The sequence below is a fragment of the Triturus cristatus genome, chromosome 9, assembly GCF_964204655.1.
Source record: "Triturus cristatus chromosome 9, aTriCri1.1, whole genome shotgun sequence".
NCBI lineage: Eukaryota > Metazoa > Chordata > Amphibia > Caudata > Salamandridae > Triturus > Triturus cristatus.
Window position 1 is genome coordinate 1,056,660,548 of NC_140592.1, and position 144,179 is coordinate 1,056,804,726.

The 144,179-nt window shown below is 45.8% G+C and overlaps 1 protein-coding gene across 4 annotated transcripts; it reads right to left on the bottom strand.

Moving 5' to 3' along the window:
- Positions 1-40,953: 40,953 nt before the first annotated feature.
- TRAPPC6B (trafficking protein particle complex subunit 6B) lies at positions 40,954-118,685 on the bottom strand. Of its 4 annotated transcripts, none has more exons than XR_014968889.1 (7): positions 118,464-118,685; positions 92,726-92,793; positions 92,440-92,557; positions 76,323-76,406; positions 49,839-49,932; positions 49,068-49,171; positions 40,954-41,322 (listed from the first exon to the last, which is right to left on the bottom strand). XR_014968889.1 is itself a non-coding variant. In XM_085626927.1 (7 exons), the coding sequence occupies exons 1-6, from the start codon at positions 118,557-118,559 to the stop codon at positions 49,140-49,142; spliced, it is 492 nt and encodes a 163-aa protein (XP_085483053.1). In that variant the 5' UTR covers positions 118,560-118,685; the 3' UTR covers positions 40,954-41,322; positions 49,097-49,139. The 4 variants fall into 4 exon arrangements, 2 of the variants coding, with proteins under 2 accessions (XP_085483053.1, XP_085483052.1); XR_014968888.1 differs by having other exon boundaries at positions 40,954-48,229; positions 48,811-49,171; positions 118,464-118,684; XM_085626927.1 differs by having other exon boundaries at positions 49,097-49,171.
- Between the last annotated feature and the right edge of the window lie 25,494 nt (positions 118,686-144,179).

A 144,179-nucleotide genomic window follows, 5' to 3' on the forward strand; every position in this document is an offset into this window, starting at 1 on the left:
AATAGCTCACTCTCATAAATGCGAGACCTATTGCATTGCAAATGCTTATTTTGTTTCTCATTGGCCATTGCATTCCATTTCACGTAGTCTTCGGGTGCTTGTCCCGCCCATGGAGCATGGGCCATGTATTGATTGATTTCTATCTAGGAGTCCATCTGCTCGGCACGCTCGGATTAAGGCACTACTTTTGTTTCTCCCTCCCACCTACTGTTTGTTGCCGCAGTTCCTCCGCTCCCCCGTCCAAGCATATTGGTTAAGTCCGCTCCCACCACAGCCCTTTCTGGCAAAACAAGGCAAATTCGCAGAGGAAACAAGATAAAATCAGTTTGTGTTTTAAATCAACGACTCCACAGAATAAGACAAACAACCACCAAATAATCATGGCTATAGTTATGAGAAGCATGCTGGACATCAATCTAAAAAGCATCAATCAGAAAAACACCACAAAGTTTAGTTTGTCCATCTCTTAGCAACTCCAGATAGTACACCCAGGATTTAAATCCCCAGAAACACCAGTCCGGGTCTTTAAAGTAGTAAGGGTTGTAAGAGGTGGCATGGGTATTCGAGGGTTTTTGGCAATTAGAGGGAGCTTTTATTTCAGTTTCAAACAATGTATGTTTCCATGTCCTAAATTAGGCTAACAATAACGTGATGACAAAAGCCCAATCTTTCAAATTCCTACAGAACTTTGGTCTTTTCTGATGCCAAAAAGCATGAACTGCTGTGTGCAGTTTTGGTGTGTGTGTGGGGTACGGCAAGGGATGAGATAGGGTTAATTTTATGCAGCAGATGCTTATCTGAAATGTATCAGAGGGGTTGTTTGAGTGAGTGTGTGTCTCTCTCTGCCTGGGCCCGTATTACCATAAGGGCACACTTTCCCCATTTACACTACTGCACACCTTAAAACAGGTGTGCCGAAGCAAACGGGGAAAGTGCGCCCTATTATGGAAAATACCCTGCACTCAGTGCAGCTGCGAGTTGCGCTGCCCGGCAGCAGCTTTAAGTGAAATACGAAATGTCTGCTTCAAAGCTGCTCCGTGTTTCACAGTGCAGGTGGCACCCACCTGTACTTTCAAAAGGGATTAAAGATACCCTTGCAGGCGGGTGCAGTGGATAACTGCACATGCCTGCTAGGGGACGTCTGAGGGACCATGGCCCGTTGCACCACAGCGGCCATTTCTGTAACTCGGTCCCTGGTCTGCTAAGTAATGTTGAGCACAACTGGAGGTGGGACATTTTGTGCATCATCGAGATAGCGGTTGAGGTGTATTCATGTACCCTGTTGTGTGCCAGTGGAGCAGCATCTGAACTGCTTCTTATCTGTGTGATCTGTGGTATGTATGTGTAACCTGTGGTATACGCAGTATTCACTGTGGTGGCTCTTAAGAGTATGGGCAAGGCTGTTTTGTTTTTGTATATGATCAGCTGTTTGTTGCATGTGGTCTGTGCTGCATTTGTGCTGTGGCGACCTGTGCATGTGTTATTGGCTTTATACCTGGAAAAAAAATCTTCACTTTGCTATAAGGGCCGCTTCTTTAGAAAACAACAATATCACGCAAAATTGATTTTCTTTTAAAACCATAAAAAAAGATCTGAGGGTGGAAGCTGCGTCATGGTGCATGCTCACGTATGTGATCATGCTGAGCCACCACTGCATAATGGCACGAATATGTACACGTAATCACACTATTTTTACCAATACTGCACAGCATCATCAAAAACTACTGGCAAAGCCAATAGGTCTGTTTTTGCAGCCAAACAGCGAAACCTATTGGCCTTTCCAGTGTTCATTAAATGTGTGTCCAGAGGAGTGAAAAAGCTGCATAGTTTAAAGTTTTTCCTCTGGTTTCAAAATGTGACTAAATTCCTCCAAGAAAGAAAGAAGTATCCGTAAAGTGATCACGCTGTACCAATGGCTTAGCCTAAGGGGCTAGAGAGGTCTGTATTTTGTTGGGGTACTTTACCTCTCCGTGTGATTTTTCTACAGGGAGGGACATTCCAGCTGACCTTACCTTCAATTCATGATAGCAGCTTTCAAGATTGGAAAATTTCATAGCTATCATAACAGAAAGTTTCAATTCTATGAAGAACGCGGAGGCAAGGAGTATGCTTTAGATCTTTACTTCACTAATGTACATGTTTAACAGGAGGACGTAACAAAAAACAAAATACAACCACACCAAGGCAGTTCCAACATAGTCCATTGTTGATATCCATGCTACCTCTATTCTTCAAGCAAATCACTCTACCATCAGTTGCTCATGAATCCTGTTTAGAACCATTATTTCCTAAAAAGGTAAAGAAACCAAAAGAATTTCAAGTGATTCTCGGAGCGAAACCAACAAATCACATCAGTACAAACGATAATGAGTACAAGATCAGGCACATGCAATCGTTACGAGATATTTTAAATCAAGCAAATACTTACTGATAATGGGGAGGGAATAGAACGAGGTAGTTCTCGCAGGGTGGGATAATCCTCGCCTCCATATCCTTAATAGAATTGAAACTTTCTGTTACGATAGCTAGGAAATGTTTTATTCCATGTCAGAACCGTAGGCAAAGATTATGCAATTTTACGTGTATTTGCTTTTTTTATTCAGTTTTTATCTTGGTTTATTTATTAACTGAATAGAGAGTTTATTACAACTACTAGTTAATATTTGCTTACCACCATTCTTGCTACATGTTCTGTAGTATTTTACTGAGAGCAGATACACCCAAAAACTCTATTGGCGCTGAGGTAGATAGCAGCAGGTTCAATGGGAAGTTAGCCATAGACTTGTCTAAACTGTCAAGTTTTTAAGTGTTTCCTGAAACCCTCATAGTTGTCTGTAGATCTCATTTCAGGAGAGAGAGTGTTCCAAGTATGGGGAGCAATCACTGAAAACCTAGCTCCACCAAGCCCGTTCCTTTTGCTTCTAGGAACAGTCAATAGGTTTATTTTATTTATTTATTTATGTCTGTCATTTGTAAAGCGCTTGAATCACCCCGGGTGGGGTATCTCTGCGCTGAGGACGAAAAGGGTGAAGGCTGAATGAGTTTAGAAAAGTGTTGTTTTAAGTTTTTTTCTAAAAGACAGGTAGTTGTTACAGAGCCGGATGTCCAAAGGTAACTTGTTCCAAAGTTGGGGGGCAAGGTAGAAAAATGACTTGCCTCCCAATCTGGTATGTTTTATCCTTGGAATGGTAAGGAGACCTTTTCCTTGGGAACGGAGGGTACGTGAAGGGGAATACCTAACTAGTTTGTCCGCCAAGTATGTTGGTCCCATATGATTGAGGCCTTTGAACACCAAACAGCAAATTTTAAACTGGATCCTCTTGCGTATAGGTAACCAGTGTAGGTTACGGAGTAGGGGAAGAGAAGGTGTGCGGTAGGGTGCACTGGCTACCAGGCGAGTTGCCGTGTTCTGGACCACCTGTAAGCTGTTCAGGGAGGACTCCTTTGCGGCGATAAGTAGGGCATTGCTAAAGTCCAGACGGCTGAGTACTAGAGCATGTATCAATGTTTTCCGAGTGGAAGGAGGGAGAAAATGGAATACTCTACGGAGTAGGCCAAGGGCATGGAAGCATGCACGTTTAGTTGAATTTATGTTTTCATCCAGATTGAGTTTGCTGTCAATTAGAACCCCTAAGTTTTTAATCACTGGTTTAGGGGAGGGGGGCGGGCCTAGTTCTTCGGGCCACCAGCTCGGTGCCCAGCTAGTAACTGCATCCTCGAATAGCATTATTTCTGTTTTTCCTGCATTGAGCTGTAGGAAGTTATTGCTCATCCATGATGTTATAGTTTTCATGCCTTCTGAAAAAATATTTTTGGTGTTGGGGGAGTCTTTATCAAAAGAGAGAAGAAGTTGAGTATAGTCAGCGTAAGAGAGTGGAGTGAATCCAATGTTTCTCAGGAGAGTGGCCAGAGGAGCGACGTACACATTAAAAAGGGAGGGGCTGAGGCAAGAACCTTGAGGAACTCCCTTTGTGACCGACGTGGTCTTGGAACTGAAAGGACCCAGGTTTACTGTTTGGGTTCTTCCTTTGAGGAAGTTCCTTAGCCAGTCTAGAGCTGTGTCCTGTATTCCTATAGTTTGTAGTCTTTCCAGTAAAATCTGGTGTGAAATGGTGTCGAATGCAGCGGACAGGTCGAGCAGTATGAGAATTACTGCTCGGCCAGCATCCGTCTGTACTCGAATGTTATCAATGACATTGACTAAAGCTGATTCTGTGCTGTGTCGAGGACGAAATCCTGATTGTGAATGGTCAAGGCAGCCGGAAGATTCAATGAATGCGGACAGGTGGGTGTTGATATGTTTTTCTAGCAGTTTGCTGTGTAAGGGGAGTAATGAAATTGGGCGATAGTTGGATATCACATCTGGGGATAATTTGGTGTTTTTTTTTATAGGCATGATCTGTGCTGCTTTCCAGTCATCGGGTAGCTTGCCTTCCTCGATAGATTTATTGAGGATATGACAAAGGTTCAGGTAGGCTGATTTAAGATGGCGATTCAGAGTGTAGTGCTGAAGTTTAGTAGATAGAAAAGCTGGACTTTTACCATGAAGGGATAAAAAAAATTATACAGCTTGTTTTTAAAATGGTCCTCTGGGCTACCGGGAGACTATGTAGCTTTTCCATCAGGGGTGAGCTGCTTGGTTTTTCCACTATTTGCAGTCTATGGGTGCAGTGATAATTCGGACAATTGCTTCAAAAGTGAAGGAAGTCCTTATTTTCCTTATCCTCCGAAGTTGGAGAAAGCATGAAGAGGTCACAGCCCCTATCTGGGCATTCATGGATAGCTCCTCATCAATGAGAATGCCTAGACTTTTCACCGCTTTCTTGGGGGTAGGGGGAGACCCCATTTCAGAAGGCCAAAAGAAAGGATTCCATTAGTGAATTTTATTCTTAGTCACCACAGTCTCCGTTTTGTCAGAGTTCAGTTGCAACATCCAGTCCCGGATGTATATTAAGGTATCTTGGAAATATTTATTGGATTCCATCGTATTGTCAATGGTGGGAATCCACTGCATATAATCAGCATAGCATTATATTTCACCTTCCGCTGCTGCAGGGAGTGTCTCAATGAGTGAATGTAAAGATTAAAAAGGCAGACCAATTGAGAACGGTCTTTAAGGAAGGATTCCATCCAGTCAAGGGCAGTACCTTGCAAGCCTGCTGCCCTGAAACTGACGATCAGAACAGTATGGTGAACCGTATCAAAGGCCGCTGATTAACCTAATAAAACTCATGCCTGTGTAGTGCCTGTATCAGCTTCCTTCCTCAAGCCATCCATGAGAGCGAGAATGACTGTCTCTGTAGAATGAACTGTACGAAATCCAGCCTGTTAGAGGGTTGAGAAAGTCATATTCCTCCATAAAAGGCACAGAGATGCTGAGCAACACGAGTCATCATTTAAATAGGGAAGTACTCAGATCCGCCTGTAGTTTTTCAAAGTATCTGGATCCCCCCAGGCTTTTTTTTTTTTTTAAGGTGGAGTACAACCGCCTCCTTGAAGGGAGTGTGGGACCTTTCCCTGCCTGAGGGATTGATAACAAAGAGAAGTGCTATCTCAGAGAAATGGAAGATTATTTTTTGGAATCCGGGGGGCGGGGGGCAGATATCATATGAAGAGCCCGATTTAACTTTAGCCATCAAGTCAATAAGGTGATCTTTACTGATGTCCGGGAAATTCGAGAAGACTGCAGAGATTTTGTCTTTGTGTAATGTTGCAAATTTTAGTGAATTGGGAGGAATACTGTCTTTTATTATCTGTATTTTGCCTATGAAAATAGAGTTCAAGACATTTCATAGCTCCATAGTGGGAATGATGTGGTTACTCCATCTGGATTGTATAGTTCTCTGACAGTCTAAACAAGCATTGGCATAGCCAAAAGGTCTTGCTTTTGGGACCTTATAAGTATTTAGTTATGCAGCACAATATCCTTGGCGCAACAACATCAACTGTTGTATGGCTAAACACTTATAAGGTCCAAAAGGCGAGACCTATTGGCTATGCCAATGCTTGTTTACCTCTCCTTCTCATCTCTAATTGAAAGGGAGTACCAGACCGGTACAATCCCAATACAATAATTCACCACAGCAAGTGACACGGACAACTTTTCTCCGCCAGTCCCCACATCTTTAGGTTCCAAAGCTTTCATTTATCTTCCCACTGGCTAAATTCTAAAGCAGGTTTTGTTAGTGGCTTATTGTGCAATGCTCATGGCCACCAATTTGCAGATATTAGTTTGTATCTAAGACTCAAATGCCCACAATGTCAATGTGGGTTAGAACAGTCAGATGCAACTAGTTAAGCACCTTATGAGTCTGGTGCTCAATTTTTCAAATACTTTTATATTTAATGTAGGAGCTGTTTCTTTTCCTCAATTGAAAGGATCGGGTGAGAAAACTTTGTTTGAATGGCAACATGTAAAGAAACTTAACTTAGATGTGTGTGCAAGTATTCCAATTGCCAAAAAAAAGCAAAAACGGCTGACTTATGGCCCAGTAGTTTGTACTGAACGAGCCAAACCAAACCCTAATGGCTAACCTGGTATGAAATCAGGCAGGCTTAAAATACGGATACATTGCTCAATCAAGGAGACAGGGCCAATGTGTGAGAAAGTGGGTTTCTGTTGCAGTAACCCCCCCCCCTTTTTTGCCTAATAGCTGATGCACTTTTCCTTGTTGTGCCCTGGGCTCCTGCCAATCAGGTGCCCAGGGCCTGTGTTCCTTCCCTAAAATACAAACTCCAAATTGACAAACCCTGGCCACATGTCAGCCCCTAGTAAATGGTACCCTAGGTACCCAGGGCCTTGTGACCAGGGAAGGCCTCTAAGGGCTGCAGCACTCATTGTGCCACCCTTAGAGGCCCTGTACCCTTACACACACACACTGCCTTTGCAGGCTGAGTGTCTGGGCACAGGACAAAACAAAGAGTCGACATGGCACACATCTCTGTGTGCCATGCCCATCACCTACACTGCCAAGGCATATGTCAGCCACCCCTCTGGCTGGGTGCCTTATGCCTATGGTGTGGGCATAGGAGCAGGAGCCCTGTGCCCCTACAGTACCCAGGTCCATTCCTGGGCACTGTAAGTACAGTGCTGCCATTTACAAGTACATGGTGCTGAGAGCTCGTCAAACACGAGCTCCACAGCACCATAATGGCAACACTGAAGACTGGGAAGTTTGGTCTCAAACTTCTCAGCACATTAAACCCGCACTGATGCCAGTGTGGGATTTAATGTACTAAGCACCCCAGAGGGCATATTAGAGATGCCCCCTTACAGCTAACCTGCAATCCACGTCTGCTCTGAGGCTGCCCAGGCTGCCACACAGCAGACACGTTGCTGGACCCCTGGGTGGGAGAGCCCCTGCTCTCCCGGGCCTGCAACAATGCACGTCCTGGGTGAGGTGATAAATCTCCTCCCCCAGGTTGAGCCAAAGGAAGCTTCAAAGGCATGCCGCCTCTTGGAGATTCCCCAGGCCTCTGCAACCCCCCACTCTGGAGGGAAGCTTGGCCGGAAACCCCATACAAGGACAGGGAATGTGCCAGCCTGCCCACCCCACCCCTCAGGTGGGGGAGGCAAGGTGAAGCACATCTCCGGGCTATCGCCATCTTGAGGATGGGGGGCCCTACCCTATCAGGATTAGGCTACTGCCCCCCTCCCACAGGAGAGAGGCAGGATAGGGGGTGTACCCACCCCAGGACAAGGACCCATTGGTCCCTGGCCTTCACCTACCTGTAACGCCCCTAAATCTAGTATTTAGGGGCACCCTGAACCTTCCTTCGACAGATCCCAGATTCGAAACTACAAGAAGAGCAAGAAGAACAAAGACCTGCCCTGCAGCTGCTAAAAAGAGGAAGACACCAACTGCTTTGGCCCCAGCCCTACCGGCCTGTCGACCCTCGAACCTGCTCCTGCTCCAGCGCGGCATCTCTTGTGGCCAGCAACCTCAAAAACACCGGAGGACCTGGCTACCTTTGAACTCTAAAGCCCCTGGGACTCCCATGAGTAGAGGCTCTACTCAGAAACCTATCTCTAACCCCTGGCAGCAGCCCGGAACCGCGAACCCAGCACACTCTGCACCAGCCAAGCCTGGCCAGTGCCGGAGTGAACAAAGACCCTGAGGACGACCCCACGGCGACTGTGACCCCGAGTCCGGCACCCAAGGACCCCCCTCGACATTCCGGAAGAAGCCTGCAGCCTCAGAACAGAGTGCCTCCCCAACCGCGATCAACAAGAGGGTAAGATTCCCGACATCAAAAGGCACCCCTGCACCCCTGCACCCGGCGCCCTGCGGCCCCCTGTGCCCAATCCCGGGGTACCCACCTAACCTACAACTACCCAACTTACCTCTCGAAGTGGTGGTGGCATCTGAAGCATCCTCGTCCCCGAGCTTGCAGCCTTTTTCCAAACCGGAACATTCCCATCGACTTCCATTGAGCGCCCGAAGGCTCAAAAGCACCCTGCACCCAGCCGCCCGAGTGGCCCTGGCAGTGCACTCTCTACACTAACCTACGTCCCCACTTGCCCTGAGTAAGTGACCAGGAGCCCAGCTCCCACAGCCGCGTGGCTTGCCAGACAGCAGCCACCAACCAAGGCCCCCCTATCCCTCATAGGATAACATTGGGCCTAACTCTCTCTGCACCCGGCCGTCCTGAAACCGCTGAGGGTGAACCAACTGTACCTACCTGACACTGGGGGACCCCTGAGTCTATGCCCGGAATTTCAACTCTGCCAGTCGGGTACTTACCCTTAAACCGCTAACTTCATTTTCCTCATAGGGTAACATTGACTGGCTTTTTCTTGAAAAATCTTCTAAGTGTGAACTTTTCAAAACTGCAAATATTCACTAAAAATCAGCCAAGTGACAAAAACGAATTTACTCACCTGCTCTTAGGTGAGCTCCCAGTGCTGGATCTTGGTGCCCAGCCCTGACTCTGAAAAGTGTCCACAACTGTACTTACCTCTAACTCATTTTTCTTCCATAGGAAACCATTGTCTGCTTTTCTGTGAAATTTCTTCTAAGTGTCTATTTTTGCAAAATTGAAATATTCTTTTAAAATCGTACCATTTCTGCAAACGAAATTACTTACCTGTTTCTGATAAGGACCCCAGTCCTGGGTCTAGGTACCCAGTCCTGGATTACTAAAGTAACGATAAAGTACTCTACCTGCAATTTGAATTTCTTGCCATAGAGATCCATTGAATGTTTTCTTTGAAATATTTTGTAAGTGCTAACTTTTGAAATAGCTAAATATTATTTAAAAATCATTACAGTTATTAAGTCGACTTTCATCACTTGATTCTGAGTACTGACCCAGAGCTGGATCTAGGAGCCAGACCTGGAATTTCAAAAGTAATCTGAAAAGTAATTTATTACAAATAACCTGAATTTACCGTTGAGCTCAATGCATTGTTATGTTTAGGAAATAGGATTGTTTATTGCAACCAACTGTGACTGTTTACACAAATTTATTGCTTAAAACAAAAGTATTTATATTCAACCTCTCATTCTGAGAAAGTATATTTTTACCCCCTTTGTGGTTCTAAAAATAAAACAAGCATATATTTTATATATATAAACCATTGGCCTAGAGTTCAGTTATTGAGTGTGTGAAACAATTTGCTGACTGAGTGTGTACAATAAATGCTTTACACTGTCCTCTGGTACTGCCTTACTGCTCGACCAAGCTACCACTTTTGAGAGTAAGGTCATACCTAACTTTGACCTCTATCAGCCTCTGGGGGACTGTGGACTCTGTACACCCTGTACCTATTAGGGAACAGTATATACAGAGCCACTTTCTCACATTGGTGGATCAGCGGTGGGATACAAACTTGCATTTGTTGGACTACTTGGTTACCATCTGATCACACGACAGAACTCTTAAAAATTGCCTTTAGAATTCTGATTGGTTTTTCCAAAATTACTAAAAGTCTTGCTAGGGCCTTGGTTAAGTCCCATTAGAATTTTAGAAAAATAAAAGTCACTATAGTCAGGGTAGAGGGTTAGAACTGTCAGGTTAGAATGTCTCAAACAAACCCAGCTATTAGTGATAATAATAACATGGACCTGGTGGAGGAGCTCGACCTCACACCTTACTTACACTTGTCTTTCAAGGAATTGAGGTCCTTATGTAAACTCAAAAATGTACAAATGGGTCTGCATCCAACCAAACAAGGGCTCCAGGAGCTCCTGGCTGAGTATGCTAAAGACCACCCATCTGAACATGGTGATGGCCAGTCAGATGAGGAAAGGGAAACAGGGGAGGTGGACAGCAACCTCCCCATACTATTCCCTAGGGAGGAGATGGCACCCATACCCTCCAACACAAGAATTAGCATCTGGGCACCTAGAGACCACACAGGTGGCTCTGGTCCCAGAGACAACACTGGGGGACCCCCCAGTGAAGAGGACAGCCTTGTGAGGCTGGCCAAAAGAATAGATCTAGAGTCCAGACTCCTGGCCCTAGAAAAGGAAAGGAGAGAGATGGGTTTAGCACCCATCAATGGTGGCAGCAATAATAAAAACAAGGATAGGGAGGAAACTTCTGACCTTAAAATCCCCAAAGGGATTGTCCCTAAATTTGAGGAAGGTGATGATATCACCAAATGGTTCACAGCCTTTGAGAGGGCTTGTGATATCAGAAAAGTAAAGAAACCTCTCTGGGGGGCACTCCTATGGGAACTGTTCTCTGGTAACTGCAGAGACAGGCTTCTGACCCTCTCTGGGCCAGAAGCAGGATCCTATGACCTCATGAAGGAAGCTCTGATTGAGGGATTTGGATTCACCACTGAGGAGTATAGAATTAGATTCAGGGGGGCTCACAAAACCCAGACCCAGTCCTGGATTGATTTTGTAGATTTCTCAGTGAAGACACTGGATGGTTGGTTAGCTGGACATGGTGTGCAGGATTTTACTGGATTGTACAATTTATTCATGAAGGAACATATTTTGAGTAACTGCACAAATGAAAAGTTGCATCAGCATTTGGTAGACCTAGGTCTAAAATCCCCCCAAGAATTGGGAAAAAAGGCAGACCACTGGGTCAAGACTAGGGTGACTAGGACGTCCACTGGGAGGGACCAGAACCAAGGGGTCCCAAAGCCTCCCCAGAAGAAAGAGAGTGAACCCCTTGTGGATAAAAGAAAGGAGTCCCAGGTAGCCCCCCAAAAACCTGACCAGGAGGGTGGGCCCAAAGACACCTCACAAACTAAACCAGGGTACCAAGGTAAGAATTGGGATCCCAACAGAATATGGTGTTTCAACTGTCAGAAGGCTGGACACCACACCCAGGACTCTAGCTGTCCTAAAAATAAGGTTCCTAGTACAGCTCCAGGGGTGACTAGTGTAGCCCCAGGGGTTGCCAGTGTAGCTTGGGAGGGAGGGTCCTCAGATGAGGAAGTCCTCCTAGCTTTCAACTGGGGAAGGGGCCCAAGAAGCAAGCTGGAGATCCCAGAAGGAAGTAGACACTTCCACCACCTACTGGTGAATGGAATCCCAGCCACTGCCCTGAGAGATACCTGTGCCAGTCACACTGTGGTACATGACAGGTTGGTATTCCAACACCAATATGTCCCAGGGGAAACAAGAAGGGTAAGAACTGTCCCAGGGGGAGTCACTGTTAGGCCTGTGGCTATAGTGCCCCTAGCCACAGCTGGGTCCCTTAGATGGAGAAAAGTGATAGTCAGTAAAAACCTCCCCCTTGATTGTCTCTTGGGAAATGATCACTTAGATGTGGAACTGAGCCAAAGAGAGGTGCTGGCCCAATGCCAGGCCTCGCCCAAAGAACCTGTGGGGGCTCAACCTGCAGTCAGTGCAGCTGAGTCCCAAAAGAGTGAGAAGAAACAGGGTAGGAAAGGTGGGCAACTGTTAGCCACAGTTCCAGAGAGCCAGGGAGATTCTATCCCAGTAAAGGAAAACTCCCACAATGGCACTGGTAAAGCCCCCCCTAGCCAACCACAAGACCTGACTAGTCAGGCAACTGTCCAGCCTGAATTAGTGGCTCCTCAGGTGGCAGAACAAAGGGTGGAGAAGGGGTGTTGCCTACCAAGAGTAGGGACCCCCTATCCTCAAACAGACCAACAGCCAGGACCCAAAGAAAACTATAAAATAGCTCCCTCACTTGCCAGTCAGGAGCTAAAGGTGTGGTTCTGGGCACTGACAGCTGTCAGCAGCCTCTGCTGGGTGTTAGCCTTCATGGCAGCCCTAACCTTGGCATGGTGGCCTAACCCCCTGCCAAATAGCAAGTCAGGCCCCCTGACCTTATTGGTCATGGTGGGGTTGCTCAAGCTGTGGGTAGCCTCTGTGGGTAAGCTGGGCCTAGCCCTGGCTAAGTTAGAAACTACCGAGGTATACACCTCTAAGCCCAAAATAGCAAGATAGGACAAGGACAGTAAAACACGAGGAGAGGAGCCTTGGGAGTTAGGTCCTGAAACTAAAAAGACAGGCCAGCTCCCCAAAGGGACTGACCTAGGCAGCAGGATGTAAGGCAGAGTAGGCCCTGCAACTTTCAAACCACTTCCCCAACTCTTCCTCGCCTGAAAGACTAGGTAGACTCTCCCAGCTTTGGCAGAAGTCTCCTGGCCTTTGGGCTGGGGGGGGCTTGTGTGAGAAAGTGGGTTTCTGTTGCAGTAACCCCCCCCCTTTTTTGCCTAATAGCTGATGCACTTTTTCTTGTTGTGCCCTGGGCTCCTGCCAATCAGGTGCCCAGGGCCTGTGTTCCTTCCCTAAAATACAAACTCCAAATTGACAAACCCTGGCCACATGTCAGCCCCTAGTAAATGGTACCCTAGGTACCCAGGGCCTTGTGACCAGGGAAGGCCTCTAAGGGCTGCAGCACTCATTGTGCCACCCTTAGAGGCCCTGTACCCTTACACACACACACTGCCTTTGCAGGCTGAGTGTCTGGGCACAGGACAAAACAAAGAGTCGACATGGCACACATCTCTGTGTGCCATGCCCATCACCTACACTGCCAAGGCATATGTCAGCCACCCCTCTGGCTGGGTGCCTTATGCCTATGGTGTGGGCACAGGAGCAGGAGCCCTGTGCCCCTACAGTACCCAGGTCCATTCCTGGGCACTGTAAGTACAGTGCTGCCATTTACAAGTACATGGTGCTGAGAGCTCGTCAAACACGAGCTCCACAGCACCATAATGGCAACACTGAAGACTGGGAAGTTTGGTCTCAAACTTCTCAGCACATTAAACCCGCACTGATGCCAGTGTGGGATTTAATGTACTAAGCACCCCAGAGGGCATATTAGAGATGCCCCCTTACAGCTAACCTGCAATCCACGTCTGCTCTGAGGCTGCCCAGGCTGCCACACAGCAGACACGTTGCTGGACCCCTGGGTGGGAGAGCCCCTGCTCTCCCGGGCCTGCAACAATGCACGTCCTGGGTGAGGTGATAAATCTCCTCCCCCAGGTTGAGCCAAAGGAAGCTTCAAAGGCATGCCGCCTCTTGGAGATTCCCCAGGCCTCTGCAACCCCCCACTCTGGAGGGAAGCTTGGCCGGAAACCCCATACAAGGACAGGGAATGTGCCAGCCTGCCCACCCCACCCCTCAGGTGGGGGAGGCAAGGTGAAGCACATCTCCGGGCTATCGCCATCTTGAGGATGGGGGGCCCTACCCTATCAGGATTAGGCTACTGCCCCCCTCCCACAGGAGAGAGGCAGGATAGGGGGTGTACCCACCCCAGGACAAGGACCCATTGGTCCCTGGCCTTCACCTACCTGTAACGCCCCTAAATCTAGTATTTAGGGGCACCCTGAACCTTCCTTCGACAGATCCCAGATTCGAAACTACAAGAAGAGCAAGAAGAACAAAGACCTGCCCTGCAGCTGCTAAAAAGAGGAAGACACCAACTGCTTTGGCCCCAGCCCTACCGGCCTGTCGACCCTCGAACCTGCTCCTGCTCCAGCGCGGCATCTCTTGTGGCCAGCAACCTCAAAAACACCGGAGGACCTGGCTACCTTTGAACTCTAAAGCCCCTGGGACTCCCATGAGTAGAGGCTCTACTCAGAAACCTATCTCTAACCCCTGGCAGCAGCCCGGAACCGCGAACCCAGCACACTCTGCACCAGCCAAGCCTGGCCAGTGCCGGAGTGAACAAAGACCCCGAGGACGACCCCACGGCGACTGTGACCCCGAGTCCGGCACCCAAGGACCCCCCTCGACATTCCGGAAGAAGCCTGCAGCCTCAGAACAGAGTGCCTCCCCAACCGCGATCAACAAGAGGGTAAGATTCCCGACATCAAAAGGCACCCCTGCACCCAATCCCGGGGTACCCACCTAACCTACAACTACCCAACTTACCTCTCGAAGTGGTGGTGGCATCTGAAGCATCCTCGTCCCCGAGCTTGCAGCCTTTTTCCAAACCGGAACATTCCCATTGACTTCCATTGAGCGCCCGAAGGCTCAAAAGCACCCTGCACCCAGCCGCCCGAGTGGCCCTGGCAGTGCACTCTCTACACTAACCTACGTCCCCACTTGCCCTGAGTAAGTGACCAGGAGCCCAGCTCCCACAGCCGCGTGGCTTGCCAGACAGCAGCCACCAACCAAGGCCCCCCTATCCCTCATAGGATAACATTGGGCCTAACTCTCTCTGCACCCGGCCGTCCTGACACCGCTGAGGGTGAACCAACTGTACCTACCTGACACTGGGGGACCCCTGAGTCTATGCCCGGAATTTCAACTCTGCCAGTCGGGTACTTACCCTTAAACCGCTAACTTCATTTTCCTCATAGGGTAACATTGACTGGCTTTTTCTTGAAAAATCTTCTAAGTGTGAACTTTTCAAAACTGCAAATATTCACTAAAAATCAGCCAAGTGACAAAAACGAATTTACTCACCTGCTCTTAGGTGAGCTCCCAGTGCTGGATCTTGGTGCCCAGCCCTGACTCTGAAAAGTGTCCACAACTGTACTTACCTCTAACTCATTTTTCTTCCATAGGAAACCATTGTCTGCTTTTCTGTGAAATTTCTTCTAAGTGTCTATTTTTGCAAAATTGAAATATTCTTTTAAAATCGTACCATTTCTGCAAACGAAATTACTTACCTGTTTCTGATAAGGACCCCAGTCCTGGGTCTAGGTACCCAGTCCTGGATTACTAAAGTAACGATAAAGTACTCTACCTGCAATTTGAATTTCTTGCCATAGAGATCCATTGAATGTTTTCTTTGAAATATTTTCTAAGTGCTAACTTTTGAAATAGCTAAATATTATTTAAAAATCATTACAGTTATTAAGTCGACTTTCATCACTTGATTCTGAGTACTGACCCAGAGCTGGATCTAGGAGCCAGACCTGGAATTTCAAAAGTAATCTGAAAAGTAATTTATTACAAATAACCTGAATTTACCGTTGAGCTCAATGCATTGTTATGTTTAGGAAATAGGATTGTTTATTGCAACCAACTGTGACTGTTTACACAAATTTATTGCTTAAAACAAAAGTATTTATATTCAACCTCTCATTCTGAGAAAGTATATTTTTACCCCCTTTGTGGTTCTAAAAATAAAACAAGCATATATTTTATATATATAAACCATTGGCCTAGAGTTCAGTTATTGAGTGTGTGAAACCATTTGCTGACTGAGTGTGTACAATAAATGCTTTACACTGTCCTCTGGTACTGCCTTACTGCTCGACCAAGCTACCACTTTTGAGAGTAAGGTCATACCTAACTTTGACCTCTATCAGCCTCTGGGGGACTGTGGACTCTGTACACCCTGTACCTATTAGGGAACAGTATATACAGAGCCACTTTCTCACACAATGCAAAAAAAAAACCCTTCAAAAGCACACTTATCCTCCTGGCGGAATTCACAATACAATTTAAAAGACTTTCTGCAAAAAAGCCTACAAGTGTAAAAGTAATTCATTCCTACAAACGTTGGCTCGCTATCACATTCCAGCCAGAAACTAGCAGTCTGCTTCCTCCCAGCTTTCTTCTCCGATTTCTTTTCATCTTGGTAGTACTTCGAGAATTAGGAGACATACTAGTGTTATATAAAAAATGTTTATAAATGAATACACAAGTCTACAACATTGAGGTTGTTGAGTTCTGTCTCAACATATTCCTATAGGGAGAGATTCTAAATATTTGGTTAGCTTCCTGGATAACCAGGGTTTCACATAAAGGTTAATAAAGTAAGATAACCATGTATAACTGAGGAACAATGCAGCTGAGTAGGATGGGAGGTTTTGATTGGAAATCTATCACTTAGACAACCGATGTGTTAGCTAGGAATGTGAACGAATGCAATGCTCAGTCAGGTGCCCATGAAGGCTGATAGTGCGAACAGGAGTCTCCGATGTATGTGATTAATATTTCAAACATGCAGTAAAATAATAGTTCATCCATTAGTGAGGCAGAGTTCTCAACTTGGATGGATCGTTGCTTTCTATGCTACAGCAGAGACAAACATTGGCAGAATCAATAGGTCTCTTCGTGTCCACCTGGCTTTGCCAGTGCCTTATAGCCATGCTGTACAGCATCACAAAGATCACTGTGAAAAGGTTAGGGGTGAAAAAAAGGCTCAGTGACGCAGCAGCGTCATTTTGTAAGCATTTGCATGCTCATCTACAAAATGCGGGATGCCATTAGAGCGCGTCAAAGAGTTTGACTATTTGGGGATCAGAATTTCTGACAAGTTTAAATGGCAGCCTCACATTGATAAAATGGCGTTAAATTACAAGCGGGTAGTAGGAGTACTAGGGAGGGAACATCGTGCCTCTACTACTAAGCCCATTGCTCCTGCTTTGGAAATCTACGCTGCAAAAGCTGTTGGCTGTGCCCTTTACGGTGCAGAACTCTGGGGCTTTGGCTGTGTAGACGTGTTAGTCTCCTCAGAAAATAAGTTCTTTAGGAAGCTTGTATCCCTCCCGAGGGGCACCCCAACCAAGCCACTCTTGAGCGATTTGGGTCGGCGCTCTATTAAAGATTTAGTCACTCTGCGTCCTCTCTTATATTGGGCGCGGTTATGGCGCACTCCAGAGCTTTCTAGGTACGCTGATGGCTTAAGAGAGGTTATGAATCTCCAAGGAGCTTATAAAATTGGATGGCTAGCTAATATAAAGAAGCTTCTTTTGGCAATAGGCCTTGTAACTGCTTGGGAGTCTGGGGCACTGTTATCTAAAGCAGATATTAAGAGAGCCCTTTGGGCATGGGTTGACAACCAAGAGCAGAGGGACCCTAACCAAGGCAGGTTGACTGAGGCATTTCGGCAGCATAAGTCTATGCCCCGCCTGGAGCCCTATCTAGACTTTATCATGAAACCTAGGGATAGATCCCTCTTCATTCAGTTTAGGATGGGCACTCTTCCTCTTCGTGATCGTACTAGCAAGTGGAAGCCCCCGCCTTAAACCCCCGTGGATTGCCCAAACTGCTTAGGTGTTACTGAAAACATTCTCCGCCTTCTTTTTGTATGCCCAGCCTATTCGAAACCTAGACTGAAATGGTTAAAACCTGTGTGCCTGCAGCTTGGAACTAGGGGCCACTCTGTTGCACTTAGAATACTAAAGGCTGACGTTAGTACAACCTTAGTGTGCGGGGTGGCTAAATTTCTAAGTTGGGCATGGTTGATTAGGCGGAAGGCCATATGATGTATTTGTATTAAATGTTTTTTATTATTCACAAAGCTGCTAAAGTTTAATACACTGTTTTAAATTATTTATTGTAACAAAGTCTTTATATGACTTTTCTCTTAATGTATTTTTTATGAATCGTGTTTTAATGTAGAAATGTGCTTTTATGATATCAAATATCGAAATAAAGCTTTGTTGATTGATTGAATACAAAATGCGGCAGGCACTTTTTTATTTTTTTATTTACAGTCCCGAGGTGGATGGGTAAAAAATAATTTTAAAAAAGCACTTATGGCAAACACGCCGGCAGCAATTTGCGGTCTAGTCCAATGCAAAAAGAATGCCGGTGAGTCAGGGGTTAAGCAGCACTCTGGGTTGGGGGCCAGGGTGTCACAAATATTAAGGCTATTCATCAGTGGGATTACAAACAGGAAGAAGGGAGTCCCACAAAATGACCAACAGACCCTCTAATTCCTACACACAGGACAAGTGAAAATAAGGAATATCATTAACATGCCGGAATAGCAGAAGGCTTTGTAGAGATCTGCAGCAGGGGAAGCCTTCACATTTCAAGCTAAGCTTCTTGCTAAGAGAATACTATTTGCTACGTGTCGATCTTGAATAGGGTACTTGTCAAAAGACCGGCGTTAGAATGAGATGGAGAGACTGGGCAAATATCAATGGTTCAATTTTCAGCAACTTTTGTTTGGAGAGTGGAGGCAGATTAGGAGGACAAAGGTATCGACATATCTCAGATTAAGTTACATATACCAAGAGCCCACCATTTATCAGTTTTAGCTGGACTTCTAAATCAAATGCACGTTATTAGATAGTTGGAAAAGGTGTATGTATTTTATTTTTTCTGCAGAACCGTAGAATGCACTTTTTGTTTCTGGAGAGAGAAAAGGGTGGAGCAATGGAACAGATAAGGTGTGAATTGCACACAGCCGCTGCCGTCCTTCCTTCTAACTTCAGAAAAATAATATATTATTGCCATTCACAAACGTAATAGTTTTGACCTAGTAAACTTCCTGGAAGGTGTTCTAATCCCATTTCTGACAAAGGACTAGAAACTGTTTGATTACAGAAACATTTCGGATTCTTCATATGCCACAAATGATAAATGAAATATGTGGAATGGAAAAAAAAAAAAAAAAACTTAAACTGTACTGCCTGGCCACAACATAAATAGGCTACTCTCCACAGACTTATTATTCTGTTTCTTGTAATCTAGTTTTAAACGGACTCCAAACACACAAAATGGATACAGAAGCCGAACTTTAAAGTTGCGATGCACCACATGACAAATGTTAGCCATCAGCGCTTTTCTGAACCTTTGATTTAAGATCGCTGGCCTCCAACAACAAAAAATAACCATGGGTTAAGCACAAAAGAGACTGGCAGCCTGCTGAGCTGCATCTATCGTACTAGCATTCGAAAGTGTGACCTGGATGTTATATATCCCTTCAGCAGACATTCAAACTAAAATTCACTACGATCGCTGGCTATGCCCCTGAAAATACCTTTATTTGAAGGATATGTACCACAAACATGTAGTAGGGGGTGGAAAATGACCAGAGAGGTGTAGGAAGAAGCTATGCGAAAAACAGTTCGTTATGACATGTTTATGTTTGTCACTGGTATTGCCGTATCGTATAGCATGAAAATCTAAACATGGGATGATTCTTCAACAGAAAATACAGTTAACCAAGTGACAGCACAAGACTCGGAGTAATAAACTATTTTTCATTAAACAAATGCATTTTGCGAGGCTGCGTAGATGTTAAACCTACTAGTTTAAACAAATAACCACCGCTAAGGAATCGCTCTTTAATGGTATGCTACCAATCTGAACTGTTATTTGAGAGCCTGATAGAAGCTAGATCTGAACCCGTGTGCTGACTGCATGCTTGTTGATGGCTCTGGTCTTCTTCCTCATATTCCAAGCACGATAGTACACGAGCGGACAGCGCTCACAGCTAATTCTGCCTCCGTGTCAAGTTGCCCTGTGACAATTCGTGTTGATGCGATTTAATGGTACCAGCTGAAAACTCATTCAAACACAAAAGGACACCGGTCTGCATGAAACACGATGAGCAGCTGCCAAGGAAGCGCTGGCTGAGTGAAGCTGGGCGTAACCGTCATGTTGCCATGCCATAGGTCATCAGATTCACAACGCATACCTGTGATTGCTTTCCAGCACCACTTTAAGGAGTTTAACAGGAACCACAGCAGATAAGTAATAAATGTAAAGTAGAGCAAGCATCAAAACGCTGGATATATGGCACAGATCAGAAATAATTAGTCTGTTAAAAACAGTGTTTTACACTCGGGGTGGCATTTACGCCTGCAACGAGATTTGTGTGCTCAAGTGCAAGTTTGGTGTTAGAATCCCTACCGGAACACGTTACAGGATTATTTGTAGATGCTAGACAAATATATTATGTCCACTCCAATCACAGGGGCTTAGGGGAAACAGGACATTAAAAAAAACAAGCATTGGCCGTGTGCGCGAGCGGCCGCGAGACGAGATATGTGGTGGGGGAGAAGCTGGAGTTGTGTGCGTGCGCGGCCAGTGCTTGAAAAACAAGCATTGGCTGCGTGCACGCGATCGGCCGCGCGATACGATCTGTGGTGGGGGAGGGGGAGAAGTGGGAGTTGTGTGCGCGCGAAAGTGAAACTGATCGCAATCAGGCGCTGAAAGCTGCCGGTTGCTCGCGCGCGTAACCGCAAGCTTGAGGCCAGCAAAAGCCTCTGGTGGCACTTTTAAAAGCCACTCACTAAATGTCTCGAAGAGACAGCGCATGGGCTGTCTCAGGCGAGACCTAAAATGATCTTGGTTTTATTTTATGAATTTTACATTTTATTTGAAGAAGAAAAATCCACCAGCGGCTTGAAATAGGACCTCTTAAAAGTGGAATCCACTGCATTCTTAATGTCCTCTAATTAAGCACCCAGTTGAAAAGCCTTGGAGGCCATCGCCCCTCTCGCCAAGTGTGTGCCTAAAACACTCCCAACATTAATAATTGCCTCCTGCATGACAACGTACCTAGCGGGTGATCGTGGATGGAGATACTGCTCTATGTGGCTTCCGCAGAGCCATCAGGAGTTGTCTCTCGCTTGGCAGGCGGAGTTCCTCTGTCATCTACTCGTATGCTTTCAGGCACTGCACCACACACAGTTTAGGGGAATTTGCAAACGCCGGGTATGAGATGATGTAAGTATGGGATTTAGTTAGTCTACGAACTGTGAAGGAAACCCCACGAAGGAAGAATACTTTACCTGTAACATCCAGGATCCGAACATCTGAGACCCGGTCAGAAGATTCCAGGCATAACATGGCTAACTTAAACAAAATTTCTTTCCTCGAAAGAAATCTATAAGGTTGCCATGGCAGAAACAGATTAAGGATTTAGTTGATGACCCAGAGAAAGGAGTACTGAGGTTCCAGCGGCAAGGAAAGATGAATGCCCCGTAACAATCTCCGCATAAAGGAATGTTCTCCAATGGGGGAGCCATCTATCGTAGCACAGACTGCTGATATGGCAGATCTAAAGTTAATAATAGATCAATAGGGTACACCCTCAGATGATAGTTCCGACAAGACGTTGAGAATCTGAACTATATCTTCGGGATCCAGGCTCTGTCATATACATCAGCCCATCCATTTAGTCCAAGCCGATCTATACCGTGTGGCAGTGCTGTCTGCCTAGTCCTTGGACAAGAGGATCTCAGCCTGTTGCAAAGGTCCCGGGATTTGCCACCATTGCCTGTAATCTGCCACTCCATCAGGCGTAGGGAACCCTCCGTCACCAATCGATGTGGCACCTGGTTCAGATATAGGTCGACAGTCTGAAATAGGGGGTAGAAGGATTAGAGAATCTATTACAACTGGGAAACAAACTTGTGACCTCCAAAATGGAGTCACCAAGACCACCGCTGCCTGTTTCTGCGCTTGAGATCCCTCAGAATGGGAAAAACGTAGCTCTTCTCCAGAGTCCAATCCTGGAGAAATTAATCTGTCGCCAGCATCATGGGGTCCAGTCTCCATCTGAAGAATTGGGCCAGCTGGTGGTATAGGTGGGATGCAAACAGTTCTACCAAGAAGGGGCCTCGTCCAGCTTCCAAAGGTTGGCATTGTGGGGATGGCAGGAGTGCCAATCTGCTACCTAAATCGCCTCACCGAAGAGATACTCGGCCATGACCGATACATGATGGTCAAGGTAGTGCTGCCAGAAGTCTTACACCAAGTTGGACAGGGCTTTCGACCTCGTACCCTCGAGATGGTTGATATATACCTCACCGCTGAGACGTCGTCCATTTTTAGGAGAAGGTAAGATGGAATCCTGTCCATGGTCCAACATCAAACCGCGAAGAACCCTGCAAGGAGTTCCAGTCTGTTGATGTGTAACTTCTGTTGTAGTTGTGACCAGTTTCCTCCTGTGGAGAATTCCTCACAACATGCACCCCGCCCGGATCTGCTGGCATCGGACTCTACAAACAAATCTGGAGTGGAGCCATATATTGCTCTTACATTCCAGGCCTCTGTGTGGGAGAGTCACCACTGAAGCTCCTCTTTTGTCCCCTCGGACAAGGGCACTGACTGGGAATATGTGAGGCGCTGGAAGAACGCCTGAATGAAGGACAACAGCAGTCTCACTAGACATATAGTGTGTTATAGAGAAGTGTAAGGCTTGGAGAGGGTTTACCCCAGTCTGCCCTAAATTTTTGTCATCTTTCGAGATGGGCGAATCAGCGTGGCTTTTGAATAGTCTATAACACAGCAAAGGAATGTAGCCGATTGAGAGGGAGTATGGAGAGACTTGCCCTTGTTGATCAAACCCCAGGCCCTCCAAGAGGTTCACTGCTGTTTGGAGCTGCATAGATAACATTTGGAGGCACTGGCACATAAGGAGCATTGGGCCCAGTACATTAAGAGCCTCAACCCCTGCACGCGCACGTGTTCCACCACTGGTTTGTGGACCTTCGCGAAGCACCATGGTCCGAAGACAGTCCGAATGGGAGAGTGGAGAACTTGAAGGCTTGTCCCCGCATGAGAAACTGAAGGAAACGCTGGTGGGACGGAACAGGTAGATAGGTGTCCTTCTGATCCAGACACACCATCCAATCGAATGGCTTGAGTAGATCCCGTAAAGATGGATCACTTCCATCTTGAAGTGGTAGTACACTAGCAATTCGTTGAACGCTCGAAGGTTTATCAAGGGACGCTGACCCCTGTTGCGCTTTTCAACCAAGAAGAGATTGCTTATGAAGCCCTTAGGATGCGGCACAGTCGTGCAGATGGCCCCTTTTTTTAGGAGGGCCTTGACCTCCTTATTGATGACATCACTCTCTGTCAAGGAAAAGGTTAGCTGATGCAGGCGCATCACTTGTCGTGGGAACCCATAGAATTCTATTTGAAAACCCTGGACGGTCTAAAGAACCCATGCATCCATCGTGCGAGACGCCCTCCGGTGGAAGAATTGTGCCAGCCTGCCACCTACTCTTAGTTGGGAAGAAGGGTGAATACTCACCACTGTTGGAGGTCTGTTGCCTGGAGCCACCTCTACCACGGAATCCTTGGCCACTGGTGGAATAAAAGGTTGTGGAGCGGGACTGGTCTTGGTACTGCTTCCGTCTGAAACCTTGTCCCCGGGAGGGGAGTTGCGAGGAAAAATGAACCCCTGGAAAATCCTGGGGTAAAGATTCTTTGATGGTTGTTTGGGTCTTATCCAGGGATGAAATGGGGACTACAAACATTCCTAGCTCTTTGATTAAGCGGTCTTCCAAAAGGCCCCTTTAGTCCACCGTCTCTCCCTCAGAGGAAACCATGTCGCCCAACTTGGGGTCGACTTTAATGAGTAGTGAGTGGCAGCGCTCCGCTGGAAGGGTGCAGCTAGCGGTTCCTACAAAGATGATGGCTCTCTGGGCCCAGCCTGACAGGACTTCCAGTGAGATCAATGAGCTAGAGACTTTGGCTTCCTCCGCCATGTCCAGGATCTTAGTCAAAGGACCCACTAAATAAAGGATCTTGTCCTGGCATGAGCAACAGGAATGGTCTATCTCCTTTTTGGGGGCGTCTGATTAATTTAGCCAGGAACATAGCCATCAGTGCCTCTATCGCTGGAGTATGTGTACCTTTCCCTCCAAAGAGGGCTTGGGGCATTCCATAAGCAGACCGCTGCATGCCTCCTTCTCAAGAGGCTTGAGCAGGTGGCCCGCAACATATTTTGCACATTGTTAGCTGGGGTCCATCTGCCAATTGCGGGTGAATAATGCCGTCGGGCCCAGCTTGTCAGATGGTGCTTCAGAAGTGTCATTGACTGCGGTGGTGCACCAAGGCCTCGAGGGGTCTGCCTCCTTGTCAGAGTTCCCATGGTAGTCGTCACCTTTCCCCATGTCCGGGGTATGAGGTTAGGGGGGAATCCAACCTCAGCTGAACCAAAGGCCCAGGGGGGAGGCTGGCTCTGTCCCTGGAATGCCTGTTTGAGGCTCCCAAAGGTGTCCTGGTCTACCCCTGGAAGTTTTGGCTTCGGGCATGGGGGTGCTAGATCTTGGGTAGCCTGTGAGCAAGCAGACCTCGCGTATTCGTCAAACACTGGTCTGTGTAGGTGTTGTTCCACGGGGCAATTGCACCCACAACCACCCTATGTATAGAAGGCATCATCCCAAGGAAGAAAGGGCAGAGCCTCCTCCTACCTATACATACCGTCGGATGACTGCATGACTTCGAGGTGAAGGAGAACTGATTTGGTGACAGACAGTGTGGCCGTCTAGATATGGTACTGGGATGTCCAGTGGGTTTTTGGGGACACCGGAGACCTCTAACATATGGGGAGAACTCCAGGGACACAGCACCCAACAAAGTTTCCAGGGTGAGCTTGGGAGCATATCCCTTATGTTGCCTGCACAGCGAACTGCAGTTGATACAGACCCCCACAGAGCGGGTGTAGTGAACTAATAGCAGAAAAGGCCAGCACGGATAATAATGCGGTATACAGACCCAGTCGGGCATGGCATATGTAATTAGGGCAGTAGATGGCCCACAGGACTTCACACAGGGACAGCGTGGCATCCCCTAATTAGTAAAGACTGCGCAGGACGTGATAAATAATTAAGCAATACAGACCCCGTTGGTCGTGCAAAAAGGTGTAAAACACCAGTACAGACCCCACTGGTAGGGAAGTAAGTCTCCAGGCTCGGGTAAGGTTCAGGCCACCTCCCGTGGCGCGCGTCTTCCATCTCAAAGGAAACAGACTGACGTGTGTTGCAGAGATGAAGGGGGTCTGCAACAGCGCTGCGTCCGCGCTACCCGGCCTGTCCCAATGATTGCACTGCCCTTTAATCAGCTGCAAGAGAGTTCTCACGGCAGACTAGAGCTAACCCTGGAAAAAGTTAGACAGTATCGAGGAACTCCCTCTGCACAATTAACGGTGCTGCATATCAAAATACAGCCAAGACAAGCATATAAAGCACATGAGAATGAAGCGACACTTCTCAGCGGCTGCGGAGCAGAAAAGAGGCAGCATAGATATCGACAATAGACTATGTTGGGGCTGCTTTGCTATGAATGGATATAGTTTATTGTTATGCCCAAAAGACTTTTGGGAATGTTTGTCTACAGTAAGCTGATGTTAAAATGGCTGCTGTTGAAAATTTCCAGTAAGTGAAATAACGATGAGTAAGAAAGTGCCCTCTTTTTGCATGGTTGCCCCCACTTTTTGCCAAAATGTTGATGTACGTTGACTAAGTGTGCCCTGGGTTCCTGCCTACCAGGTACCCAGGGTCTACATTCTTACACTAAGCTGCATTGATACAAAACCCATTTTGGAAAAGGGGGTGGTGATGGACAGAGTTTCTGAATGATGCAGAATACTCTTACCAAGTCAAGAGATCATGGTTTTAATCCATCACCGTTTTTTAGCTCACTGCAACATCCCAGCTCAGAACCTGGCTACATGCAAATTAGTCTGTTCCTGTCCCAGTGCATGATGGGAACAGGGCAAACCAAACTACCAAGCAAATTCTTATACTGGGAAGGAAACAAGCTTCCGGGGACCGGTTTCTGGCATCACAGCCTTCGTCGGCCCGGCTTGCTTGAATCCTGATGGTGCAATGAGCAAGGGACTCACGTCTGAGTATACCCTCCCACACTAAGTGTGGATAAAATCGATTTTGGAAAAGGGGGTGGTGATGGACAGAGTTTCTGAATGATGCAGAATACTCTTACCAAGTCAAGAGATCATGGTTTTAATCCATCACCGTTTTTTAGCTCACTGCACCATCCCAGCTCAGAACCTGGCTACATGCAAATTAGTCTGTTCCTGTCCCAGTGCATGATGGGAACAGGGCAAACCAAACTACCAAGCCAATTCTTATACTGGGAAGGAAACAAGCTTCCGGGGACCGGTTTCTGGCATCACAGCCTTCGTCGGCCCGGCTTGCTTGAATCCTGATGGTGCAATGAGCAAGGGACTCACGTCTGAGTATACCCTCCCACACTAAGTGTGGATAAAATCGATTTTGGAAAAGGGGGTGGTGATGGACAGAGTTTCTGAATGATGCAGAATACTCTTACCAAGTCAAGAGATCATGGTTTTAATCCATCACCGTTTCCAGTATAAGAATTGGCTTGGTAGTTTGGTTTGCCCTGTTCCCATCATGCACTGGGACAGGTACAGACTAATTTGCATGTAGCCAGGTTCTGAGCTGGGATGGTGCAGTGAGCTAAAAAACGGTGATGGATTAAAACCATGATCTCTTGACTTGGTATCTGTACTCCTGAAGCACAGCCGGGAGCTTTGCTAGAAATTGGATCGTTTTAAATACTTATGTAAATTGTTTTTAAAACTTGCGTACTTCTCCCTTACCTGTTAGGCTGGTTGGGGCATCTATCCGGCACCTAATTACCTGCGCAGCCGATCTGAACGCTGCCACGGGGTAGGGAACTCGCAAGCACCGCCATCAGCGACCGAGCCTGTTCACAGGCCACGCCCACTTCTCCAGGCCACACCCCCCACGTCCTCTTCTGCATAAAACCATGCACAGTACTCGGACGCGCAGCGGGCGCGCCGTCAGCGCGCCGAAGGCGCGCCAAAGGCAAGCCCGTCTGGGCCCGTCCGGGCCCAGCCGGACCCAGGCCCAGGAACCCTGCCGGATTTGCTGCAGGATCGCCTGGTGTACACAAGTGACATGCTTCGGGCCCTTCACCAGAAAAAAACTCAGGACTGCCACTATGTCCATGCCGAAGGTAAACCCTTTGTCAATTGCGCACGATGTAACTCAGCCGAATACGGCCCGGGAAAGCCGGGACTACAGATGGGCCTCCTTAACTGTCGCTCCCTCCCTAAGCATGCGCACGAAATCAATTTGCTGATACAGGATTATGGCCTGGTCGCTCTGTTTCTCACAGAAACCTGGCTCTCCACCAGCACGGACTCTGACATTGTCAATGCCCTACCCCCAGGCTATCTCATTCAAACCTTACATAGACCTAAAGGGAGAGGAGGAGGGCTGGCAATCATCTACAGAGAACATCTTGCCTGTAGGATTAGCAATGCCAACATTGAAGACTGCGAAAGCTGCTACTTTGCCCTTCAAATTTCCCCGGCACACTCCCTCTCAGGACTGTTGCTCTACCGCCCTCCGGGGACACCAGGGAATTTCCTCAACGCCCTCACTGACACGGCGTCACAATCAGTCTCCTCCGCCTCAAACTTTCTCGTCGTGGGCGATCTCAACCTCCACCTTAATGACCCCACAGATTCCTCAGCTTCGGATCTTCTTCAGGACCTTAGGTCTTTCAATATCCGACTGATCAACAACGAACCTACCCATGACAAGGGTCACCTACTGGACCCCGTCCTGACCAACATCAGGGATATCACCTCGGGTCCCCCCATCCCGCTCCCCTGGTCAGATCACTTCCTTGTTCCCTTCTTCTGGCACCTTACCATTGCACTTCCCCAACCCCCCAAAATCCGAGTGACAGACCGACGTTGGCACAAGCTCGAACCGGTGGAATGGGCCAGTTTGCTCTCAGATTCTACACCTATCCTCTCCACGGACCCGGTCACGGCCGACGAACAGTTCAATTTTTGGCTCACATCCTCACTGGATAAACTCCTCCCCAATACTATCACCCTTAAACATACCAAAAGAGTGACTCCTGCCCCTTGGTACACTCCGGCACTCAAATCCCTTCGACAGGAATGTAAGAGAACAGAACGCTCCTGGAGAAAGGATAAATCTAACGAAAAGAAGGCTGCCTATCATACCGCCTTACAAAACTATAAAACCACCCTCCGCAATACCAAAACTCTATTCTTCCAAGAAAGAATAGAACAATCCGCTAGCTCCAGTAAGGAATCTTTCACCATCTTAAACGAACTCCTTAAAATCCCGGACCCGAGACCGAGAGACCCCCCCAGACCCCAAAGTTGATGAGGAAAAGTGCTACAAGTTAGCGAATTTCTTCAAGGAGAAAATCCCAAAAATCCGCGACTCCATTCCATCCACAAGTTTGAGCGAAGAAAAAGAAGCCTACAACTCTCTTACCCCCCCATGTCTAACTTCCTGGGGACAAGTGACGGCAGAAGAGGTCAAAGATACGCTGAACATCATTAAAAGCGGGTCTCCCAGGGATCCGGCCCCCTTACGTATTCTCAAAAAGGTAGCACCCACGATCGCTCCCCCCCTTACCCACCTTATTAACGCCTCCCTTCAACAAGGAGTCGTCCCCCCCAGCTGGAAGGCGGCAGTCGTCAAGGCACTTTTAAAAAAACCTTCCCTTGACCCTGCCGACCTAGCAAATTATAGACCAATCTCCCTCCTCCCGGGAACTAGCAAGATCGCGGAAAAGCTCGTGAACAGAAAACTTTCACAATTTCTGGAGAACAACAACCGTCTAAAAAGTTCGCAGACGGGATTCCGCCCCGGGCAGGGCACCGACATCGCCCTCCTCATGGCGGTGGAAGAGGCCAGAGCACTCTTAGACGAAGGAGGATCAGTGGCAGTGATCCTCCTCGACCTGAGTGCGGCCTTCGACACCGTCAATCACCAGCTTCTTATCCAACGACTCAGGAGTGTCGGTGTTGAAGGAACTGCCCTGTCCTGGCTATCGTCCTTTCTGAGTCAACGTTCCTTTCAAATCTGGGAAAATAACACCCGCTCCTCCGACACTCCCCTCCAATGTGGCGTGCCTCAGGGCTCCTCCCTTAGCCCCACATTATTTAACATCTACATGTCCCCATTGGAGGAGGTTGTTACTCCGTTCGGGGTGAGCATCGTTAGTTATGCTGACGACACACAGTTAGTGGTGTCCCTTTCACATCCCAGACAACAACCTGCGGACCTGTACAACTGTCTGACACAGATACAAGGATGGATGAACAGATCGTCTCTGAAACTTAACGGTTCAAAGACTGACATTCTCCTCCTTGGTCAGAAGGGACCCTCTCCACTACAAAACATCTGGCCACCCAGTTTAGACCCGCTCCCAGACCCCAAACCAGAGGTAAAGAGCCTGGGTGTTTGGCTTGATAAGGACCTCTCATTTGTAACACAAGCAAAAAAGGTAGCCGGGACGTGCTTTGGGCTGCTCAGGTCAATTCGAAAGATCTTGCCCCTGCTCCCCCACAAATCCCAGAAACTGTTGATTCAAGGCCTGATACTCTCCAGGCTCGACTTTAGTAATTCCATCTACTTAGGGGCCCCAGAGGCAACCATGAACAAACTACAAAGGGTCCAAAATTCAGCTGCCCGGATCCTCACTAACACCCCTGCCAGAGCTTCGGTCAAACCAGCTCAGAAGCGTCTCCACTGGCTCCCGGTGAGAGAACGTGTGATGTTCAAGGCCCTCTGCCTGGCACATAGACTGCTTCAAAACAAAGGCCCCCCCCTAAGCCTGGAAAAATTTATCAAACCCTACAAAGCCCCTAGATCCCTCCGCTCCGATCAGGAACATCTTATCGTCACTCCCAGAGTGAAGAAGGCACGAACAGGAGGAAGACGCTTCTCGGTTCACACCGCACGCCTCTGGAACGCCCTACTTCACCTTCTGAGAACTGAACCTAATTACCTACGGTTCAGGAAGCAATTGAAAACCCACCTTTTCCCCTAACCGACCTCCCTCCCTGCCCCCGCTGACTCCCCAGTTGTACTGATCTTAGCGCTGGGATACTTACGGGTGACTACGCGCTCTATAAAAATAAATAATAATAATAATATGCATCATTCAGAAACTCTGTCCATCACCACCCCCTTTTTCCCAAATCGATTTTATACACACTCAGTGTGGGAGGGTATGCTCAGACGTGAGTCACTTGCTCATTGCACCATCAGGATTCAGGCAAGCCGGGCCGACGAAGGCTGTGATGCCAGAAACCGGTCCCCGGAAGCTTGTTTCCTTCCCAGTATACGAATTGGCTTGGTAGTTTGGTTTGCCCTGTTCCCATCATGCACTGGGACAGGTACAGACTAATTTGCATGTAGCCAGGTTCTGAGCTGGGATGGTGCAGTGAGCTAAAAAACGGTGATGGATTAAAACCATAATCTCTTGACTTGGTAAGAGTATTCTGCATCATTCAGAAACTCTGTCCATCACCACCCCCTTTTTCCCAAATCGATTTTATCCACACTCAGTGTGGGAGGGTATGCTCAGACGTGAGTCCCTTGCTCATTGCACCATCAGGATTCAGGCAAGCCGGGCCGACGAAGGCTGTGATGCCAGAAACCAGTCCCCAGAAGCTTGTTTCCTTCCCAGTATAAGAATTGGCTTGGTAGTTTGGTTTGCCCTGTTCCCATCATGCACTGGGACAGGTACAGACTAATTTGCATGTAGCCAGGTTCTGAGCTGGGATGGTGCAGTGAGCTAAAAAACGGTGATTGATTAAAACCATGATCTCTTGACTTGGTAAGAGTATTCTGCATCATTCAGAAACTCTGTCCATCACCACCCCCTTTTTCCCAAATCGATTTTATCCACACTCAGTGTGGGAGGGTATGCTCAGACGTGAGTCCCTTGCTCATTGCACCATCAGGATTCAGGCAAGCCGGGCCGACGAAGGCTGTGATGCCAGAAACCGGTCCCCGGAAGCTTGTTTCCTTCCCGGTATAAGAATTGGCTTGGTAGTTTGGTTTGCCCTGTTCCCATCATGCACTGGGACAGGTACAGACTAATTTGCATGTAGCCAGGTTCTGAGCTGGGATGGTGCAGTGAGCTAAAAAACGGTGATGGATTAAAACCATAATCACTTGACTTGGTAAGAGTATTCTGCATCATTCAGAAACTCTGTCCATCACCACCCCCTTTTTCCCAAATCGATTTTATCCACACTCAGTGTGGGAGGGTATGCTCAGACGTGAGTCCCTTGCTCATTGCACCATCAGGATTCAGGCAAGCCGGGCCGACGAAGGCTGTGATGCCAGAAACCAATCCCCGGAAGCTTGTTTCCTTCCCAGTATAAGAATTGGCTTGGTAGTTTGGTTTGCCCTGTTCCCATCATGCACTGGGACAGGTACAGACTAATTTGCATGTAGCCAGGTTCTGAGCTGGGATGGTGCAGTGAGCTAAAAAACAGTGATGGATTAAAACCATGATCTCTTGACTTGGTAAGAGTATTCTGCATCATTCAGAAACTCTCCATCACCACCCCCTTTTTCCCAAATTGATACAAAACCCAACTGGCCCTATTTGGCCACATGTCAGGCCTGTGTAAATGGTACCAATGGCACTGTGGCCAGGGAAGTCCTCTAAGGGCTGCAGCACTTATTGTGTCACCCTTGGAGGCCCTGTACCCTAATCTACACACACGGCCATTGCAGGCTATGTGTTTTGGTGCAGAACAAAGTGAAGAGCTGACATGGCACACATCCCTGTCTGTCATGCCTACAACTCAATGCCCTGGCATAGGTAAGCCACCCCTCTAGCTGGGTTCTTCTAAGTGTGAAATTGGTTTGTATGAAACATTGAAAAATTTCAAATGTAATAAAAGTGAATTACTTACCTTTTGTCTAAGAAATGTCTGTGTGATATCTAGGCATATCACACTGATTAGCAAAAGTAATCTACAACATAATCTAAAAAGTCACATGCACAGTAATCTGTAAAGTAACTGAAAAGTAATTTCAAACTGTTGACTTACCTGCAATTCAACCAACTGCATTTGAACCTGCATTCAACTGTAAATCACTGCATAAGATTTTGCAAAGTATTATTTCACTTACCTGCACCAGGCTTGGCTCTAAAAATAAAATAACAAAATTATATTTTTGATACAAACAAATTGGTCTGAGTTCAGTATTTGAGTGTGTGACATCATTTCTTGCCTAAGTGTGTATAACTAATGCTTAACACTACCAACTGATGAAGTCTTACTGCTCGCCCACACTACCACAAATAGAGAGTAAGGTTCTATCTACTTGCATCTCTGCCTACCTTTGAGGTTTCACTGGACTCTGTGCACACTATACCTAATTTTTGTATAGTTTATACAGAGCCAGCTTCCTACATTGGTGGCAGCAGTGGGATATACAACTTTGCATTTGTTGGACTGACTTAGGCAATACCTGATCACACGCAGAACTCCTAAATTGTCTTTAGAAATTATGAATTTTGAACAAATGTTTCCAAATTGCTAAAAGTCTTGTTAGGGCCTTGGTTAAGTCCCTTTAGAATTTTAGAGAATAAAAGCTCACTTTAGTTAGGTGTGAGGGGGGTTAGAAGTTTTCTTTTACAATATCTCTTAACAAGAACCCAGCTGTTAGTGAAGATAACAATGACACAGAGAACCAGGTTGAGGTGCTCAACCTCACCTCTTATCTCCACTTCGAATTTAGGGAGTTAAGGTCTCTATGTAAACTAAAACATTTTAACATGGGGTCCCGTCCCTCCAAACAAAAGCTCCAGGAGCTTTAGGCAGGGTATGCCAAGGACCATCGCTCTGAGAATGGTGAAGACCTCTCAGATGGGGAAGAAGATGGAGGGGATGAGGATACCTTCCAAGCCCCTCACTTCTTAGGGAGAAAATGGACCCCAGTGGCCCGGACTCCAAGTATACACCTCTCAGCACCTAGAGCCCACACAGTTGGGTCAGATGCTTCTGAGGACAGCCTCAATGAGGAAACCAACCTTTTAGTAAGGTTAACAAAAATATTGGATCAGGAGACCAGACTCCTGCCTCTAGAAAAAGAGAGCAGAGATGGGCCTAACACCATCAATGGTGGCAGCAACTTAAATAATAAGGATAAAGAACAATCTTATGATCCTAATCTCCAAAGCGATTGTCCCTAAATTTGAGGAGGGTGACGATATCACAAAATGGTTCACAGCCTTTAAGAGAGCCTGTGAAATGAGAAAAGTGAAGAATTCACACTGGAGGGGCACTCCTTTGGGACACACTTCTGACCCTTACAGGGGCAGATGCCGGGTCTAATGACCTTATGAAGAATACTGATGGAGGGCTTAGGACTCACAACTGAGGAATATAGAATTAGATTCAGGGGGGCTCACAAAACCCAAAATCAGTCCTGGATTGACTTTGTTGACCACTCAGTTAAGACACTAGATGGATGATTACCTGGTAATAATGTGCATGATTTCAATGGACTTTAAAATTTGTTTATAGAGGAATATATTTTGAGTAATGGCACTAATGAAAAGTTACATCAACATTTGGTAGACCTAGGTCTAATTTTCCCCCAAAAGAAAGGGGTTACACAACCTCCCCAGGGGAAAGGGGGTAAGAACCCAAAAAACAAAAAGCCAGTCTTCAAAAGGGCCACAAAAACCTGCTCAGGGGTGTGGGTCCCAAAACTCTCCCCAGTCCAGTAATAGATACAAAGGGAAGAACTTTACTTCTATAAAGGCCTGATGTTTCAACTGTAAAAAGTTGGGACACTTAACTGGAGATGCTACTTTCCTAGCAAGAAGTCCCCTAGTCCTTCTCCAGTTACTACTGATCTCCAGATGGGAACAACAGTGTGCCCAGAGCAAATCAGGGTTCACACTGAAGCAGTTCTAGTCACTGAGGGTGAAGTCGAGTCTGCCACTTTAGCTGTGTGGCCACCCAACTTAAAGAAGTATTTGCAATACCCCTGGATCAATGGGACTAGAATGGAAGCCCTGAGGGCTACAGGTGCCAGTGTCACTATGGTGAGAGACACACTGGTTTCCCCAGAGCAATACCAGATTGGGAAATCTTACTCAGTCACCAACGCTGAAAGTGTTACTACAAGCCATGGCGATATTAGATGGGGGGAGTTTACTGGGCTGAAACGGGTAGTGGTCTCTCAAAAGCTTCCAGCTGCCCGTCTGCTTGGAAATGACCCAGAGACCTCAGCAGGGGCCGAGGTTGAATTGAAAAGCCATGCTGGACATCCCTGAGATTGTGTGTGTCAAGACTAGAGCACAGAGCCGAAAGCAGGGTGAAAAAGAAGTGCTGGAGCCTGAAAGAATGGTCCAACCTTCCAAGAGGAAAGGTAAGAAGTCTGGGAAGCCTGCTTCTGAACAGCCAAAGACTCAGGACCCCTCTCTTCAGGGAGAGGACTTAGAAACCCGAGAGGGAACTGAGCCCATGGAACTTGACCCTTACCAGATTGAGCTCTTGGGCCCAGGGGGACCCACTAAGGAAGAGGTGTGCCTTGGACAGCAGACCCGTCCAACTCTTAAAAGCCTGAGGCAGCAAGTTGCTGTGCAGGAAAAGGGAGATGTCAGTGGTACCCATAGAGCCCATTGGGAGGAGGGACTACTGTACACTGAGGCCAGAGACCCAAACCCTGGAGCCACTAGAAGAGTGGTAGTGCCTCAAATATACAGGGAGTTCTTACTCACTTTGGCTCATGACATCCCCCTAGCTGGGCATCTGGGCCAAGCCAAAATTTGGGAAAGGCTAGTTTAGCCACTTTTACAGGCCCCAGATGTCTCAGAAGGTAAAGGAGTTTGACAGATCGTGTGTCACCTGTCAAGCCAGAAGCAAAACAGCTGGACACCCAAACGCACCCTTAATTCCACTACCAGTGGTTTTGGTTCCCTTTGAAAGGGTAGGTGTGGACATAGTGGGTCCACTTGAACCTCCTACAGCATCAGGAAACAAATTCATACTGGTGGTAGTGGATCATGCCAACAGGTATCCTGAGGCAATTGCCCTAAGGACTACTACAGCTCCTGCAGTTGCCAAGGCCCTCACTAGTGGATTCGGGTCTAAGACCCATGCGGTGTGGTTGTATTGGGGTGCAGTAAAAGCGATGAAGATATTTGAAATGTAAAAGTCTAAGGCGATAATAAGGCGACAAGTTCTCCAACTGCCCACATCAGAACACCCATTGTTCGTCAGAGATGGTTCCCCCAATGTCGATGTCCCAGGCGGCCCATGCGCTAGGTGTCATGATCGGTGACTCGCGTTGAGTGATCATGTATATGCGTGTGACGAGTTTGCGTTCTGAGGGTTCTCGTGTGACGAGTTTGCGTTCTGAGGGTTCTATCAGCCCCTTTTATAATGCCTCCAGTGTTGGCAGGGCGTCCGGGAACGTGATAAATCGTGCACGACATGCAGCTCTTAGTTGGAAGAATAGCAGGGTGTCTAGTGGTGAGGGCTGCAGTGTAGTGTCTAAATGCTGTTGCGTTAGGAATTGGCCATCCGGGAATAGCTCATGGAATGTGTTTAATTCTTTCTGCTGCGTGCGTCTCCACACACTGCTATCCAATAACAGGGGCATCAATAGGTTTCTAGCCAGTGGCATACATGGCGCGTATAGCATGTCTAGTTTGGCCCATTTGCAGAGTCCCTTTCAGGCTCAGTGCAAATGCTTCAGGTGTGTCAATCTCCTGTCTAGGTCGCTTGTATTCCAGAAATAGTGCAGTTGTCAGGGGGCCACTCGGTCGATTTCTATAGCTACATGCGGTTGAAAGGGTATGGGGTGTTGCCAGAAGTGGAACCACTCTGTCTTGTTAAAGAGGGTTGGGAGAAGCATCTCCAAGAACCCAAACAGGATATTGTGGACTATGTACTAGGCCTAAGGTCCAGAATGACAGAGTACATGGAAAAAGCTTCCAAAAATCTTGATGCCAGGCAGGAGCACCAGAAGCACTGGTATGACTAAAAAGCTGCACTGTTGGAATTCCCACAAGAGAAAAAGGTGTGGGTTTTGAAGCCTGTGGCAGCAAGGGCTCTCCAGGTCAAATGTATTATCTGAATGGCGGAGCAAGACACACCCTGAAAGAGGCAATGTGCCCAGCACCAATTCTCAAAGCTCCAGACTATACCAAGGAGTTCATTGTGCAGACTGATGCCTCTGAGTTAGGGATGGGAGTGGTCCGATCCCAGACCAATGATGAAGGTCAAGACCAACCTGTTACTTTCATAAGCAGGATGTTACTCCCCATGGAGCAGCGTTGGAGTGCCATGGAGAGGGAGGCCTTTCCTTTGGTTTGGTCCCTGAAGAAGCTGAGACCATACTTGTTTGGTACTCGCTTCCTAGTTCAAACTGACCACAGACCACTCAAATGGCTAACGCAAATGAAAGGTGAAAATCCTAAACTTTTGAGGTGGTCCATCTTTCTACAGGCATTTTATATAGTGCTTGCTAGACCGAAGTTGTCAGATCACTTCACATAATTGTGATAGAATACAGTAAAACAATCACGCAATGAACATATGAGGCGAGAGTTCAATAGATAGTGGTACACATAAAAGGTGATAGTAACCAACAACTAGAGACAATTCGAGAGAATCTAATAGACAGCATACGCAAATAAACAGCCGCTTAAGACAGATAGTATAGATCTGATCAAGCGATAATTAACCAAGTTCCGTAAACCTAAGAGTTAAAGTATTTGTTGAGTAGGAGGAGTTTCAGGTTTCTCTTGAAGCAAAGGAAGGAAGGGTTGCATCGAAGGTCACATGGTAGGGAGTTCCATAAGCTTGGAGCATTTCCAGGAAAAAGAGCACGACTTGGTTGGTGACATTTTTAGATAGGGCGAAAGGAGCAGAAGTGCATTGGAGCTTCTCAATGATCTAGTAGTCCCTGCTTTTGAGAGCTTGTTTTCTAAGTAGTGAAGTGCTTTGTGGATGATACATGCAGTCTTGTAGGTACATCTTCTTTCAATGGGAAGCCAACTGAGGCTCTAGAGTGCAGGAGTGATGTGTTCAAACCGTTTAACGTCTGAGATGAGCCGGGCTGCCATGTTAACAACTGATCAAAGGGAGGCGAGGTGAGTTTTCGGTGTCCCAGTGAGAATGGCATTACCATAGTCTAGTTTGGAGAGGTCCAAAGATTGCACCACAATCTTTAAATCATCTGCGGGAATAAATGGTTTAAGTTTCTTGATGTTTTTGAGTGTGTACAGTGCTCCATTTGCTGTATTCTTGATGTGCTCTTTCATTGACCTGTTGTCCAGGAAGAAGCCAAGGGATTTTGAGGAGTTGGATAGCAAAGCTACGGCCCTGAGCCTAACACCAGGAGCTTTGCTCCCACAACCTTGTGGCCTGCTTGTGAGCAGCCACCAACCGGAGGCCCCCTATCCCCCATTGGATAACATTGGGCCTCAGCACTCTGCACCCGACCGCCCTAGTGCCGCTGAGGGTTTTCCTAGAGTTCATCCTCAACCCAGGGGGAACCCTAGGTCTAACCTCAAAATACCAACTCCCACAAATAAGTAGTTATCTGCAAACCGTCAACTTCATTTCCTTCCTTAGACTGTTTTTCCTTTAAAATTCTTCTAACTGTGGAGTTGGTTTGTATGAAACACTGAAAAACTGCAAATGTACTAAAAAGGGAATTACTTACCTTTTGTCTAAGAACTGTCTCAGTGTGATATCTAGGCATATCACACCGATAAGCAAAAGTAATCTAAAAAGTAATGTGCACAGTAATCTGTAAAGTAACTGAAAAGTAATTTTGAACTATTAACTAACCTATAATTCAACCAACTGCATTAGAACCTGCATTCAACTATAAATCACTTCATAAGAGTTTGCAGAGTATTATTTCACTTACCTGCACCAGGCTTGGCTTGGTTCTAGAAATGAAATGACTAAATAATATTTTTGATACAAACAAATTGGTCTGAGTTCAGTCTTTGAGTGCGTGACATCATTTCTTGCCGGAGTGTGTACAACAAATGCTTAACACTACCCTATGATAAAGCCTTACTGCTCGCCCACACTACCACAGAGAGCAAGGTGCTATCTATTTTGACCTCTGCCTACCTTTGGGGTTCCACTGGACTCTGTGCACACTATACCCCATTTTGGTATAGTATATACAGAGCCAGCTTCCCACGAGATTTAATGCATAATCCTCACCTCCAGTCCCAACACAGAATTCTTGTTCAGGTGAAGTCAACCAAGTAAATCAACATTAGCTTAAAAGTCAAAGACTGCATTTTTGTCTGAAGTCTTCTTTTTCATATAAATATGATAATAATTAAAATAAACGTGCTGTCTGCATCCATTCCCTCGTACACTGACTGTGTAGCATATGTGAAAAAATTGGGGAAACCTTAAAATGGTGTTTCAGGGTGTATGTGCTCCTTGTTGGGACGGGGTTCTCAGAATGGGAAAATTGGAAGCCACAGCTTAATTATCTTACTGATTCTGCATAGTTTCCAGGTTTCTTCTTTACAGAATTGTTCCTTATTACCTTATGTATTCCTTAATGGATATTACAGGGAAAACCATATATTATAGGTCTGGATCAGATTATATGGGCAATTTTTCAGAAGCAATCTGTATCACCCAGGTCAATGCTATTTTAAATTAACCACTTACATGTTTAATATGGTGCACTGATAACATCTCTGGGATGAAGGATTTTAAATGTTGATTTCATTATGTTCTCATTCGTTCTTATTCATGCACAAAACGATTGTATTTGCTGTATCACTTCTGTTTTGACCCATTATGCATGCATAGTTTTTACTTGAATAGTCAAATAATTGCACTAGCTGAAATTGGGGAATCACAAACGGAGATCATATGACCAGGAACTGCTTCTAGTATGCCATTGTGGTCACAAGTACCTGAGAGCAAAAATACCTAAATTAACCTGTTGCCAGAAAGAGTTGCCCTGAATGACTGCTGCCACGTGCAGTGCCAAACAACACTTGTAGATCTGATATTTTGTGGAATGGTGCTAACCTGTTATTGAATTATTTTGAAATAAAATTCAAGAGAAGCTCCTCTGTTAAAGAACGGGTTAACATGCTGAAATGAATAGTAATGATAGAAGATGTGAATTACTTTCAAAGGGATCCATACTCAAGCTCAATGAAATCTGAGTTTATTTACCACCCAGACTGTTCCTAACTTATTGTGAGGCAATGCTTAACAGTAGGGCTAAATATCCTCCTCACCTACCACCTTTTCGAATGCATGGGTTTAGTTTCCACAGTTATCCAATAAAGACGTTGTTCAGCATCCACCACTAAGTATACCGGCAAAACACCAGTAGCTCCAATCAGTCAAAATGTTAAGTTCTCTCATGTTTAGGTCTCAACAAGTACAGCGCTTGCAACAATCTTTTTTTTCTTCACCCCTCCCCCCTCCCCCCCCTCTAAAATGGACTTAGAGCCCGCCCCTTACTTGCCACAGGTTGGTTTTATCGTTGTTCCTATTAACATGTTGAAATTAACAATAGTGATAGAAGATGTGAATGACTTTCAAAGGGATCCATACTCTCAAGCTCAAGGAAATGTTAGTTTGTTTGTATGACAATTTTAACACGCATTGGCAAAGCCAATCGGTCTCATAGATTAGACCGCTTTTGGCTTTTTGAATACACTTTAAAAAAAAAAGAACACCTGAAGTATATATCAAAGCTCTTAAAATACCATGTTGCTTGGTTGGCTAGCTTTGCCAGGCCAGCAGATGTTTGGAAGAGAGGGCATCAGAGATTATAGCTGTGAGAGGGTCAACTCCAGGTACAGCAGAAAGGTGCTTAACAGGAACTATCTGGCTGTAAATTGAACTCCGTGAATCCAGGTTTGCTGTAAAGGTTGCTTCAGTTCTTGCAACGTGACGATGCTCTGCCCTTGAGCCCTTTCGGCTGCTGATCGTTTTTTTGAAAGCTGAAACCGTACCGTTCAGTCTCTGCATTCCGGCAGCTGCACTCTATGATCTGAGTCGGCATAGCGAAACACAAACAAGCCAGTAATAGAGGGAGCTGGGCACAGAGAAGGGATGGAGAGAGCAATAGTGGCATGGGTGTGGGAGAGGGGAAAAACAGATGGGAACCGTAACATTTGCGCTAGGGAGCAGAGAAGCACACAGTGCTTCAGAGCAACACAAGGAGTGGGAAGGAGTTCTTCACAAAAATGAAACAAAACAGATGAAAGACATGCACTAAGGACACAGGGTAGAGAGAGCAACACAATAGCGGCGTGTGTGAGGGGGGCATAAACAGACAGTGAACCGTAACATTTAGCACAGGTATGCAAAGAAGCACAGTGCTTCTGGGCGTATTGGGAGTGGGGAGGAGTGCTTCACAAAAATGAAACAAGACACCGGAAGATGATTTAGCAAATGATCGAGCTAAACACGAGCACTCCTGTGGAGTACCAAAAGGCAAAGAAAAAAGAAGCTCCAAAACCAGGAACAGTGGATGGACACAAGAACATCGTACATGCTCTGAGGGAGGTCTAAACACAACAAGAGGCATGACGCATGCATGTCATTGACAAATGGGGATATGAGAGCGACAATGAAGCGACCAAATGGTAAGCATATGGGCAGGCTGAAGACCACAGACTGAATGCAACACATCTCTTCAAGACAGCGCATGCTCTGTCCAACCAAGTCCTAAAAATGTAGATGAAAGGTGTCCCGGCTGATATCTTCCTGGGAGAGCTATGGTGTTTTTAAATTAAACATAATAAACTAAAATCTTAAGAATAAGAACTATGTTCTTAGTGTTTGCGAAACATATATATATATATATATATGACTGTATAAGTGTTTGATTGTTTTTTCACTAGTACATTAATGACTTTCCTCTCTACTATCATGCATTTCACATGTATAAAACATTTTTTTGTAGGAAAACATTTTTACTTTCTAATTAAAAAGTTATTTTGTTCCAAAAGCAATGTGTGGACTTCTGGTAGAGACACTTTATTAGATCTAGATTTGGAATTATGGAAAAAATAGTATTTCGAACAGGCGTAAAGCAACAGACATTAAGACTTGAAGGGATACAGCTGGAAAGAAAACTGTGATTAGGTTGCCCACATCCCTTATCTGCAGACCATAGTTTTACTGTTGCCGACTTCACAGTTTGTTTGGTCTTCCATGTACATAGGTCAACGAGTTAATACACAATTTTAAAACTAAAGTTTAACAAATTTACATTAATGAACCCAACAAAACAACTGTTTTAGTTTTATTTTGCTTTAAGTTAAAAAAAGAAAAAATGTACAAACACTGAATAACAATACTGAAACACAAAGTGGTATTTACTGCTAAGGAATCATTGCTGAATAGTTTCATTACATATGATGGGTAATTAAGAATTCCTCTCAACATTCTGAGGATTCACCAAGGACAGTAAAAAAGCAAATGTGAAATAAACTCACCATCTCATTTGACAAGATACACTTGCAAGAAGGTAACAGTGACAGCAGGTAAAATGGGATACTTCTTCCCACAGCCCACTAAAGGGGCATTTCTCTTTAAGGTAGTGCAATTAAACCATGCCACGTGGAATGTTGCCTTAGCCAACTTAATTGAATTAATTAACTGTAAAAAAATAGAAATGCCTTATATTTCCTAAAGAAATCATTGAGCTTTACATTTCTTCAAAACACACATGTAAACTGTATTTTTTAGAATTGTATTATTTTAGCAACTGCTCATAGTTCTTTTGGAATAACAGAATGTGTAAATGAGCTATGTTACAGATCTGATTGCATAGACCACATATAGAGAAACGCAGCAGTTTGTTAGAGCATCTCAAAAATAATTTTTAATTTAAGGCTAAAAGAATGTGTATTTCAATATTTGTTTGAAAGAACAGCTTGAAAGTTGTTGGCACCCTTTAAATAGGAGAGGAGTCTTAAATACACTGGTAAATAATTTGGTTTTAACTTTCTTCTAAAACCCAGTTGAAGGCTGGCAAACATCCCTGAAGCAGCGTGTTCTTGAGATGCAAAACCACCAGAGAAGGCCTTATCTGATGGTGGTCAAATTTGACACTTTAACACCACCAAATGGAATCTGCCTAGTAACTGCATAAAATGCACATGAATATGAATGAACAGCCATTCGCTTAAATTAGTCGATGAAATATTCCCCAAAACGTGACATATTACTGAAAATTAATAACTGTTACTGATCCAAAGAAACTGATCGACTTATCTCTTGCTAAAGGCATGTGCTCTAAAAGAAAGGCATTATACTTTAACATTGCCAAAAACAGATTTCCATTTTTAGAAATTAGTACAACATGTTGTTCTTGGTGAAGAGGAATAGATTGATAAAAACTGCGTATTTGATGAACTTCACGTCAGACAGAGCATCAGCATAATACGTAATTTTAAACTGTAGCAGTATTGTTCAAAAATATTTTATACAGACAATATATATTTTTCTAGAATATTTTCGACTTACTACTAAAGACCCCTTTTTTTGCAATAACGAATGAAAAGATCTGTGGTTAGCTGCAATATAATTAGCAATCTGAGCTTCTTACTGACTTGGGTAGGGTACTGTCATTTGCGTGGAACCTTCTAATGCAGGAACCCTCTATAAAAACAAGTGAGGTAAAAATGGAATGCCACAAGAAACTCACCAACCACATTCTCAGAATTTGACAGAAGATATGTGTATATTTCTGTATTAGCTTATACTGTGATAAAAACAGAATGCAACACTTAATATCAGCAAACAGGTGTGCCAGAGATGCAGACAGTGCCAAACACTGTTGAGGTCTGCCTTATTTTAAAGGCTGTAGCACTGGCACAAGTAGTGTTCATGGAAAGCGAGGGGATTTATAGCACTCCCCACCGAAAAACATTCAGAGTGCTGCACAAACAGGTGCTGGTCTCAATATTACAGAAATAAGACAAATGAGTTACTGAAAATGATATATTATAACATTAAACAGTCGAAGGCACAATAAACACATTTAAGGACAGTTTTTTTTAACCATGGTCATTGTTTAAAAAATAATCTAAAATATGTGCCTGAGGAAAATTCTGCTATCTTTTCTCATTCCTAAGTTGTATTGTTATGAAATGTTTTACAACACAACCTGGTTCCAGGATCCCGTTTCACTGGCATGCAGTGCACGTGTAAGTGATGCACTGACCAGTTCTCAGCTCAAGGGCAGCACTTGCAGTCAGACAGGATTCAAAGGCTTTACCCCATAGGAAGACATGAGCCAAATTACACAAGTCAAAGCACACCTTTTCTATGAGGTGAACAAAAAGGAGGGAAGCTTGCCATAACAGACAGGGACCCTGCTGAACATTATTTAAAGAAAGGGATTCCAATAAAAGACAGTCTCTGGAATGGAAGGATTTTTGGTGAACAAGGCAATTAATTATTTTACTTATCGTCACTGTGCAGGAAATAATGAAGGGGAGGAGTTAACAGCAGCCCATTTGGGGACATTGGTTATTTCCCACTAAACCTAATTATGCCATTCAAGATATTTCACACAAAATGCAGAAGCCATTATGAAAGATTAACTCATATCAAAAAGGCAGAAAACACTCGTCAAAGCACTTTCGTAGGGTTAAAGTTGTCTGTCCCTGCTGAATATAATGCCAAGATGAACTTCAGCTACCTCAGTGCCATGTCTATTCACGCTCTCTATACGACCACTAGCACTCTCTTCAAGCTGATCTGAACATTTAATTTTTCTCTGAAGAGTTAAGATGGTGTGACTGATCAAATATCGTGATGTGCATAACATGTATTCCACTGGATGGACGAGCAATCAGTGGCTAGCACCAGTCAGTTTTCAGCCATGTGTCCCACTCCTGTCTTTAAGCTCCATCCCAAAGAACTGCAGCTTGGATCTGGTTTTAAAGTGTTGGATCTAAAATACCTTGATATCCTGTAACCATTTCAGCGCTAGATGAAACAAAAACCTACTTCTTGAAAGATAGCATAAAAGCACATTGGAGATCTGCTGCGTACTGCTAAAAATACCCAAGGATATATTGTTTAAAACTCGTCTTCCTCTCCACTTCCATTTACCAATGTAGTTCTCTATTCAGTAATCAGAGTCTCATATTGTTCTTTAGTACTCCTGAAGTCAACTAGAAAATTGCTCAAAATTCAATACTGCCAGTGATTCATTTATTTACTAATATTTAACCGTCAATTCACAAAAGAAAGTTGCATGCGGAAGGAAGACTTGAATATCCCCTATTATTACTATGCAAAGGCATTAACAACAAGCTGTTGGGTAAAGCACCGGCAGCTGTGTATCTACTGATGTGCATTCAGAAATTAGTAAAATGTCCTATATGTGCAAGCAACGGGAAGTGGTCTGGGACATGCCCAATGGTAGCACATCCTGATTCACAAAGCCACATGTAGGAATCCAAAATCAGGTCAACTGTTGTTTGCAACAGCAAAAAGGACCACGTGGTTGCCACTTTCAACCTGGAGCTGTGCTCAAGTAATGCATAAAGGCAGATGCATACAATGTATTTTTCATCCTTCCAAAGGCAGAGCAATATCTGAAAAGTGCTGGAAGGTCCACTGCTTTCGGGCCAGTGCTAGGAACCTGGGTCTGCAACATCTAAGGTTACGTACTGCCACCTACCAAAAATCCTCTATTGCTGTACCAAATTTGCAATGGGAGCCAGTGAATTATGCACATGCCTCATTTCTACCTACTCATGAGACAATCAGCTTTACAACAATGTTGTCCACTCAAAATACAGAAGTTTGATTTGTGATAGGGGCTCCCTGCACATTTTGGCATTCAGCACATACCACATGTGCAGATATGTGTTGGACTCCATGTAACAAAGCAAATGTTTGTGCATTTGGACCCACTGATTCTTAAAGGAGTGCAACAATCCTGTGTTGATACTTGTGAACTTGCTGAACAATTTTTAAGGCTAGTAGTAGAATACATTCAGTATCTGCCTGATAACATACCCTGATATTTATCTAAGAACGTCCTCTGCCTTAGGATTTGGAATTCTTTGGCTACAGAAACAAATGAAATAGGAATTTATTTTGTGCAGGTTATGAAAAGTGCTGCGCAGCTTGTGAGAAGGTGTATGCTTTCCCCCCCCCCCCATTATCTGTCTATTGCTTGGTAGCCCTAAGGCATGCACAACATGTCAGTTTTACTAATTTAACGTCATCATTAATATTACCCATTTCTGCCACATTAAACTCTCTGGTAGGAGACATGGAAACTTATTTCAAGATGCCTACATTCCTTCACCCTGGAAGGTGACTTGATCGAGGTGAGAAAGTACTTCTTAAGCTTCAGCGCTAGGCAAGTAAATATCAATGGGACAACAGTGATTTTACAGAGATCTCAAACTGAGGTCAAGTTATCACCCACTGGTTAGTCTGTTTATCTTGAACACCAACCCTACCCTAAATAATGTTAACACTGAAACAATGGGTCAGTTTGTTGAAGATCCCTGTTTCTTACAAATATGTGTCTGACCTGTGTATCGGAAAACAGGGCTGATTAAAAAAAATACTATTATTTTATCCACTGATTACGGTCTCTTACTGGAAGATTCCAACCTGTTTTGTTGGATTGGGGAAAGTTACCAAGTAGAAAAAAAGTCATTCCTTTTAGCAAACTGATTTTCCCAATGGACCAGTGGATGGAAGCCAGAGTAGTAAAAGTTAAAGTGACACAAAGGTATGTAAAATTTTTCTGCATGTTTTTGGCTATTTGTTGTGCAGCCCTACACTAGCTATGTATGGTGTGGGGTTGTCAGTAACTAACTAAAAGCAATACTTGTACTCAGGATCATGTTTAGAGAAATAGTGACAAACGTGTCCTGCAGCAGCAAGCATTTGAAATACCAAGGAAAGAAAAACCCAATTCAAGAGGACTCAAACTATTGGTTCGAATTCTACATTTATGTGCTTCCTTCTAGATTGGTAGTATGGTTTCTACTAAGCTGTTGGGGATAACATGGTAGTGGGAATAATGACTTGGGTAGAGTACTTAGGGAGGCACAAGGGGTGACATGCTTGCTTTCACGCACACCTTGTCTGAGCTGTGTTTCAGCCAAGACGGTGGAGAAGAAATAAAACTAGTTCTTGATTTCTAAAACAATCAGATTATTTTCTGGATTCTGTTACTGCAAATCTGATGTGTGTTTTTCTTCTTGTGTTGCTTTGAAAAACAGACTATTAAGTTTCATACTTAAAGTGATTTACAGCCTTGCCTTCTGCTAATACCCTAGAAATCATGTTTTCTCTCTTCTTTGTGGTCTGAGTGCACAGAGGTGATTAGTGATGGAAAGCATCTGTGTTCCCTGACTGTCTAGTGCTTGAGGTGGCAGTGCAGGGACAGCTGGAAACAACACTCGAGAAATGATCAACAGTTGAGGAATCAGTAGCTTGTCCATCACACATAAGGCTTTTTAACATCTTGACAAACTTGCGAAACACTTATTTGAAAGGCAGGTTTCGCATGTCGGCCCACATAGCAAAATTCTGTAATATGTAATTTGCCATTAAATAAAACCAACAAATACAGATTTGGCTAGACAAAGCGGATTCTCAAACTTCACAGTAATATCTTGCTTTTTTAAAAGCTGGATACCATAGAGATTCATAGGCCTCTTTATGACTGCTACTGCAATCTTCATGAGAACCACTTTGTTTGCCACTTTCTAGCTCCCTTTCATCATTGCCAGTACTGATGGCACTGGTTACAATTCACTTAGAATGTCACAGCCACATCATCACCCTTTGTTCTGCCCACATGTCAAGTCAGGCTGCCTACATCTGCTCTTGTGGTTCCTGCCAATGCACCTTATAGTTGTAAAGATTAATCGATAAGGTTGACATTCAAAAAGGTGCTAGCCTCCTCACTGAACATACACATTTCAATGAAAGAGGTGAAGTTTGCTTGTTTTATTATGAATAATATAGCTTCAGGCAGATCTGGTTTAATTTAGAGAAGCAGCAGCACTTGAGTATCTCTGTGTAGCTGCAACTAAATTCAAGAACAATCTTGTACTTGTTTGAGAAGTGATCGATGGTGGCCTTCTTCAATGGTTGCGTAAAAGAAATAAAATGTTCATCTACCTAGGGTTCTGCAAGTTGCAGACAGCACATATGCTTTTTTGGTCAAGACAATGGTTCCACATTTAAATTCAATGAAACAGAATATTATGAGGAACCTCGAGTAAATCTCTTTCTATGCACTCTACAGCAGCCTCTCACTCATCTGTTTAAAAGAAGGTAAATTGAGCGATCTATTATCTTCGGGTAGCATTTAGCTTTCACCAAATCCTTCATCATGCTACTCTTTTGGGGCCAGAATACACAGATAGCCCATAGAGCTAAATTGTTTAGCACAAAAGGTCATGTGTTTCAGCTTTTAACTAGTATGCTTTAAGGAGCAAAACTAATCTGTGCTACTTACCACAGTCATAATTTGCAAACTTTATACTGAGGTACTAATGCTTCAAGGATTTCAAAACGTTCCTAATATAATTCCTTTCTCAAATACATTATCTGGGTTCAGTAGTTGTGCATCTTTGTTTACCCTTCATTGTTTTCTTTGTGCAGCCAATATAGGCCTGTTCTTCACTTTCCTACATTGTGAAGGTTCTAAGAAGCATGTTTTACTCTTCAATTACAAAGGCAGATGTAACAATAACAATACTAACCTGTCATCTAATGGTCTGACTACCTCTGCTCACGTTCAAACACCGCTTCAACAACAGGAAGCAGCAGAGTACTTCCATAACATGCTACAACAGCTCTGCAAGTAACGTCTCTGCAACACATCCTGCTCAACATATTCATTTCCCTGCTGTGATCACGTCTCTCTTCTGGTCAACTTCTGAAGAAATATATCCTTCACTATTACGTTACCTACTCCTGTCTACAAAGCAAAGGCCTGCTACTTTACATTCCCTCTCAATGGGTTCCTTATTTTCTCCTTGTACTAATGGTAGACAAACAAACATCGTTTTTCTTTTCTAGATGACGATTTAGTGCACAAGCTGGATTTCACAGAACCGGCAAAATGCAGTAAGAGCATATTTCCTCTTGTATCCCTTTGCCCCCCAAAAATGACTTCGCTCTAGGGTTTCAGGACATCTTTGAAGTCCAAACATTGAGGATGAACTTTTTCTCCACTTTGTGGAGCTTAAAATTATTTGATAACTTGGCAGAAATGCAGATTCTTCTGTAGTTAGGCACATGAGAAAGTATGTGCTCTATTAAGTCCGTAATGTGTGTTATCCTTCAGTGCTGTCGTTCCTCCCAGAATTTCCTTACCAACTCTGTGTAATTGCACACCCAATGTATACCAAAGTAATTTGATTTTACTACCATTACATGTACACTTAAGTATGTGGTCACCTTCAGCCTATGACCAACAAAAATCATTCAATGCAGAGAACTCCAGTAAGAATGAGGTTGCCTTCAGCCTGTGACCAAAGTAAAGTATTTAATGCACAGAACCCCGCTGGGTTTGTGTCACACACTGCATAGCATAAACTGCTCTAAAGTTAAGCAGTTCTTTCCAATGACGGATCATTAAACAAAGACTTGGTTAATTTAAAATCCTTTATTCGATTCCAGATAGCTTCGCAATTCCAAATAAACGAAGTAAATCCACAATTTCAACACAGCTTCATTTTAACAGCTTACGTTGAACAGCAACCCCATCAGTAAGTCTTTGGATTTCGTACCCCGACACTGGGAACCGTTCCCCCTCGGGAGTTCAGTTTTTACCCAAGAATCTCTTCCAGTTGCACAAATCCACCTATCATCCCCCTAACAAAGGGTGAACAGCGAAATGCATTGGGACCACAAACTGCATTGTGGTGAACCTAAAATGCAATTGGGTTGAAATTGTGTATTTATGGAGTTTACATTTGGAATTATGAAGCTATCTGGAACCGTATAAAAAATGTACAATTAATCAAGTTTTTGTGTAAAGACCCACAGCTGGAGAGAAGAAATAACATTTTGAAAGCGTAAGGAGTGTTGTGGGTGGCACTGACCTGGAAGGGGTTCTGTGCACTAAATATTCCCTCACAGAACAACATAACTATGAACAACATACAGCAGCTAGTCAGAAATGAAGGGTTTCATACAATGCAGCAAGATGACTTCTGCCAAGCATTTAACAATGCATTAGATCATCTTTACAAAAGAAGCAGAAATCAGCACTCACACATATAAGGAATCCATACTTACATACTGGAAATCTCCAGCTCATTAAAAATAGAAGGTAAATTGTTACATGCTGTGAAGATATAGCCTCATTAGAAATCTAACATCGATAATAAATAATTTACTTTCAAGTTAGTGCTTTCGGATAAAATACTTTAAATAATCAGGATGTCTGGACTTCACTTCTTTTGAATGTTCTACATCTTCTGTATCATCACTTGGAATTTACCTGGAAAAGAAAAGGGGAAAAAAAAAAAAAATTAAATAAATAAGGTTTTTAGCCTGATTGTACAGGTTCCAAAAAAACTGAAAACTATATCCGGGTTTCGTCAGTTTGGTGACTCTTGTCCTACTGCCAGTTTACAACTTGGCACTTTTACAGCTAGGCGAACTGGCGAAGCTAACTAAGGTGCTAAGACAACTACATTGTTTGACTGTGGAATGAAAGATAGATTTTAATTGCCTAAATCACTCTGAGTGTTATGCAGTTATAAAAAAAATGTCAGACCATGCCAATTTCCTGCACCTCATTTCTAGGATCTATGCTTTTAAACCTCATGCCAGAGGATTCTCTTTTTGCCCCTAAAAGGCTGGAACAATATGCCCTGGAATCTAAGGAAAATAGCTCAGTTGGCCTTCAGAAAGCCACTGAAATGTTTGTTTTGTTAGTTGAGATTTTTCATGAACATTTTTAAAGTTACCCACTGATCTCTCATTTATTTCTTCAGTGCCAGGAAGCCTCTTAGATGGTTGGGTTTCACGTTTTAGAAATTAATGAGAACAGCTGTAATTCAGCTAAAAGCATATATGAATGGCAGGTTCTCTATGTTGCAGAAACTGCAATTACGATGTACCACATTGTATTCCTGGAGGTTCTATTTCTTTGGCATACTCACATGCAGGCATTATGGAGACTTCTGCCGTCACTATGCTTTTTATTCCCAAATTGGATAAACCTCCTCGGATTAATCCGCAGGTGAACGCCAAATACTATATAAAAAAGAAAATTAATGTCTTACACAAATAAATCACGCATAGCAGAATAATTTCACAAATGAAAAATATGAAATAAAATGGTCGAGGGTTAGAACTATTTTTTCCCCTAACTTAGTGAATAGTTTACTTTTATTAAAATCGATGTTATCAGATGAAAGAGAACACACTGCACAGTGATGAGGGAATCTAAACATTTGGTATTCTGAGACTGGTAATATCTCAGTGGAAATCCATGATGAACAGGTCCACATTTGATGCCTCTTTTTGGTCACAGGATACATAGAATGACGCAGAATTATTGTTTGTTCATTTATAATGTAAAGATGGGATTTTAATTTCTTACAGGCATTACATTCACTTTGCAACACAATTTCAGACGACTCCTCATAACATCTTTTCGGGAGATAATCACCATCGAAACTACTCCACTTTGAATAGTTTAAAAAAAGAATGTTTTTATTATTTGCTTTATATTTTATCAGCCTTGAAAAAGTTGTAATTAACAATTTATTCGAACAAACAATAGATGCCAATAGCAAATCAATGCTTATGCAACAGCATGACGAAACACAATTCAACGCATTAAGGCCTTCTTGGAATAGCAGGAAGAGTTATCCCAAACAGTTACATATTGCATTTGTCTGATTTCTTTTATAAATGTACGATCTCAAGTCCAATGTAAAGTCTTAGGCCTATCACTAAGGAAACTGCTCCACTCATTCCAGCTCCGGAGAGGAGGGCACAGCCGGAGTCCGGTACTTACCTGTTAATTTCGGCCTTTTGGGCGAGGAAGGATCTTTCTTCTTTTTAATGTGCCTTCTCTATTCCCTTGAAGATCTAGACAAACGGGGATGAACAAGATGGTCACCTGGATCTCGTTCTAGCTTTAGACTTCGACTGTTTTCAAGCCCTACGATAATCACTAGCACAAGCCATGAAATCCTTATAATAGCTTTGAGGTTCATGCGGAGGCAAATGTCACACAATGATGAGTTGTACTTGGAGCCGAGATACCACAAACAGTTTTCATGTGACTCAGTGATGGACATCTGTCCATAACACCTATGGCAGGGCTTAAAACCTGACTTCTTAGGGTGGGACATGTCCTTGTCATGGCACCAAAAAGAATTTAAAGACAAAATCTCTTATCATCATAGTTGAGGAGAGAAGCTAAGCACCTGCACTGAAAAGTGCAGAAAAAAAGGAACTGATGTCAAGGTGCCCAAGTGGGCACTGTATCGCTTTAGTGACATCACCAAAACTATTCCCAACGTTGGGTCGGAGTCAGCAGACCTATCGGCACTGGAGAAGTATATTAGACGTTTCTATATCAAGCGTGGTGTCTGCAGTAGTTAAAAGGTGAGGAATCTGCGGGTATCCTCATTGGTATATTATTCTATCCGAACGTCAGAAGCTTAGATGTCATTTAGAAGGAGGAGTTCAGATTTAACCATTTCATGTGGTGGCTGTGCCCTCCCTATAGGAGCCAGTCTGAGGAGGAAGTGGCATCTACATACAGAGAGATTATATGTCAGTATGAATTAATACATATTCCCCTTGTTTACAAGTTTCTTCCTGAACACACACACACACACACACACACACACAAAGTGCAAATGCAAACAACAAGAGTGAGAACAGAAACTTGTTTCTGGGACCTATGATGGAGTCAACTGTACAAGAGTCTACTAAACTGTAATTATCCTAGCTACTGGATCAGCACATAGCAGAAGTCTCATATTTCTAAATCTAGTGGCCTAAACGTGTTACAGCTGAATAGGAAAGTGCATGTTCACAAACGGTAATGTATTATTACCTACATATTTGAGGACCAAATGTTTACTGAAGCAACAAATACATTTTGTCAGAGATTTCTGATCATAAAACACATTGATTTTTAATATTCAGGGTGTACTTAAAGGTAAATTGAAGAGAACGTTATTAGCAGTGTGGCACATATATGACTTTAACTTAGAAGATTATACAGAAGCTTTTTCATCCTATCGCAAAAACTTTGCATGGGTGAAAGGAAAAAAGAAAAATCCATTTTCACCTTGGCTTGCTTCTTGTACAATGGGGAGTGGCGTTTTTGCACTCAACCAAACATATACTACATTACAATACGAAGATGATAAAGACCTTTTTTCTACTTTTCAAATGTGAAAGATAGGCATAATCCGTTTGCTCCATTATTTACTACATTGGAAAATCCATTAAATTTTTTTTTCAAGATCTAGGTTTCGTCACTAAAATCTCTAGGACAACCATCTAATCATTTATAAGGTAACATGTTTTTACAATGTGGTTTCTCATTTTGCCATGGTGCAAAAACCTTTCTGTTAAATGGACGGATGCAACACTTTGCTGAAGAAAATAGTTTGTCAGTGTAAAGATTCTGTAGTACTGCCCTCGAAGCCTGGAGAATTCTACTCAAGGTGCTACTGCATAATTCTCTCAAGTTGAAATCAGATTTTCTTTTTGGGAAATTGGATTTTAATATAATGTGTTTAAATGCTGCCAACCCTTCCACTCACATGTAGGTAACAATTTCATAGCAGAAGAAATAAAGCTGACAAAATACGAGTATCCATTCCTAAAGTTTGAAGAGAATGTATGTCCTGAGAAATCATCATTGTATAATTGTAACAAATTCTAATAATTATAGTTCACTACATCAAAATGCATTCATCAAAATTTAACACTGGAGGACACTGCTTACTCTAACAAATCGGAAGAAAGCCGTCAGTCCCTATGGAAAGCAGTTTTAAAGAATAAAGTGAGGAGTGCCCCCCTCTCAGGTGAAAGTGGTAGTTCTCTTACCAGGATGGGTTGACTGTTGCACTCAAAATTGTCTACAAATTACTTATTCTCAAATTAGCAGCCCTATTCACAAATCAAGTTTATTCCAGAACATGCTTAATCTTATGTCACTTCATTATGAAAATTCACTGGAAAAAAACAACAGTTAAAAATCGAGCTATGGTTCTTTTTTTTAAACTACTATAATTATGGAATTTGCTTGTAAACTTTCTGTACACAAAGGGATCAAACAAACGTAGTTAAAGCTCAGCTGCAAACTAAGAATGAGTTGCTGAACTTTGCGACACTGATCCGTTTGTGTGGTTCGCTCTCATTCTTTCCTTTTTAGGTCTCACCTGAGCCAGCGCATGCGCTGCTCAGAGAGACATTTAGTATACGGGTTTCCAAAGTGCTGCCACAGCCGGCCTAGCTCTTGCGTTCACGCGTGCAGCTGCCATCTGCCTCCCTTCCAGCGCGATCACTGCTGAGCGCGCACCACTCGCGTGATTACCACAGAGCGCGTCCAATCACTTTCACGCCTCTCCCCTCCCCGCTGCTTTCACTTTTGCGCGCGGCCTAGCAAGCCGTAATTATGGGAGTCCTTTCAGCACTGTTCGCGGCCAATGCTTGTTTTTACATTTCCTAAGCCAACGCTTTCGCCATAGCAGGGTGCCGTAATTATGGGAGTCCTTTCAGCACTGTTTTGCTAGATTAATAATAAACCCGGTATTCACTGTAAAATATAACTGCACGCTTTACGTTGGAATTCTGCTGCTGAGCGATGTTCCTCGGTTTTATGCACTGCATGCGTTCCTTCCCTCATTGCCTTTCGATGCTGATCACTGCAAATGTTAGTTTGCCCACAGGGTGCTGGTACTAGAGATGTTTTGTCTGGATCAGTGGGTGACTTATTTCGTGGCTTGCGTTGTGATATGGTATGTCATGTGTATGGCAGGGGAGAAGTTGCAGTGTTAAGTGTGTTGTGGGTAAGATCAGTGTGCTTGTTATGGGCAGTGGGTTTGTAGTGAAATTTTATTTACATATAGGAACAGAAAACAACTTTAGTCAGACAAGTCACATCCTCATATAGACTCCCAGTTCCTGTTACCAGGATGGAATATGCTACTTACCAGTATGCATCTGTTCTTGGCATGTAGAGCTGCAGAGCCACACACTTAGGATAGATCGCCATCTGGTGTCGGGCTCGGATGCTTGCAGAATGTTGTTGTCTTCGGAAGAAGTCTTTGGTCACGAGATAGGTGACTCCTCCCTTGGACATGGGCATCCACTCCATCCTCAGATTGTTTTTCGCCATGATGGAGTTTGTAAAAATAAAGAAAGGAGGTCCATGTGTAATGTCTAAGTAAGACGATGCTGGAACAGATACAGGTCCCGGGGAGGTGGGTGGGCGTGTGTGGCTCTGCAGCTCTACATGCCAAGAACAGATGCATACTGGTAAGTAGCATATTCCGTTCGAGGCATATGAGCTGCAGATCACACACTTAGGATAGACTATATAGCAGCGTCTCCCCTAGTGGTGGTCACCTGTATCATTTGCAGCAGTTTGGAATAAAGTTTTAAGGCCAGCCTGACCCACAGAAGCTTGTTGTTTGGCTTGCATGTCAACACAGTAGTGTTTAGTGAAGGTGTGTGTTGTAGACCATGTGGCTGCCTTACAAATATCTTCTAAGGGGATGTTTCCTAGGAATGCCATGGAAGCCCCTATTTTGCGTGTGGAATGCGCTCTAGGGGGAACTGTTAGAGTGCGTTTAGCCCTGTGGTAGTATATTTGTATACATTTAACTATCCACCTGGCTATTCTGGATTTGGAAATAGGGTTGCCTTTATGTGGTGGAGAGAAAGCAACAAACAATTGTTTGGTTTTGCAGAATGGTTTGGTTCTGTCAATGTAGTAAAGTAGGGCTCTTTTAACGTCTAAGGTATGAAGAGCTCTTTCAGCTACAGAGTCTGTATTTGGGAAGAACACTGGTAGCTCGACTGATTGGTTAAGATGGAACGGAGAAATGACTTTGTGTAGGAATTTAGGATTTGTTCTAAGAACCACTTTATTACGGTGTAGCTGTAGGAATGGTTCTTGTATGGTTAAAGCCTGGATCTCACTTACCCTTCTAAGTGATGTGATAGCAATAAGGAATGCTACTTTCCATTAAGGAACTGTAGTTCGCATTTATGCAGAGGTTCAAATGGGGGACCCATGAGCCTTGTCAGAACAATATTTAGGTTCCACACTGGAGAGGGTGGTAATCTGGGAGGAATAATCCTTTTAAGACCTTCCATGAAGGCTTTGATCGCTGGTACTCTAAATAATGACAAGTGTTGTCGATTTTGTAAGTAGGCAGCTAATGCTGCTAGGTGACGACGTATGGAGGAGTACGCTAAATTACATCTTTGCAAGTGTAGTAAGTAGCAAATGATGTTCTGGATGGATGCATCCAGTGGACGTATATCATTGTTAGTGCAGTAAATGGCAAATCTTTTCCATTTTGCAGCGTAGCAGGCTCTAGTAGCAGGTCGTCTGGCCTCTTTTAGAATATTCATGCAGTCTGGTGGTAGGTTAAGGTAACCGAACTCTAGGACTTCAGGACCCAGATCGCTAGGTTCAGTTGATGTGGCTCTGGGTGTCTGATTTCTCCATGGTTCTGGGTTAATAAGGACAGGGAGAGGCGCAGTTTTTGGTGTGGAACTAGAGAGAGTTCCAGCAGTGTTGTGAACCAGGGTTGACGCGCCCATGTGGGAGCTATTAATGTCAGCTTGAGAGACTGTTGCCTGAGTTTGCGTACCACGAATGGATTGAGTGGGAGAGGCGGAAAAGCGTACGCAAATCTGCCTGACCAGTTCATCCATATTGCATTGCCCTTCGACTGTGGGTGGGAAAACCTGGCGGCGAAGGTTGGGCATTTTGCGTTTGTGTGTGGCGAACAGGTCTATGTCTGGTTGGCCCCATTTTTGGAAGAATGGGAGTAGGACTTGTGGGTGTAGTTCCCATTCGTGGATCTGTTGGGTTTGTCGACTCAACAGGTCGGCAATCTGATTGTGAACTCCTGGAAGGTGTTCTGCTAGCAGGTATATGTTCTGGGGAATGGCCCATCTCCAAATGTTCTGTGCGAGCTGGGACAGCTGGAGAGAATGTGTGCCTCCTTGTTTTTGTATGTAATACACGGCTGTCATGTTGCCCGTCCGGACGAGGACAGTTTTGTTTTGGAGATGTAATTGGAATGATTTTAGTGCTAGGAATACTGCCAGTAGCTCCAGGTAATTGATATGCAGCCCTTTCTGTTGAGTGGTCCATGGGCCCCGAGTGGTGTGTGTTAGGAGATGGGCTCCCCATCCTGTGAGAGATGCGTCGGTTGTCAGCACTATTTGTGGAAGAGGCTCTAAGAACGGCCGGCCTTTGGACAGGTTTATGGTGTTCCACCATTTTAGAGAGCGATGTGAGCGGCTGTCCACCAACACCAGATCTGCCAGTTGTCCGTGAGCCTGATTCCACTGACGTGCTAGACATTCTTGCAGGGGACGCATTTGAAGCCTTGCATAAGGCACAATGAAGATGCATGACGCCATCATGCCTATGAGTTGCATAAACACTCTTGCTGGAAGAGAGTGTTGGGTTTGAAATTTTTCGATGAGAGCTTGTATTTTGGCTATCCTGGCTGGGCTGGGATATGCTAGTGCTTTGGAGGAATTTATGGTGGCTCCCAGATATTGATGGACGTGGGAGGGTTGGAGATGAGATTTGGGATAGTTTATTGTGAATCCCAAGTTGTGTAAGATTTCAATAGTTTGGGGAGTGTGTAGGATGCACTTGTTGAATGAATTGGCTTTTATGAGCCAATCGTCTAGATATGGGAAGACATGAATTTGTTGTCTCCTGAGATGCGCTGCTACTACTGCTAGGCATTTGGTGAATACTCTGGGCGCAGTTGTTAACCCGAATAGAAGGACGGTAAACTGATAGTGTTGTCCGTCCACCACAAATCTTAGATACTTCATGTGAGCAGGATGCATGGGGATGTGAAAATAGGCATCCTTGAAGTCTAATGTGGCAAGGAAATCGCCTTGTTGTAGTAGTGGGAGTACTTGTTGAAGAGCGATCATATGGAAATGATCTGAGTTTATGTACTGATTTAGGAGTCTGAGGTCCAGGATTGGTCTGAGCGTCTCGTCCTTTTTGGGGATTAGGAAGTACAGTGAGTATACTCCTGTACCCTGATGTTGTAAGGGGACTGGTTCTATTGCGTGTTTTTGCAGCAATGAAAGCACCTCTTGTTTGAGGAGCGCAAGATGGTCTGGTGACATATAGCGTTGCTTGGGTAGAATGTGTGGAGGGGTAGTGGTTAGTTCCAGGCAGTAACCATACTGGATAATTTGTCTTACCCACTTGTCTGTTGTGATGGAGTTCCAGATAGGTATGAACTGTTTGAGTCTTCCCCCGACTGCAGTGGAATGGTCTGGGGGGAGTGGAGGAAAGTCACTGTTTTGTGGCGGGAGAGGTACGAGTGTTGGTACTGCCTCGACCTCGTCCTTTGGTGTTGTTTCCTATATATCCTCCTCTAAAATATCCTCTACTGGGGGATGTTTGTGTAGAGGATTTGAATGTGGAGGAGGGGTCTGCTCCAGTGTTTTTGGAGGCTCCCCTGTAGAAGGAGCGTCGAAAGGAGCCACGTGGTTGTGGAGACTGCAATGCTTCCATGGATTTAGCAGTCTCGGTGTCTTTTTTCATTTTCTCAAGTGCAGTGTCTACTGCTGGTCCAAACAGTTGTTCCTGATTAAATGGTTGGCTAAGTATGGTAGTTTGTACCTCTGGCTTGAAGCCTGAAATGCGTAGCCATGCATGGCGTCTAAGGAGTACACTTGTATTTATTGCCCTAGAGGCAGTGTCTGCGGCGTCAAGTGCACATTTAATTGAGGAATTTGAGATACGTTTTCCCTCTTGTATAAGGTCATTTGCCTGGGCCTTGTATTGGTCTAGTAGGTGTTGTATCAGGTCTTCTAACTGATCATAGTGAGCCCTATCGTAGCGTGCTAATAGGGCTTGAGTGTTGGCGATACGCCAATGATTAGCAGCTTGTGCTGCTACTCTTTTGCCTGATGCCTCTAATAGTTTGGATTCCTTGTCGGGGGCGGTGTATCTCCTGTAGTTTGGGAGTTGGCACGTTTCCTTGCGTTGGAAACGACCACGGAAATCCAGAGAGAGCTGCCCTTTGATGTAACAAGGGTCTTCTAGGGCAGGTCTATATTTTTTATCAATTCTTGGGTTGAGTACCCTGGCCCGTACGGGGTCTTTAAACACATCTGTGGCGTGTTTTATGACCCCTTTAATCATGGGTAAAATTTGAATTGAATTTTGAGACTGTTCAAAGGTGTCTAAGAGGAAGTCTTCCTCGGGTGCATCGGAGTGCATGGTGACGCCATGATAAAGTGCTGCTCTGTGCACTAGTTGTCCAAACCCCAGGTGGTCATGATGGTTTGGAGGGATATGGTGTAGGGTCAGGCATATCTGGGAGAGGGTATGCCCAGTCGTCCAATGGTACAGTATCTGGGTTTGTGAACGGATTATTAAGATCATCCGGATCACCTGGATCACCCCCGCCCCCTAGGTCATCATCATCATCATCCTGTGGGGGTGGTGTATGTGATGGTAGAGGTAGGGGTGGTGTAGGCAAAGGGGGTGGGGTAGGAGGTGGAACAGGAGAGGAAGGAGGAATTGGGGATGTTGCAGAGTCCTTCTTCTTTATAGGAACTGGGGCAGGTGTTGTATCCGGTTTCAGTTTCCTACAAGGTACAGCAGTGACGTGTCCAGTTTTTGGATTAATATAGATCCTTTTTTGTGTTGGATCTGGGTGGAAAAGTTCTTGGTCTTGAGGAACAGACTTTGGCGCCGATTTTTTCGGTTCCGATCGAGGTTTTGGGTGATCGGTAGAGTCTTTGGCTTTAGGAGGTGTATTATAGTCCTTAGCCGGTAGTTTCGGTGCCGATGAAGGTTTCGGCGCCGATGAAGATTTTGGTGCCGAAATTGAGTCTTTAGGCTTGGGAGCTTTCGGTGCCGGCTTGTCTATGGGCCTCGTGTTTTCGGTGCCGAAGGTGCCGGAGCCGGTTTCGGTGCCGAGGGGTCTTGTGTCTTCGGTGACGAAGGTGCCGATGGCACAATGATATGTGGTTTGCTCGGGCCCGAGCCAGTGGAAGGCTTGTGTTTCTTCGGAGCCGAGCCCGAAAGAGGGGCTTCCGAAGGGTGTTTTCGGTCTGGACTGGGGCCAGCTGGCGAAGTCTTGACCAATGCCTTTGGTTTTGGAGGGGTTGGGGTAGGGGCAGTATTACTCACGCGTTGCACCGGAGTAATGGGGTCGTCTAAGTCGTCTGCTTCTGAGATAATTTGAAGTTCCTTGGAATCTTCTTCGGGGACATCGGGACCCTCATCGGAGATGTTCTCTGGTTCCGGGGCTGGTCTGTGTGCCATGATATGGCATCGAGCTCTTCAATCCCGAATGGTCTTTTTTGATCGAAATGCGGCGCATGCTGGACAGCTGGACTCGTTGTGATCCGGCGAGAGGCACAGGTTGCAGACCTTATGATGGTCACTGTGTGGGAATTTTGCTCCACACTGGGGGCATTTTTTAAACGGCGTCCTTACCATGAGCCGTAGGCATTACGGCACGGATAGGTCCAATCGCCCGCGTCGACGTCCGGAACCGGTCCGATGAATTCGATGTCGAGTGAAGGTGCCTCGATGTAGTTTTAGAAAAGTTTTTCGCTTTCGAAAGCTTGTTTTTTTAAGTTTTCTACTGGAGTGGAAAAGTTACATCCGAACCCGATGGCGGAAAAAAACAATCTGAGGATGGAGTGGATGCCCATGCGCACTGTAGTCCAAGGGAGGAGTCACCTGTCTCGTGACCAAAGACTTCTTCTGAAGACAACAACAACCTGCAAGCATCCGAGCCCAACACCAGATGGCGATCTATCCTAAGTGTGTGATCTGCAGCTCATATGCCTCGAACACAGTGTTTCTATTTCCAGTTTGCAAGTCATTGTTTTACACCACTAGTCTTTGCATAAGTACGGCTTCAGCGTCGTTTCACTGTAGCGCTTTATGATATGTTTTCATGCAATGTTTTAAATCACGGTGCAGGGTCCTAAGCGCTTTGAGCTGTAGCGGCCATTACTTGTGCGCCTGGTGAAGGGCCTAGAGCTGTGCTTCCAGCACTCAGATGGCAGGGGTGGGGGGATGGCGCTAACCAGTGGAGTCAACAGACACCTGTACCCCTACATGGTTCCCTTTGTCGCATGTGTGTCCCCCAGCGGGTGCTCAGGGGGCGGAACATCTGTTTTCAATTATCCTGCCCAGACACGGGCGCGATAATTGAAAACAGATCACTAGCTGTGGCGCGCCATTTTTGATTTTTTTTTTTTTGTTTTTTTAAAATCGCTTGTTTTTTCAATACTTTCATTTCGTGGTGTGCCTGCACGAAGTGCTGCAGTAGGTACTTTGCATTTCAGTGCAACTGTAGGCAAATATTCGTACAGTATAACTCTCGGGCCATACTTTATGTTCTGTACCACCTAAATAAACATATGGCTCCCGCGCTGCGCTCTGAATTTAGATAATCCTTTTTCAGCCCTTCTTCTAAAGGTAAAATTAGTTTTCTTTGGTGCTCACAGCTCTCTGGGGGAACTTCCAAAGATTGCATGCAACACAGCAGGAGGCTTGGATGAGTTGTTTAAGTTTTATTTCATTTTTTTTAACGCCTATACTATTTTTGCGTTTGGACTACACTTGGGAGTCTTAATAGTTGGGAAAGAGTAGACGCCTTCCGTGCAGTTCAGATCAGTTTTGTAGGACTTGTGTGCTAAATACCCAAGCTGCCTACTCATGACTAGCCGAAAGTCACCCCCTCAACATGGGGTACCTGGAAGCCATGTGTTAGTGTGTGCAGAATTATAAACTTGACTGCTTGCGTGTGAACAGTGTAGTACGTACGTTCCTGTGCATGTCACTTGTGCGTGTGTGTGCCAGCAGCACCGCTAGAACAGCCAACGCTTTCGCCATAGCAGGGTGGGGGCAATGCTTCTGTGATAGCATGCTACATTCAGCGAATCCCTTTTGACGGAAAGATGGACGTTTGACTAACTGGCTTACAGCTGCTGCAAATGTATCATGGTTTTGATGCCAGGACCGCTTGAGCAATGAACAACTGTGTGCGTACATGCAGGTACACTGTGATATTAAAGACAATGACTTACCATTTGATGGATTTTCATGAATGATGTCTTGGGAAATGCAAGATGGGTCATTACATTAGTGCTTTGCAGCTCTGTTAAATTTGGCTTCTCCAAAGTAGCATATGTATTACCCTTCGCAGGCCTTCAGTTTTCTACAGCCAAACAGCTGTCCATAGGAATGCTACAAGCTTCACACAAAAAGCTGAAACTTCGCCAAATCACGTTTAGCTCAGATACTACACACCACCAAGAAATCGGTATTTCTATATATGTATTTATTGAGCATAGCCAATAGGGCTCGCCTTTGGGACCTTATAAGTGTTTAGCCATGCAACAGTTGTTGTTGCACCAAGGATATTGTGCTGTATAACTAAATACTTATAAGGTCCCAAAAGCGAGACCTATTGGCTATGCCAATACTTGTTCTATACTGGTTCACTGTTCTGAGCTGTTGCTGATTGTACAGCACTCTGATTCTTTTGGTCAGGATGTATTTAAGACCTACTGTAATAGATCGATAAAATAATTAGGATGGTTGAACAACAGTGTGGACAGGTAACTGCCAGATTAAATACGGTTCACTAACGTACATGCAAAAATTCTCCCACCGACTGAGCCATCCCGGAGTCATCCAAAGTCTGCCGAAAAAACTGCACTACCGTCCAGTGAGGCTGCCCTCATGCTCTCATCTGCACTACTGCACTGCTATGTTGCTGTCGGGACGATGGTCACCGAGGCAATGGGAGGACAGCTGGAAAGCCTGCAGGAAGTGGAACGAGAGTAGGGGAAGTAGTGCACAGGATGCAGATGCGGGGGGCCCATTTCTCTGTGACTGGCACAAAAGTACAAGAACTGGTGTTATTTAAAGACAGTGATCTATAAGAGATATAAGGGATCCGTTGAATGGATGCATAATTGTAGAGATTGGATACTTTACAGTGACCACCCCTAATCAAGTATAAGGGTGTTGGAGGAGCCTGAACACATTTAGGAGGATAATAATAAAAAGGTGAAGGGTGGAATGCTTGAATAAGCCTTTGGTTATTACTTAGAGCCGCATGTTGGTCTATAATTTGTTTTGTTTGCTATGCCACTTTGAGCAGAGACCGGCTACATGCAAATTAGATTAGGTCCTACTCAAGTAGAAATAGCCCAAGCTTGAACTGAAAGGCCAGGTTCACGCAAGAAGGGAACAAATTCAGCCACAGAGGAGTTTCAGCCAAATGGGCGAAAACAATGATTGGGAGTGCGGCCCCAAGTGATTACGTTGGATTTGCTCCCAGAGAAGTTTGCAAAGCAAACAACATTTTTGAACTTATTGACATTTTCAACGTAACTATAAAAAATATAATTCTGTACATCCCTAATTTTTTAGGTTGAGCCTAGCGTTGCAGCGCATGCGCTGCCCGCTTTGCGAGGCATGCTGTATTAGGGTATGTTTTAGAAATGGTGTGGAAGCCCCGCCCATATTTTTTCATTGGCTGGCGTCATCATCCATTGTAAATGCTGGCTTCCAATTGATAATGAGGCTTCTTAGTCCCTCCTTTTTACCACCCTGTCTCCTTTTAGGGTCGCCCATCACGACTGGATCTTTTACTTGTGGTGTTATACTGCCTCCTTCAATTTGTCGGTAAGCACTTTTTTTCCCCATTCGCGCAATGGCGACAGCTTGTTCTAAGCGCTCTCCGTTTTCACTTACTGTGCCACAGTAAGATCGACATTTTCCTTGGATCACACATATTGGTCTACAGCGGAGCCAGGATTTGAACCTGCGTCCCCTTGTTCTTTAATGGCATCTCGCACTTAAACGTCGCCATTCTTGTAGGAGGGGAACAAAAACACCTCAATTTACAGACTCTGTGTGTTTCTAACCACAGTTTTCCTTTCATGTGTAGAACTGGCTCAGAGTTTGTGAATTGCGATTGATGTTAAACTGGCGCTTTTAAGAACACCCAGTGTGGGTAAACAAGGGTCATGTGATGGGATCACACAATGCCGGTCCCTGGGGAGGCTAGGATTGAAAGTTATGTCAACATTTTAACAATTAGGATTAGGGGAAGGACTGGCAGCAATTACTCCCAAGAGCAAGAAGTGTTTGTGTACAGTTGGCAGTAAATATAGTGTTACAAGCCGAGGCTCACTGCCTCACAACATGCGGGAGCTGCAGAGACGGCAGGTTCTGAGCCTCCACCCAGGCAGCGCAGTCCCGCAAGGGACTACCTCTGTTTTTCTAAACGTACTGTAGACATGCTGTGAAGTGCTGGTACCTTCCACTGAGAGAGCCATAGAGCTGCTGTGAAGTGCTGGGACTGCCCTCTGCAGCACTTTTGTTAGAAGTGCCGACACTGTCCCAATAAAGGTGTAGTAGAGCTGCAGAGAAGTGTCCATTGAAAGCTCCGTAGAGCTGCTGTAGAGCCAGAGAACCAGGTCAGCAGAGCCGCTCTAGAGCCAGAGAACCAGGCCAGCAGAGAACCAGGTCAGCAAGCTGCTTTAGAGGCCTGGAACCAGGTCAGCAGAGCTGCTGTAGAGCCAGAGAACCCGGTCAGCAGTGACGCTCTAGAGCCAGAGAACCAGGTCAGCAGAGCTGCTGTACAGCCAGAGAACCAGGTCAGCAGAGCTGCTGTACAGCCAGAGAACCAGGTCAGCAGAGCCGTTGTACAGCCAGAGAACCAGGTCAGCAGAGCTGCTGTAGAGCCAAAGAACCAGGCCAGCAGACCCACTCTAGAGCCAGAGAATCAGGTCAGCAGATCTGCTGTAGAGCCTGAGAACCAGGTCAGCAGAGTTGCTCTAGAGCCAGAGAACCAGGACAGCAGAACTGCTGTAAAGCCTGAGAACCGGGACAGCAGAGCTGCTTTAGAGCCAGAGAACCAGATCAGCAGAGCTGCTCTCGAGCTGGAGAACAAGGTCAGCAGAGTCGCTCTAGAGCCAGAGAACCAGGTCAGCAGAGCCGTTGTAGAGCCTGAGAACCGGGACAGCAGAGCTGCTCTAGAGCCGGAGAACCTGGTCGGCAGAGCCCCTCTAGAGCCAGAGAAGCAGGCCAGCAGAGCCCCTCTAGAGCCGGAGAAACAGGCCAGCAGAGCCACTCTAGAGCCAGAGAACCAGGTCAGCAAATCTGCTGTAGAGCCTGAGAACCAGGTCAGCAGAATTGCTCTAGACTAGAGCCAGAGAACCAGGACAGCAGAACTGCTGTAAAGCCTGAGAACCGGGACAGCAGAGCTGCTGTAGAGCCAGAAAACCAGGAGAGAACCAGGTCAGCAGAGTCGCTCTAAAGCCATAGAACCGGGACAGCAGAACTGTTGTAAAGACTGAGAACCAGGACAGCAGAGCTGCTCTAGAGCCAGGTCAGCAGAGCTGCTCTGGAGCACCAAGTCAGCAGAGCTGCTCTAGAGCCAGAGAACCAGGCCAGCAGAGCCACTCTAGAGCAATAGAACCAGGTCAGCAGAGCTGCTGTAGAGCCAGAGAACCAGCTCAGCAGAGCTGTAGAGCCTGAGACCCAGGTCAGCAGACCCGCTCTAGAGCCAGAGAACCAGGTCAGCAAAGCTGCTGTACAGCCAGAGAACCAGGTCAGTAGAGCCGCTCTAGAGCCAGAGAACCGGGCAAGCAGAGCCGCTCTAGAGCCATAGAACCAGGTCAGCAGAGCTGATGTAGAGCCAGAGAACCAGGTCAGCAGAGCTGCTGTAGGGCCAGAGAACCAGGTCAGCAGAGCTGCTGTAGAGCCAGAGAACCAGGTCAGCAGAGCTCTTGTAGAGCCTGAGATCCAGGTCAGCAGAGCCGCTCCAGAGCCAGAGAACCGGGTTAGCAGAGCCGCTCTAGAGCCTGAGAATCAGGTCAGCAGAGCCGCTCAAGAGCCTGAGAACCAGGTCAGCAGAGCCGCTCAAGAGCCTGAGAACCAGGTCAGCAGAGCCGCTCAAGAGCCTGAGAACCAGGCCAGCAGAGTCGCTCAAGAGCCTGAGAACCAGGCCAGCAGAGTCGCTCAAGAGCCTGAGAACCAGGTCAGCAGAGTCGCTCTAGAGCCAGAGAACCAGGTCAGCAGAGTCGCTCTAGAGCCAGAGAACCAGGCCAGCAGAGTCGCTCTAGAGCCAAAGAACCAGGCCAGCAGAGCCACTCTAGAGCAATAGAACCAGGTCAGCAGAGCTGCTGTAGAGCCATAGAACCATGTCAGCAAGCTGGTGTAGAGCCAGAGAACCAGGTCAGCAGAGCTGCTGTACAGCAAAGAGAACCAGGTCAGCAGAGTCGCTCTAGAGCCAGAGAACCGGGACAGCAGAACTGTTGTAAAGCTTGAGATCCAGGTCAGCAGAGCCGCTCCAGAGCCAGAGAACCGGGTTAGCAGAGCCGCTCTAGAGCCTGAGAATCAGGTCAGCAGAGCTGCTCAAGAGCCTGAGAACCAGGTCAGCAGAGCCGCTCTAGAGCCAGAGAACCAGGCCAGCAGAGCCGCTCTAGAGCCAGAGAACCATGTCAGCAGAGTCGCTCTAGAGCCAGAGAACCAGGTCAGCAGAGTTGCTCTAGAGCCAGAGAACCAGGCCAGCAGAGCCACTCTAGAGCCATAGAACCAGGTCAGCAAGCTGGTGTAGAGCCAGAGTACCAGGTCAGCAGAGCTGCTGTACAGCAAAGAGAACCAGGTCAGCAGAGTCGCTCTAGAGCCAGAGAACCGGGACAGCATAACTGTTGTAAAGCTTGAGAACCGGGTCAGCAGAGCTGCTGTAGAGCCAGAGAACCTGGCTCTACAGCAGCTCTGCTGACCTGGTTCTCTGGCTCTACACCAGCTTGCTGACCTGGTTCTATGGCTCTAGAGTGGCTCTGCTGTCCTGGTTCTCTGGCTCTAGAGCGACTTTGCTGGCCTGGTTCTCTGGCTCTAGAGCGGCTCTGCTGACCTGGTTCTCAGGCTCTTGAGCGGCTCTGCTGACCTGATTCTCAGGCTCTAGAGCGGCTCTGCTAACCCGGTTCTCTGGCTCTAGAGCGGCTCTGCTGACCTGGTTCTCTGGCCCTACAGCAGCTCTGCTGACCTGGTTCTATGGCTCTAGAGCGGCTCTGCTGGCCCGGTTCTCTGGCTCTAGAGCGGCTCTGCTGACCTAGGTCTCAGGCTCTACAGCAGCTCTGCTGACCTGGTTCTATTGCTCTAGAGTGGCTCTGCTGGCCTGGTTCTATTGCTCTAGAGTGGCTCTGCTGGCCTGGTTCTCTGGCTCTAGAGCGGCTCTGCTGGCCTGGTTCTCTGGCTCTAGAGCGACTCTGCTGGCCTGGTTCTCTGGCTCTAGAGCGGCTCTGCTGACCTGATTCTCAGGCTCTAGAGCGGCTCTGCTGACCTGATTCTCAGGCTCTAGAGCGGCTCTGCTGACCTGATTCTCAGGCTCTAGAGCGGCTCTGCTGACCTGATTCTCAGGCTCTAGAGCGGCTCTGCTGACCTGATTCTCAGGCTCTAGAGCGGCTCTGCTGACCTGATTCTCAGGCTCTAGAGCGGCTCTGCGGACCTGATTCTCAGGCTCTAGAGCGGCTCTGCGGACCTGATTCTCAGGCTCTAGAGCGGCTCTGCGGACCTGATTCTCAGGCTCTAGAGCGGCTCTGCTGACCTGATTCTCAGGCTCTAGAGCGGCTCTGCTGACCTGATTCTCAGGCTCTAGAGCGGCTCTGCTAACCCGGTTCTCTGGCTCTAGAGCGGCTCTGCTGACCTGGATCTCAAGCTTTACAACAGTTCTGCTGTCCCGGTTCTCTGGCTCTAGAGCGACTCTGCTGACCTGGTTCTCTTTGCTGTACAGCAGCTCTGCTGACCTGGTTCTCTGGCTCTACAGCAGCTCTGCTGACCTGGTTCTCTGGCTCTACAGCAGCTCTGCTGACCTGGTTCTCTGGCTCTACAGCAGCTCTGCTGACCTGGTTCTCTGGCTCTACACCAGCTTTGCTGACCTGGTTCTATGGCTCTAGAGTGGCTCTGCTGTCCTGGTTCTCTGGCTCTAGAGCGACTCTGCTGGCCTGGTTCTCTGGCTCTAGAGCGGTTCTGCTGGCCTGGTTCGCTGGCTCTAGAGCGGCTCTGCTGGCCTGGTTCTCTGGCTCTAGAGCGGCTCTGCTGGCCTGGTTCTCTGGCTCTACAGCGGCTCTGCTGACCTGGTTCTCAGGCTCTTGAGCGGCTCTGCTGACCTGATTCTCAGGCTCTAGAGCGGCTCTGCTGACCTGATTCTCTGGCTCTAGAGCGGTTCTGCTAACCCGGTTCTCTGGCTCTAGAGCGGCTCTGCCGACCTGGATCTCAGGCTCTACAGCAGCTCTGCTGATCTGGTTCTCTGGCCCTACAGCAGCTCTGCTGACCTGGTTCTCTGGCCCTACAGCAGCTCTGCTGACCTGGTTCTCTGGCTCTACATCAGCTCTGCTGACCTGGTTCTATGGCTCCAGAGTGGTTCTGCTGGCCCGGTTCTCTGGCTCTAGAGCGGCTCTGCTGACCTGGTTCTCTGGCTGTACAGCAGCTTTGCTGACCTGGTTCTCTGGCTCTCAGGCTCTACAGCTCTGCTGACCTGGTTCTCTGGCTCTACAGTGTGAGAAAGTGGCTCTGTATATACTGTTCCCTAATAGGTACAGGGTGTACAGAGTCCACAGTCCCCCAGGGTTTGACAGAGGCTAAAGTTAGATATAACCTTACTCTCTAAAGTGGTAGCTTGGTCGAGCAGTAAGGCAGTATCAGAGGACAGTGTAAAGCATTTGTTGTACACACCCAGTCAGCAAATGGTCTCACACACTCAATAACTGAACTCTAGGCCAATGGTTTATATATAAAAAAATATAGGCTTGTTTTATTTTAGAACCAACACTTGGATTTAAAATATACTTTCTCAGAATGAGATGTTTCATATAAATACTTTTGCAATATGCAATTAACTTTTGTAAACAGTTACAAGTGGTTGCAATAGGCAACTCTATTTTAAACACAACAATGCATTGAGCTCAATGGAAATTTCAAGTTATTTGCAACAGATTACTTTTGGAATTCCAGGACTGGATCCTAGATTCAGTCCTGGGTCAGTACTCAGAATCAAGTGATGAAAGTCGACTTAATTACTGTGATGATTTTTTAAACAATATTTAGCTATTTTAAAAGTTGACACTTAGAAAATATTTCAAAGAAAACAGTCAATGATTCCCTAAGGAAGAAAATTCAAGTTGCAGGTACAGTATGTTCTCGTTACTTTTGTAATCCAGTACTGGGTGCCTAGACTCAGTACTGGGACCTTTATCCAAAACAGGTCAGTAATTACATTTTCAGATATTATACGATTTTTAAAGAATATTTAAAGATTGCAGAAATTGACACAGAGAAGAAATTTCACAGAAAAAAAGGCAATGATTTCCTATGGAAGAAAATTGGGTTACGGGTAATACAGTTGTAAGTATTTTTCAGAGTCAGTGCTGGGCACCAAGATCCAGCACTGGGAGCTCACCTAAGAGCAGGTGAGTAATTTCGTTTTCGTTACTCGGCTGATTTTTGGTGAATAGTTTACGATTTGAAAAGTTCACACTTAGAAGAAATTTCAGGAAAAAGCCGGTGAGGAAAATAGAGTTATCGGTTTAAGGGTAAGTACTCGACTGGCAGAGTTGAGGTTCTGGGCCTAGACTCAGGGGTCCCCCAGGGTCAGGTAGGTACAGTTGGTTCACCCTCAGCGACTCTAGGGCGGCCGGGTGCAGAGTGAGTTAGGCCCAATGTTATCCTATGAGGGATAGGGGGGGCGCCTTGGTTGGTGGCTGCTGACTGGCAAGCCACGCGGCTGTGGGAGCTGGGCTCCTGGTCACTTTCTCAGGGCAAATGGGGAAGTAGGTAGGTGTAGAGGTTTCACTGCCAGGGCCACTCGGGCGGCTGGGTGCAGGGTGCTTTTGAGCCTTCGGGCGCTCAAATGATTTCAATGGGAAATCTCCGGTTTGGAAAAAGACTGCAAGTTCGGGGACGAGGATTCTTCAGGTGCCACCACCACTTCGAGAGGTAAGTTGGGTAAATGGAGGATAGGTAGGTACCCCGGGATTGGGCACAGGGGGCCGCGGGGCACCGCGTGCAGGGGTGCCTTTTGGTGCCGGGAAATGTTACCCTCTGTTGATCGCGGTTGGGGGGGCACCTTGTTCTGAGGCTGCAGGCTCCTTCAGGAGTGTCGAGGGAGGTCCTTGGGTGCTGGACTCGGGGTCACAGTCGCCGTGGGATCGTCCTCGTGGTCTTAGTCCACTCCGGCACTGGCCAGGCTTGGCAGAGTGTGCTGGGTTCGCGGTTCCGGGCTGCTGTCAGGGATTAGAGGTAGGTTTTGAGTAGAGCCTCTACTCATGGGAGTCCCAGGGGCTTAGAGCCAAAAGGTAGCCAGGTCCTCCGGGGTTTGTGAGGTTGCTGGCCACAAGAGATGCCGGGTTGGAGCAGGAGCAGGTTTGAGGGTTGACAGGCCGGTAGGGCTGGGGCCAAAGCAGTTGGTGTCTTCCTCTTTTTAGCAGCTGTAGGGCAGGTCTTTTTTCTTCTTGCTCTTCTTTGTAGTTTTGAATCTGGAATCTGGGGAAGGAAGGTTCAGGGTGCCCCTAAATACTAGATTTAGGGGTGTTACAGGTAGGTGAAGGGCAGGGACCAATGGGGCCCTGTCCTGGGGTGGGTACACCCCCTATCCTGCCTCTCTCCTGTGGGAGGGGGGCAGTAGCCTAGTCCTGATAGGGTAGGGCTCCCCATCTTCAAGATGGCGAGAGTCCGGAGATGTGCTTCACCTCGTCTCCCCCACCTGAGGGGTGGGGTTGGCAGGCTGGCACATCCCCTGTCCTTATTTGGGGTTTCCGGCCAAGCTTCCCGCCAGAGTGGGGGGTTGCAGTGGCATGGGGAAGCTCACAGAGGCAGAATGCCTTTGAAGCATCCCCCTGCCCATCCTGGGGGAGGAGATTTAGCACCTTGCCCAGGATGTGCATTGTTGCAGACCCAGGAGAGCAGGGGCTCTCCTACCCAGGGATCCAGCAACATGTCTGCTGTGTGGCAGCCTAGGCAGCCTCAGAGCAGACGTGGATTGTAGGTTAGGTTTAAGGGGGCATCTGTAAGATGCCCTCTGGGGTGCTTGGTACATTAAATCCCACACTGGCATCAGTGTGCGTTTAATGTGCTGAGAAGTTTGATTCCAAACTTCTCAGTCTTCAGTGTTGCCATTATGGTGCTGTGGAGCTCATGTTTGACGAGCTCTCAGCACCATGTACTCTTAAATGGCAGCACTGCACTTATAGTGCTCAGGAATGGACCTGGGTACTGCAGGGGTACAGGGCTCCTGCTCCTGTGCCCACACCATTGGCATAAGGCACCCAGCTAGAGAGGTGGCTGATGTATGCCATGGCAGTGTAGGTGATGGGCATGGCACACAGGGATGTGTGTTATGTCGACTTTGTTTTTGTCTTGCACCCAAACACTCAGCCTGCAAAGGCAGTGTGCGTGTGTAAGGGTACAGGGCCTCTAAGGGCGGCCCTTAGAGGCCTTCCCTGGTCACAATGCCCTGGGTACCTAGGGTACCATTTACCAGGGGCTGACATGTGGCCAGGGTTTGCCAATTGGGGTTTTGTTTGTTTTAGGGAAGGAACATAGGCCCTGGGCACCTGATTGGCAGGAGTCCAGGGCACACTCAGTCAAAGTACATTCAGCAATTCAGCAAAAAGTGGGGGCATACCATGCAAGAAAGATGGCACTTTCTCACACAGGTCAGCAGAGCTACTGTAGGGCCAGAGAAGCAGGTCAGCAGAACTGCTGTAGGGCCAGAGAACCAGGTCAGCAGAGCTGCTCTAGAGCCGGAGAATCTGGTCAGCAGAGCTGCTCTAGAGCCGGAGAACCAGGTCAGCAGAGCCCCTCTAGAGCCAGAGAAGCAGGCCAGCACAGCCACTCTAGAGCCAGAGAAGCAGGCCAGCAAAGCCACTCTAGAGCCATAGAAACAGGTTAGCAAGCTGCTGTAGAGCCAGAGAACCAGGTCAGCAGAGCTGCTGTAGAGCCAGAGAACCAGGTCAGCAGAGTCGCTCTAAAGCAAGAGAACCGGGACAGCAGAACTGTTGTAAAGCCTGAGAACCGGGACAGCAGAGCTGCTCTAGAGCTGGATAACCAAGCCAGTAGAGCTGCTCTAGAGCCAGAGAACCAGGCCAGCAGAGCCGCTCTAGAGCCAGAGAACCAGGTCAGAAGAGCTTCTGTAGAGCCAGAGCACCAGGTCAGCAGAGCTGCTGTAGAGCCAGAGAACCAGGCCAGCAGAGCCGCTCTAGAGCCAGAGAACCAGGCCAGCAGAGCCGCTCTAGAGCCAGAGAACCAGGCCAGCAAAGCCGCTCTAGAGCCAGAGAACCAGGTAAGCAGACCTGTTGTAGAGCCAGAGAACCAGGCCAGCAGAGCCGCTCTAGAGCCAGAGAACCAGGTCAGCAGAGCTGCTGTAGAGCCAGAGAACCAGGTCAGCAGAGTCGCTCTAGAGCCAGAGAACCGGGACAGCAGAACTGTTGTAAAGCCTGAGAACCGGGTCAGCAGAGCTGCTGTAGAGCCAGAGAACCAGGTCAGCAGAGCTGCTGTAGAGCCAGAGAACCAGGTCAGCAGAGCTGCTCTAGAGCCATAGAACCAGGTCAGCAGAGCTGCTCTAGAGCCGGAGAACCAGGTCAGGAGAGCAGCTCTAAAGCCAGAGAACCAGGTCAGCAGAGCCGCTCTAGAGCCAGAGAACCAGGTCAGCAGAGCTGCTGTAGGGCCAGAGAACCAGGTCAGCAGAGCTGCTGTAGGGCCTGAGACCCAGGTCAGCAGAGCCGCTCTACAGCCAGAGAACCAGGTCAGCAGAGCTGCTATACAGCCATAGAACCGGGTTAGCAGAGCCGCTCTAGAGCCAGAGAACCAGGTCAGCGGAGCCGCTCTAGAGCCAGAGGACCAGGTCAGCGGAGCCGCTCTAGAGCCAGGTCAGCAACCTGCTGTAGAGCCTGAGAACCAGGTCAGCAGAGCTGCTGTAGAGCCAGAGAACCAGATCAGCAACCTGCTGTAGAGCCTGAGAACCAGGTCAGCAGAGCCGTTGTAGAGCCAGGTCAGCAGAGCTGTTGTAGAGCCTGAGACCCAGGTCAGAACAGGTGCTGCAGGGACTGGAGAAGTACGAACGTAATCAGACACAGAAGAGGTGCAATGATGCAGCGTAATATGGCACATTCTGTCGCAATATTTTGCTATTTTGTCATTTTACAACACAGTAGTATTCTCTAGGCAAACGTTTCTCCTCATTAGCAGCACTCTAACACCCGAATACAGCCGTCAGCAACGAAATGGTGACAGTTTTACTTTGCAAAGCGTCAGTCCCCCAGGAGACCACGGCTAATGCTTTTTAAAGCCTCTTTTGAGCCATCTGAGTTAGAATCAATGTTTCCAACTGATACAGAAGATCTGAATCATGCGGCAAGAGAAAATATGTAAATACTCCGAGAACGCGGCGGCCACAATATTGCATTATTCCAGTGGTCCTGCCTATGAGCAAAGACTTGTAGTGTAATGGCCTTGATTTACTGACTGTTGTAAATCCATGAAAGTGTCCCCCAGAAGAATATTTGGGCAAAAAATAACATTGAAGTGCTGATTCTGTAGTACTGATAAAGTAAGGGTAAAAGTGGAGGTCATGCAAGGTCACTGAAGTCAGGAAGGAATGGGCAGTTCTGGACAGCATTGTCATTCTCCAGGTAGAATTTCCCATGAAGGGCAGCGGCAAGTAGCTTGGATGAAACAACCATTTGCAATGCAATAGGTCGCTCATTTACACGAGTTAAAGCTATTGGCATTGTAAATGACAATGTCTTTTATTTATGTTTTAAAAACCAAAACATAAATAAAAGGCATTGTCATTTACAATGCCAATAGCTCAAACTTGCGTAATCGCGAGACCTATTGCATTGCAAATGCTAGTTATTAGATGGGTCTTCTCGGGTAAAATGTTGTCATGCAATAAAGCACTCTGTTTGGAGACTGTCCTTAATGTATGGAAGGCCAATAAGTGTTTTATTAATCAGAATGAAAAATAAAAATACACTTATTTCAAGGCTTGGAACGAGGCCACCACACAAAGATGGGAAAGATAAAAGGAACAATTTAAAAAAAGTGAAAATCTTTCATTTAATATAGAACTTTTTTTGGACAACACATCCCACCCTAAGTCTCAAGGTAATGCTCAGTGTTTTCAAATTAGACCGATGATCAGAAGTAACTTTTGGAAAGATTAATACCACTGGCCCACAAGTGATATGCTATCCACTACAAAAACTAAACAAGCATTTGCAATGCAATAGGTCTCGAATTAACTCGAGTTTGAGCTATTGGCATTGTAAATGACAATGCCTTTTATTTATGTTTTGGGTTTTAAAACATAAATAAACGGCATTGTCATTTAGAATACTAATAGCGTAAACTCTCGCAAACGCGAGACCTATTGCATTGCAATAAAGGGTCTTCTCGACCGCTTGTTAGATTGTAAATATCAGAAGAAGAGACCGGCCTGAGACGTCTTCAAAGTAGTGAAAATAGTGCAGTTTAGATGATGGGTGTGTGTTGTAAATTACACAGACACAAAGTGTGAAGTGAGAGTTACATATGGTCCAAGCTATAAACACTAACAAAGCGCTCCAACACCTTTCGCTCTGAGATTACACTGTCGCAGCTCAGGAGAAAGAGCGGGAGGGGGCTATTTCCTGCTCTCTACATGATTTGAATGTGCAGTGTGGCATTGCGTAATATCATTGCTGTCTTTGGCCTAATAAAAAACACTCCAGCTGTAGTAGGGCCCTGGCTTCACCTCCTGGTGCAGGGTGGGCTGTGCTTTATGGTAGGGAGGGGGGGAGGGATGGTCTTGGCTGCAACTCAAGCCTCGTACAGTGCCCCTGCTATTACTAGTGAGCGAGAGGCGCTGAGGTGGTGGTAGTGGTGGTGGTATCGGTGGTACTGGTATTGGTGGTGGAAGTACTGGTATTTGAGGTGATGGTACTGGTGGTGGTATTGGTGGTGGTAGTATTGGTGGTGGTGGTATTGGTGGTAGCGGTATTGGTGGTGAAGGCGGTATTGGTGGTGAAGGCGGTATTGGTGGTGAAGGCGGTATTGGTGGTGGAGGCGGTATTGGTGGTCATGATGTTATTAGTATTGGTGGTGGTGGTATTGGTGGAGGTGGTGGTATTGGTGGTGGTGGTGGTGGTATACGTGGTAGTGATGGTGTTGTTAATAAAACAGGCTTTTGAAAACAATCAGTCAGGTGGCTTTAGTACAGATGACATGTAACACAGATGTGCTGTTGTCAGCTTCAGCCCATTAACACAGGATTATATGCTACCTGGAATTCACATGACTTAATTCGCTAATCATTTCTAAATCCATTTTACTTGGGGGGTGGGGGCTTGGAGCAGACACGAGATAATGCCGGGTTAAAGTGATTGAAAGCGGCACCAATGTTACGGGGGTGGCCATGCTGCTTAAAAAAACACAAGTGGTTTCAGCTGAAGCAGCGCATGTCTGGCCTGCAGTAAGAGAAACTCAATAAAGTAAATAGTGCTTACAGACTAAATAACAGGTCCTGTGTAACAACCGAAGTAAAAGGGCCAGTCGCCATGGGAGGGTACAAATGAAGGCAAGGCCATACTAAGGAGGGACTAACAAGCCTATTAACGAATCCGAAGGCAGCATTTATGAAAGACAATGACACAAGCAAATGCAAAATATGGGAGGAGAGTGGGCGCGGCTTCTCTCCCATACTCTACTACAGCAGTCTCGCAGAGTGAGCAGTGCCTGCGTGCTGCCGCTAGGCTCGACATAAAAAGACAAGTACTAAACATAACAAGTAATATATGAGAAACAGTTGCTGCCCCATATTTAGTAGGCTAAAACAGTTGCTACTTTACCCTCGGTTACCTGAAAATACCAAAGTATTTAAAAAGACATAACCCACTCTACTGTATGACTTGCTGCTTGCAGTTTTCAATCACTAATGCTACAATAAGTTTATTTTTAGTTTCCTCAAGTCCACTGACAAATAACACGTCTAGGTGGGGCTGAAGAAAATATTTAATTTGACACAGGGATAAAGTCTACTGACCAAGGTTGATGGTCAACCCCCTTAGTCCAGTTTCTGTTGTAATTATGTACCTTAGCTTTTATATCCTTTGTATTTTGAATTTCGCAGAGGTTTTGAAAGAGTGAGGTCAGTGTTCCTTCCGTTTCTTATGGGGTCAGCCTGCAGCAAGTCTGACAGAATTTTGCTTTGTAATATTTTTTTTTACGGGGCGAATATGTGGATAAATAAATCATTATGGGTAATAACCCAGTCCTGCTCATAAGTAAAGGCTAAACTGCCTTCCTTTCAAGGCTTCTTTGTGTATCCTCTCCGTACCTCCAGGATGCTCCAATAAAGTGTCCATCAGAGGGACGGATGGTGCAGTAGGCATTCTCTGGGGATATATGGTTTGGCAGTGTTAGGAGGCCACAAGTCTTCTTTAGAGGAGCCTCAAAAAATTGTGCAGATGCTATCAGTGCAATTAATACTGAGAATGATGCACTGCAGATGGTTTTAAGAATGCACACAGGCAGTGACATATGTGGGCTTGTGGGGCACAGGGATTGTTCTTTGGTAGGTTTTCCAAGACTGGACTGCAGGGTGTGACTGCCCCTCTTCCCCTACTGCGAACATGCACAATGAACACTTTAACTGGTCCATCTGTCTTTGTCCCTATGGCGGATGTGGAAGAACTGTCCCAAGGCGGTTTGCTTTTCCCATAGCAAACCTAACATTCGCTAGTTTGTTACTGAGGTAGCAAGCTAATGGCAGAGGTCACTTTGGTCTGCTTGGCAATGCTGCATGTGATGCATCGGAGGCCAAATGCAGCATAAGCATAGAGTACAATTATGAGTGTTTATGGGTGCATGTATCTCTCTGCCTGCCTATGCTCATCTGGAGGGTCTGGCTGTGACAAACTGACCCAGAGGAATTATTGAGAAGTTTGAAATATTGCATTACTATGAATTGATTACATTTATGTTGGTTATCTAGACTGGTTGTATTGTGAACTGAGCCACATTTGCACCCACGAAATCAACATTCCAATGAGTTCAGGTAGAATTACTTTTTAGAACATGCACCTTCTCCTGTAACCAACCTCAGGTTCTCCCCTCCTTGTTGTTTCTTTCCAAGTAATAGAACAATGCAATTTGAAGTAGAAAGGAAAACTGCAAGGTTTATACTGATTAATGAAGGGATAAGCCTTAGGACTGACATTACCTTAAAGAAACTTCTATGTCAACATCAAAATCAGGTCTTGCAATTCATGTGACATCAACTATATGTCTAGTGATCTTTCTCCTCTGTATTAAATGCATTTTAAAAATCAAGACCTATGTTGAGGGATCAAATTACCTTAGGTGCATGTGACAAATACTGCTTTCCCATTGACATCTGACTCAAGAGACGGAATTTGTTGTCTTGAAGTACGTATATTCCCTGAAAAGAAAATGAGATCATGTGTAAAGCAGCACTGAAAAGTGGTTCTCTTCTATTGATTAATTTCTAAGTAATAGCAATCAGCAATATAAAAATCAAGCTTCAGGCTAAAAACTTTTTTTTGACCAAAAGTATATTTTTATTCTCAAGACAATTTAACACTGAGAAATAATTTGCCAATAAAACCTGCAATTATGTCAAATGTTCATTTTTAGAAGATTACAATTGCAATTTGAAATTAAATGTTATTTTGGATGTAAACATTGGGAGTGGTTAAAACATAGCATTATATGCGCCAATTATTCGTTTTTTCACAAAGAGAAATATATCTCAGTTTCTCCTAAAGCCATTTAACTAAAAAATAAAATTACACTTTTATCAATAAAAGTTGAAAAATGAGAAAAACACAAAAGGGTTTATTGATTTTTTTAAAGTACTCTTCAGGATTACTCTTTACTTCATTTTATTTGCTACACTATAAAAAAATCTAGCAGACAGGATTATATGGCCAGATGGCATTGCCAGTTCAGGGCAAAAAAAAATTAAGAGCAGTAGAGGAGCAGTCTGGCTAAATAAAAATGCCCTGGTCTTTAAGGAATCCAGACACCCACCACAAACCAGGAACAAAATATACTTGAACACAGAAATTGTACTTCTGATGGATACTTCTGCCTACAGTTTACTCACCTGTAGAGCAATGTCCGGTATCAGACTAGATCCGGAAACTTCAAAGGTCTCAGGTCGCCAGTAGGGAGCACTGGATTCTTATTGATGTAGGAAGTGGCACCAGGTGACATCACCGAAGCAATATAGTGCCCGCCCCGGCATAACAAGGTCAGTTCCCTTTTTTCAAACCTTTGACCAAGATCCAGAGGTCCCTCTCTCTGAGGAGCTTTCTTCACACAAAAATCAAAATCAGCGAAGTCACTTGTGGCCTAGTGGTGAAGGCCTCAGATTATCACTGTGGAGATTGAGGGCTTAAGTCTAAGTGCCCATTTCCATACTCTAAAAATTAAAACCAGCACAGTACCATGTTCCCTCCTACGAAATTGGGGTTAAAACCCTGAAGGGTTTGTGAGGGACACATGTCCATAACTGGCCCCCAAGCTATTTGTCTTTGGTGCCTGGGGTCGTACCTTGACCCTCCCGACCTGAACTTCCTGTCAAAGCATGTACCCCAAGGTCATAATTGAGCAAGAAGTAAAACTCTCTACAGCCAGGTCTAGGGATGACCGTCAAAGCAACAATTGTTTGTGGGATCCCTCCAGATCTCCATGGTCATCTACAGGGGGCAAAAAGAAGAAGCACAAGAAGTGTAAGAAATGTTCCAAAGGTACGTCGACTCATCGCTCTTAATCTCCTGCAGGATAATCATCCTCGGAGCCAGAATAATAGATTGGACCACAGTGGTCCCCCCTCCGTGGACTCCATTGTACCAAGCCTCAGATCTTCTCAGATACCTTGGCACCAGGGGACTTCAACTGGCCAAGCTTCAGAAGCTGGCAACCGGCATTTCTTGAGTTTTCCGCACCAGGTTTGGATCCGACCGCGTTCCTTAACAATATGCATTCAATCTTCAAGAGCTTCATTGCTACCTGGGACTCCTTCAGGGTCAATGGTTCCATACAGATTTCAAATGTTTATGCCTTTGGCTCCGATGCCTCTCAGTGCTGCACCAAAGGATCTAGTGCCTGCGCCACATTGCTTCAAACTAGCTCTTCAGTGTTTGGCACTGCAGCCCTCGACAATGATGTCCCCACCACCACCTCTGACTAAGGATATGGCGCCACTGCAGTTGCAGCCTGATATCACTCTGCAAGACAGACCCTGTAGGGATGCTCAACGTTTCCTGGGAAAAGAGGAGTATAGCAAATGTCTCCATGATATTTTTGGTACGGACTCAGACCCCCTGATCTGTACCTTTATGGGCATACTGGAGATTAGGCTCATAAATTTCAAGGTTCAGCTTCTGCCAGTGGTCTAGACACCTCTCCTGAACTAGTTATTGACTTCCCAACTGGTCAATGCTTGAAGTGGTCAACCATTTTTTCAAGGGGTTGACTAAACTATCATCCAACCCCCTTTGTTGTGCCCCAGTGGGAACTTAATTTATTCTTGACTTTTCTCATGGAGACTCCGTTTGAACTCCAAGATTGTTGTCCCTTAAGGATGTTGATGTTCAAAACTGTGTTTTTCGTGGCTATCACATCACCTTGAGCGAGGTTCAAGCTCTCGGTTCCAGTCTCCCTTTTACCACTTTTTATGCAGATCAGTTGGTGTTGGGGACGAGGGCTGCAATCCTGCTAAAGTGGTGGCTCCTGTCCACCTGAAGTTCCCATCGCAGAGATCTGCAAGGGCGCAACGTGGGCGTCCCTGCATACTTGTGCCAAGCACTACTGCCTGGATTCTGTAGTGTCTAGGAATGTACACTTTTCCAGAGTGGTTCATCAGGACTTCCTTGTTTAACCATCCGTCAACCCTCCCACCCCTCCCCCAGGGCAGGAAAATGCTCTGTAATCCGTTTTACAGGTGAGGAATATGCAGGTAGGAGTATCCTTCAGGAGAAGAAATTACTTATCTGCGGTAATGGCTTTTCTGGTGGACAATTTATCTACCTACAGAATCCTTATCAACTCACCCAACTTCCTGTTTGATGGATAAGTTCATAAGATTCCACTATAGATTTTGGTACTGCACTACTCTATCAACATCAGTCCTTCACTCCAGTCGAAGGCTGGGGAAAAATAGATGCAAACTGACAAACCTACCAGAGCAGGGCTATATGGTTTCGATGACCTCACCAGACACCACTTCCGGCGTCGATGCAAAACCAGCACCCCCTCCCAGCGTCGTGATGTCTCTGATGTTTCCAGATCAAGTCTGAGAACTGGGATTGCACTACAGGTGACAAATCTGCAGGTAGACAGAGTTCCACTAGAAAGATTGTCACAGCAGGTAACATTTTCATCGAGTAGTCTATACGAAAAAACTGTTTCCCTCTCACCAGATAGAAGACAGCTTTAAACATAAGACATAAAACCGGTTGAAAAAACAGATGGCAAAACCATAGGCTCAAAATCATCTGTTACCAAAATATCTTACACACATATATATATATATATATATATATATATATATATATATATAGTATTTTCTTCTTTGTTTGGTTTGGAGCTGCAATACATATTTGACCCAGAGTCCTGTCTGAATACAAAGAACTCACTTAATAGGACTGGACTACCATAACCTGGGGATATTTAACCCCAACTCTAGGTGTTTTGTTTAAAGGGCCATCCAGTGAAAATAAAAAATAAATAAAAAATGTTTGCTTCACCCTGCCCACCATCACCAACAACAGGCTTTCAAAATGTTATTTTGTTTAATGAGGTCTGTTAGGTTTAGGGATTTACTGGTACTTCATTTACCAGCTGTGCCCTTTAACCTACTTTCTGATGAATACTTATAACCACAGATTATTCACTTTTATGCTATACCCCAGGTACTAGACTGGATCAGGAACATTTAGAACAGCACTGCTACCATGCGCCAATAGGTGGCGCCATGCACATCTCAATTGTCTTTGTGCCACTCCAGAAGTGAACGGAGTCACATATAAGCACCACGTCTGTGCGCTGTCAGTTCCTTTCTTTCTACGCCTTTGTGCACAGATCTGGAGCTTACTCTCACTCTTTCAAAGGTTGACTAGTTTTTTTCACTAAAAATATTTTTAAAAACTTAATGTGCAACGGACAATGTCCTTTTTTTCTTAACTGACATAAATAGGACCGGGCCTAGGCTTCTCCGCATCATGCAAATCTTTGGTGAATCATCGGGATTATATATGAACCCAAGTAAATCCACGTTGTGGGTGCTGAGGGGGACTGCAGAGCTGGGGTCCTGGGCCACGGCGGTACGGGCGTCATCGGATGGGGTGAAATACCTGGGAGTTTCTCTCAGCTCAGCCGAGAGTATCGTGGGACAGGAATATAGTACCAATTTGGGCACAAATAAGGGAGGAAATAAAAACTTGATAGCACATACCCCTCTCTCTGTATGGCAGATCGGCAAGTTTTAAAATGGTGTCATTGTCACGCCTGCTCCATCAGCTGCAGAATCATCCATACCCGGTGCCCCGTTCGTGGTTTCGCCAGGTAAATGCTGCGTTGGGACATTTCCTGTGGGCAGGGGGGGCTGCAAGAGTGGCGCTGCGGACCTGCTTTCAGTCAACGTATTGTGGGGGGCTAGCCACATCAGAAATCCAAACATACTACATGGCCTTGCATCTCCTGGTGCTCAATGAATGGTGGTATGGCGACCGAGGAGATCCTGCATATGCAGTGGAGCGGAGGTGTATGGGGGAGTCCACCCTCCATACCATTCTGTACTCTGCACCTTTGCGTAAGTCTTTGCCATCGGCCACTCAGGTGGTGTTTCGGGTATGGAAACAGTCATTCCGTAAGATGGAATGGTGGAACAACCTAACTAGGGAGACCCCGCTGTGGCACAATGGCCGGTTGCCGCAGCTGGTGGCACTAGTTGGATTTCAAGAGTGCGACAACATAGGGATTACCACATTAGGGGCAGTAATGCGAGGCTTGGTGCTCAAATCCTTTCAAGATCTGCAGCAAGAATACCATATGCCAAGAACTTAGTTCTACAAATACCTCCAATTTTGGCATGCCATCTATCCGAGTATTTCGGGAATTGAGGCGCTCCCTGAATTCAGTCCAATTGAGGCTAAGGTATTCATGGGAGATCTACAAGAGCATAAGATATCAAAGATCTACCAATCTTTGGTGACCCGTAGTTCCACTACACTGGACACACTCAGAGAGGCTTGGGTTGGGGATGTGGGCCCATTGGATGGAGATAACTGGATGGATGCACTGGCATCACCTAGAGGAGCAGCAATATCGACGAGACTGCGCCTTATTCAATTTACATACCTCCACTGGGTTTATTACACTAGGCTAAGGCTGTGGAGGGCAGGCCTGGTAGCTTCCCCGCTGTGCCTGTGTTGTGGGCGAGAAGAGGGGTCCCTAATTCATACTGTTTGGCACTGTATAGCACTCACGAAATTCTGGAGAGGGGTGTTGGCTTGTATGACGGAGATGTTTGGGTGTGAGCTCCCATCTTCACCGAAATTGACAATTCTGCGTATTACGGAGGGTATAGGAGGTAATATATACAAGAGAAGAGGCATCTCCTACTGTTGGGGCTGACATTGGTCAAAAGAGATATAGCAAGGCTGTTGAAGGCTACGGCCCCGCCCTCTCTCTCGGCTTGGAAAAATGGGTTGGATTTTAGCATGGGATTAGAGATCCCGATATTTAAGGCTAGGGGCTGCCCGCAAAAGCACCCCCAAAAACTGGAAACGGTGGGCAGATTATTGAGGTTTGGAATTGGACCCGGTGCTTCCGGTGGACCCATCGATATCTACTTTGCTATGTGGGACCCTAGGATAAGGGTCTGGACATATGGGAACGGTCTTGATTTGATGGGATATGGAGCTGTGGTGACAGCCGATACACAACTGTATGTCAGTGCAAGGGGGGGGGGGGGGATTGAGGTGGTTCTGTTTTATTGTATTTCAATGAAAAAATAATAACCATCTGTCAAATAAAATCATTTGCACTGTGTGATGTAGCAAATGTTTCCTGGGTCAAGGAGCTCTGCACTGTCTATGACCTCTGACATAATAAACTTTGTTTAAAAAAAAAAAAAGAACAATGTGCAAAGGAATAGGTCCATTCGAGAAACTAGAAAGTTTAAACCTTGTTTAGACTGTCAAAAACCCATTTTTGTGACAACCAGCACGAGTTAAGCCTCTGGTGTTTGGATTTCGAGGCACGATTACAGGTTGAGCAAAAAGTGTGTCCTCATGAATACAAAGGCGATCTCGGAATGTGACCTTTGATTGTCTACTTATAAAGTTTGTAGATAAGTTATTATTAAAAACTAACTTGACCACCAGACAGAAATGATTGGGGACCCGCGTAAGCTTTTTTTAAACCAGCTATCATTTGAAATACAGTTTCTATTACCCACAACTATTATTTGTGTTGGCTGTAAGCTTATTGTCCAGGTTATACGAGTCCAATGACTAACAATGTAGGCCAACTGGAGTTCCATCCACAAGGACTGTCTTTCCGCATTCATCAGGTACAATTACTCCAGCAGAATGCATGGCAAAGATCACCTTAAGTGACTGATGCAGAGGAAGGAGAAGGAAGGGCTTCTACACTTCAAGCTTGGTCTGGAGCAATGATTCACCCGCTCAAACTTGGAATGGACCACTCAAACTGCATCTTCTGTTAAGATGCACCCACCACCAGCCAATCAAAATGCAGAGCCCTGCAAGTTTTTTTTTGTTTAATTAGCTCTGGTTTGACTGCAGGTGTGTGCGTGCACCTCTGTTCCAGAGTTTTCCAGAAACAAAAAATGAAATCAGCTTTAGATTGTTTAAACACATTGACCTCTGTGCATGCATGCAAACTATATTTTTGGCACATTCAGGGCTATGTATTGGTACAAATCCCACATCAATAGTTCATTGCAGCTTCAAGTAATAATGAAAAACGTGGAAATATTTTCATTACTTTCAACAAATTTGCTCAATATTTTGGTGACTTTTCTCAAATGGGCAAACATAAATTCCAGAGTGTTAACCAAGGAAATGTTGCACTGAATGTTTGAGAATACCTCATATGTGTGGGCATAGAGTGGACTGGAGTTGGTTAGCGGAGAGGGGAGTAGAGCATCATAGTGTGTTGTGGAGTGCTGTAGAGGTTACTGGGTTAGAGTGGAGAAGAGTTTCAGAGTGGAGTTGTGTAAAGTGGAGTATGCATGGTGTGATAGCGCACTGCCATTACAGACAACACATTTTCAATTGACATTGCCATTACATTCGCACAGACATACAGTTTTACTGATAAAACTATGCAGCACACAAACAATAATGTGCAGAAATGGCAACACCAAGTGTATTGATTTCTTTCATCGTATTTGAATATTTGTTTCCTCAACAAGTCAGAATTACAATACAAAAATGTGCTCCATTCGTGCTTCGCTAACTCTGATATATTTTGAAATATTTACACAGTTCATTTACAGACATTTAAATGTTTTTGTGTGCAAGTAAAAATTACAGCCTTCCATCTCAAATGGGTACCCAAGCAGGATTGTCGCATAAATCCTCCCACTTTGAAGTCAGAGACAGAAAAGTAAATACCAAGATCCCTCGGAAGACAGAGCCTGAAATCTGACCTCCGTCTTTGAATGCACTGCAAATGTGACAAGATGACAACAAAATGTAAAGGCCTGGTTACAGAAATCAAGTACTCGTGGAAGAATACAAGGAGCCAGGTAAACAGGCTATGCTCTACGAAATGGACTAATGCAAGCTAGATAGCCTACAATAAATAAAGCCAGCAAATGAAAAGCAAGAAAATGTGAGTGACATACCACAAAGCCAATGATAACCAATGGGAGGAATGCATTCCCAGGGAAGCTTTCAGAATGTCCCCAAGATGTATTCAGCAAACCAGACAGCTGCGTCGGCTTTGACCTAAAAATGGACCCCCACATCCAGGATTGGCCTAGTACATGGACAAGAATATGACAAAATTGGGATTATGTTAAGATTCCAGGGACACTATACTGACTTCACACAGTGACAGATTTGGCCTGTTTCTGTCATTTACGATAGGCCCACACATGTGATGTATTGTTTAAATTGGTAGAAATGTGGGAACACCGGCTGGAGGAAGTTTGTCGTTTGCCACAAAGTCTGCAACTTTACATCACAGAACTGTGAGGAAATTCTGTATTTTAGCAAATACATGACCGGTTTTGGGCATTATGGGTAAGGAAAAGTGATGTAATTCAAGCAAGCAGCCCCACCCAGGACTCCTCCAGGTGTCTAGGGTTTGAAAAGTCTGACATTTGTAGCGTTCCCAAGGTGCTGGACTCCAGGCTTTTACACCGCAGCAACCGACATCTCAAAAATCATTCTAATTCAAAGCTTCCTTTCATGCACTTTCCATGGCTGTGCTCTTGAGTCTTTCAAGTCCCAAGCAATGCCCGTATGAGCTACCCTTTTATTCAGTAGAAGTGAGGGAATGCAGTATGATAGGAACCTTGCCATTATCTATTACATTTCACAATACTTTTGTATTCCTATTTTAAGTCAGTGTACACAAAACACAATTTTTGCAAAAACCTCCTCAGAATCACCAGGCATGATGGATAATCCACAATTTAGGTACAAATGCCCAAATAAAACAGCAATTTTGGGCGGTTGTGATGTATGTCGCCGCACACCAAATTTTTTCTCAAAAGTGGGTGCTCTACTTCCCTGGGATAACCGTACCAAAAGCCCAAAAGCAAATAAAATAAATCGAAAACATTATGGAAAGGGAACACCACATGTACAATAAATAATTAGTAAGGTCCAATCATAAGATTCAGTAAAACCTATTCCAAGGTCTCACGAGTCTAGAACACTCAGTTCAGTATGTTTCTAAAAATGTCCTTCATTTCATATTCGTAGCAGGATAAAAGATATAGCTAATGTGTTTCATCCCTGTGAGAAGTTGGCCTGGTATATGCTGTTCACCATTTAAAGTGGACACCTTGCACCAGTACAGTTCGACTCTTATGGTAGTAGGCTTAAGACAACCTTTCAAGAAAGCTAACCTAGTGGTAGCTGTGGAGAGCAGCCTTCAGGCTAAGTCTTTAGAGGAATGTAAAGCAGCTCGTTTTACCTTATAATCTCTTGAATTACCAAATGAAAGGACACCACACGGGTATATATATCAAATATATATGTATTTATTACTAAACAACTCTCTACTAATCTCTTTATGAGATTAGAAGGTAGGAACATATGCACAATCAATGTTTCACAATAAGTTAAGCACAAATATGGCTGGGGCCCTAGGGGCGTACCAGACCATATACTAAAAAAAGAGACTTAAGAACAACAACTTGCAAAGGGACAAGGCCTAGGGCCTTTAGAAGCGCTGGGGCCTCACAAAACCACCCAAGGCAGGTAAGTAAAGGACCCATGGGAGACGCATGCAGTGTGAGAACATAGCCGCGAATCCCTATTGACTTCAATGGAACAAGTCGCGATTAGAAATCAAGAGTTTAAGGATACTTCGGGAGAGTCTACAAGCAAGTCACTTACAGGGTAAGTAGATCTAGAGCCAATACCCACAGGAGCACCGTAGTGCTGGAGTTACCTCAGCCAGGGAAGCCGGGTGCATAGGTGTCTTTTGGGGTCGGGTCGCGGCGTCGTTTTCAATGGGAGCCAATGAAGACTTGCTGCTTGTGAAGACAGGAGAAGTGTCCGGTGGAATCCTAGGCTGGATTCAGAAGAAGGAAGACCTAAAAGCAGAGGGGACAGTGTTCAAAGTCACTTGGCAGTGACCCGGGGCAAGGAAGATGGATGTCCACAGTCGGGTGATTTCAGGTGATCCACAGGTGTCTTGACTCTTCAGCTACGAGGTCCAGGAGGCGTTGACGACAACTAGGAGCTGGATTCGGCGTGTCCCATGAAGTCTGCAGCTTACTGCGGTGTCGGTGACCAGATTGGAGCCAACAAGCCTTGGTAACAGCAAGTATCGGGGAAAGGACAAAAAGTCAGCGGTGCAGACCAGCAAGGTCTGAGGGACCCACCCAGCGAGGGTAAGTCAGGGCAGGCCTGGAGCAACCAGGCGAGCCCTTTGGAACTGTAGGAAAGTCTTCAGGGGACCCACAAGCCAACCGGCAAGGGATCGTGAAGACACCTCAGGAGGATCTACTCAACAGGGGCCCACGGTCACTCGGGACGGGGTAGGACTCTGATCTTCGGAGGCATTCCTGCTACAGGCTTGGACCACACGTGGCCCAAAGCACAGGTTCATAGAACGTCGTGAAGTGGTTGCACTCGAAAATAGTGCACGGTACCCAGGGATTGCAGTTCCTCGTCACTCGTGGGGTCCACTTGCCTCAGCGTCGCTGGGGACTCCCGATGGTCTTGGAGAAGTCAGGAAATCCTCTTCCTGGGCTGCAGGGACTTCGGGCTCCGGCGGGAGCGATGGAGTTTGCGACCGTTGATTGCAGTTTTGGGTGCCTGCCAAGCAGGGGTGTCCCTCCTTGACTCCAAGGGAGATTCTTCCGTCTTCCAGAGGTAGTGGAACGTCGAAGGTCCGGGATTCGTCTTCGGAGCAGGCCAGGAAAAAAGTGGGGGCAACCATGTAGTCAGATTCCACCTTCCTACAATCCCAATCAACAGGAAGGACTTCTTCAGCGCTAAATGAAATACTTTAAATTCCATAATTTCTCATATCCTCAAGCACATAAAATGGCATTTCACAATTATAAAGTTCCCAGATTGCTACAAATACCAGTGAGTATAAAAGAAGTTCGAGGATTTGTAAGCTATTTTATTCATGTCTGACATAAATACTTCAGAGGTGGGATCTGACAAGTTAATTGTCATATACCACATTTTAACAATTTAAAGGCAGCTAAAGCTTCTGTTTGGAGGTGATTTATGCATAATAAGGTTAGAGAAGCTCTACCGTAATTATGAACAGGGAATCTGTAGCGTTATACAGTAATGTTTCTGAAAATAGGACCAGAATTTGAAACTTGCAAGAAGTCAACATAGTCTTAACAGAGAAGCCAGGCAGGGACCTATTGACAAGCAATTACAACTAAATCTCCCATATAAATCTGGATTGTAATGTTTTTGCCAAAACATTATCAAAAAGAATAGAGATGATGCTTCTGTGCTAACCATTGATCTGTTAGAATATTACTGGTAGCAGAGGTTCAGCAAAGCTAAGGCTTATCTGTAACCTCTTTAATGTAGCTAAAAAGGATAACTAGGAGTCATTTGTTGTAGCTCTCGATGCAGACAAGGTCCTTCATTGAGTGGCGTGATCTTTTTTGTAGAGGTCATTAAGGTGGCTTGGACTTAAAGTCGAGTACATTAACTTAGTATAGAATCTCTACAGAAATCCTAAAATGTGGGCCTTTGCTGATGGTGTATGTCACCTTATTTTGAATTAAAACATGGCACTAAGCAAGGATGTGCACTATTGTGTATGTGAATATGAATATATCTTTGGTCTAAATGTTTGAGTCGGTCTATCTCTGCAAGTAGGACACAAATCACCCTCTTTCCCACAGATATTTGTGAACCTCAATACATTTGTAAAATGCAGACAGGAGGAATTTTAATTACGAAAGCATTGTTATCACATATCATCATCCTAGAACATATGATGTTTAACCAGGACTCCATGGTTTCAATAGATAGAGTGGCAGGAACAGGTGCCTGTCTGAGTTTATGGCACACAAAGGGGTTACATTTCCTAAAACGTAGCTGAAGCACAGCATCCTGTGATGGAAGAAAGTAGGTAATATGGATGAAGTAATGAGGTCTTCACCCATAGTGATGTGTCAATTTGCAAAAATAAAGGATCACTCCACCAAGAAAAGTGAGGCACAGCAATGAACTTTTTTTATAAAAGGATACAAAGTGGCTTCAGAAAGATACAATCTGCCACTTCCGTACCACATACCCATTTTACTTGAAACACAACTGCAACACATTGAACTCTAGAGATAATGAAGCACCACTACATAGCAAAATGCATTTGGCCAGTAGAGCAGGGTGATTATAGTAGAAGAGGATGAACACGGCTAACTACGCAGAGAACAGACTGGGTGGGTCTGCTGCTCCTTATCTGTAGCTAGTGGAGAAGAGCTGGGGAAAGTAATTTCTGAGATCTCCATTACAAGTATGTCTGGAGGACATGTGTTGAACAAAGCATCCATAGCATCCTTGAAAGATGGGCTTACTTGTCCTATTAAAGCACAGAAAAATGCAAGCTACATAATGACAAGCTATGGCAGAGATGCAGTGATACAAGGCACTATCTAGTGGTCTTTTCTACGAAACTTGATGGCAGAAGCATCATTTTAAACGCTTTTTACATTGAATATTCACAGTTCCCTTTCAGAGTGGGTTTCATGACACCCATAATATTACGCAGGCAAATACTTCTTGGTTTAATTGGAAATAGGATTACTGTGCACCTGCTACTGGAACACATAACCACTACTACTGGCACTGGTACTATTACTACTGACACTGTTGCTACTACAACTGCTGGTTTGGTTTCTGCTACCTATAGCACTGCTGCTACTGGTCCTGCTAATGAAGGCACTAGTATGGTTAATGCTGCTACCACTTGCATTCCCATTTCTAGTTTCCCTACTCGTACTACTACTATTTCTACTGGCGATCGAATTCTAAGCATCTGTAGACAAAATATTAGACTCCTCCTCCCTTATGGGGAAGCCAACACATCCATATCCATATTTAGATAGGTCTGCGTAGTACTAGGCACACTACGCAAGCATTTAATCCTAGTAATCTCATGGAGATTCTTACAGAATGCACCACCTACTTTTCCTCATGTATTACCAACATCCTCTGCATTCTCCACAAATGCAGATTGGCTGTACATCAAACTAAGATTTCCAACTTGATTAATGACCTGGCCCTGGAAATTATGTTTTTGAAAAAAACATGGCTTAAAGATGGCTCTCAACCTGCCCTAGACTTTCTTCTTCTCTCCAACCATGGTAATATATGCTTCAACAGAGAGGGCAAAACGAGTGTCAGAGTCACTGTGATCCACAATCTATCACCTGAAAATGTCGGGAACAGAAATTTGAACCATTCAGGGACAACATTCTCTGAAGCCCACTCACATCAAAGGAGCAACACTAGACCTGATAATTGCACTGAAAGATCTCATTTGCACCGCTGACCTCCACCCCTGTCGAATGGTACGATTGTTAATAGTTTCTCTTCAAAAATGTCCTTCTCTAAATCTATAACAAACGGTCAATCTAAAAGTCCCAAAACTCCTGATCAGAGACACTAACATCAACCCTGACACGCTTGACCCTTGCTTGGCCCTCAGCCTCCACCCCAGTGCCTACCAGGAGAGGAACTCTGCAACTAATTTCTTTAAACATCACACATACTGCAATTGTGGATGAAGTAGCCCAGATTAAGGAGAAGCAAGCCTGGAACAACAGCACTCATTCTTGGTACAGTGAAGATCTTATTGAAGAGGGACAGCACCTCAGATTCATTGAGCACTCTTAGTGTCACAATCCCTCGGGCCAAATCTTACACCCCCCTGGAGCTCTAGACGAGCATACAAAAAAGTCTGAAGCCAAATACGAACTTATTAGGTCCCTGATGGAGTGTGTTAGAAATAGAACCAAAAAGCTCTCCGAAGTTGTGAAAGCAGTATCTAAGCTCCGGGTTCATATGACAGGAGGAGTGAAGAATTTGCCCACTTCTTCCTTGCCAAGATAACTATTGAAACCTCTATTCTCATCACTCCCCCCCCAATCCCAACAAGACCAAAACCAACAAAGCACACAATCACTGAGCTGCCTTCGAGACATCTCCCAACCTGATCTCCATTACATTATCTGCAAACTCAAGCCTTCTAAACACTTCCTTGGCTCCATGCCTGCATACCCGGCTAAAGAAATTAGTAATGTTCTCATACTCGATTGGGTCAGCCTCATTAACTTGTCTCTATGCCAGAGGCAAAAATAACAATTGATGGACAGAATGCAGAACAGTGTCATACATTCACCCCAGTACAGAGATCTGGGCCTAAATCCATCGTTTTTTTGCTCACCATGCCATTCAAGTTTGGACCCAACCATATGCAAATCAGTCTTGATCCTGCGCCCAAAGGGAACAGTCCAGCCCGAACTGCCAGACCAGGTCCTAACTGGACTGGAAACAAGCATCCTAGGACCGGTTCCGAGCTTTCAGCCCTCATCAGCCAGGATAGCTTGACTCCAGAGATCTTTTTCTGACTGCTTAAAAAAGTCAATTCTCCCCATTTAAAAAACAAAAAACAAAAAAAAAAAGATGATCCTTAAGACCTAAGCAACTAGTATCCTATCTCATGGCTCCTATTTCTAGCCAAAAACTCTTTAAAACTGTGTCAATGTACAGCTTAACCAACCTATTAAAAAAATTGCTGGATGAGTTCCAATCTGGTTCCAGGCCTAATCAAAATATGGTGCAACCAATAAATGAAGATGCACAAAGAATGCTTAACAACGGGGACTTATGCCTCCTCATTCTGCTCGATATTTTGGCAGCATTTGACACAGTCAACCACAAACATTTCATCCATACGTTAAAAGATTGCACCAGTTTAGAAGGATCAGTAATTCATTTGTTCACATCTTACCTAGAGAACCCCTCTCAACTAGTGAAGATAAGGCGTGCTTCATTAGCTGTTCCCCAGTGCTCCCCACAAGGATCTGTGTTAGCCTACTATGTGCGCTCCTAAAGAACTCTGGCCTATCCTACAGACCTAGTGACCTCATTAAATTATCTCTGATGACATTCAGCTCTACTCAAAAGTTTCTTAAAGTATGAATACATCTCACTTGGCCAAAACACTTCACAAAATACATTTCCAGATGACTTTGTACCATCTCAAGCTCAATCTTCCAAAATCAGTTGCTTCTCTTTTCACCTGAGTCTCCCTATTTGCCCTTCCAACAGTGGCTATGCTCGACAAATAGTATTGATTTCTCCACCTCGATTGCCAATAACATCAAATCTCTTGGCTTTCCTCTGGACATCAGACTGCACTTAATTGACTACGTCAATCTTGCTCCCAAAATTTCCAACTACCAACTTAAACCCATTTGTGGGAGCAAATCATTCTTTCCTGAAGACGACCTTGAAAGAGTCATTGAAGTCATTGTGCTTCCAAGACTAAACAAAGGGAACGCCATTCTTCCCAGCACTCTCAGAATTCTCCAGGCCCCTATCAAAGCCTCACCAAATGCTACTGCTTGACTGGCCACAGGATCTGGTTGCAATCCCTATCCTGTTAACTCTCGGCTGCTCCATTAAGAAGGCGGAACCTAGTATTTAATTACCTGCGTTTATCACATCATGGATGACCATTCTCATTACTTGGCCAACAAACTGAAGCTCTACAGTAGCACTCCACCTTTGGAGCGCTGACTATTCTTGAAGACCCTGCTTTCAAGAAAATGCATACTCTGAAACAATCCTTCTCATGCTGTGCGCCTTAAATTTGGAACTCACTTTCCCCTCACATATGGACTTTGCCCTCACGTCCAGATTTCAAAAACAACTCAAAGACATTCTCCTGATCAAAATGTTTAACGTTCCCTTCTAGCATCCAAGTGACATTTTTCATTTGTATTTATGCTGCAGGTCATTATTGGCTATGGCTGGAATTCTCTGGCACACACACATCCTCGCCCAGTCTAAAAATCTACTGTAGTCTGCAATCCTTCTGAGCTCCAGCTCATCATGGTCTCTCTCTCTATTTGGCTTTCTACCCTTACCCTATTTTAACAATTTGTATCTTTTTGATTTCTCTTTGAATGTTTTTTCTAAAATGTATAAAAACAGTCTGATGCTCGTGGATGCACTATATAAAAATAATAAATAAATGAAGACATATGATCAGTTTGCTGCAGTTTACACTGTTTGGGCTAGTAATTTGCCCACTTACAGATTGCAGACCCAATTTCATTCCAATTCGCAGTTTGAAGATGTTTTTGCCCAACCCTAATCAGCACCTTTCAGCAGTGTACACTATGCCAACACGTGTCCTCTTATTTTTGTTTTGATTTTGTCTGCTCTGATCAGAACACTCTGCCCCTAAACTGTTAAATCGATTATAAATGAAATGTAGTAATCCACACCACCTATGATGTATATTTTATACATTTATCCACAAAAGTAAAGGCAAACATTTTAAGCAAAGTTTCTCAATATCCAGTAGCCCCTCAACTCCTCACTGCCATATATGCATAAATGTAATGTCTACTGAAAGAGAAGGCAAAATATCTTCATTTTATGAGAAAAAACAAAAGTTTCAAACATGAAGATTCCTGTAATGGGAGTGGTGTTTGCAATGCAGGTTAACATCTCTCATACCTGATGATTTGTTCTCAAATTGTCAATTTGCTTTTTAAACACAGTCGTCCAAAAATCCTTGCAAACAAACTTCATTATATCCAACTCATCCTTGAACCTCGCAGTGTCCTTTGTAAATCTGGAAATTAAATAATTGAATGGGTCACAGTGTAATCTTTATATAGAACACTCAATTACTAAATATAGGAATATTTTGCAATGCACCCACAGATGAAAGAAAATACATTCTCAATAACAATCATGAGCGCGATATTAGAAGCATCCAGAAATAAGCTGGGCAATGTACCTTTCTATCAGCCCCTGTCCCACTCTGAAGCCCATATTTTCCAGTTTAGTGATGCATCTTCCATTTTCCTAGAAGATAAAAAGTATGAAATTATGGTGATTAGTTTTCTTCTCCCGGGTAAATGTATACAGCACATTTAATACAAAGGCTAATATGCCAGAAGTGTTATTTGCCACTACATGCGAGCAGCAGTGAACCGAATAGAATGCCCCTGTAAAGAACACCCTTTAAGACAAACATTATGTCTTCAACACCAAATTGTAGGTTGCAGCCACAGATTCTTTTTTGCGTGAAAAATGGGTCAAATACGTGAATGTTAAATCCTTAGCATATCAGCAGACTGATAAAGGGCAGCAAACCACAATTCCCCAAAAATAAGGTTTTCCTATGGTATCAAACTGTAATCGGATTACAAAGGTAAAACCAAAAAAAACTATAAAAAGACTCCAAAACGCAATGCCGGCTGTCTCTTCTACAAAACACTGCTGGACATAATTCACATTAGATATAAAAGGAAGCTAATCCTTGGATCAATTGCAAAAATATTCCCATTCCGTCAAAATATTTATCATGCAGCCACATTTCATAAGCTACCCAATTCCAGTGTCTTGTCTGAAGCATATGTCAAAGTTTTGTAAAACTTAAGCCTACATGGTCAGCTCGAAGTATGACCCTTTCTGCTGCAGTAGTAGGTGCTCGTAGATAATAAAGTTCTGACACAACAATTAGGTTTTTAAGTTTTGCATAGACCGCACATGCGATTTACAGTTTTTTTTTTTTTTTTTTTTTTTAAACAAACTTTATTAGGTCACAGAACACAATGCAGTCAATCCCCGTCCCCCATAGTCCTCCCCCCAGCCAAATCAGGACATCTTGCAATAATCACCCCGGCACATAAGCTACCTCTGTACAGCATTCACCCCAATAATGTCCGTGCTACTAGGTAGTGCATCCACAGGAGTAATCCACCATGAGTGTGCGAGACAGCTAAAACACCCCCACCCCATCTCCCAACATCCCCCCCAACGAGCCCCTCCTCCCTACCCACCCACCCAAGCCTGTCGCCCGTACCTATCAGAAGTACATGTACATCAAAACCTCAGCCACCACCCGTCGAGTCCGCCTCCCAGCAATCCCAACAGACAGTACCGCAAGAGCAGAGGGGGGAAGCCCTGTATAGTGCACTCAAGGAACCGGGGTCCCGTCATCCCCCACCGGATCACCCCCATCCCCCATAACCGAACCTTTGAACAAGTCCAGGAGAGCCATCCATGCCCGGGCCCCTTCGTGCGATCTTTCATTGTCACTGCGTCGAGCCAAGCACAATCTATAAGTCCCCTCACTTCCCGCCCATTTCTCCATTTCCCTAGCCCACCGTAAGAAATTAGGGCCCTGCCGCGCCTTCCAATGAGAAGTAATCTCCCGCTTGGCCAGGACCAGCCCTAGATCAATAAACCTACTGGTGATCTTAGTCTTTGCTGTGTGCGGAAAGCCATGTAGCAAGCAGACCCCCGGGCCTACCTCCAAGTCCCTCTCTGTCACCGTCAGGAGTAGCGTCGCCACTTCCTCCCAAAACCCTGTCACCTGCGGACAGTCCCAGAGCATGTGCGCACATGCGATTTACAGTTAGTGGGTTTATAGCCCGCCCACAGCTTACCATTGGCTAGCTTCAATGTCACTCTAATTTGATTTGTTCTCATTTGTCTCAGTATGCCAGCGTCATATCCTCATTGTGTTTGGCCCTCCCCTAGAGCATGGAACAAGATTTTGTGTCTTTCCCCAAGTCCTTTGTTTTGGAACTACTTTTTTCTTGTGCTCAAGAACTCCATATGATTGCTTTTGTTTTCAGGCCATTTCCCAGATCTTGCCTCTTTTCCCTTCCACCCCCGACCCACATCTGTTACTTCTACCCCCACCCACCCCATCCCTGCTTCATCTCTTTCCCCCACACAACCCAGTTTCGTCTCACTCCTTCACCTGCCCAAGTCTCATCTCCCTTCACCTGTGTGTTTGTTTCCTCTCCCCCCGCAGCCCGTGTGGGTTTCTTCTATCCTTCCCGGACATTGCCTTCCAACTATTCTCAAGTCCTTGTACTGCAGTGATAAAGTACGGCCCGGGGGCGCATGTGGCCCTCCTAACCTCTACATGCGCCCTATCCCTGGGCAAAAGCATCCTAGGCTGCTGTTTACTTGACTTATCATTAATGTTCAAAAGTATTAAATATACTGGCAAGCATTTATTTATGTAAAATGTTGTTTATTTGAATTTTCTTGCGCAACTTATACAGAATCGCAGAGCACATGTAATGGTTAACTGAAATAGGCCAAGAGTTACAGATCTCGCATGGGGTTATCAGCTTGTTCACAAGGTCTATGGCAAAGCAAATTTCCAATCGGTACAATCTTAACTGGTTGTATTCAGCAACCCGTACATGCCCCACATTTCGCCCTCCCATGAGAGCAACTTGAAAAGGAAACTTAATCTATCTACAAAACAAGCATTTATTTAAAGTTAAAGTGAAAACATTTTGCAACAAATCTGTAAAAGTATGATAATCTTTTTAAAATTCAAAAAGGGGTATTTCATGAACATACAGGGCCATTTCTCCTTAGTATATGAGAATATATCAGTTTCACATTGAGCAGTCTAGCCATATATATATATTTAGCTTCCCCCTAAACCCACCATACCACCAACACCACCCCCCCCCCCCCCCCCCACACGCAACCAACTCCCCTGCCGGACCACTATCTTATTGGCACCAATATGGCCCTCGGTCACATAACAGACCAAACATTTTGGCACGGGGAAATGTTTGTGAGCACCCATGTTGTACTGTGAACACGACGCTCCCAAGCAAACCCCCTCCTGCTCATTCATGCCGATCTGTCTGTACTTTGCCCACACTGCATTTGTTAAAAAAAAACAAGCACTGGCATAGCCAATAGGTCTCGCATTTGGGACCTTACAAGTGTTTAGCCATGCAACAGTTGCATAACTAAATACTTATAAGGTCCCAAAAGCGAGACCTATCGGCTATGCAAAGCGGCCGTGCGGCCGCGAAAGTGATCACGATCAAACATCAAAGCGGCCGTGAAACCGAAAGTAATCGCGGTAAAGCGCGGCGCGCCCGCGCTCATGCACTGTACCTCTAGGCTGACCTGGTAGCACTTTTTGGAGCCCTCTCAATAAGTCTCGCCAAGGGCTCAAGTCCAAAGTAAAATGGTCAATTATAAACTTCCGGGTTAGTCTGCTCACAGGCCTCCAATGTACGGCTATGCAGTGCACCTACAATGGTAGCTACTTCATACTTTCCACAGAAGCGTGGCCGCTATCTTGTGGAGCAGTGCTGACAACAGAAACCAGCAGCTCTCCGTGTAACTCTGCCCACCCCTGGCTGTCGTACAGCACATACTTTGTCCCTACCAGGAGGTGCTGCCTGCTGATTCTAGCGTTGCAGTAAAAGGTTCCGAGGCAAGCAATGTGAGTGAGACTTCCTACTAGGTTCTGCACTTTGCCAAAAGCTATCCAGAAATCAATACATCTCTGACGATTTAGCCAGGGTCTTTAAAAGCTGAGCAGTCAGTGACTAGCGCACGCACTTTCTTCGAGATAGGGGAAGTACTGACCGCTGTCTCTGGATTCTATTCTTCCACCATAAAACCCTCAGCTATGCAGATTGTCTGAGGATAGTTTTGCCCACCTACCATGATTTGTGATTTTAGTTCACCCATACTTATTTATTTTTGTAAGAAAAAGGAGCACTGCAGAAAAATAATTAGCAACAATTACAGTTTTTCTTCTCATATACACGTTTTAACAAGTTGGTTAAAGGGCCTCGTTAGATATAATGGTATGTTTTCCAAAATCGCCAGAATTTAAACTGGATTCACACCTCACAGAATGTGGTCCATCTCTCCAATCTCACCTGCCCCCCAATTCACCACCACGATTGAAAAAGCCAATAGCTCGTCCATATGCAACACCCATTGGCTTTGCCAATGCTGGTTTGTTTTACGGGTGATTTTCTTTGTGTGTGGGTGCATGAAAGTGTGAGGCTACATGTATGAATAAAGGAATGAATGGGTGAAGATATGACTATGACGGAGAAGTGATGATGGCTTGATGAATGGGATGAGAGTACGAAACCACGAAAGTAGGCAGATGAGACTGAAGATGGGCAGATAAGTAAGTGAAGAAAGGTGGATAAGCTCGAATGGGTGTCTAAATGAATAAGTAGTAAGGTGAGGGCTGAATAAAAATAACACTGTGGGAACGCAGCAATGGATGAACAATGAGCATGGATATGGAGTAGTATGGATGGTGGATGAATACATAATTCTGAAGACAGATGAGTGAGTTATAATGGAGGAATAAGAATGAGGGCAAACAGAAGTGAGACGATGTGTGAATAAATCAGAGATAATGGATTACGGAATGGATAGATGATTTAAGGGATAAGAGCATGGGTGTAAAGATCAGTAAGTATGTAAAGATGGATAAATGAACATGAGAGTGAGGACACAATTACTGCAATTTGTCATCCGGGAGTTCATGCAGGGTCCCGAGTAGTAATTACAAAAGTAGAGGCCTCTGTTTATAAGTGGTATCTAATGTGCTGTGCAGAAAACACAGTCTCAAAATGAACTATGCAATAATAGACATAAAATCACCTTGTCCAGTACCAGCTATAGAGGAGGTTGTTTACGATAGAGGGTGGTGGGAGGTGTCCCTGAGACACATTTCTGGGCAGGTCGATATGCATTAGAATGAGTATTTAGTAGCAAGGGACCTAACAGCACTACCTTGACTTGAAGACAAGGGCAACAACCCTTCATGACTCGATTTCCATGGCTCACTGCAGGACCACATAATTACTTCTGAGATAGTGAAGGAACAGAAGAGGACTTGTGCACCTCCGTATGCTTTTCCACATCTGAAGAGCTAACAGGTGCAGAGACAAAGAACTGCCTTCTCTCGTAGTAAAGAACTGCTGCATAAATATGTAGCATCTGAGGATGATATGTGCTGATTGACATTTGAAACCGCAGTTCTCCTCCCAACAGAGAACTTTGAAGCAGCATGCATTATTGCAGAATCAACATCTAACCAAACACACTAACGAACACAAACAAGTGGCCAAATTTGCATTTAACCTCTGCATAGTGTGATCCTCCATTGCCACGGAATTCCACTGTTGCCACTGCCTGCAATTTGTGTTTTTTGGTTCACATTGTAAACTCCGAGCCATTAGCGGTCAAGGGTTTGTGAACCTCCGCAACGATCTTGTGACCGAAACCGAGCACTGTGCAAAAAGGCAGTTTCCCGTCTCCCACCGTTTTCCTCTGCCCGCCTCCTGCTTATCCTCTCCCAGCACCCCACAACCTCCCAGGCCCAACTTAATGGAGGCCACAGCGCGACCCCATTGAGCAGGTTGTGTACCAGCTCCCCACATCCAGGCAAGCAATTCTCTTGACTCTACCAGCTGATTGTTCGCCTTTCCCTCCCTCTGCTCGTCGCCTCCTGTCTGCCCAGTAAGTGTCTGTGCGACACTTCTACTCCGCTACACTGTGCGCAGTCAGCCCCATTTTGTTAGGCAGCATAACTAGTGCCCTTTGCCTGTAACTGTGTAACTGCTGCGATTTTGTATTTGCTAATTTTGTTGGTGAAATTTTTGCTCTTTGTTCTTGTCTGTCCCACGCCATTTCCCGTCTCCTGTTGTTTTCCTCTGCCCACTCCCATCTCCTGCTTTCCGCCAACCAGCACCCTGCATAATGGAGGCCACAGCGCTGCCGCACAGTGGACGTGCGTAGCAGGCGCACCACCAGCGTGCCAAAGGCAAGCTCGTCTGCACCCGTCCGCATTTGGACCTCACCCAGCACCAGGGCACCTGGCCCTTCCGCCATCCACCGAGGAGACCCTAGCCTTCAACCTCGGACACCGAAACAGCAGCTATTCCTCCCCACGATCAACCAGGACCCTTAAGCTGCTGCCATTGCAGCTTCTCCTACAACATAAAAGCGCCCTCTCGCACCGGATCCAACGCTGACCCCGCCCAGGAGACCTCTAACAACTTGATTCACTCCAATGCACCCTGAACAATGTCAGATCGATCTGCAAACACACCACGGAAATCAGGGACATCATCACCACACTCTCCCACGACGTTGCCTTCATCATCGAAACCCGACTTAACCCCTCTTCGAACATCCACATAGCCATTGCAACACCCAAAGGACACAAGATGATACACCGAGACCGCACCGACGAACACAGCGGGGCATGGCCATAATCTTCAAGGAAACCATCCGATTCATAGCTAACAACGACGACCCCACACCGCTCATGGAACACCTCAACTTCAGACCGACCCCAAGACCACGATCAGAGGCACTCTTATACAGACCCCAGGGACCATGACCGGCTTTCTGTGACACCATCCCCAACTTCATCGCCCCACTAACCATCGACTCCTATGACTACATCCTACTCGGCGACCTCAATTTCCATGTCGACAACCCCAACTACACACACTCCACTTCCCTACTGGAGAACATGAACATCGGCCTCACACAACTGATCACCGAACCCACACACAATCGGCCACACACTCTGCCTCATTTTCACCTTGAGCGACAGAATCAAATTCAGCCTGGACCAACCACGTCTTTGTTCACTTCACCATCTCTGAAGCTCAGCACTCCATCACCAAGCACCACAGCCCCACCTACCACAGTTGGGGCAAGGTCATTGAGAGGTTGTGGACACAGGCCCTCAGTGTCACCCAACCCGAAGCCTCATCAGACCTCAACCAGGCTGTTCATAATTTCTCCACTTGGATCACCAAATGCACCAACTGAGTTGCGCAGATGAAACCAGAAAATACCAACAAATACCTTATAACAAGACAGCTGGTACACTGTAGAGCTCAGAACCACCAAACGCAACTGCTACCGACTCGAGAAACGATGGTGCACCTCAGAAAACCCCTCCGACAAAGCCACTCACAAAGCAGCCCTCAGCAACTACCACTGGCACATCATGGAAGCCAAGAGTGCGGCCTTCACTGCCTGCGACACAGCAGCCAACCACACAAAAGAGCTCTTCAAATGGTCAAGGAATTCTCCAACCCTGCAGCCACAGAAAACACCATCCACCTATCCCAAGAACTCTGCGACACTCTCTCGGACTACTTCAACTGCAAGATCTTCACCATATACAACAACGTCAATCCCCAACCCATTGCCCTCATCAGCAGCAACCAACTAATGCACACCGCCGAACGATCACCCCCTGGTCTCTGCTCACTACGCAGAGCACCACAGCCATCATGTCTTACGTCCACTCCGGAGCTGATTGCTGCCACAGACGGCATCAGAAGCCTCCGATCGTAGAGAGACTGTGACGCTGATCCTCCTTGACCTCTATACTGCAGTTGACACAGTTTCCCACCACACCTTTATTAACAGACTCTACGACATTGGCATACAGCAGAACACCCTCAAGTGGATCACCTCCCTCCTCACGGGACGCACGCAGAGTATCTGGCTTCCTCCCTTCAACTTCGAACCCAAAGACATAATTTTGCGGAGTACCCCAAAGATCATTCCTCAGCCCCACCTTGGTCAACACCTACATCATCCCCTCGCAGACATCATCAGATTCCATGGCCTCAACATAACAGAAAACACTCAAATCATCCTCTCGCTCACTGAAGACCCCACCACCACCAGAACCAACGTATGCAACGCCATGACAAATGTAGCTAACTGGATGAGAGACAACTGCCTTAATCTCAACTCAGACAAGACAGAAGTACTCATCTTTTAGAAGGACACCTGTGCATGGGACCATAGCTGGTGAACAGCAGAACCCGGGCAAACATCCATGCCTACAAACTACACATGCAACCTAGGCATCAACCTCGACAGCGAACTGGCCATGAAATGATAAGTCAACACAGTCACCTCCTGCCGTTTCCATACCCTGCGAACGCTCCGAGAAATCTTCAGATGGATCCCAGTCAACACCAGCAAAACCGTCAATCACGCCCTTGTTACCCGCTGCCTCAACTACGGCAACACTCTCTACGTCAGCATCTCCACACAGCACCTCCGAAGACTCCAGACCATACAGCATGCCGCAGCCAGACTCATCCTAGACCTTCCCACATGAATCCACATCACCCCTCACCTCAGAATCCTCCACTGGCTCGCCATCCAGAAGAGACGTTAGTTCAAGATCCTAACAAACGCCTACAAAGCTCTACACGATCAAGGACTGGTCTACATCAACCATCGACTGAACTTTCATCTACCCGCAAGACACCAACGCTCCTCCTCACTAGCCCTTGTTCACACCCCTGCATCAGTCGCACATACACAGGGAGCAGCTACTTCTCCTACATCGCTGCCAAGACCTGGAACGAGCTACCCCTCCATCTCCGAACAGCAAACTCTCAGGCGGAGTTCAGAAAGCAACTCAAGACCTAGCTCTTTGACTAAGAAGTCACACTTACAGCGCATATATATCCCTCGGAGTGACAGTGCTGCGCTTTACAAATGATGATTGGTTGAATAGTAACCTCTCAGTCTTGATCTATGGCAAGAACATAAAATAATGATTGAGAAGTCCATAATGTTCTTGAATAAGTGTGGCAATGGTGCATCCCTTTTCCAAAAAGGAAGAATACTTGGCATCACAACTGATATGGTAGATGTGCTGGTTGGGATGCAAGACAGATCATGAAAGACGTGAGATACATGCTTCCCTTGGTGCAACATCGCTTGTTGGAGTCTTAATGGGTAATCTAAAACTGAATGCTTCTCACCCACCACAGGGGACTCAGATCGGCTAATTGCCACTGGTCCAGATATACACATATAATTAGGGAGGTAAAAATGTATGCACCAGAGAAAGCCATTTGGTATATACACATAATTAGGGAGGTGAAAACGTATGCACCAGAGAAAGCGCCTTGGTATATGGCCAAATTTACTCCTGCTTACGGCATATGATAAAGGACCCTGAGAGGATGTAGGCATCAGGGTTGCAGACCTAAACGCAAATGGGATGTTGAGAAATTATATGAGACAATTCAAGCCAAATGTGCAACAGCAGTGGGACAGTTTAGGTCTCAGAATGCCTTGATCAGAGGTTCTAGATGAACATAGGGAATGGAGGAAACCGAGCATCCCCACCATCCTGGATGGACGCACTACAAACAAGCATTTGCAATGCAACAGGTCTCGCATTAGTTAGAGTTAATGCTGTTTTGAGCATTGCAGAGTATATATGTGGTATAGAACTGAAAGGGCTGACAGCAAAGGGCTGAGAAGTTGTTTGCGAAGAAATAAGATAAAATATGTGTGTGTGCTATTGGCACTAATGGTCTTCTCTTCTCGCATCTCCCTTTCTTTCTTTCTCCTTGATCAATGCTCTGAAAACTTCACATACAAATGAAAGTAGGAATATAGATGTTTTATGAAATCCCCTTTTCTTTAGACTTACAACCTCACACATGTGGGTCATTACTCTACAGACACACTGCAAGCTGCCTGCACTAGCCAGTTCTGGGGAAGGGGAGTGGAGAGTTTGTTGCAATGTTTTGAATGAATCTAAAATTGTTCTGGGCTTGCCAAGTTATTAGTTATGTATATTGTTGCGGTTATAAATGTGTGAAAACATGGCAATTTAAGTTACTTCTTTGCGACATATATATTATATATAACTATCAACTGTTTCGATTTGCACAGCTCTCTACAGCCTCCCTACACCTTTCTCTTTTTTACCATCCGCAGTCAGCCTTCTTTATGCACCACGTTACCAACACTTCTCTGGTACAGGTATTGAAGCTTTCCAACACTTCTCTTTAGCAGTGTACTTCTCATCCATCCAGACCTCTTTGCTACTTTTGACATGACTGCTAGGATCATTCTTCTGTTGCTACTGTCCGTACTTTGAGTATTTACCAAAGAACCTACTCTTGCCTACTACCCTCGTCGATACAGACTCTTTAGGCGTTGATTAACACCTTTTCGTGGATGACCTACACTTCTTTGTTTCCATCACAACCCCAATCCTTCTCATCCAACCCATAATGCTTCACCATCAGTGGACGACTTCTGCTTTAATTGGCAACAGCAGAAATTGAAGTCAGCCTTTCCAACTCCTCCGCTGTTCAGATTACACTGCTCTATCCTATCCAATCCCCTCTCACAAAGAAATCTTTGACAACTGCACCTGTCTGTATCCTACTAGCATCTTAATACTTCTCATCCACATAAACCTGATAAATTAAATGTACTTGCGACACTCCTCATCTGCCTCCCTTAACACTTTCCTCCCTTGGAACAAGGTCTCAAATTTTCTACCAGCACACTATCAACCTCCCTCATCACTATAACTTCCACTTTTCATCACCAGGATGGCTCCGGGGCCCTACTCCACAAATTATCAACACTTGTTGGGAAAGTTTTTCTCGGGGTCCTTTGGTGGTAATTGTGCAATATTCATGGTGGAAGTTCAGAACTGAAATAAAGCAGGACACCCTAATCACACAGAATTAAATGTAAGTTACGATTGTTACTTAGAAAACAAAAGTATTTAATGCAGGGATGGTAGACAACACTGAACACTAAAAAGGCCCTACAAACTTTTAGGGTGAAAATGGGACCATAAACTTAATCTAGAACTTTCACAGCACTATTCTCAACCCTAGGTAACCATAGACTACAACCCGATATGCCTCATATAACCTAGGCAATTGATTGGAACGAATTATTTTAGATGATGTGACCTCTCTGAACTTTGTTCTTTATTCTTTTGCAGTTCAAGATGAATAGCTAAGTTGGTGGGAGCCTGTGTTAAAGGGAATGACCTCAAATGTTAGCAGCTCATAGCCCTAAAGCCATCTCCATCTCAACTAACAATACAGGGGGACTAAATACTGTGTAAATGGAATTTAAAAGTCTAATTTTCTGCAGTGACCCTATATTTTACGCATGCAAGTACCAGTGTGCAACAAAGAGGCATGCGTGGAGGTTATCAGACAGAGTTCAGGGAATTACTGGAAGACTTGGAAAAGTACAATGCAGAAAGGGGCACTAGAAGAAGGATGATACACTTCAGTTGGCACTTAATGGGGGGGACAAACTTTGTGGGCAAGTATGCCAGGTTGTGGTCAACATTTACTATTGAGCATGTTGGCAACTGGAACAGCTAGGCATCCTGGTTTGGTTGATAACAGAATATCCTGCATGCTCCCACCTTGTATTGCTTCTCGTGTGGGACCTGTGGATCTGTCTTGTGTGCTCTCTTTCGGCTGCTCTGGTGCTTCTCTGCATGGGCCTCTTGGACCCGTTTTCGGGTCTCGTTTCTGTCCCGCTTGGTTTATTCACTATTGCCAACTATGCTCTTGGACCCAAAAATAAAAATACCAGAATGCCCTGACTCTGAAACACCAGGATTGCATCACATAGGACAATTACTGCAAGGATTCTGAACTCAGGATGAGCAGCCACATTGAAATGAACATTCCAGGTGTCTAGAGTGAAAAGAAGAGGCAAAGGGAAAACCCCTAAATATTCTCTATCAAATGAAAGATACAGGCTTCCACTAACTGAAAGGATATTCAGTGAACTTCGGGTCACGTTCCTGCCAAGCACTGGGTCAAAGGCCTTGGTGCTTACTGTAAGCCTGTATAGTGGGTGTACAAAGGACAGGCCAATGGGGACAGGGCTTGCTCACCAGCATACACAGTCCTCTTGTGTCTCTGGAGTGCTCTTGAACCTCTTGCAATGCAGCTGTCACTCATGGTTCAGGTTCCGGACAGGTCAGCTGGGCTGCAGGTTTTCATGGCTAATGGAAAAGCCCTTTCGGACAGTCTTTCTCAGTGACTATCTCTTTCAACTGAGTCTTGGTTTGATCCTCAGACCAGGAGGAAGCTACACTCTGGGAAGCAGAGCTCTTCTCCTTTTAAGCAAGATATGAGCACAAGGTCTTCTCTGAATCTAAGAACCTTTCCAGTCTTTTGAGGGAGCAGTGAAAACAGCAAAATTAAGCCCTGAAACTTTTATGTTGATGCCGAAAAACTTCCTTTCAAAGTAATGATGAATGCAAAGTACTGGCACTAGAGGACAAGTAGTTATAGCATGACACACTGGGGACAGCAGTGGGGAGCGGCCAATTGAAAGGTGTTCGACCATTAAAATAATCCTAATCCCAGACAACGAATGTTGGACGCAGCTTTGCAGGAATTTCCCCAAGGTCCCTACACCAAAGGCAAAACAGATAAACAAACAAACAATCACCCAGACATGTATTTGAATGTCACAGTCCAGGCATTCTAAGTGAAGGTTAACTGTTGTTGGTTAGTTATGGGATGAGGGCTATGCAGGCTGTCAAATCACTTTAGGGCACTGCATCATAAAAAGAGTCTCCCAAATCTCACAATGTTCACTTATGTTGGGCTAAAAGGGGCCTCCTAAAGTACAGTGGGGGCCCCTGAAGGAAATCCCCACCCGGGATGTAGGGGCTACATGCAGGAGCTTGCGTTACACCTCTGTTCACCACCCACCCTGCAGTCCCCAATCTAGAAATGTTGACTTCCCCATGATCAACCGTCTCCACTCCTACCATTTGTCATTTCCATGTTCGTACTGCAACACAATTAATTGGATACAGATGGAGCATATATTTAAAATCGCACATAACGGATAAAGCACAAATGAAACAGCAGTACTGAAAATAATCCACTGGAGAAACCTGGTCAACTTGCATGAATCATTGTATTCAACTCATACAATTTGACAGTAATCCAAAGAATAGTGCTTTAAGCTCACAAGATCACACAGTGATGGCGATAAACCGGTGGAGAAGTGTGTATTATACAAAGCAGCAGTGAAACAATAGGCAAAATATATAGTATACATGAGTGTACAGTGCAAGAGTCTCAAATAATTAGACTCCATTACAACTGATAAACGTATTATGTTCACATGGCTTAACATGTCAACGACGTTTCGACCCGGAGGGACTTTAGGGTCATCATAAGGACTAATGTTTAAATATAGAAGCAAAAGCAGGACATCTAAAAGTCACCTTCACAATTCCATGGCTCTGTTCATCCTACTCTCCATCAACATCCCACCACCTATATTATAAACCTCTGCACTTTATATGAAATTAAATTTTGTACTTGTATAGTGCACTGCTGCCCCAGCGACGGGGCGTCCTGGCGCTTGTACTCAGACCGCTGTGGAACCCTTCCTGGCTTTCCCTGTGAAATGTCCACTCCTGGGCACCCCCAAGGTGAAGCCAGGCATCCCCAGCGCTGTTGGGGCCGTTGTGGAGATTAAGCAAGCTATTGCCCAGAGTTGCAGAGTGGGACCCATGATTAGAGTAGGCACCGAGGCGAGAATTGTCAGGTCCGAGGAAATTAAGCCCAAGACCCGCCGAGGCGGGAATTGAACCCTGGTCTCGGGCCAGATCTCTGCATCAGGGTCTGCCGCTCTAACCATTGAGCCACAAATCTCCACCTTACATTTCACAATCTCACCTCTCCTAGTACATAGGTGGTTAGAAGACAGAGAACGGATTGCAGATCGCGATCACAAGGATTGACACACTGTCATAAGAAAGCCCATAGGGTTAACTAAGGGCCATTGCCGAAGAGGGTGTGGCCGACCTTCCGCTTCTGACCCCAGTGGTGTGATCCTCTGAGCCTAGTGCTCCAAAGTGAAGGAACACCATGTCCTGTTGGGCGTTCTCCCCGTTTTCTCGCTGCTGGCTCCCCAATGTGACCTGTGCAGAGCCTGATGGTGGCCTCTGCTTGTCCTTGCCTTGCCCTTGCCTGCTGTTGGCTGCTTCTCCTGCAGGTGAGGAGCCCTGTTCCCTATGCACCGATGGTCCTCGTGCTGGTGGTCCTCACACAGTCACTTCGTCAGAGTGTGGCCCGGGAGGTGTGGCTGTTGGAGGCAGGGGCCAGGGATGGGTGACGCCGAGAGTGTGTTATGGAGGATTACCTCAGCAACAACGTGAGGCGCCAAGTTAGAAGGGGTATTGTCTTTATAAGGAGCAGGGGGCTAACTATAGCGCTCTCATAGGTAGTGGAGTAATGCGTAAACACAGAGTGGCAGGCCCAGGAAAAGTAGCGGGCTTGGTGTTTGAAGATTCGAAGACACTGACATAAGACATAGACAAGTACAAGTGCGCGCGGCAGCAGGGGAAGGGGAGAGAGGAGGGGGCCTGCGCCGGATTCCCTTGCGGGAGCGAGCAGCAAAGCATGATAATTGCTATCATATGGCGCCACTGCTCGCTCCGGCAAATGAATCACCAGACGTGCACGCAAAGCTGTGACGATTGCTAAAGGTCATTTTCCTATGAAGCGCATGCGCACTGCGTAGGCGAGACCTAAAAAGTGCTATAAGCATTTTTGCTACCATATATCCTAGAAAACATTATGCACAGCTGAACAGCCCTATTAAAAATAATTACCATAAAAAATGTTTTCTAGTTTTATTTGTCCTTGCAATTCTGGCCACTTCTTCCTGCTTCTAATGCTTGTTTGTTACAGCTTTTTTTTTTGTTATTGGGGGTCGAGGTGGGGGGGACAAACAACGGGAGGATGGAGGTCGCGAAATAGGACCTGAATTACATCATGAGCAGCGGACCTAGGGGAGAATCAACAGATGCCAGACTCCGAGGGCAGACTGAGGTGGTGCCGAGTGATGCTGAGGTGGTGGTATGCTGGTGCAGAGGTGATGTTTATTGATACTCAGGTGGTGCTGAGTGATGCTGAGGTGGTGGTGTGCTGGTGCGGAAGTGATGCGGAGTGGTGCCGAATCATGCTGAAGTGGTGGTGCTGCACTTATGCTCTGGTGGCGATGAGCTAGTGCTCAGGGGGTGCCGAGTTGGTACTGTGATGAATCTATGCTGAAGTAGTGCTCCGGTGGTGCTGAATTGCTGCCGAGCTGGGGTTGTGATGGTATTGCACTGGTGGTGGTGTACTCATGAGAAGGACGTGCTTTGCTGAGATGCTACTGTGCTGATGCTGAGGTGGTGCTCAGTTGCTGATGAGGTTGGGTTGAGCTGGTGGTGGTGCACGGATGTTGACCTGGTGCTGCACTGATGCGGAGCTGATGCACTGATGAGGAGGTGGAGCTGTGCTAGTATGAGGTGGTGTGCTTATGCAGAGGAGCTGCTCAGTGGTGCTGAGGTGGTGCAGAGTGATGCTTTGGTGGCGTTCAGGTGATAATGTGCTAGTGCTCATGTTGTACCCAGAGATGCTGAATTGGTGCAGAAGGGGTGCTGCACTAGTGCTGAGGTGGTGCTGCGCTAATGTGGAAGTGGTGCTGCGTTGGTGCTGAGTTGCAGCTGCAAAGGTGCTGAGGTGGTGCTGTGCTGATGCAGAAGTGGTGTTGAGTGATGCAGAAGAGATGCAGCACTGGTGCTGAGTGATGTTGTGGTGTACTGAGTGATGCGCTGATACGGAGGTGGTGGCACTGCAGCTGAGGTAGTTCTGCACTGGTGCAGAGGTAGTTCTGAGCTGGTCCTGAGGTGGTGCACTGGTGCTGAGGTGATGCTGAGCAGGGGTTGTGTGATGCTGAGGTGGTGCTGTGCTGGTGTTGTGGTGGTGCTAAGTTGCTGCTGAGCGATGCCCAGGTGGTGTTGCGGTGGTGCTGAGTGACACTAACAGGTGCTGAAGTGGTGCTGCACTGGTGCTGAGGTGGTGTTGCACTATCTACTTGCAGGATATATTGTTAACTAACCTCACTTACATGCCGCGTTTGGAGAGCACAAGAAGGCATCCCTTCATATAGGTTTTATTTCACCAACAATTGAAACCTAAATGCAAGCATCAAAAGTTGAAATCGCACAACGTAAAGTTGCTTCCATTTTCATAAAATGGAGCAATAACCGCATGTTTCCATCCTTAATCGTATCCAAATAATTTTGCTGTCAACAGCACAATGTAAATAGGTTGATCCTACTGTCGGATGTTTTTTTAAACTACACTCCTATTAAGAAAAGTATATTATTTAAAGTTTGGACATTTGAGCTAATAAACCAAAAATGTTATAGAATGAAAAACAAAAAATCAAGTTCTGGGAGAATGGATCACTTGTCCTGTGTTATCAGGGTCTAAGATCTTAGGAGTCTGTATAAGAAAACCCTCATATGAGTACACAGGTCGGTGGCGGTGTATCTTGATTCTCCGCCTTCGTGTACTTTCACAGCATCTTCATTGGGTTTCTTTTTGTTAGTATGCTGTCCTCCACCTGGAGGTAGACCAACTGATATTACAGTAGCGTCCAGGTATCAAAAAAGGAGAGGGATGTGCAAGGTGCTCAAAAGTGGTGAGGTTAAAATTCCCTACTCAACTCTAAAAGCTACAAAAGAATTTTAATGAGAACAAGAGTGGAGTGGGAAATTAAAATGAAAGTGATGTAGTTGTAGACAGAGTTAATAGTCTATTACATCAGTGGCTAAGGTCTGTGAATAAGGTCGACATGTTTCAGCCTTCTCGTGTATTCTTGAGGCTTTCGTCAGGACCAAAAAAGTGAGAAGGGGCCCGTTCTGCCGCCTTTTGGAGTGTGATCAAGTAATCACAATTATGTTGTTTCTTTCGAAGAGTTGTTGGCTCTGTAATTTAAACAAAATTGAATTGTGATTGTTCTACCCTCTTTACAGCATCATTAATACAGTGACCATTCGTCCTATATCATTGGTGGGGCTGTGACAATAATAATACAATGATTATCGTGCTTCCAATTAAGCACTTAGAGTAGGAAATTTACGCGCTATAAACAAACTTAGCAGTCAAGGAGAGACTGGCATGTAGGTTACAAGAAGAGGAAAGTAATTAGAATCACTAAATATCTTGATTATGGTAACACTTTTGTAGTGTCATTGTTTTAGAGTACATACGCTATAGTATGAAGAGCAGTCGGTCATTCATGATGGTATGAAGGTATTTATGGGGATATAGCTAATTGAGTGAATCAGATGACATTAGTCTCCTAGTTCTCATTCTACGTGTATTGAGCGCTCGTATTTTTCGCTTCTAGTTTGATGGCACGAGCAGTCTATTGTTTATCGTGTTTTATGTCAAAGCGCATACACAACTGTTGACATTAACAAGTAAATAGATAGTTCGCTTTGTTAGGAAGCGTCAAAATTTGCACCGGTAGTGTATATGAATCATGAATAAAGAGGCACATACAATTAGCCTCTGAAACACACAAACAGTCAATTGATTTATCCGCTAAGTCGTGAGGATTACCATTCCCAGGTTAGTATGAGTATAGAAGTTCTCTCTATTACCTTGCTCAATGTCTTGTATGAGCTTCCTCGGGACTTCAGAGATCAAGAAACCTGTTCCTGTAAGGTTAAATGCTAATTAGTTGGGTGCTCTTACCGCGTTGGTCTTCTGTCTCGTGGTAGCGAGTAGCAAGGGCTTACCGGTTCTTCATCACGCACTGCTTGTGCTGACTCTGATCGCCGTGTCCCGGTTAACGCGGGGCCATGTATCGGTCGTTTTTAGCTGCTTGGAGTTAGAAACTAAGGAGAGACTCTCCTTCCTGCATCTGGTTGGCAAAGCGGTTGGCAAAGGTCTTCATTGTTAGAAAGAAAAGACTATCGAGTAAGATATAAGTTGGCATAGACCATGTTAGTGGTTAAAGAGCAATAATTAATTCTAAAAACAAATCAATGGTTCCAGGGTAAGCGAAACGTTTAGAAATTGTATAAATGTGTTCGCTTGGTGTAGGAGGGATGAAAAATTATGAGGTTTATTTACAAAGGCTCATTTCTGAGATTATATAGTGTCATCATGGTGGAGTGATATTTTGTTTCTCTCAGGTTATTATTCAGTACTTATTTTATTACTGAGATTATTCTTTTTGAGGGTGATGATTTGGCGTGATCTGTTTGTATTTTCTCAATCATGATGTCACGCCAGTGTATGCCATGGGATAAAATCATTCAATCCCTCGATATCTGTTTTAAGGCGATGTACCCAGCGCTGTTCTTTTTCGAACAAGATGCGTTCGGCATTGTTTGTTGTTACTGACAGGGTTTCTAGTACTACCCACCTCAGATCTTCTGCATTGTGGTTTTGCTCAATGTAATGTTTACTCATTTTTGTTGTTGCTCTCTTGCAGTTCACGTTGCTCTTGTGTTCTCCTATGCGGAGCTTGACTTTACGGCATGTCATACCAATGTATCTCTTTTGGCATGGGCAGGTGATCATGTATACCACGTGGCTGGTATTGCAGTTCGTGTGATGTCTCAAGGTCCATGTGAGGTTCGGTAACAGATCAAGTTTTTTCGTGGCTGTTGTAAGCTTGCATACGGCACATGACCCACATGGGTAATGGCCCGTGATTGGACTCATGTTCCAGAGTGTTGTTATGTTTTCTTTTTTCTTAATTGGGGCTGGCCTAGTATGTACTAGCTGATCTTTCAGGTTACGTGTCCTTTTATTGGCAAACCTAGGTTTAGGCCATTGTAAGGTGTTTGAGGTTAGGATCCTCCAGTTGCGATTTATTATCTTCTTCACAGTGTTACTTGACGTGTTGTAAGTTGTAACACATGTTAGAAGGTCTTCAGATGGTGTTTTAGGTGTTACTTCAAGAAGACTCTCCCTCGCTTGATTGCGTGCTCTCTTTTGGCACTTTTTGATGATTCTGTCAGGGTAATCACGTTGGTGTAGTTTTATTTCCAGATCTTTAGCTTGGTCCTTGTAGTCTCCAATAGTACTGCAGTTACGTCTCAGGCGTAAAAATTGATTGTAAGGTAAGTTCTCCCTCAACGGTCGGGGGTGGAAGCTGTTGTACGAGAGTATACTGTTGCGTGAAGTGGGTTTGTAATATGTTTTAGTCTGTAAAGTGTTATTCACCGTGTAGATGGTTATGTCAAGAAAATCCAATTCTTTCCGGTTTGAAGTGCAGGTGAATTGCAGGCAATCATCCCTGCTATTCATCCATATTAGGAAGGAGTTCAGAGTCTCCTGTGATTCTTCCCATACCATGATTATGTCGTCGATGTAACGACGCCAGAATCGTATATGTGGCTGATAGGGGTTGCTCTCATTCTGAATGAACTGTTGCTCAAAGGTGCTTATGTACAGCCCTGCCACACTGGGGGCAAAGGTACTACCCATAGAAGTACCGTGGCTTTGACCGAACAGCATCCCTTCGTATACAAAATAGTTCTCGGTAAGTGCCATCCGGCAGCATTCCAGTACAAAATGTCTCGGAGTGTGGTGGTCCCATGTGCTTGAGAACAGGATATTTTCTAGAGTTTCTAAAGTCTTCTTTTGCGGTAGACTGGTATAAAGACTTTCTACGTCAAGTCCTACTAGGTACATAGTTGTTTCATTGTATACTAGGCCTTCAAGTTGGTTGAGGAGATCTCGTGTGTCCTTAAGGTATGTTGCAGTGCTTTGTACCAGGGGTTTGAGGAAATAGTCTGCGAATTGTGACAGTGGTTCCAACACCGATCCAATTCCGGAGACAATGGGACGCCCCGGTGGGGGTACTGTCTCTTTGTGTGTTTTGGGTAGAGTAAAAGTAGGGTACCACCGGGCTGTCAGTTCTTAAGAAGTCAGCCTCGTTCTTTGAGATCCAGTTGTTCACTTCTGCCTCTTCCACCATTAGATCTATAGTTCTTTTCATCCAGCCGTTGAAATTTGACATGTAGGGTTGGAAATTAGGTTGTGGTGGCTCATAGTATCTGGGGGTCTGCCATCTGCTTCCTCGTTGACATTGGTTCCGTTTGTAATTGGATCTACCTCGTCTCTGGAAATTACCATCATCGCTGCTCCAATCTGAATTGTTGCTTGAAGAATCTCCCATGAAGTCATCTTCATTTTGTTCAGGCGCCCGAATTCAAGAAGAGGACGAAGAAGGGGAGTTACATGGGACGATCAAGAAAGACAGGTGCACACCCGCAGCATGTCGAAGGAACAACCGGGACCGAGCTCAGCGACTCGCTGGTAATAAATTTAACAGACCTCACGCTGACGACTGAAGAACTAAAAGTTCTCAATAAGGGTTTAGGTTTTGTTCCTACACCACCTTTGGACATCTTCAAGACACGGTGCGAAATTGCAGAATTCTGTAGAAAGATCAAATTGAAAGCATTTTTTATGGATAAAGAAGAACAAACCTCTGAATATGATACCAACTTAAGACCCAAATCCACATTTTGTCCTCCAACACATACAGTCCCAGTGGAAATCCAAGCCTTTGAACAGGCAGTAATGAAAGAAGTTGAAAACATCAAAACCAAAGACAACAAAACCTATGTAAATATGAGCAGGAAAGAACAAAAAGCTCTTGAAGACCTACGTAACAACAGTGACTTGGTAATAAAACCAGCCGATAAAGGAGGAGCGATAGTGCTATTGAGTAAAGAAGGATACAACAAACAATGCACGGAACTACTTGCTGATCAGAGATTCTATAGGAAACTCACCACTGATCCAACTACGAGATTGAAAAGAACTATAGATCTAATGGTGGAAGAGGCAGAAGTGAACAACTGGATCTCAAAGAACGAGGCTGACTTCTTAAGAACTGACAGCCCGGTGGTACCCTACTTTTACTCTCTACCCAAAACACACAAAGAGAGAGTACCCCCACCGGGGCGTCCCATTGTCTCCGGAATTGGATCGGTGTTGGAACCACTGTCACAATTCGCAGACTATTTCCTCAAACCCCTGGTACAAAGCACTGCAACATACCTTAAGGACACACGAGATCTCCTCAACCAACTTGAAGGCCTAGTATACAATGAAACAACTATGTACCTAGTAGGACTTGACGTAGAAAGTCTTTATACCAGTCTGCCGCAAAAGAAGACTTTAGAAACTCTAGAAAATATCCTGTTCTCAAGCACATGGGACCACCACACTCCGAGACATTTTGTACTGGAATGCTGCCGGATGGCACTTACCGAGAACTATTTTGCATACGAAGGGATGCTGTTCGGTCAAAGCCACGGTACTTCTATGGGTAGTACCTTTGCCCCCAGTGTGGCAGGGCTGTACGTAAGCACCTTTGAGCAACAGTTCATTCAGAATGAGAGCAACCCCTATCAGCCACATATACGATTCTGGCGTCGTTACATCGATGACATAATCATGGTATGGGAAGAATCACAGGAGACTCTGAACTCCTTCCTAATATGGATGAATAGCAGGGATGATTGCCTGCAATTCACCTGCACTTCAAACCGGAAAGAATTGGATTTTCTTGACATAACCATCTACACGGTGAATAACACTTTACAGACTAAAACATATTACAAACCCACTTCACGCAACAGTATACTCTCGTACAACAGCTTCCACCCCCGACCGTTGAGGGAGAACTTACCTTACAGTCAATTTTTACGCCTGAGACGTAACTGCAGTACTATTGGAGACTACAAGGACCAAGCTAAAGATCTGGAAATAAAACTACACCAACGTGATTACCCTGACAGAATCATCAAAAAGTGCAAAAAGAGAGCACGCAATCAAGCGAGGGAGAGTCTTCTTGAAGTAACACCTAAAACACCATCTGAAGACCTTCTAACATGTGTTACAACTTACAACACGTCAAGTAACACTGTGAAGAAGATAATAAATCGCAACTGGAGGATCCTAACCTCAAACACCTTACAATGGCCTAAACCTAGGTTTGCCAATAAAAGGACACGTAACCTGAAAGATCAGCTAGTACATACTAGGCCAGCCCCAATTAAGAAAAAAGAAAACATAACAACACTCTGGAACATGAGTCCAATCACGGGCCATTACCCATGTGGGTCATGTGCCGTATGCAAGCTTACAACAGCCACGAAAAAACTTGATCTGTTACCGAACCTCACATGGACCTTGAGACATCACACGAACTGCAATACCAGCCACGTGGTATACATGATCACCTGCCCATGCCAAAAGAGATACATTGGTATGACATGCCGTAAAGTCAAGCTCCGCATAGGAGAACACAAGAGCAACGTGAACTGCAAGAGAGCAACAACAAAAATGAGTAAACATTACATTGAGCAAAACCACAATGCAGAAGATCTGAGGTGGGTAGTACTAGAAACCCTGTCAGTAACAACAAACAATGCCGAACGCATCTTGTTCGAAAAAGAACAGCGCTGGGTACATCGCCTTAAAACAGATATCGAGGGATTAAATGATTTTATCCCATGGCATACACTGGCGTGACATCATGATTGAGAAAATACAAACAGATCACGCCAAATCATCACCCTCAAAAAGAATAATCTCAGTAATAAAATAAGTACTGAATAATAACCTGAGAGAAACAAAATATCACTCCACCATGATGACACTATATAATCTCAGAAATGAGCCTTTGTAAATAAACCTCATAATTTTTCATCCCTCCTACACCAAGCGAACACATTTATACAATTTCTAAACGTTTCGCTTACCCTGGAACCATTGATTTGTTTTTAGAATTAATTATTGCTCTTTAACCACTAACATGGTCTATGCCAACTTATATCTTACTCGATAGTCTTTTCTTTCTAACAATGAAGACCTTTGCCAACCGCTTTGCCAACCAGATGCAGGAAGGAGAGTCTCTCCTTAGTTTCTAACTCCAAGCAGCTAAAAACGACCGATACGCGGCCCCGCGTTAACCGGGACACGACGATCAGAGTCAGCACAAGCAGTGCGTGATGAAGAACCGGTAAGCCCTTGCTACTCGCTACCACGAGACAGAAGACCAACGCGGTAAGAGCACCCAACAAATTAGCATTTAACCTTACAGGAACAGGTTTCTTGATCTCTGAAGTCCCGAGGAAGCTCATACAAGACATTGAGCAAGGTAATAGAGAGAACTTCTATACTCATACTAACCTGGGAATGGTAATCCTCACGACTTAGCGGATAAATCAATTGACTGTTTGTGTGTTTCAGAGGCTAATTGTATGTGCCTCTTTATTCATGATTCATATACACTACCGGTGCAAATTTTGACGCTTCCTAACAAAGCGAACTATCTATTTACTTGTTAATGTCAACAGTTGTGTATGCGCTTTGACATAAAACACGATAAACAATAGACTGCTCGTGCCATCAAACTAGAAGCGAAAAATACGAGCGCTCAATACACGTAGAATGAGAACTAGGAGACTAATGTCATCTGATTCACTCAATTAGCTATATCCCCATAAATACCTTCATACCATCATGAATGACCGACTGCTCTTCATACTATAGCGTATGTACTCTAAAACAATGACACTACAAAAGTGTTACCATAATCAAGATATTTAGTGATTCTAATTACTTTCCTCTTCTTGTAACCTACATGCCAGTCTCTCCTTGACTGCTAAGTTTGTTTATAGCGCGTAAATTTCCTACTCTAAGTGCTTAATTGGAAGCACGATAATCATTGTATTATTATTGTCACAGCCCCACCAATGATATAGGACGAATGGTCACTGTATTAATGATGCTGTAAAGAGGGTAGACAATCACAATTCAATTTTGTTTAAATTACAGAGCCAACAACTCTTCGAAAGAAACAACATAATTGTGATTACTTGATCACACTCCAAAAGGCGGCAGAACGGGCCCCTTCTCACTTTTTTGGTCCTGACGAAAGCCTCAAGAATACACGAGAAGGCTGAAACATGTCGACCTTATTCACAGACCTTAGCCACTGATGTAATAGACTATTAACTCTGTCTACAACTACATCACTTTCATTTTAATTTCCCACTCCACTCTTGTTCTCATTAAAATTCTTTTGTAGCTTTTAGAGTTGAGTAGGGAATTTTAACCTCACCACTTTTGAGCACCTTGCACATCCCTCTCCTTTTTTGATACCTGGACGCTACTGTAATATCAGTTGGTCTACCTCCAGGTGGAGGACAGCATACTAACAAAAAGAAACCCAATGAAGATGCTGTGAAAGTACACGAAGGCGGAGAATCAAGATACACCGCCACCGACCTGTGTACTCATATGAGGGTTTTCTTTTACAGACTCCTAAGATCTTAGACCCTGATAACACAGGACAAGTGATCCATTCTCCCAGAACTTGATTTTTTGCATTACCATTGGAAGCCGGATGGATCACTGCTTCTCATTCCCTCCCCATTGATATTTACATAGAATGAAAAACAACATAGCCTCCAGCTGAAAAGGGCTCGTGAAACCAAAGACAGTGGAAAACAACATAAGGACATGATTTGCAGCCCTCGGTTGAGCGTGTAAAGAAAGCCAAATAAGCCAAGGAAAAAAAGTAGTGCTCCGAAACTAACATGCATGGCCGATAGTGAAGTGATCCATGTAACAGGGCGTGTCTTCAGCGCGTGACCAAAAAAGCAAACGGAGGGACAAATGTAAACTATTCACCAACGAAAACAAAGTGTGAAAGGCACATGAAGGAATGAATGAAAACAGATGGGCGTGCAGAAAGCCCATACAGTAGATGCTGTATGAATCGAGAGAAAGCACATGCGCTGCCTAGGCAAGACCTAATAAGGGGGGCAGGGGGTGAACAGATCAGGATTAAGCATTGTTTCAGAAAATTGAATAATAATTGAAAGCTGTGCAGAACGAGTTAACGTGAACAGGTGACCCAACACCGAGCGAGCTAAACAAACGTACTTCACTACCGGGCCTTTGGGTGCAAAGTATTTCAAAACGATTCAATATTGAATCTGGATAAGGATTAACATCACGAAACGCTTGAAATAGAGAATGGATACTTGCAGAACTGCAAGAAAGTCAGCAAGGTGAGCTGAATGACAGCAGTGCTAACGTCCAAGCACCCAGCAAGGTGAGTTAGATGACAGCAGCACCAGCGTCAAAGCATGTCTGGAAAGATCAGGATGCGCGCGAGGAGCTCCCGACTGTCAAGTTGGCTCTCCTGTGCTCAATGAAAATATAAGAAATACGGAGAGCGGTAACAAAATACAGGGTTTGGAAGCAACAGTAAAAAAAAAATATGCATCAGTAAAAAATAAGAAAACTACCCTTTTGTTTACATGTTCCTGCTTTCTTAAAGACTTAATTATGGAATCTTTTGAAATACTTGACACTAACCTGTGATCAGTACAGCACAGAGCACCATTCTTTTGATACTGTCAAATGATATGAGTTTATACAATTACTTCTGCAAGTCGACCAGGTTTCTGCAGCGGATTATTGTCATTACTGTCGTTTCATTTGTGCTATATTCATTTGTTCATGTTTGCGATTTAAATTCATGGCCCGTTCGGAACCATTGTTTGCGTTACCGTTTATAAGCCTTAGTCCCAGGTGGTTTGGGGCTACCATCCGTGTGCCAGCCCAGGCTATGCTATGTTCACCACCTCTTTTTCAGTGTTGCCACTTCTTCCCCCTCGGTTCACTGCATATTACCCTCGTGCTGATCCGTATTGTTCATCTGCCAAACAATGCGCGTCATACTCCCGAACTATCATTCACTGCTTTTTCCGACGATCTAACCAACCTTTGGACAGTTTTAGGCAGCGGTTGCCAGGGACCCAGCTGAATCGCACTAGAAACTCTTTCAATGAAGGGGTACAGTCTCTCCACTACACATAATGACGGCTTCCTCTCTAAACATTCTTATTCACGAAGCACCGCCTCTCGCTCCCGCAGTGACCAGCATCTCATCCTGCCGCCCCTCTTTTTCCCTCTCCCGTGCCCGCCACCACACATACCCTGCTTCAGGGAGTACCCCTTCCTTACCACTTCCCCCTGCTCGGCAGACTTGTAGACACAGGTTACGATCTCGTTATGCAGCAGCAGGAAGAGCGCCTCGTCCGCCATCTCCTGCTTGTTCATACTCCCGGCTGCCGGGGCCCGTGCGATCCTCTTGGGGGGCAGGGACTCCCCGGCACCGCCGCTGAACACCCGGTCGCCAGCTGACAGCCCAGCACTGGGACACTATGTGGCCCCGCCCACCAACGCGGGAGCCGTCACTTCCGTTTCCAAGCAGTTCACTTCCGCTTCTTCCACACTTTTGACATGTATGATGAAGTTACGTGAGAGGAGGTTCTCTGAGCTGGGTATCAGAATTACAAGAAACGAGTGTGAAAACAAGTTATAACAAGCATTTGCAATGCAATAGGTCTCGCATTTACGCGAGTTTAAGCTATTGGCATTGTAAATGACAATGCGTTTTATTTATGTTTCAAAAAAAGGCATTGCCATTTACAATGCCAATAGCTCAAACTCGCAGAAATGTGAGACCTGTTGCATTGCAAATGTTTTTTTTTAATTAGAAACGTTGGAAAAACTGCCTGCCAGTCACCCGCTGTGACAGCAGAATACAAAGTTCAAGAACATGCTCAGTTGGATCACTAAATTCAGTCCTTCCAAAGAAACATACAATTCCATGTAATTCTTGCTCTGTCATGTTCTGCTTTCTATTTGGATGGAACAAATTTGCCTACTGTTAGCAGATGTGTGTACAAAGAATCTTTGAAATGTAACTCTTTGCTGTGCCCCCGACATGAAGAGAGGGGTTGGCCTAGCGGCTAGGGCGGTTGACCGCGAATCTGGGGAACCAGGTTTGAGTCGCGGCAACGACGCTGAACATCCTGTGATTCTGGGCAAATCACCTAATCTCCCGTGCCTAACAGAAAAATTAATGTGTCCTCATGTAACGCAACTGGTGTTATGTAAAGCGCTCCGATACCGGATCAAGTTCACTACACACTTATCTGCTTTTGCCAAATATGCGCTCCCAGGGCAGGTAATCTGACGGACATGTTGTATATTTCAGAATTATGGAATACAAATTGTTTTGATCGTTGTCCATAACAATACACTTCTGAAATAGATGCCTGCTACGCAAATAAAGGCCTGCAGTGTTTGCCCCTGGAGAAAAAACATTTATTTCATTCTCTACAGAGTCATCGCTAAGCATGCGGGGACGTTTAAAAATATAAATACACGTACAGGTATACAAGACATGGGCTTAGGCCTCTCGACTAAAAATTTAAGGCTAAAAACCACACAAGCCATGGCGATTGGTCTGCAGAACCAAGTATTAAAAATTCTTTGTAAATGCCACGGACAAATTGTTTTCTTTTGGCATAACAAATAAAGGTCATACTTTCACAGTGAGAGTAACTGGAAAGCTATGCTTAAAAAATATTACACCGAACTGAAAACATGCTAGATGCATTTTTAAGACTGTCATACTTTAAACTGTTTGTTGAAAAGACGTTGCGATGTTAGTCTATTAACACTAATCAGCTACATGTTGTAGAGAGATCAGACAGACCCGGAAGCCCTCTGTCAATTTCACTAAGGTAAGTGGACAGTGGCCTGAGTAGAGAAAGGTTGTTTGCTGATCTCATTCCTAAAATTCCTTACCTCTAAAACGGCCTTCGACTTACTGCTCGCTAAACAAGCAGGAAGTGGGATAAGGGAGGGGCTGGCATATGGTGAGCACTTTCGCGGGCGCTTTGATGTTCAGGATGAAGCCCAGGTTGCGTGCGTGGTCCGTTGGTTTGGGTGAGCTGCCCAGGGCAGGGGGCCACCAGGAGTCGTCCCAGGCGGATGGCGACGATCCCAGGATGAGGACTTCAGTCTTATCCGAATTCAGTTTCAGGCGGCTGTTCCTCATCCACTCGGCTACGTCTTTCATCCCTTCGTGAAGGTTGGTTCTGGCGGTGGTGGGGTCGTTGGTGAGGGAGAGGATCAGCTGGGTGTCGTCGGCGTAGGAGATGATGTTGAGGTTGTGTTGGCGTGCGATGGCCGCAAGGGGGCTCATGTAGATGTTGAACAGCGTGGGGCTGAGTGAAGATCCTTGTGGTACGCCGCAGATGACTTTGGTGGCTTCTGATCTGAACGGGGGGAGGCGGACTCTCTGTGTCCTTCCGGCGAGGAAGGAGACGATCCATTCCAGTGCCTTCTCTTGGATTCCGACGTTGCTGAGGCGTTGCAATAGGGTGCGGTGGCAGACAGTGTCGAACGCCGCAGAGAGGTCCAGGAGGATGAGGGCCGCTGTTTCGCCGTTGTCGAGCAGGGCTCGGAGGTAGTCAGTGGCTGCGATGAGGGCGGTCTCGGACTGCGAGGGGTCGAGGGATCCATTCGTCTCGAGGAAGACGGCCAGCTGTCTGTTGACGGTCTTCTCGATGACTTTGGCAGGAAACGGGAGCAGCGAGATGGGGCGGTAGTTCTTGAGGTCGGTGGGGTCGGCTGATGGTTTCTTTAGGAGGGCGCTGAGTTCGGCATGCTTCCAGCTCTCCGGGAAGGTTGCGGTGTCGAAGGAGGCGTTGATGATGTCCCGGAGATGGGGTGCCATGACGGAGTCGGCCTTGTTGAAGACGTGATGAGGGCAGGGGTCGGTTGGAGATCCGGAGTGGATGGAGCTCATCGTGCGTATGGTCTCTTCGGTGTTGATCGGGGTCCAGGCGCGGAGGGTGGTGGTGGGGGGTGCTGGTGTGGTCGTAGGGTGCGTCGGCTGTGTGCTGAAGCTGTTGTGTACGTCTGCGATCTTGTTGTGGAAGTACGAGGCGAGTGAGTTGCAGAGGTCTTGCGATGGGGTGATGTTGTTGTTTCCGGCGCTGGGGTTGGAGAGCTCTTTGACGATGTTGAAGAGTTCCTTGCTGTTGTGGGCGTTGTTGTCCAGTCGTTCCTTGAATGCTATTTTCTTGGTGGTGTGGATCAGGTGGTGGTGTTTTCGAGTGGCGAGCTTGAGGGTGGTCATGTTGTCTGGTGTCGGATCTCTGCGCCAGGCTTTCTCGAGGGCTCGGCAGTACTTCTTGGAGCACTTGAGTTCGTCGGTGAACTAGGATGCTTTCTTGCTGCCGGGTCTGCTGGGAGGGGTCCTCAGTGGGGCGAGGTCGTCTGCGCAGTTGTTGATCCACCTCGAGAGGTTGATGGCAGCATGGTTGGGGTTCACTGAGCTGGCGGGAGGGTTCTGGCTCAGGGATGCTGCGAGCTGGTCGGCTGTGATCTTGTTCCAGCTTCTGCGTGGAGCCTGTTGCTGGTGGTGGTGGATCGTGTTCCTTTTGAAGCTGTAGTGGACGCAGCTGTGATCCGTCCAGTGGAGTCCGGTGGCGTGACTGAAGGAGATGTCCTTGCTGGAGGAGAAGACGGGGTCAAGCGTGTGGCCGGCGTAGTGGGTGGGGGTGGTCACCAGCTGCTTGAGTCCGAGGTTGGCGAGGTTGTCCAGCAGGGTGGTGGTGTTGCGGTCGTTGTTGTTCTCCATGTGGAAGTTGAGGTCCCCGAGGAGGATGTAGTCGGCGGAGGGGAGGGCGTGCGGGATGATGAAGTCGCCGATGTCTTCGCTGAATTGTGTGCGCGGTCCCGGGGGTCTGTAGATGAGGGTGCCTCTGAGGGTGGTCTTGGGGTCGGTGTGGATCTGGAAGTGCAGATGTTCGGCGGCTGTGAGGGTGTCGTCGGTGTTGGTCGTGATGCGGATGGTGTTCTTGTGGGCGATGCCTCCTCCCGTCTGGTTGACGCGGTCCCTCCGGGTGATCTTGCAGTCATCCGGAATGGCGATGTCGGGCGCTGAGGAGGCGTTCATCCAGGTTTCCGTGAGGAAGGCGACGCCTGGAGCTGTCGAGTCGAGGAGGTTCCAGAGCTCCACGGCGTGTCTGTGGACGGAGCGGGTGTTGAGCAGGATGCACTTGAGGTGGTTGCTGCTGGGTGTCGGCTTGGCGGGTGCAGTGCAGGTCCGGATGCTGGAGAACTTGCAGGAGTGGCAGGTGAAGGGTCCGTGGGTGCGTCTCGGGGTGGCTCGGTAGCAGGCAGGGTTCCGGCCGGTGTTGAGTGCATAGAGGGTGGCGGCGTCGTAGGTCCGCTTGGTAGTCTTGCATCGGCGGGGGCCAGGGGTCCTGGCGCTGGGCGCGGTCCAGGCGCGGACGGGCGCAGACGGGCGCAGACGGGCTTGCCTTTGGCGCGCCATCGGCGCACAATCGGCGCGCCCGCTGCGCGTCAACGCTGCGCGTGCATGGGGGCGTCATAAGAAGGGAGCCGGGAGGGAGGGTCCGCTGGGTTGCGGGAGCGTGGGAGCCAATCGGCTGGCAGGGGGGCGGGGCCGCAGGGAGGCAGCGGCGGGAAAATCGAGTGCGGGCTGGCGGGTGGCTCAGCGGCGGCTGGGGCGCCTGCAGGAAGATGAAGTCGGCGTGGGAGAAGTCAGCGCCAAAACCAGGTAGCAGGAGGCAAGAGGAGCGTGGGGGCGACCAGGCCTAGGAAGGCGCAATGATTCCTTTGAAGTCTATACACTGGTCTTGTTAGGAGGCTGGCTTAGTATATGGTGCTCACTTATGTAAGTGTAGCACCCTGCACTTATCCAGACAATCCTTATGGTGATTTAAGTGGTCTTAGACAACCTTAGAAAGCTCTCTAAGTGGTAGCTGTGGAGAGCAGCCTTCAGGCCTAGTCCAGAAGGAGTGTAAAGCAGCTTGTTTTAAAAGATCTTAATCTTTTTGTTATAAAAAAGAACTACACAGTGTATTTATAATAATAGGTATTAATTATAAGACACTCACTAACACATAATAATATATTTTCCCCGGAGATATAACACAATGCACTCAATACTTTACAATAAAAACAGGTAAGTAGCACAAATACACAGTGGTCGCCAGGGGGAGACCAAACTATATACTAAAATAACGGGATGCGAATCGCGACTCAAGCCCAGACTATACCCCGAAGACGTAGAAATGCTGGGGACCCAAGGTAAGTACCCAGGAACCCCACGGAGGCCGTGTGCAGTGTGGACACACAGCCGCCTACTCAATTCAAGTCAATAGGTAAGTTGCAGTTGCAATTTTAAAGAAGAAGGACCCTTCACAGTGGACCCTGATGGAACCCAGTGGAAGACAAAAAGTTGGAGAGCACCCCCCATGAACACCATAGGAACCAGGAAACCGCAGTCAAACCGAATGGAGGACTTCAGGAAGATGCCGCTGTTGAAGAAGGTGAAGTGTCCGGTGGAATTCAAAGGTGGACTCAAGTTGAGAAGTACCTGCAAGCAGAGGGGACAGAGTCTATGCCACTCAGGAGTGACCAAGGGGCACAGCAGACGAAGGCCAAATGATGCCGGGAGATGCAGGATAGTTGACAATGACCTTGGAGCTACAGCCGTGTGGACCATGCAATGCTGTGGAAGACCAGGAGCCGTTCACAAGCTGTCCCACGCCGGATGAGGGGTCAGTGTCAGTTGGGAGCACCAACAAGCTTTGGCAACCGCAAACAACGTGGCAAGTGAAAAAGGTGCAAAGGTAGGAACAGCAAGGACCAAATGACTCACCCCAAGCAGGGGAGTCGGAGTAGGCCTCAAGCAATCAGGGGAGCCTACTAGAATCAAAGAAGTCCCTTGAAAAGAACATAAAGATCTCTGGAGAAAATAGGCACCAGCCTTAGCAACAGCCAGCCGTCGCGGTGCACAAGGGCTTAGTTCCAACAGTATTGATGAATGAGGGATACTGGCTTCAGACTTGGTCTGAAGACAGTTCAGGCCTCAATGGAGCTGTAGAACCGCCGCCTGTGTTACTGAACCTGTCGGAGTCCGTAGGAGCCCAGGATCAGCAAACCGGTCAGTTATGTTGCGGTGCCTGCAAATGCAGGGGAGTGACTCCATCACTCCAAGGGAGATTTCTTTGGATGTCTTGGATGACCACAGGCCTGTGAGGGACCTGTATGGAGAACATACACTGGCGTTGCAGCGGACTTGCAGGATGCGGCGACCTGGAGCAGTCGGAGTCTTCCGGGGTTATAGTCTCGGTTCCTAGAGCAAAGTACGATGCGGTCAGTCCGACGCGGTCAGTCCAACCCAGTCAGAGTGTCTAGACAGTTGAAGAGAACGCGCAGTTGAATCTAAATTGAATCCCATGACGAATCTAAGGACCCACCCACAGGTAAGCCCTTAAATACCCTAAGGAAAGGCTTGGGATGATTCAGGGGACCCTCCCTGAGGAGGGGCTGGACAGTGGGGAGGATACTCCCATGTCCTTTGTCTAGTTTTGTGTCAGAGCAGGAGCCAGCAGCTCCCTGAACTGGTTTGAACTGGAGTATGCAAGGAGGACACCAAATATGCCCTTCAAGCAGTCTCAGTGGTGCTGGGAAATGCCCCCACCCTGCCCCAAATACACTAAACCCTGTCCGGAAGGTGGTCACACTTCCCTGTGACAGGATATCTATTGTTCTGCCTTACCCTGCCCGAGCTTGGCTCAGCAGCAGGAGGGCAGAAACATGTCTCTGGTCGTCAGCAGCCCTAGCTTGCTGTCCTGGAAGACTGGTACCGGGAGCACTAAGGGCCTCCCGGAGGAGTTTTACTTGATACCAAACATGACAGGGTTCGTTAGGGCTAGTTTAAAGATGGTCATTGCATAATGACGCATGGCCACTCTATATATCGTAATAACAGATGCACTTACAACCCGAAAGAATGGACTCCGAAGGTTGTAGGGGTGTCCTGCTCATGCAGGGCCACCCACACACTTAAAACCGAGCACCCTGCCTTCAGGATTGAAAGGCCTGCCTTAGGGGTGACTTATAGGTTTTTAAGTGTAGTGACCTCAGATATAGGGAAATGTATATCTGTCGTAAGTGGTGCTAGCATCAGCTTACACAGACTGCAATGGCAGGCCTGGAGTCACAAATTGAGTGGTCTCTCGTGGATGGCATATTACATGCTTCAGCCCATGGGAGACCCCTGGTGTACCTATGTGTTGTATCTTACCAGAAGTAGCCGAGTTGTATTTTAAGTATTTCTTTATTAACTTCAAGTTGTAGGAAGGTAATTATGTACATCAGTCTATAAGCCTAGTGATCCTTATATGCAGCCCTATCAGGAGCAGCCTGCTTTCTGCTCAGCCCATCTTCCATCTGTCACCCACTCATCCACCCAGGCACCCAAGCATTCCAAGCATCACAGTCATACCAACATTCCACTGTCAACACTCACACTGACTGAGCAGCTAGGAGAAAGGTAATCTGGAATACATATAATTAAATAAGCAGGATATAACATATCCCCCTCATTTTAAATGAAAAATGAAAAGAACAATAGAACATGGGAGGAACTATACACAAGAATGCACAACAGCTGAGAAAAGTGCAAGACTCAGGGAAGGAAATTAAAAAACAACTTCACAAGAAAGTCTGAACACTAAGTTACCTGAAAAGATGGGTAAACATATTGGCAAGCAACAATAAAAACTTGGCAAGCAATATAACCCATCCTCCCCAATAAAACAATTTAGCAAAATATGTAAAATGTAGCAAAGGGTGGGCCACACCCCTAGACAACGATCCCACCAACAAGGGAATGAAATGTGTAAACAAGGTTCCTAAAGTCAGGAACATGAAATACACTCAGAGAATGGGACTTAGAAACCCATTGTGAACACACCCCGTGTGGGGATTTAAAGTAAAATGTGTAAATGGGGCTAACACCCATAACCTACCCCTGACTTATGGGACAAGACCCATCAGACCTACACTGTGTGAGGGTGAGAAAAAATGTATACGTGTAGCACTTGGTGACTTACACACCTTTTATACAGGACGTATAGCGCAAGGCGACTTACACACCAAACAGAAAACACGTGTAGCGCAAGGCGACTAACACACCGAACAGACAACACGTGTAGCGCAAGGCGACTTACACACCACATAGACAATACGTGTAGCACATGGCGACTTACACACTTTACAGGCAGAACTCATATGTAAAGAAGAGTACGAAACAGAAAATGGTTAGCCACCCACCAAGAGCTCAAAACCTCCCTCAGGTAAGGAAGAGTAGAGTAAATATGAAACCAAAAGATGTGTGACCCCCACCCACCAAAAGACTAGAACCTCCCCTACGTAAGGGTACCTATTCTCCCAGAACAAATGGCCAACTAAACCCATTACGTGATCCCAAATGTAAGGGATATGTACAATGTGATGCAGTCCCCATAAACATTGACGTAAGACCCATGTAGTACCATGGCATCACTAAAACAATATGCAAGTGATGAACATTACTACAATGTGAACTTTAAATTATGCAAACTCTTTTCCTAAGTCTCTTGTATGTTTTAAAAAAAAAACTGTAACCAGACCAAAACCAGCAAAACCTCTTGTGAGCAATGTCTCACACAAATTCCTTAGGAATATTAGACCATAAGAGACTCTAGTCATGTCGACCCTATAAAAACACCCCTGGCAAACATTGAAACATTGACGATGCGTGTACACTGCCACGGCAACCAAACCATGAATTGCATGTCCACGTGAGGGAGATAAATGTAAATGATGTAAGATGTATAAGTCTTGAAAATTGTACAAGAAAAACATGGTGTAGTGTGAATATAGCTGAAACCTGTGTGAAAGTATTCAAAAACACATATTTAGAAACTGCACAGTATTCAATGTCCTGTAACCTTTAGCGTTTAGAGCATAAAAAGTCATAAAGAAAAACAGGCAGACTATGTCCATGGTGTGCCTATCACTGCAAACTTGTGCAACATGCCAGAACTTACCAGCAATCAACGACAGGGTGTGCGTGTCACCAAAAACAGGCAGACACGCGAAGCCAGAGAGAACTTCTTGAAAGACAGCTGCACTGGCAATCACAACTCATTAAAGAGCAAAACTGCACACCAGGTGGCAGCTGAAAGGAAGCAATGCCAACAAACTGGAACTCACCACTCCAACTCTCGGCAGAACCAACTGGCCTCCATATGTTGTGAGCAACAGTCCCCAGTGGTCGTAAAAGAACCCACTCATAGAACAAGAAACCTTGTGGTGGAAAGAACCGTTGCCGACAGCAAACTATTGAACACGCCGGTAACATGTCAGTATTACCGTAGTATGACAAAGAATTACAAGTACACAAATAGATTGAATTCAAAACAGAAGTACCGCTCTTTCCACCGGCACCATGACCATGCTGCATTTGAAAAAATCATTTATTGCCCAGCAACAGAAACACAAGCAGACAAAACAACTTTGTGCTGCATGCCACACTGTCTTTCATGAAGAATGATGTCCAAAAGTAACAAATTCTTGAAATCCAAAGCTGTCCTTGTTGACCAAGAAGGCACGAAAAGGAAGTGTGCAGCAATCACCAATACAGCGCACACACGAAGATGACAAAGCAGCTTGTAGACGCCAAAGTAGTCAAAACTTGTAAATTGCAGCTCCCATACACAGTAAGCAAAATTCTCTTTGTAGGCCTCTGGATATCGAGTTGGCTGGTTGTCCTCTGTTTAAAACATGCAAGATTGAAAACCTTTCCAATCCAGTAGAACCATCCATATGTAGAAAGTAACCAAAATTAGATGTGGAAGTAGTGAGGTTCACACCACTTACCCACTGGCATCAATGTCATTAATAGAAGACCAATGAAGCATGTCCAGGCTGGGGCTGTCCGTTTACAAGGACACTGGTGGGGCTGGCATGCCTCTATATATGATGCTTTAATCTTTGTTATTCTTGGTTTTGTTGGGTTCTTCATGTTCATACAATGGACAGGTTCTTAAATCACGTAGCACGTTTGAGTCTTGGTCCAGGTCATCGCCAAAATATGTTGTATCTTACCAGGCGTAGCCAAGTTGTATTTTAAGTATTTCTTTATTAACTTCAAGTTGTAGGAAGGAAATTATGTTACTGCTCAGCCCATCTTCCAACTGCCACCCACTCATCCACCCAGGCATCCAAGCATTCCAAGCATCACATTCACACCGACATTCCACTGTCAACACTTACCATGGCTGAGCAGCTAGGAGAAAGGTAAACTGAAATACATATCATTAAATAAGCAGGATATAGCACTATGCCCTGGGTACCTTGGTACCATATACTAGGGACTTATAAGGGTACACCAGTAGTCAATCTGGGGTATACCTAAGTACTTACCATAGCCAATTTAGGGGAAAAGCACAGAGACTGGTTCCTGATTAGCAGGATCCCAGTCAGACTAGTCAGAGACAGCATAACACCAGGCAAAAAGTGGGGGTAACCATGGAAGCAGATCCTACTTTCCTACAGAGGGTGACAGTGACTTTCAGGAGGGTGACACCCTCTATACGAGGGTAAAAACAGATACATAGCCACTCAGCTAAGTGGTACTCCTTTTGCCAACTTTAGAAGATTGAATCTTAGTTGACTACGAGATTTGAACCAGTGACCTTTACGGTGTCTGCATATTTCCAGTAGTGAAACATTATCATAGTGAGCTATCTCAACAACTATGCTATACCTACTGGCCAGTGTATCATCTGGTACGATACCTCAGATAGTTAAGGGACCACCAGCAAAGAACAGTATGTATCAAGTGGGTCTCAGCATTCACTGAAGGACGTAGCCTTGTCCTGTGTTTTTTAAGCAACAGAACTTTGGCGGAAGTTGCAATTTTACTTGTCTTATAAATATGGATGTAAAAGTCCCCACATCAAAAATGTGGTTAGCTAAAAAGCTAGGACCCGCTGAATGTGTCTCACTCTAAATGTCCGTGGCATGCACACTGCTAGGAAATGCTATGCAGTTTACTCCTACATCAAATACCAGCATGCACAAATAGCTTTCCTGCAAAAGACCCATGCCACAGCAGAAGAGTCCGACTGCTTACCCAGGTGCTGGAGAGGCATAGTGTGCGCCACAACATACTCAGCATATGCGAGGGATGCCATAGTGTGTATTCATCCTGGGGTCACACAATAATAGACTAGGAGGGGCATTATGCCCTCCTTGAGGGGCACCTGGACGGTCGTTCTGTTCTCTGTAGCATTTATGCACCCAACACTGAACAGTGGACCTTTTAAGAGACCCTCTCTAAAACACTTGCCCATGCAACGATAACACCATGGCTGTTGGGCGGGGGCTTCAGTTGCGTGTTGGATCTGGGCCTAGACAGATCACATCCCCCCTGCCCCGCCCCATCCCACTTCCAGGCTGAATGCTTCCTCCCATGGATAAACCACTGGGCACTCACAGATGCATGGCACTACTGTCACCCAACATCACAACTCTACTCTTTCCATTTCACCCCGCACAACCTATCAGTGAGATTTGAACGCTTCCTCTGCTCTCCTGCACTGGTGTAGGAGAGTGGCATCGACTGCATAGTTGCCCCCAACTTTTTGCTGATGTTTTGACTGTTTTCTGACTCTAGCCAGGCTGGGGCCCTGCTATCCAGGACCCCAGCCTATCTGCTTCCTCTCTAAACTGATGTGAGTACCCTAGGTACATACCAATTGGATACTGAGGACACCCTATCAGCCCCTTGTAGATGGTACCCTAGGTACCCAGGGCATGGGTCCCTCAGAGGCCTACCAGGGGCTGCAGCACTTATTGTGCCACCCCTGGGACAGCCATACAAACTGACACCACCAGACCACTACTGTAGTCTGGGTAAGGTGGTGCTTGCACCCCTTACAGGGATATAGGTATCCTGTATCCCACTTAATACAACCCATATATCCTCATAGGTCACCCCTAAGGCAGGCCTTGCTAATCCTACAAGGCAGGGTGCTGAGATATGTGTGAGGGGGAACCCCTACCTGAGTAGGGCCCCTCTGCAACCTTCGTAAAACTATTGCTGGGTTGTTTGTAGTGCAGCCATACCATATACGCTTAACCGCATTATAAGTAATCGCAATAGCGTGATAACTCGAGAGTGGCTGCACAGAACCATGTCATGTTTGGTGTCAAACATCGTGGAATCATACCCCCAATCCAGCCATGGGAGTGAGGGCATGATTCCCCCCTGCTAGAGGGGTGATATGGTAAAAGCGGCAGATTTTAGACACCAATTTAAAAGTGCACACGTAGTACAAAATGGATGCTACCCGCCACCCACACGACTCTGGCTGCCTGTTGCTGGGCAGAACTCCAGCCATGGCAGCTGGACAATAGGGATCTTGTTGCAGGGAGGTGTTCCCACCTCCCCAGACAGACTATGTGGATTGGAACTGGGTGGGTGCACCATAGGATGTCTTTCAGACTTGCACGTAGGCTTCTCCAGTGCCTACTTCTGCATACACCGCCTCAAACCGGATCAGGGGCATCCTGTCCCCTGCCCAGGCGGGAAAACACACAAAGGGGAGAGGGTGTAGCCACCCTTTCCCACCTGAACTCTCATTGGTGGGCTCTGATTCAGACACTCCCCTAATCCCTGGATAAAGGTGCAGGGTTCCCAGAGCCTCAGATTAATCTTGGACTTCAAAGACTTGAACCTTCGACTTGCTGCCGCACAGCTGAATGAAGAAATCTCCCTTGGGGTAAAGGAGTTACTCCCCTGCTTGGCAGGCACCTGAAACACTGCAAGTGACCCAGTTGGAACTCCGCTGCTCCTATGGACAACGAAGACTTCTACCTACCATGAGATGGGTTTCCAAGCATCCCAGAGGCCAGTGAGTGTGCACAGCAAAGCTCAGCACCGTGGACCCCGTGGGTGCCGAGATCCCCAATAGCCCAGGACACCGGCCACCTCTTGCACAGCACACAACCCCGACCAGTGGGGAAGTTGTGCTTTGGCCCATTATTGAGTCAACCTCTCAGCATTACTTGTGCCAAAGGACGATGCTCCAGCCCGCTCCGGCGACCCATGGGCTCATCTTTACGCACTCCAAATTGCCGCCTCCCGCAGTCCCTTGTCTCTCGACTGGTGGGCCCTAGCGGAGGTCAATCTTTACTTTAAAGGGCTCCCCTGATTGCTCCAGGCCTGCTCTACAGTCTCCTTGCTGGAGACCTTGCTCAGACCTCATGGGTCTGCACCGTAGCTGTTTTGTGATCCTTGCGTGGGTTGCAGTTGCCACGGCTTAGTGGATCCAATCCGGACACTAACACAGCAGCGGCCTTCATCCTTCGTGGGACAGTCGCCCTCCAGAAGCTGGCCTTCCTTGAAGCCTCCTGGACCCCGTGGATGCTGATCCAAGCTACCCGTCTTCAACCTAGAAGCACCCGACATTGAAGGGCTCTTTCTCCTGAGCTCCCTGGTCACTGGCTAGTGACCCAGACTCTGTCCCCTCTGGTTTCAGGTCCTTTCCTTCAAGATCTACATCTTCAATCTGCACGACATCAACGACGCTTCACGCCAGCAGCAGTTCTCCATCTTTTTCCATTGAAAACCAGATCGCGACCCGACATCAAAAACGACCTATGCACCCGGCTTCCCTGGGGCAGGTAACAGTGGTACCTCGGTACTGTCGTGGGTGTGGGCCCTCCAAAAGCTTAACTCTAAGCTGCTGAACTTGAACTCCTGCTAGAAGTGTTTAGATTCTTGTAATTTCCAACCGCGACATTCTCCATAGGGTTTAATAGAGATCCCGACAGTAGTTTATACCACTGCACGCGTCTTCCATGGGTCCCCTTCCTCACTACCTTGGGTGGTTTCGTAAGGGGCCAGCGACCCTAAGTGCCCTAGGTACTGTCTGTAGAATTGTCTTGGTTCTTATACCACTTTTTTAATATATGGTTTGGTCCCCCCCTGGGGCCCTATGATTCCAGTGCTATTTATTGTAACTATCAATGCTTGTTTGAATTGTATCTTTACCTCCAGTCTCATAAAGAGACTAGTGGGATTATTCTTAGAATAAATACATATATTTTATATATATACCTGTGTGGACTACTCTTTCATTTGGTCATTCAAAGGGTTATCCATGGTAAAACAATAAGCTTAACACTCCTTCAAGACTGAGCCTGAAGGCTGCTCTCCACAGCTACCACTAGGATAGCTTTCTTTAAAGGTTGTCTTTTAACCTATCACATTAAGAGTCGAATTGGACTGGTGCAAGGTGTCCCCTATAACTAGTGGACAGCATATGCCAGGCCAACTTCTCACAGCTGGTATCCCTAATAGAACATGTGGAGTATCAATCAATCAGGGTTGGTAAAACGCAACTACTCAGCCGTGAGGGTCTCAAGGGGGTGGGGGAGGGGGGCGGCTCCGTTGAGTGCTGGGGTCATCCGAAAAGCCAGGTCTTGAGGTCCTTCCTGAACTGGGGCAGTGTAGGAGATTGACGGAGGTAGAGGGTTAGGTTGTTCCAGGCCTTGGCTGCCAGGTAGGAGAAGGACTTTCCTCTAATTCTGGTCTTGTAGATGGGTGGAAAGGTGGCAAACGAGAGGTCGGCTGAACGGAGGTGTCTTTTGGGTGTGTGGAAGGAGAGGCAGTTGTTCAGGTAGATTGGTCCGTTGTTGTGAAGGGCCTTGTATGCATGGGTGAGGAGTTTGAAGGTCAGTCTTCTTTTGACTGGGAGCCAGTGGAGATTGCGGAGGTACTGGGTGATGTGACTGCGATGGGGGATGTTGAGGATCACTCTGGCTGCGGCGTTCTGGACGGTCTGGAGTTTGCAAAGAAGTTTCTTGTTGATGCCGGCATAGAGAGCGTTGCCGTAATCCAGTCTGCTGCTGATGTGGGCGCGCGTGACAGATTTTTCTGGATTCGGGTGGGATCCATCTGAATGTCTTTTGAAGCATGCGGAGGGTGTCGAAGCAGGTCGAGAATATGGCGTTGATCTGGCGGTTCATTGTGAGCAATGAGTCTAGTATGATGCAGAGGTTTCATGTGTGGTCAGTTGGGGTGGGGGGATTTCCGAGGGCGGTGGGCCACCAGGAGTCGTCCCATGCAAAGGGGGTGGAGCCAAGGATGAGGACTTCCGTTTTCCATGCAAAAGGGGTGGAGCCAAGGATGAGGACTTCTCAGAGCTGAGTTTCAGGCAGCTATTCTTCATCCAGGTGGTGACGGCTTTTATCCCTATTTGGGCGGAATAGTCTCTGACCACGATGCACACATCATAGACCTCCCCTGGGCGCTTCCACAGACACCTACACCAACATGGAAACTACACAGAGATTGTCTCGAAGACAAGGTATTCCAGTGGGAACAGGAGAACTGCATTAAGTGATATTTTACTAAAAATAACGACACAGTGTCCACCTGGATGCTGGAATGGGATATGTTTAACGTAGTCATTAAAGGAATGTACATCCAATAGATATCAGGAGTCCGCAGCACCCTTGAGGAAGAAATACGTAAGGCAGAACGCACTATTGTTGATCTCAGTAAGGCGGCGGACGCAAACCCGCGCTTAAGCCACAATTGGAAGATGCGAAGACCGTATATGCCTTCCACCTGGTAAACCTAGGGCATTACAATTTCACTGTTTACGCCGCCAGGGTACCCTGTGAGGGTGACAGACCCAGCAGACTCTTAGCATGGCTTGTCCGGCAGGACTCGATGACCGAGCCAATAACTGAGGTAGTCAACCTTACTGAGGTTGCGGTTCACACCCGAGCTGAAATCCTGCAGGCTTTCTATCACTACTACTCTGGTATATATGGGGCTCTTTAAGGCACCCAGATCGAGGGTGCAAGTGAGTTTCTGTCCGGCTTTTCCCTCCCACAGATCCCAACCTGTACAAACCTCTTCTTGGATGTGGAAATTGCACCCGCCGACGTGAAGCAGGAGATTCTAGACTTGGCCCGGAACAAAACTCGGGGTCTAGGCAGTCTGCCCCTGGAGTAGTATCACACTTTCTCATCCTTACTTGCATCTTGACTAGCGGCATTGTACAGTGCATCGCTGGGTGTAGAGGTCTTCCCTACTCACTCCACGAATCCCTCTTAGTTTCCATCCCTAAGCCGGACCTCGACCCCACGCAGCTTGCCTCTTACCGGCCAATGGCAATACTTAGAGCGGACTACAAAATGCTGGCCAACATCCTAGCTGACTGTTATGCCCAAATCCTGCCAGAGCTGGCGCACCATGACCAGAACAGCTTCGTTTCAGGCCACTGCACCTCCCAAAACATACGTTGTCTATTTAATGTACAGGATCAAGTAAAATGATGATTCCCAAGAGCAGTCTGTCTTATGCTTGATTTTGAAAAGGCATTCAACACTCTGACCTGGCATTATCTCTTTGCGGTACTTACCCGCATGGGGATAACCCCAAACTCTTAGCCTGCACCAAACTACTATACTCTAGTCCGACATTTCAAGTCTGCATGGGTCGATCTGTCTCAGCCTCCTTCCCGGTGTGCCCTGGGACATGTCAGGTGTGCCCGCTGTCACCTCTACTGTTTGTACTCGCCATGGAGCCTCTGGCCTTGCGGCTGCATGTGGTGGCCAGGAGTGGGGCATTCTGCTGGCGGGCAGAGCCCATGCAGTGTCTTTGTAAATGGACAATGTACTCCTATATGTCAGCCAACCTCAAACCTTCCAGAGAATACTAGCAGACTTTACCACTGCGGCCGGGCTCCGAGATAATTGGTTGAAATTGGCTATCTATCTGCTTCACCCCAGACAACTGACACAGGAGGTTTATCTTGGTGATGCCTGACTCAACTGGCACAACTAGGCGCCACGTTACCCGGGAATCTACCTATACCACACTCCCCTGGACCTCTACGAGGGGAATCTTCACAGAGCCCATGCTGGGATATGATCTCAAATACACTTTTGGCAATCTCTCCCCCTGGCACCTATTGGCAAAGTCGCCTTAGCGAAATGGTCGTTTTACCATGCCTTCTTTACTTTTTTGCGAACCTCCCACTCATGCAGCCCATTCCTTCTTTAAGGAACTGGACGCACTCCTCTGTACACTCAGATAGGGATCTGGGTGCCGACATATTGCTTTGGTTAAACTGCACAAGCCGACGAACAGGGGAGGCTTAGGGGTCCTCCCTTGGAGGCATACTTTCTAGCTGCACAGCTTCAGTGGCTATCTCGCAAGACAGTCGGGCGCTACCTGGATGTAACTTGCATAGGCCATGGGGACATTCCCATTCCTGCGCTCTGACGCCTGCTCCTTCCAGGGGCACATCTTGCCTCCGCTTGGCCCCCCCAAGTAAATACACCACCTCTCCCCAGTGACCCCACTCTACACTCCTGCCACTGGTAGGCCTACCCTGAGGTCGGGATCATTACACCACTGGGACAATGCGAGCCTGGACAGACTCCTTCCCTTCGAGCAAATGGCCGATAAGAGCGACCTTCCACCAGGGCAGTTTCTCCTTCACAGACAACTCACATGCACATGCCGTACCCTGTGGGATCTTTCAGGGGGGAAGCAGAGGCTCACCCAGTGCTTCAGACCATATTAGTCATGGGGCTGGGTAGTCACCTATTCACATGGTTGTACAAAGCCATCTGAAAGCAGCCAGCCACCACCCTGACCACACTGCGGCAAAAATGGGAGGACAAATTTGGTAGAGAACTTCATGATAAAGAGTGGGAGAAGGTACTTGAGTTCCAGAAGAAGGTTTCCCGCAACACACGCTTCAAGAACATACAATTCTACATCTTGTACAGGGCTTATTTAACCCTACTTCAGCTACATTGATATTTCCCGGAAATGCAATTCACATGCCCCGGTGTCAGACTCCAGATGCGACACTAATGCACATGCTATGGACATGCCAGACCCTCCAGAACTACTGGCATGCCATTCACGAAACACTACAGTAGGTTACGGGGTTGCCGGGTATAGACACATGGGAGGCCTGCTCTTTGGGGATATTCGAAAACAGGACACAGGATAAAGTACAGATATGGTTTGCTGCCCTGGCCCTGCTTCTTGCCAAATGCGCGGTTACAGTGCACTGGCGCTCACCTGCGACCTCCCCTCCCCCCACTGGAGGCTGTGGAGAGGAGCAATGCGCGAAGGGGGTGATACGGCAAAGGACTCCATCCGATACGAACAGGTCCATCGAATACACAGACGGCCCATATCTCTACAATGGCTGCCCTGCTACTGCACGTCCGACAGGTAGCTGGCAAAAACGGCCTACCCCCATGAAGGCCCCCTTCTCTTCACATGCATGTCTTTTGCCCAGCCCTACGACTCCTACTCCTCTTACTCATGACTTCCATCACCCCTCAGTCTGGAACCGTATCCCATGCAGAGACCAAACCACGCGCTCCTGCGCCCGACACCACCCACTTCATCAATAGTATCAAACTTTGACCCATCCGTCCCGCGCATCTGTTCACTCCTAGTTCTGATTGGGCACTCCTACCGATGATGAGCTGTTGACAGCACACACTCAGTCACAGAGCAACGCAGAGACCTGGAAAAGTTACATACTCTACCTTTGCATACTATACTGTGCCTTTGCCTGTGTAATTTGTCGTTCTTCAGTTCAGTTCAGTTCATGAAGCTTTATTCAGTTCATAAAATATGATGACCATAAAAGCGCACAGCAAAACACAGAGATACAAAGATACAAACTGATAAAGAAACACATTTAAAAGATCATACTTTTCCTATAATAAATAGATTTACAAATAAAACTTGCGGTATAAAAACATATATCAGGGGAATTCATATTAAAAAGCAACCTCATTGCATCTTCCGTATTAAAAATGCCATATTTTAACAACATAGGTTTTAAAAATGTAATCCTTACATTCAAGAACAGAGTGCAAATAAGCATAAAGTACATACTGCTTTGTTTGGAGTGTCCATCGCATGGGCAAGGGCCAACAGGATATCTTTTTTGTAGGGGGAAGGCCACCAAGACATGTGCCATTCCTAACCTTAATCTGGTTAGGACAAATCTATGCGCTGGGCGGGTTACCATGATCAAATACAGCTGGAAACCTCATTTTCAGTATATTTATTATATAGTTGAACAGTAGTAGAGGGACCAGACTCAGCTAAACGTTTTTGGGTTCTAGACAAGAAAAAGGATTTTTTCATGTCGTGTTTGACTAGAACTCGTGGGGAATAAGAATCCAATAACAAGTTCAACCCAAAAATAGCCTGATAGCTCTCAACAACATACTTAAGCCATGGGATTTTCATACAGTTATCTAATTTAAGACAGTCCTTGATAACAAGTTGGTTGAACTCAGTCTCTTCCTTATGCCAGATTGCTTTGTAAAGTGACAAAGGCCTAAGTGAAACAAGGTCACTCAAATAGGCAGCCCCAACCTCTTTGTGAATTAACTCTGTTGATGCAGAAGCAGGAAGACACATTAGTTTCTTGAGGAAGGTGTTTTCTTCCCTCTGAAGACAACCAACATTCGAGTAACCCCACAAACCTGCCCCATATAGGGCAATGGAGACACTTTTGGCCTTGTATATCTCCAACATATCTCTTATTCGTCTATCCCCTATTTTTGCGACAAATTTAAATATGCCATAGGAACTTTTGGCCATTTTAGTTCTTACACTTATTAAGTCCTGGCCCAACTACCGTCGCCCGAGAAAGTGACACCCAAATAGCAGAAATTTCTTACTTGCTGCACTTTCACTCCTTCTATCAAAAAAGGCGTGATTCTTGCTAGTCTTAGCCCCGCAAATCATAATATGAGTTTTACTTTTATTTATCAATAGCTTCCTCTCCCCTATAAATTCGGAAAACCGATCCATCAGGCGCTGCAAACCAATAGGTGTCCGAGATAGGAGCACAGCATCATCTGCGTAAAGCAGAACTGGCACACTAATCCCGGCAACCTGAGGAGCATCAGCCTTAACTGTTTTCAGGATGGTTTCCACCCCGTTAATAAATAAAATAAACAGCAAAGGGGCGAGGACACAGCCATGTCTAATTCCTCGTTTCACACTAAAATTCGGGGTACACTCCCCATTGACCCCATATCGAACGCTAGCTTGCATCTTGTTGTATAATCTAGCAAGGAAGAAAATTATTTCCTTGGGGGCGCCTAATTCTAACAAGACTGACCAGAGAAGCGGATGATTAACTAGGTCAAAAGCGCTACTTAAATCGGCAAAGCAAAGATACAGATTGCCACGCATAGCCTTGGTATACTTGCCGATTAATAGTTCTAAGTTCAAGCACTGATCCAAAGTCCCACGACCCTTTCTAAAACCGTATTGGGAGTTGGCAAGAATCCCATTCTCCTCTGCCCACGCTTCCAATCTAAACAACAGCACCCTGCTCATAATCTTCACCGACGAGTCCAACAGGCTAATCGGTCGATAATTACAAGCTAAAGCCTTATCCCCCTTTTTGTAGATAGGGACAATAATTGAGTCTCCCCATGTGGGTGGAATCAAAGTGGTTACCGCTGCATTGAGGACCAAAGTAAGTATCGGTCCCCAAATCAGCGGTTCGGCCTTATAAACATCGATAGGGACTCCATCGGGCCCCTGAGCCTTTCCCCCCTTGCTAGCTTTAATACTACATTCCACCTCACCTAGGGAGATGTCTAGTGGAAGCATGGGCCAATGCCTTTGCTCGTTGCCAGTCGAGACACTATCTTGAAAAACAGATGAGAAATGGGACACCCAAGCCTCACTCCCCACATGAGAAGAGAGTTGGGGATTATGTCATCGTGTAGGAAGGGTGAATTAATAGTAGACCAGAATAAACGGCTGTCCAAGGTTTCTGCCGCCTGTGTTAAATTATCCCAGGCTTCCTGCTGTAGTTCTTTTTTCCTTCTAGTAAGTGCCATTTTGTAATCATATCGTAAAAGTGTGACTTGATTCTTATCCCTTGAGGTAAGGGCTAACGCTTTTTTAAGTTGGGAAAAGAGGGCTGTACAAGCATGGTCAAACCAACCGTTACCCTTACCACTCATACCCGGCTTATTTCCCGTAAATATATTATTAATAATCATATTGATATTAATAAAATTAATCACAACGGAGGTAGATGAACACCCTGGTGTTAAAATGGTATTAATATCTTCCAAGTTTTTAGATATGATTATAGGCACTACTACTGCAGATTTTTCCCCTTTCCACCTAAGCCTAGTTCCATTTGCTCTATGCGGCTCAATGTTAGCTATGATTCTTGGCGCCGTCTGGTCTCTGCATTTCCATGACTCAATTCGCATGGTAATACAATTGTGATCACTCAGGTTGGAGGCGTCCTTTATCTTGATCGAACAATGGGGCACTAGACTAGATGAAACCAAAATATGGTCGATGCTAGAACTGGCGTTCCTCCCAGTAAATGTAGGGATAAAATGACCACTGGCCTCTACATCAGGCCTCACCAGCTCTAAATCATAAGTTGCCATTACACTATTAATAGCCTCCCCATAGGTGTTATGTGGGAAATGAGGCGTATTTTCGCCACTATTATTTTGTACCCCACAGGCCCTAGAGGAGGACAAGCTGCATATTGTAGAGTTAAAATCATCTAACCAAATAAGAGTAAGAATGCATTTTGCTTCTGCTACAAGCTTCATGAGGGCACTATCAAGCTCAACTATTACTTTGTGCCGGGAATTATTAAAAATATTGTTATAGAAATTTATTAAAAGCGCTTCTAAACCTTCTGGTAATCGCACCCAGAGAATTTGCGAATGGCTACCAACTGTTAAATGTTTAACAACCGTCAGCTTAAGGTTTACTGATATAAGAAAAAGCAGTCCCCCCTTTGCTCTTCCATGTCTAGACTCAGTAGCATCTAAGCTATAACATATATAACCATCAAAGCAAGGTTTAGCAGTACACCAAGATTCTTGGAGACAAAGAATATCATGTGATCTAATCAAAACCTCCCATCCCAGGTTGTTTTCCTTAGAGGCCCAACCGGCTATATTCCAGCTAGCAATAGAGATACCCCTGTGGGAGCAGTTATTGAGCTCATCTTGGGCAGTATTGGAGATGTCTCCATCACAGCATAGTTCATTCACAGTCACACCCAAGCTTCTAGCTACATCATTAATCAATTCCAAATTACCCCCAATGACATTTGCTACTACTGATCCACTGTTAATGGTTCCCAGGTTATCATTAATCTGGGAATCCGCATTAGCTACCTTTGACACATTAGATTGTTTAGACAGACCACTAGAAATAACGGTCGCCTGGGATCTGAATGTCTTCTGATGTCAGTCATTCTGATCTAAGGAGCTCAGGGATTGGTATCTATTCTGAACAGGGATTTCAAAGACTGACCCGTAATTGGGGGGAAATAATCTATTTCTGTTGATGGTATGATTAGAAGGGGGGGCTCTATCCCTGTTAGTAGCATGGGGCGACTTACTAAGATGGTTGTAAAAATAACCCAAAGGTCGTACAGTTATGTCAGTCTCATTCTGTGATATAGAGGCTGCTCTTAACAAGACCGTCGCAACATGCTGAGGGTGTTGGAAATTAACAATAACACAATCCCCCCTACATGACTTTCTTGTATTTCCAATCCAGCTAACCCTTCTTGTAGTTATAATTTGATCAAAGAACTTAACCGGGAACCCACAGTGCCTATTTAACCAGAAAGTTGTTTTATTTTTTAGTAAGTCCTGCGACTCTGAGGAGGTTCTAGTCCGGCCAAGACCTAAGGAGGGGACTTTGGATAGAACAACAACGTAAGGTGCACACTCAGGTGGGAGGTCTACGGATCGGTTGTTGTTAGGTGCAGCTTCCCTAACTGGTATAGCAGTCATTACAGGCTCCTGTACAGTACTGCTTGTATTACAAGCCTGTAATTCACTCCGACTTGCCAGTGCAGGTGCTACTTGGACCTGCATCGCCCGACCACCTGCCCGTGTACCTAGTGTAGCTACTTGCACAGAACAGGCGCTTTTGGTAATCGGTTTAGGGGCAGATTCAGCTCTAGGACCATCCTTCACTGAAGGCCCAGGATGCTCCATCTTAATCATAAGCCTGTCTAGGGCACTCCCCAATCTAGACACTTCGGCTGTAAATTCGTCTATTTTGGTGGTTAATGGCTTAACAATCAGCTCAAATTTGCTCTCAATTATACCAACTAGCAGATCGAATTGCTCGGTGTTAATAGTAACTGAATTGTCCTTAGCCAAGGTCCCTTTTTCAAAGACGGAGTTCTTGGGTGCAGGTTCAGCTTTTCTTCTGGTAGTATTTCCTCCCCGTTTGGTGGTTACTTTTCTGCATGCCCTCACTGAACGCGGGGCCAACGGGCATTGCTGTGGAACAACCTCCGGTACTACTAATAGATCTTCAATCGGGGCACAGACAGCTGAGGCATCAGAGACTACTATGGGTAAAACTTCGGAATTACGGTAGGTGACCACAGACTCAACAGTGTCAGTTATATCCTCTTCGGGGAATCACAGGGGCAGGGGCAGGTCAGACAAATTATCTCGCCCTAAGCATTTTCTCCGGTCACTGTTTATCTTGCTTACAACTTTGACAAGATAGTTATCCATGATTGACTTTTGTTTGGTCATAGTGGCATTGGTGAATAACACAGCTACTGCAAAATAAACGGGCTATGGGTCGCAGGGCTGGTGAACAAATGTACGCCAATCCCCTAAACCTGGAGGCACACACAGCTCACAAGATCTATCACACAGTCACAAAACGCTTACTGGATTCTGGGAGCAGCAACCAAAGGGGATGGCCCGGCCCGGCCTCGAGCGGTCCTCGGAGGGCGACAGAGGGCCCGCCCTTTGCCCGGGCTGAGCCCGCCGCACGCCCGCGCGCGTCCCGTGAAGCGGGAAGCGTGAGGTGCAGATGAAGGTGCAGGGGTCAAGGGGGCGGGGCCTCCGCTGCTCACACTGCCGCTGTGACTCCTGGCGTCTCCCGGTCAGAGCAGAGACTCGCTGCTGGCAGGTATGTATCCCCCAATACGAAGCGTCTCCCGCGAAGCGGGAGGCGCGAGGTGCAGATGAAGGTGCAGGGGTCAAGGGGGCGGGGCCTCCGCTGCTCACACTGCCGCTGTGACTCCTGGCACCTCCCGGTCAGAGCAGAGACTCGCTGCTGTCAGGTATGTATCCTCCAATACGAAGCATCTCCCGCGAAGCGGGAGGCGCGAGGTGCAGATGAAGGTGCAGGGGTCAAGGGGGCAGGGCCTCCGCTGCTCACACTGCCGCTGTGACTCCTGGCATCTCCCGGTCAGAGCAGAGACTCGCTGCTGGCAGGTATGTATCCCCCAATACGAAGCGTCTCCCGCGAAGCGGGAGGCGCGAGGTGCAAATGAAGGTGCAGGGGTCAAGGGGGCGGGGCCTCCGCTGCTCACACTGCCGCTGTGACTCCTGGCGTCTCCCGGTCAGAGCAGAGACTCGCTGCTGGCAGGTATGTATCCCCCAATATGAAGCGTCTCGTTCTTCTTATAGTCACCCCTGTTTTACAAAAAACAATGGCTTGTCATGTATGATTGCTTTATATTCTGCAAAAACTCAATAAAAAGAATTTGCAAATTAAAAAGAAATGGACAAAAATGCAATTCTTCATTGCGTGGAATGTTACATAGAGAGGGGTTTTAGAAAATGTGGATTACTGAATAAAGTGTAAAGCCACATTAAATGGAATTTTAGATGTAGCGTAGTACTTGCTCAGAATGAAATGATACAACTAGAGAAATGTTATATGGTGTGTAGTGTTACGCAGAGAGATTTGTTGCATATGGTGTAATATTGCAGAGTGGAACAATATCAAGTGACAGCACTACTTCTTCATGCAGTGTATTGATTGTGTCATTAGCATTTACATCAGATATGAAAATAAATGTGTGTGAATTGGGTTGCCAAATATGGTAGTAGAACCATCATTCATTTGATTTTGATGCTTAAATGCTATTTCCTTGTGTTTTTGAATTGAAGAATTTTCAAGCTGGTCAGGGTGGAAGAGAAGGTGGTGAGACGGTTGTGGTTAAGAACGGGGGCCAGCAGCGTGGTTGTTACTGGACCAACAAGAAGAGGCAAGCAGGTACAAAAAGATCAGTAAATTGCATCAAACACTCGTCCCCAATACAAAGATCTGGGCCTGAATCCATAATTTCACGGCCCAGTCACACCATTTACGTTTGGACCCAGCCATATGTAAATCAGTCTCGACCCTGCTCCCCATGGGAACAGTCCAGCCCGAACTGCCAGGCCAGGTCCTCCCTGGACCTGAAACAAGTATCCTATGACCGGTTTCGGGGTATCACCCCTCATCAGCCAGGATTGTTTGAATCCAGTGGCATGGCAAGCACAGGACTCACACCTGGGCATTCCTGTCCCACTTAGGTCCAGACTGGAATGGCATGGTGAGCAAAAGAATTATGCATTTAGGCTGAGATCTCTGACTGGGGGCGAGTGTTTGACATTGTTCATCATTCCGTCCATCAATTATTCTTTTTGCATTTGTCACCCCAAGTAGTAAGTACCTGGTGCATCAGTCATGGTTTAAAGTGAGTTGGGTCCTCTTTTTTTTTTTTTTTTTTTTTTAGAATAGTGACCAAAAATGCTAACTAGTTTCTAAAGGCCTAACTTACTAAAATTACTTTTTAAATTCTAAACAGTTTTGCAAAGGAACTTAATCAAGGCCCTAACAGCTATTTTTTTAAACAATTTAGTAAAATCGAATATCTGAAACAAAAACAGTTTTTATCTATAGACAATTGTGGATTCCTTCATGAAATCACTTCTCAACTAAGTGGGACAGCAAATGTTGAGTTTTCTTTCCCAACGCTGCACCACCAATGTAGAAAGCTGACTCTTTATACGATATATATCAATAATCTGATATACTGTGTAAAGTGTCCAGGGGTTCCATTACTATTGGACAGGGCTTGCTATGCAATCCCAACGTGCTCTATTAGTGGGTAGTGTGGTCGA

Bases quoted from the DNA above. Each gene is read 5' to 3' on its own strand.
- TRAPPC6B (XM_085626927.1), bottom strand. From the start codon at position 118,559: ATGAACAAGCAGGAGATGGCGGACGAGGCGCTCTTCCTGCTGCTGCAT. The intron at 92,794-118,463 runs GTAAGGAAGGGG...TTTATCTTCTAG, and splicing joins CTGCCGAGCAGGGGGAAGTG to GAAAATGGAAGATGCATCAC. The intron at 92,558-92,725 runs GTACATTGCCCA...TTTAATTTCCAG, and splicing joins GGACAGGGGCTGATAGAAAG to ATTTACAAAGGACACTGCGA.